The sequence below is a fragment of the Microplitis demolitor genome, chromosome 5 (genome assembly GCF_026212275.2).
Source record: "Microplitis demolitor isolate Queensland-Clemson2020A chromosome 5, iyMicDemo2.1a, whole genome shotgun sequence".
NCBI lineage: Eukaryota > Metazoa > Arthropoda > Insecta > Hymenoptera > Braconidae > Microplitis > Microplitis demolitor.
Genome location: NC_068549.1, coordinates 9,445,565 through 9,565,433, shown reverse-complemented (window position 1 = coordinate 9,565,433; position 119,869 = coordinate 9,445,565). Strand labels below are relative to the sequence as shown.

Sequence of the window (119,869 nt, the reverse complement as noted above, 5' to 3'; positions counted from 1 at the left end):
ATTAATAATAATAATAATAATAATAATAATAATAATAATAATAATAATATAATATAATAATAATAATAATAATAATAATAATAATAATAATAATAATAATAATAATAATAATAATAATAATAATAATAATAATAATAATAATAATAATAATAATAATAATAATAATAATAATAATAATAATAATAATAATAATAATAATAATAATAATAATAATAATAATAATAATAATAATAATAATAATAATAATAATAATAATAATAATAATAATAATAATAATAATAATAATAATAATAATAATAATAATAATAATAATAATAATAATAATAATAATAATAATAATAATAATAATAATAATAATAATAATAATAATAATAATAATAATAATAAATAATAATAATAATAATAATAATAATAATAATAATAATAATAATAATAATAATAATAATAATAATAATAATAATAATAATAATAATAATAATAATAATAATAATAATAATAATAATAATAATAATAATAATAATAATAATAATAATAATAATAATAATAATAATAATAATAATAATAATAATAATAATAATAATAATAATAATAATAATAATAATAATAATAATAATAATAATAATAATAATAATAATAATAATAATAATAATAATAATAATAATAATAATAATAATAATAATAATAATAATAATAATAATAATAATAATAATAATAATAATAATAATAATAATAATAATAATAATAATAATAATAATAATAATAATAATAATAATAATAATAATAATAATAATAATAATAATAATAATAATAATAATAATAATAATAATAATAATAATAATAATAATAATAATAATAATAATAATAATAATAATAATAATAATAATAATAATAATAATAATAATAATAATAATAATAATAATAATAATAATAATAATAATAATAATAATAATAATAATAATAATAATAATAATAATAATAATAATAATAATAATAATAATAATAATAATAATAATAATAATAATAATAATAATAATAATAATAATAATAATAATAATAATAATAATAATAATAATAATAATAATAATAATAATAATAATAATAATAATAATAATAATAATAATAATAATAATAATAATAATAATAATAATAATAATAATAATAATAATAATAATAATAATAATAATAATAATAATAATAATAATAATAATAATAATAATAATAATAATAATAATAATAATAATAATAATAATAATAATAATAATAATAATAATAATAATAATAATAATAATAATAATAATAATAATAATAATAATAATAATAATAATAATAATAATAATAATAATAATAATAATAATAATAATAATAATAATAATAATAATAATAATAATAATAATAATAATAATAATAATAATAATAATAATAATAATAATAATAATAATAATAATAATAATAATAATAATAATAATAATAATAATAATAATAATAATAATAATAATAATAATAATAATAATAATAATAATAATAATAATAATAATAATAATAATAATAATAATAATAATAATAATAATAATAATAATAATAATAATAATAATAATAATAATAATAATAATAATAATAATAATAATAATAATAATAATAATAATAATAATAATAATAATAATAATAATAATAATAATAATAATAATAATAATAATAATAACAATAATAATAATAATAATAATAATAATAATAATAATAATAATAATAACAATAATAACAATAATAATAATAACAATAATAATAATAATAATAATAATAATAATAATAATAATAATAATAATAATAGTAAAATTATGATTTTTTAAGTTTTTTAGAAATTTTTGTTTTCAACTTTTTCATTAATGTTTTTTAAGGAAAAATTGTTTTTTTTTTTTAATGAGTACATGATAGTTTTTTTGTAGGAAAAATTCTCAGCTTTCCAATGAAAATATCCATTTTTTATTTTAAGTTACAGAAGAGCCTTTATAATTCGTTTAAAGTAGGAAAAACGATTTTTATGACTGTGCGGCACTTGTTACATCTAATTTGATATTTTTTTCTAAAAGCTGAGACTTTTGCGCACAAAACACGTAATTTTCACAATGTGCATATGTTTTGTTTGAACAAAATTAAATAAAATATAAACTCTCAATGATTAAAAAACTTTCATTCTTAACTTTTTTGAGAATCTTGATACATATTTGACACAAATATATCTTAGGCTATCAACAATAGTTGAGAAAGGGTCCCAAGTAGGAATCACCCAGGCTGACTATAGGCCGAGCCTTGGTCCTATTGTCACTTCCCAAGCTTCGGCAGCTGACCATTGGCCCAAGCCTCGGCCAGGGCTTAGGCAAATGGTTTGATTACGTTAAGCCGTCTTGGAAGCTGACCATTGGCCCGAGCCTCGGCCAGGGTTAGGCCCTATGTTTCGATTTTTGTTAAATCAAGACTTGGCCGCTGACCAATGGCCCAAGAATCGGCCGAGGCTTGGCCCAATAGTCTCACAATGTTAATCTAAGCTTTGGGGAGGAACCATTGGCCCAAACCTCAACCAAGTCTGGGTCCGATAGTTTAATTTTTGTAAAGTCGAGCCTTGGCAGCTGGCCATTAGCCAATGCCTCAGCCTAGGTGAAACTTTTATTTAATATTAAAATTAGTAACTTTACATGTATATAAAGAAGACCAGGGCATGACGGTCCACCGAGCTTTTTGTCTTTTCATGTTTTATAAAAATTTCAACTTCCATTTTAATATTTATTTTTTAATAATTTCTTGTAAAAAAATTATTTCTTGTGTTTACAGCATGCATTTACTGTATGTTTACTCGACTTTTGTAACCCATCATTAGTTTGATTTTTTACCACCAGATTGCGTGACCCTGTTTGTCAGTTCCCAATACCATCATTAACTATTTATTAATATTTAATGATAGTATATATTAATATTAATAATTGATGTAACTTACTGAAAGAAATTTCAGGCTGACTGTTATTATTGTGATTGTTATTATTATTATTGTTATTGTTGTTGTTGTTCGTAGATTTATTATAATTTCCAATTATTTTTTCACTCACATCATTGCTACTTGTATGCTCCCACTCCGAGTTAGATGTTACATTTTCCAACTATCTTTGTTTTTTAATTTTATAATAAGGATTTGAGTCAGAGGAACGTTTACGAGACATGGTGATAAATTAAAATATTTTTGCAGGTTATATTTACCCTTTATCCAAGTAAACAGTACACGCTCTGACGGATTATTTCCCAAAGCTGACGTAAAGTAATCAAACCATAGGGCCTAGGCTCGGACCAGGTCTGGCCCCATGGTCACCCCCAAGGCTCGGAGGTAATAAAATCAAACCATAGGGCCTAGGCTTGGATCTAGTCTGGCCCCATGGTCACTTCCCAAAGCTTGGCAAATTACAACTGGCCCAAGGCTTGGCCAATTGATACCATTGGCGATTCCTTCCTGGGATGGTTTCTCGCATGATTCAATTATCAAATTTAATTATTGAAAATGAAAACATAATTAAAACTTTGAATATTTAAATGAAACGAATGAAATTTTTAAATCAGGGAAAAATGTGAAAAACTTTACTGGAAAACCGGAAAATATCAGGGAATTTTGAAATCATTTCTTTGTGGCCATTTCAGATTTAAAAGAGTACATAGATAAAAAGTTGAAATTTTTTAAGTTAATATCAGGGTTGTGATAAATAAATTCCTTATTGAAGCTTCGAAATTCCCTTAACTATCGCGCTATTGGTCTTATTAGCCTATTTCCAAAAATTTCAACAAAGTTTGTATACTTCATAAAATTTATGAATGCGGCAAATTAAAAAATTTCATCGACTTTATAAGGTTTATGAATCATTATAAATTCATTTTTTTCGAATAATGTTACGTTTTATGAACCTATCTAAATTATTTCACAAAATTTTATGATTCACACATATGCACAGCTTGATATTTACTCAGAAATTGTTATGAGACAGAATTTGCTAGGACTTAATTATCATAATTTATCAGATTATAAAAAAGTTAAAAAGTTTTATTTAAGTTTTTTGACTGAATGGATGAATATGTAAGATTATATACGAAATAATGTAATTTTATATATTTACATAGAATTGTACTATAAAGATTTACATTATTATATATAAATATCAGTGGGTGCACCGTGTAACTACCGTGTATACATCGTGATTTCACGTTGAACCCACCGTGTAACCATCGTGTATACATGGTGGTAAAATGGCACAAAACCACCGTGGATTTCACCGTGTTTCCACCATGATTCAAATCCGCCAGGGGGGGATTTATGTAGTTTTATACATCTTTAACGCCTGTTGAACTCAACTTGTCTGTTGTACAGTTTTCGATCCATTGTCTTTTACGAGCTTCGTTACTCGCCGTACAGTAAGTTAGGAGCCTGGCTGCCTAGTTACATATCAGAATTTTCGAATCTATTTGCTCACCGCTTAATTGTATTTTTTTCCCATACATCTAAGACACAAATTTAAAGATAAAAGCGGATCTCTGTAGTATTAGTACCTGTAAAATAGTACGCTTAGTTTCGTCGTAGCTATAGTGGAGTTTTGTGCATTTTAGACTGCTTTATTAATAATTTTCTATCTAATAAGAACTTGCTCGACTTTTGGCGTGATGTGGATACCTTTTTTCACCAAATCTGCAACAAAAAATTAAACTTTTTCCATTGTTTACAAGAATGTCGGCACATCTGTAAATTTATTTAATTTGTTTTGATTCCCACAAGAGAAAAGTCCAACTTCTTCTCCTCTAACGGCAGAAATTTAAACTTTAGGTGCAGATATGGTGAAAAAAAAAGTCGTTTTATTTGTACCGTAATTTATTTAAACTTTGGTAATTCTTAAGGCTGGGCTGTTCCTAACCAAGTTATGAATTTTACATTTCTTTAAATTATTAACCCATTGTGATTACAGCAATTTTCATAGCTTCCGAAAAAATGGGTAAGACAGAGACTTTTTCGGAAGATTTTCGTCATTTGAGTTATATAGTTATTCAAGATGTAATTAGGAAAGTAAAATTGTAAAATTCAGTTAATACTGCCCACCTTTAACATCTGTTTAATATCAATTGTGCTAAAAAATTATCTCATTTGTGTAACTTAATCAGAATTCTACATCCTCTGTGATCATACCTACGGCCCTGAATTTAAATTCCAATACAAATAAAATAGACATGCGCACTTGAATGCAACAAATACTTAACGCCACACGGCAAGGCACAGACTTTTTTATTTTTACGTATGTATATATATATGTATGTATGTATGTATATATGCTTGATCAGCTTGATCTTCATCCTTAATCACGTGATCTTCCATTTATTACATACATATTTATATATTGCATTTAAATATTTTATTAAAATGTTCAATATAAAAAAAGTAATCTACAATTAATAACAAATCAGTTGTACAAAAGTGATAGGTTATTTGATAATGTATAGAATTTTAAATAATTATTATAATAAATGTTATATATAAAATATTGTTATTAATACTTATTGTTAATCTGAAAAATATAAAACAATAATGGCAACCTCGGACAGTGATGACTTTGAAAGCGCAGATGAAGAAATAGAATTTCGTGATGCATTGCCTAAAAAATCATCACCACGTTGGGCACCTAATTCAACTATTGGTTCTGACTCTGATGATGATGTTTGTGCCACATCAGTTAAACAAAACTCATGGAGTTCTAAAATAAACAATAAAAAATATGACGATTCAACAGCTGCTAGTGACACGTCAACCATTTACAATTTTACATCCAATAATCTTGCTCAAGAATCAAAACAACAAACTGATTCAGATAAATTGCAATCAAAGTCTTTGACAGAAGACAAGCAGCCGGTGTGCAAACCAGAAATGAATACACAACAAAAAGAATCAATTTCGATTGATAAAAAAAGTTTTACTAAAAATGTTGAAACTAAAAAAGTAATCGAAGAATTAAATGAGACTGTCACAAATAAATGTGATAATAATACAAATTTATTATTAGAAAAAAAAAAAAAAATAGCTTTAGCCCAAGTTGAGACACTAGATGATTCAAATAAAAGAGAAGGAGTACAGACACAACAAAAATCAAAGGGATCATCAAAAGTTTCAAGTTCTGGTGTTAAAAAATTGGGATCTAAAATAGTATTACCTAAAATTAAACAAACAATTGAAGAAATAAAATCGTTTGAAGTAAAAAATAAAACTTGTGAAGGAGAAAAAAAAGTTTATTTGAATAAAGAATGTTTGGAATTAGATGATGATGGAGCAATTGAAATATTAGAACGTGAAAGTTATTGGCATAAATCAATTGGTAAATCTTCATCTATTGATGAATTTGACAAAGATCAAATACCAGAGGAATTAAAGTCTAATAAAAAATTTAAAGAAGTATTTGGCACTGGTGATTGGGAAGATTTAAGTAATCAAAATAAAATTATAACTGAATTTGATACTGATAATTCACAGGCAGTTGCAAACAAGCTAGCAACAAGTAAAGAGAAAATAAATTTAAGTGATGTAGGTTGGGGAAGTTGGAGTAGTTGGGGTGTTACTTCTTTATTAAATACAGCTAGTGTAGGAGTTTCAAATTTGACTAGTCAAGTATCATATGGATTATCGGTTCTTGAAGACAGTATTAGTACTCCCACTTCAGACCTTGAGCAAAAAAAAACATTTGATGAAAAATCTATTGGTAAAATATTCATAATATTCAAAATATTCATAATATTTCTTAATGTATAACCCATAGAATAGATTTGATAACTTTAATTTTAAAATTTTACAGAAAATACAGAAGAGTCAATGCAACTGATGTCATTCGGATTAAGTGATTTAATATCAGGGGTTTCTTCAATAACAAAATTAGTTGAAAATACAGGAACTAAGGTAATTAATGGTGGTCTTTGTACTTTAGAAACAATTGGGAAAAAAACAATGGAAGTACTTCAGGAAGGTGATCCTGGTTTAAAAAAAAAAAGAGCATTTTTTATGAATGAAAAGGATAAACCTATTTTATCTCACATGTTGAGGGAAGCTAAAGAAAAAGCTGAAGCTGAACAAAAAACATATCAAGAGAAAGAACAAGCTCGAAAAGTTCATTTTGAAACTTTATTTGATGATTTTCAAGGTCTCGTTCATCTTGAAGCACTGGAGATGTTATCTAAACAGAGTAATATGAAAATTCAACAACGATTGGTAACTCTAAATACAGATGAGGCTAAATCTATTCAAGAAACTTTGGATGAAGTCAAAGAACTTTGTGATCTTGGAGATGAAAATGACGATGACGGAAGTAGTAATGATCACTTGAAAGAAAGATTGAAATCCCTTTGTGCAGATCTTGGTGTTATTATTTCATTTGATAAATTGTATCAGGTATAATTTTTAGAAATGATAGAATGGTTTTTACAAATGATAACAAATTAGCTCTAGCTCTAGTCTTCCCGCAAACAGAGGCAAAAATTTTAACTTTCAGGTGCAGATCTAGTGAAAAATAGTATACACACCACGGAGGAAGGTAGGACTTCCCAATTCGATTGTTTGCCACCCTTGCTTTCAGCTCGAGTAGCCAAATACACACGCGGATTGGAATGTCATACTTTCCTCCCTTGGTGTGTAACATACTATTTCATCATACCAGCATCAAAACTTCAAGTTTCAGTGTATCTACAATCAGTCGTAAAAAGCTTATTTATTATTAGTCCAGTGCCGCGAACGAATATTAACAAACGCGTCAATTGTGAATGCCTTCAGTCAGCTAACAGAAACAAATGATTCTGCTCGCTGACTGAAGACACTCGTAATTTCAATTCTGATACTTGTCATTTGTTTAATAGTATGTACAATATGCTGACACTAAAACTTAAAATCCCAATGCAAGTCATGAAAAATATATTGTATGTCAAGGGATGAAACAAAACGATTTCAGATTGCGGGTGATGTCATCCCTCGTCTACGGCTCGGGCAGCAAACTTTGCCGTGGTTTGATATCGTTTTTTTTTTTTTTTTTTTTTTCATCTCTTGTCACACAACATACTATTTGATTTTTTACTTTTTAATTTCAATTTTAAATAAGAGTTTTAAGAATAAACTAATTGAGTGTGTAAATTTTTATAGCTTTGGGAAGAAAAAAAAACATATATTACCAACATATCACAGTCCGAATCATCAGTGTCTGATCGAGAAGTTTTTGAAAATGCAATTTCATCGTTGGCACAATTTACAGCATATTGCGTCGAAAGGTTTCATAAAACTGCTGAACTTATTCTTATCAACGATCGTCGAAGTACAGTCAATGAAGCAGATGCACTTGTACAATTAACTAAAATTTTATCACTTCAAATTGGAGTAATTGCAAATTTATTCTGCAAATGTCTTAATGAACGTATGCAAGGCTCCGATAAATCAAATGATTCTGTAGACATAACGACAATATTTCTAGAGGTTAGTTTATATGTAATTAATTAATAAATAAATAAATTTATTAATTAATATGTTGACATAAAATATTAATATTGTTTTTTGAATTTAGGCGACAAATGCAAGCTCATATGTTCAAGAAGCATTTCAACTTTTAATTCCCATTCTTCAAGTCGGCGCAATTTGATGAAAATGAATCTTTCATTATCGTTAAATATAGAAAATCTTTAAATAATTTCACTATAAATAAAACATTTTTTCTTATTGAATTTTACACTAACAAAGCCAATTGTTTTTACTTTCGTAATATAAATTACAAAAATATTCAAACCCAACTTATAAAAAATTATAAAAAGTCTTTTATTTTGAACTATTATTCAAGGAATTATAATGATTAAATCTCACAACATTGTCATACTTCCTTTACAAAAACACATTCACAAATGATGGTCATTAAGATTCTAATTTTCAGTTCAACCCATGATGTAAAAATGAAAAAAAAAAAAAAATAATAATAATAATAATAATAATAATAATAATAATAAACAATAAACATGAGAATAATGTTATATAAAAAATTTCAACGATATTTTTATCTAAATAGGTTTTTTAAATCCATCAAAAATATTTATTGATGCGCATAATTTGATTATGAATAATTAAAATTAATGAAATCGAATATGCGCAGTTATTTATATCAGTGTTTCCCACGCTTATTTCCAATCGGTGGTTTTTGTAGTTGGAAACATGAAGTTGATTCACTTGTAGACAATGGTGCGGTTAAATTTAAAGGTGGATTGAAATTTAAGCCTGCCGTAGGTGGTTTCATTGAAGTATTTAATGACATATTGCTCGCTGATGGCAATGTTGGATTTCCCCAAACTGAAAAAGAATAATTATTAGTATAACTATATGTTGCAACTAATACTATTATCGAAATTATATTTCATGAATAGTGCACGGATAAAATGAACTATAAAAATTGAAAAACAACAAGTGATATAATGATAAAATGATCCATAAATACTACCATTGTACATAGTAATTACAGTAGGACCTCGTTATAAGACTAGCTCAGGGCTGTAGAGGAAAAAATTCTTAGAATTGAGATATCCTCACTATTGTGCTTAACAGCGTTTGCGCCCAAACCTCGCTATAAGACTATCGCCGTTTTGCGTTTTATTTATATATTCGGTTCAACTCTACTCTATTATCCAGTGAATCTATTTTATATATAATCATAAACATGGTGGCCACAGATTTTTGAGATTAAAATTCCCTGACTTTTCCAGGTATTCCAGTCAAACAATTCGAAAATTCTCTGACTATGTGTAGTAATATTAAATCATCAGAAATATTTATTTAATTTAAAATAAAATGGTACAAGTCAAATTAATCAATAATTAATCATTGTCGTTAAATAAAGCTTTTTTTTTATTATTTGTTAATATTCATTGTTTTTTTTTTTTTTTTTAATTAAATTAAATGAATGATTTTTTATTTTTGATTTGAAATCTATGTTCTTATATAACTTAGTCTATAATAAAATATAAATAAATTTTTCATTCTCAATAGCATAAAGTTCATAAATAAGAATATATTTCATAGAATATTAATTAAGTATGAAGTACGCGAATAATAAATATAGTGAAACTTAATAATTCATTACTTATGTATACATTTGATGTTTTTAGTTTTTTAACTTGTCAATATGGATGTTAATAGCTTGAATATCCTAGCAATGAGTTTTTACTAAGACTTTTTTTTAACAGTCTTGATAATTCTAACTGCTTCATTTTTTCGCTATTGGAATCAACTTCTACTCATTTTTTTTCAAGATGGTTTTACAACCGGATTCGCGCCACGTCACTTTTTGAACAGTTTTGACAGAAAACTAAATTTGTCGGATTTTTTCAGCCAAAAGAAAGTGAAAATTTTTTCAGTTTTGTGACGAAATTTTCCGAGATTTCCCTGACTTTTCCAGTATATTTATAATTCCCTGACATTTCCAGGTTTTTCAAAAATGTGGCCACCATGATAAATTAACAGAACTTTGTCGTTCGTTTCTGTTAATTATGTGATACCACGAAATTTTAAGTATTCTTTAGGAAAATAAATTATTTAATCTACAATCTTTATGTACGTACATTTTATCTCGATTTTGGTCGTATTGGTCGTTAGTCTTATAGCAAAATTTCGGCTCAAAACTTTTATTGAGTTGGTGGGGAAAGCGTTCCGAACGAGTTTTAACAAATTGAGGAGAAGAGTGTAATAACGCGTGGTCTTGTAACAAGGTCCTACTGTATTAAAATTTATTGTTTATGCAAGAAAAATTAGTATTTGAACTTTAAAAATCATAACTGGAACTTAAAAAATTTATAACACTTACTATAAATTTTATTGTTTGTATTATGTGTAATATTTTGTATTAATAGGTTAAAAATTATTTGTTTGATTTTTCAGATTACCGCAATTACAAATTTAAAAATAAAATAAAAAATTTTCATTAAATATGATATGCATCTGCAGGAATAATCGCTTATGTTTTTAATTTTAAAAGTTAGCGCGTTTTATTTCTTGCGACGTTGCCGCACTTATCTGAATCACGTGAATAGATTATTTTTCATCATGGCGGGTGGATTTTTTTGTGAATTTTCTGTGCTTCTTATTAAAATATTTTAAAAATCATTCGTCAGAACACTCTTTAACTATTTTTAACGTATTCTACGATAGTTAATTAATAAAGAGAAAAGTTTTTTGTTTTTTTTATCTTTGTAAGGAGCAACTACATAACTCGAAACAAGGGCATTTCCTCTACGTTTCCTATACTCTGTGTGTTAAATTACGATATTTCGATAATTAATAACTTAAAAACTATTCGTCATACCTAAAAAAATTAAATGTCGCAGTAATGTCCGAACAACTTTAAGGGCTTTTTTGTAGAGAATTTAATTTGCTTCAAGACCACATACTTTGATTTTCGAAAAAAAATTTTTTAAATACTTTTATATACAAAAAAAAATTTTTTTTACACGATTTTAAATAAGAAAATTAATATTAGTTGAGCTCTTAGCAGGATTGAGCTTTCAAGTTACTCTTTTAGCACCCTAATATTTATATATATTCATAAATTAAAATTTTTTTTTTTGGATAAGGCAATGCTAATTATGTTTAATGGCATTCTCAGACAATAGCCCCCACTTTTTAAAAATATTTAATAACTTTCAACTGTGATAACCGTATGAAAATCTTGTTTATTAATTAAGAGAAAATTAAAGCATTGATTGAAAAAAAGACAACGTAGTTACAATTCTCGCCGAAATATAGATTTAAAAAAAAAATTACTTACAGTGTTGTTATTAATTTAGAGTTTAACGAAATGTTTTAAATTAATTTCAGCAAAATCTTCCATTTCAATATTATAATACAAAATGTCAAATCTTATAGTCTGAAATTTATTTAACAAATTTCGTTAAACTCTTGATTGATAACAATTGTTAGGAATTTTTTTAAAAATTGATATATCTCGGCGAAATTGTATCTACGTTGTCTATACACAATTAATGCTTAAATATTTTTTTCAATTAACTTACAAAACTTTAGTACGGTTAGGACAATTGAAAATCATTAAATATTTTAAAAAAGTGGGGAGCACTGTTTGAGAATACCCTTAACTCGAGTAATAATAGAATAAATTGACCAATAAATTAATGATCAAGCTATGTTTTGTAATTTTTTGTTTTTTAATAATTTAAAAAAACAATAAAGTTTTAAAAGTTCTATTTAAATAAAAATTCGTACGGAATTAAAAAAAAATTATAAAAGTATGAAAAAAAAAATGATACATACTAATAAATGTATTAAATATTTCAGTAGACACCTGATTCAAACATTACGATAAATTCTTATTCAAGTTTTTTTATCAGAACTAATTAGAAGTTCAGTATTTTTAAAAATATTCTAAGTAAAATTCATTAGTTTTCATCCAATAATTGGGAGCCATCTATTTTTCCTCGAGTTACCTTATTTAGTATTTGTTTTTACGTCTGTTCATTCATAAAACTAAATTTAAGCTCCAATTTTAAAAAGTGAATGTTTGATGATTAATTGTGTATATAGAAGCGTTGTAATTATTTAAACTTGGTAATTATGTAGAGGCGAGGCTGCTTACACTTAACGAGCGAAAATCCAATTTTATATCTTTCTTAAGCATCAATAATTTATAAACTTATACATAAAGTATAAAATTAATTTCAATATTATCTTTGAAATTTTCAAGTTCCGTGCAACCATACATTATTTTACATAATTTTCTTATTTTTCTACGTATTGACTCTTAAATTAATCACTAAAAGTTAAGTGATATGTATACGTGACATAATCAATAGCAGTTTCGTCCTGAGTACGTTAACGGACTCGTCAACAAGGCTACGCTAACATATTTTACCTACATCTTACGGCTTTTTATAAAAATTATTGTTATATATTTAAAAATTTATTTTGGCAAATTTGTAATATTTCATGATATTTTTATCAATTTTTTTTATCGTTTTGGTGCAAGGTTTGAAAAGGTATCATGTGTTATAGACAAAACTAAGACCAGAAAATTTAATCTGCCGTGTAACTAAACATGTGGAAAAAGTTTATCTATAGAAATCTGAAATGTAAGCCACGGAACTTTAAAAAATGTGTGGAGCCCCACTTCTAGATCATTACCATAATTAAAATATAGATATGGTCATTAAGTGACAACGGTTAACAAATAAAAGCAACATAGCCCTAATGAGAACCCGGGAAAAAATGATCAGACCTGACCATGCCTGTTCATGTATGATCAGGCCTGAAATTAGACATGATCAAGCCTGATCATACCTGTCCATGCCTGTTCATGTCTGAAGCGTTGAATACGCTCAGGTCTGATCATACCTGTCCATGTCTGATCAAGCCTGATATATGGGATTAAATTTAAAATCTTAGTTATAATGAAATATAACTAGAATTTCATCTAATAGAATTTCATATAATTATTAACCAATAATTAATAAATCAGATATAAAATTTTGTTGACTAAAAATCTATCATGTATAAGATATAACATTTTTTTGACCAAGAATCTATCACGTATGAGATTTTTATTACTTGAAGTTCATACGAAACTAACTTTTCAAGTCAATCTCTTAGGTCAATGGGTAGCGGGTTAAACTTTCGAGCGCGAGGTCCACGGTTCAAATTCTGCACACGCCCGAATTTTTTTTGGTTTTTGATAGAAATAATTATATATAATTGTATAGAGTTATCCATAATTATATATAATTATCTAGGGCCATTTTTTATTTATAATTTTTTTACCCAGATGCGCCTGAACAGACATGAACATACATGATCAGACCTGAACATGTCTGACCAGGCCTGGTCAGGCATGGTCATTTTTCAAACCTGATCAAGCCTGAAGACTCATGCCTGTTCATGTCTGATCATTTTTTCCTGGGAAGTGAAAAAAAAATAATAATAATAATGATGATTAGCCGCAACCAAAAACAGATTAATAAATTCAATCGTACACTGATAGAAGAATTTATTTAAACCAAATAAGATTTATTAATAGTTAATAAATGATTTATTTGAAAGTTTAACTAAATAAATATTTATTAATAGTTAACAAATAATTCATTAAATGAGATTTATTTGAACCAAATAAATATTTCTTATTAGTTAAGAAATGGCTTTTTTAAATAGGAAGTGACACATGAAGCTAATTAAGTAGGGTTATGACTAATAGTTAATAGTCCCATTCAAGTTTATTTTTTTGAAGAAAATAATACGCACAGTAATTAATTTAAAAAATATTCAGATGATTATAGTTAGAATTTGTTACACTAAACAGTATACTGAAAAGTATTGTAAACAGAAAGTAGCGCTGTAGTCAAAAATCACAGTGATGTTCACTCAAATATGAGATTTATTAACTATTAATAAATCTATATTTGAGGCAAATAAATGCTTATTTCAGCCAAATAAGGCTGAAAAACTGTTTCAAATAAATGCATTTATTAATATAAAATAAATACTTCTATCAGTATACACACCTCGGACAAGTTAATACTATAACAATTGATTTTAAATTTTAATTGTTGAGTTTCAAGTATTAATAATAGTTTTTAATTCTTTTATATAATTCAATTTAACTGTTAATTTATAGCAGTCGTGAATTTTCGCATTCGAACTGTGCAAAAGCAAGTGCAGATGATGTTTATTTTTTTTTTTTTTTTGGTAGGTAGAATTATTTTTTTTTTATAATAATTATAATAATTTGAGTTTTTGTAAAAATAAAATATATTAATGCATTTATGATAATAAACCCAAATATTTAAGGATTGATCTTATGAAATAATTTACAAATGGACATTTAATATTTTATAAAAAATAATCTCAAGCTTTTAGTTTGTTTTGCTACAATGATATAAATAAAATAGTGGCAAAAAATTCAGTATCTCAATAACTAAAATACAGCATTTTTTAATTTTCTGGAAAGGCAAAATCATAATAAAATAATATTTAAAATTTGAAAAATTGCATTATAAAAAAAAAAATCAGCTGGATATAATTTTTTAAAAATCGACTAATATTGAGTAAATAAAATAATGAATAGAAAATTTATATTTCTAGGATACTTCCAGTATCAAGTTGAAATATCTTGGAGCTTGTTGGCGGAATTAATATTTTAGTGTTCTTTACCTCACGTAAAACCTGAACGGAGGAAACTCATATTGACACTTAGAATAATATATCAAGAAAAAATATATTTTATATATCACTTTTGCTAATTATTTTTTATTTTTAATTATAAATTTATTATTAACTTACCCATAGAATTAGCAGATCCATAACTTGGTTGTCTATTCGTATTTAATGTTGTCGATGATAAAAAACTTTTATTTCCTATAATAAATATAAAATTAAATATAAAAAAAAAGTCTACACTGAAAAATCAGGAGTGAATATGTAGTGAATACGAATTTTATTTAAGTCAAAATTCATTCCGTTGCTGGAGTTCCGAAGTTTAAAAAAAAATATCTCCCCACATTCGAAATAAATAGGGATTTTTTTCGAGCAGAGTGATTTCAAAGTGACGCAGATTTTATTTCAATCCTCATTCACTCCCGCCTGGAGTTTTAACACTTGAATAAATTTATATGTAATCGAAATAACTTTTAATGAGCATTATAAATTATATTTACTTTAATAAATAATTGAATCAGATATTAGTAATTAAACATAATATATTATGTTTTTAATTTATAAAATATTTTAGTAACTCATTAAATTATAATTTGATACAATACATAGTAAAAACAAATTATTTAATAGTTATAGTGACATATTTTTTATTGGAACATTCGATATTTTAGCACAATCTAAAATGTTATTTCGTAGTATGATTGATTTAAGTCATATGAGAATTTGAAATTCAATGAAATTATATTATTTATGGAAAATAAAAAGTCTATTTCTTTAACTTTATAAGCGTGAAAGTTTTCATTATCAGCTGCTCACAATTTTTTTTATTTATTTGTCGTGAATAATCTAAAGTGAGCTTGTAATTATTTTCGTACTCAATATAAATTTCTAAATATCAAATACCTAATCTCACTACGTATAAGTAATTTACTCCACGAGTTTTTATTATGATTTCATTCTGCGGAATTTTTTTATAATTAATATCATCTAAAACTCTTCTTCGGAGTGAAATTCACTCCGAACGGGAGTGAATAAATTAAAAATCATCTACACCGCCTTCACTCCGGATTCACTCGGCAAATTTTTTACAGTGTATGTTATTTGTTTATTATTTATTACCTGGACCAAAAGGCGTAGGACCTATGGTAATTTTGCCTACGCTATGCCGATTACTTTTACCATTTGATTTAATTTCTTCGAATACGTTTGTACTATCTTTCAAAATATATTTTCTTAAATTAAGGTACTGTTCTTTTTGCTGTTGTACTTTACTATGAACACTTTGTAGTCTACCGGCAACAGCTATTAATGATTCATGAATTTTACTCATTGCCATTGTTAATTCTACAATTAAAATACATAAAAGTTAAAAACAATATTTAACAATAAAATAATAATTTAAAAAAATAAAATAATAATTTATAAACCTTGTGGTGTTAATGCCCTTGGAGTCATCATAGTTTGAATATGTTTTTCTGTAGTCTCGATTTGTGATCTAAATAACATCAAATCTTGTTCAAAATTTTCAGCTAATTCGATAAAAAACATTAGCGGAGCTGTATTTTCATATTGTAAGCCAGCAGGTGTATCATGAGTTCTTTGTGCGATTTCAGCATTTTGTAATGCTTTAGCAGTGTCTTGTTTAAGTTTATCAGCTAATGCACGATCTCGTTGAACAGATCCACCTAAAGTCGTTAACATTTCCATTAGCGATGCAGTATCTTCAGCGCACCGATTTAGTGGTCGTACTGAACCTCTTGCTATATCAGAGCTTAAGCTTTTTTGAGTTTTAACATATTCTCTAAAAATAAATATTAACAATTATTGATAATAAATAAATTTAAGTCGATGAAAAATAAAAAAATGTAAATATTACTTAAAGCTTTCAATAGTCTGCGTAAGTTCATTCGGAATAAGATTTTCTTTTGCTATTGTCGGACCATTGCCACCGTGTGAAAAACCTTTACTATTTAATGAAACATCTAAGCCACCTAGTCCTTTATTAATGCTTGTTGTTGAGGATGTTGGAACAATTGATGTTCCTGATGGTTTGGCGCCAAATAAACTTACACTAGGAGTACCACCGAGTAATGCTATAAAAAATATTTTTTATTTATACAAATAACATTAAATAATAAATGTTTTAAATAATTATTGTGTACTAACATGCGGAGGTAGTAGTTGTTCCAAAATTCAAACCAGTTGTAGGAGCACTTGTAGTAGCCCCAAAACCTACAGAACTCGATGGAGCAAGAGCTCCAAAGTTAAGACCTGTTAGAGAGGTTGCTGAAGTCGCTGGAGTACCAAATAAACTAGGAGGTGCTGTAGTTGTTCCGGTATTTGACAAGAGATTACTAGCGGGACTAGTCGTTGAAGATGTTAAACCAAAATTAAAATTCGACGTTGGTGCACTCGTTGCTGGAGTTGGAGCAGCAGTTCCAAATGTTAAACTACCAGTTACTGGTGTTGACCCAAATGCCGGAGTTGATAATCCAAATCCTGTTGTGGGCCTATAGAAATAATATTAATTATTACAATAATTCACTTACAAATAAGATTTATGTTTATTATTATAAAAAATAGGGTTATTTAAATATCATCATTACTTTGGGGTACCAAATGTTCCAAAACCAGTAGCAGCTGTTGTAGTAGTTGGTGTACTAAAGCTAAAATTAGCCATTTGTATAGTTATTTACGACAGTTTATAATTAATTATCTTTATTTTTTAATCGGCTACTTCATTGACATTTACAAGATAGGACATGAACGACATGAGTAATGACCAAGTAGGTTAGGAAACTATTTTTTTCAGCATAAGTGGCGACTTCATCAGAAAAAAAATTTAGACCAATCAGCACTCAGCAGACGGGAGCCAGAGACGTCCCCAAGTAAAATATATGCTATACGTAATTTCTATGAAACTACAAATTAAAAAGTAAAAACAATTTGAAATGAGAAAAAATTCAACAGGAGAATGCATCGGAGTTACTAATTTGAAAAGAATAGAAAGTACCGAAAAAAAAACATCGAAAAAAATGATCGAATAAGATATTGTATCAAGATAGAATAAATTTGAAGTAAAATTTAAAAAATAAAAAATTTCTGCAATACAAAATAAATTCGAAAAAAAAAATCCCGTAAAATACAATTTCATAGAATAAAAAAAAAATTCACAATTAAAAAACTTCGAAATGTTTAGTTTTTGAAATTATAAGCTCTTGAAAATATATAATGAAGGAATATATTTGAATCGAGAATGAATAGTATGAATATTATTTTGCATCAAAATGGAATTTGATCGAAATCAATATTTAATACTACAGCAATACTGTAGTTTCGATTTGGCAATCTTCCATGATGTCTATTATATTGTATGACGTCTAACTCGATTAAGAAATTGTGAAGTCATATTCTATCGGATCTAACGAATAGATTTCAATAATAATAAATATGTATTTTTTTTTTTTATTTAATACTGTAGTATTAAATATTGATTTCGATCAAATTCCATTTTGATGCAAAATAATATTCATACTATTCATTCTCGATTCAAATATATTTCTTCATTATATATTTTCAAGAGCTTATAATTTCAAAAACTAAACATTTCGAAGTTTTTTTAATGCGAATTTTTTTTTATTCTATGAAATTGCATTTCACGGGATTTTTTTTTTTCGAAATTATTTTGTATTGCAGAAATTTTTTATTTTTTAAATTTTACTTCAAATTTATTCTATCTTGATACAATATCTTATTCGAACATTTTTTTCGATGTTTTTTTTTTCGGTACTTTCTATTCTTTTTAAATTAGTAATTCCGATGCATTCTCCTGTTGAATTTTTTCTCATTTCAAATTGTTTTTACTTTTTAATTTGTAGTTTCATAGAAATTACGTATAGCATATATTTATTTTACTTGGGGACGGCTCTGGCTCCCCAGCAGACAAGTGACTTGGGCATGGAGTATGGAGGGTAGAGGTACCTCCATTGGTTTGGTTCGAGTTATGTCACCAGTGATGTCACGCTGCTGTTCTATCCGTCACTTCAAACGCCATCTGTAGCCACATCTGGTTCGTCGAAAATATATAAATGTCAATTTTGTATTGAAATATAATAAAATAAATAGCTCATTTTATCATTTCCCTACAAGACGAGAGATATTCGAACAAGCATGATAATTGAAGCAGGAGACAACTGAAAATTCTTTTATTCTTAAGTTAACAGATATAATTTTAGTAAAAACAAATTGTTAATTTGCATATAAAGGATTTGCTAGAAGATATTAAAACTAAAAATTTCAAGCTTCAAATTGCTTTTTTTAATTTTTTGATATATCCATTTTCAAGAATTTCAAGAAATACAGCCTTCTAAAATTTATACAATTTTTTTGTTCCTTTAATTTTTTGGAAAAGTGTATATAACTTTGCTTACAAGAAATGATGCTGAAAGTAGTCTACACTTGAGAATTTTAGCGTTTTTAATTATCAAGTTTAATGACATCGAAAATTTTTTTGAAAAATATATACACAATCAAATTTTTAGCATGCATTTTTTTTAATTTTTGCCTGTCAGTATTTACATAGTTTATTGAAAATAAATAAATTTTTTTAATAACTGATACTTTTAGCATCATTATAAGAAAAAAAAAAATTCCGATCTTTGCTGTATTCCGTATTATGAATTCCTTACAGTTTTTTTTTTTATTTTTTTTTATTTTCGAATTGCGGCTTTTCCCTGGCGTCAGCTTTCTCAGAAAGTTGGCGGTAACTTGTAGCCAAAAATTGGAAAAGCTAGAGTTGTCGACAACTTGTCGTCAAGTTGGTCGCAAACTAATGAATACCAACTTTTGGACGAGCAACTCTTGCTATCAGGGAATGTTTCTGGTTAGCGAAAAATTAAGCTATCGAACTTTTGGATTATTGGAAATTTGGGTAATTGGTAGCATTGGTAATTGAAATTACTGATGATCGGGATTTTAGGTGATTGAAAATTTGGGTCATCGGGATTATTAGTAATTGGTAATTCAGGTAATAGGGATGTGGGTTATTGGGATATGTCCTATCGGTTACTTTTCCAATTAAAATCAGTCCGATGGATGTCGTCCCAAGAAAACGATTGCATTCAATACTATTTTCGATCATCCTTATGATACTGATTTCATTTTATATAACCAATCCTTCTACTGCTATATACCCTGATAACCAGAGCTTCAGCGCAATTTTTGAGTGCCCTGAAAGCCAGTTGAGCTCAACCAACAATCAAATTGCGCATAAATTTGACGTCAGATTAAAGCCGCTATTTGACGTACTCGAGACATCAAAAATTGAGTAGCAAAATTTGACTGCAGAAGTAGCTCAAATTGAATTAAATTGCTTAGATTCGATTTTACCGTTTGATACATACCCTGATAACACGAGTTGATCGAGAAAAAGTTGGTCATTCATTAGTTTCCGACCAACTTGACGACAAGTTATCGACAACTTCAGCTTTTGCAACTTTTGGCTACAAGTTACCGCCAACTTTCTCAGAAAGTGATCGTCAACTTTTTGGATTTACAACTTTTGCCACCAACTTTCTCAGAAAATGTCCATCAACTACTGGAGGTACCAACTGTTGGCGATCAACTTGGTTCCAGTTGCGGCTGCAAGGGTGCCATCGAATTGTCCTAAAAGCTAGTTATCTACAGTGCTACTGAACGTCAGTTGCTGTTTGTTCCCTATAGAGCTACGAAGCGGTTGATATTTATGGCGCATGTATTTGATTCCAATGATTGTTTGAGATAGAGGTTTTTTTAGTCTTTCAAATTTAGACACTGCCATATTTCAATGCATTTGACTTTAGAACCACTATAATTTCAGCACCAACGTATTAAATCTCTTATAGATTTAAGACCTATGATTTTTATCATCTCTTATACTATACACCTACATTATGATGAGTCTTGTATTATTCATGACCGTGTAACTTAGAAAGCTTATATAAAATCATCTCTCACTTATAAATACATAGATATTATAACGCAACATATTTAAGTGAGTTATGTATTAAGTGTCAAGCTAATTATGTACTTGTCATAAGTAATATCAATGCAATTGGCAGCTAGTTCGATTTAACTCCACAGTAGCTTTAAGCCTTCAACTAAATGCTGCCAATATATTACGTCCCCGCAGTTTTTGTAGACCTTGTATGTTTGTGTCCGTAATGCTTAGCAGCTTTATAATTACGGTTACCATTAAATTATCAACAATGGTAGTTAAGTGCTGTGTCAATAAATGTCAGTAGTTACATATTCCCTATAACGTTAAATTTCTTTGATATTTATTTCAGATGTATTTAGAATTCAATGACTATTTGAGATAGAGGTTTTTTTAGTCTTTTAAATTTGGACACTGGCATATTTTACTGCATTTGACTTGAGAACCATTATAATTTCAGCACCAATGTATTAAATCTCTTATAGATTTAAGAACTATGATTTTTATCATCTCTTATACTATACACCTACATTATGATGAGTCTTGTATTATTCATGGCCGTGTAACTTAGAGAGCTTATAAAAAAATCATCTCTCACTTATAAATACATAGATATTTTAACGCAACATATTTATGTGATTTGCGTATTGAGTGTCAAGCTTATTGGGTACTTGTTATAAGTAATATCAATGTAACCGGCAGCTAATTTGATTTAACTACACAGTAACTTTAAGCCTTCAACTAAATGCTGCCAATATATTACGTCCCCGCAGTTTTTGTAGACCTTGTATGTTTGTGTCCGTAATGCTTAACAACTCTATATTTTCAGCCCAGGTATACTTTGTTGCTATTTTCAAAAATTTTACCGACCGCTACGATTGTCGGTTGTTGCCGATAAAGTAAATTTGGAATGGTAACTTGAAAATACATTTAACACTGTTTTTTAAAATTCATACGAGGATACGTCGGTCGGTGCTGCTCTCTTGTGAATATTTCACAGATCTTTTTGTTTCAAATATTTATTATAACCAAATGTTTCTCAAAATTCTGAGAGGTATATTTTCAATGGTTCAAATACAAAAAAATAATTTTTAGAACTTATTAATTAACAATAAGAATGCCAGGACGTTCCAATATAGGAGAAATCCGTCTGTTCAGTAAAAATAAAGTTTGAATTATATTCGTAGCTCAAGATTATTTTTAAAATTTTTGCGTAGAGGTGGGTGGTGCAGAGCGGCCCCCCTAAAATTTTGATCATAAAAAAATTTTTTTTTTTTTGTCTAATTACTATAAATCCGATATATTTCCGCATTTTTAGCTCTGCCTATTACACCTAGGGCAAAATGGACCAGCCGAAGATTCTGAAAAAATAATTCTTTCAAATTTTTATCGTCAAGTTAAAAAAAATTTAATATGTTAATCCATTTTTCGGATGATTCTCTATAACTGGGGCAAATTTGGCCTCTAAAAATATTCGAAAATAATAATTTATATTTTAATTGATAAAATTTTTTAAATAATACGAAATGATCTGTAATTTAAAAAATCAAAAAACACGTTTCTATAGGGTTCAAAATAATTACAAATAAGAAATATAGAATTGTTCTTTTTTTTTTTTTTTTATTAAATAATAATTAATAATTAAGCTAATCGAGGGGGAACGATTTATCAGAACTTAAATAATTTTTTTTGAGTTATATGAAACCAAACATAGTTGTTAAGAGAAAGAAATACATCCTTAATGATGAAAACAATTTAAAAAAAAAAAAAAAAAAAAAAAAAAAAAAAAAAAAAAAAACTTTTTATCATTTTTTGGAGGGGGCAGCTCTGTCCCACAAAAAAAAAAATTTTTTTCCAGAATTTCGGCAAAATGTCCATAAATTTGTTCGAAATAAGACAAAAGTGATCTGATAGTTAAAAACCACAAAAAGTAATAATTGGTTTAGGAGGGCCGCTCTGCCCCACCCTCCCCTATTCATATCTGGTGATCTCTTTTATAGTTTTGGATTTATTTTGGGAACGAAGTTCCTTATGGGGCGTTGCGGAGGGGTATCCTAACTGGCAAAAAACGTTCATAAGGCGAGAAAAAAAATCTGTCTATCGGTTGACCCTGCGGGCCAGCCCCAAAACTTCCCGGTGTTTTCGAGCTCCTTGAGCTCGAAATCATTATTGTAAACACATTTTTGAGCTCTTCGAGCTCGAAAATACTTTCGTATGCCATTGTTTTTGAAAAAAAAAACCGTTTTTTAGCATTTCTTTTTCCCGCGATATCTCGCGAACGAATTAACCGATTTTGATGGTTAAAGTGGCAATCGACGCATTTTATCGAATTCTAGAGCTGAGTAGATTTTGAAGTCGATCGTTACAGTCGTTTCTGAGAAATCACTAAAAAACTAAAATAAATTTTTTTTTTTTCGTAATTCGCCAATATTTTCGAGTCTACTTGATCAAATGATCTGAAATTTTTAGGAAAGTTGACGGCCAACAAACTCTTTCGATTGCCACCTTAACCATCTAATTCGGTTCATTACTTTAAAAGTTACAAAGAGTTTACACACACACGCACACACACACACACACACACACACACACACACACACACACACACACACACGCGCGCGCACACATACACGCACTCGGACATTATTCTGAAAATAGTCAGAATATCTTCCTAGGACCTCAGTACTTCGACATCTGATGAAAACTCGATTTTCGAAAATCGAGGTAAAAATAATTACTTCCCGAATTTTTCGAAAATCGTCGTAAGATTTGTATGTATAGTCTATGTATAATGGCTATACAGTGTCTAATGTATAGTCTACGGTATGACTGTTAGTATAGTCGAGAAGATGAAAACCTACGGTAAATAGTCACAGGTCTCCTAAAAATATGGTTGATGGCTTAAACGATCCGAAATGGCTTCTAGAGAAAACATTGTTTGGATTTTTTCTGGACAAGAAAATTACAATTGTTAATAACAAAAAACCGTTAAGCAAATTAACCGTCCATCTTTTTGGCCAGAAAAAATTCTGGTGTCATCTAGACACTTCAAAGAATATGATTTTTTGGTAATGAAAGTTGTATCACCATTTTTCAAAAAGTTATTCAATTGTTAATTAACATTTTTTTTACGGGTTTGTGTTATAATAAAAGGCGGTATAAAATTTTAAATAATTAATCTATAAATTTTTTGCTTCTTAAAGCCCTTTTTATAAACATACTCAACAAGATAACGTCATGAAAGTTTATAAATTACTTTTTTTTCATTCATTATTAATTTTTGAAGTAACGAAAAAATTAAAATTCTAAATAATGTATGTTAAATAATTTTTTTTGAAACTTTAAGCTATTACTGATTTCATATACTTGTTAGGCATTATATGATTACTTTTCAAATTTTTTCATGCCATTTGTTTATAAATTTTTTTATTAATTAAATATTTTAGAAAAATTTTTTTTCACCATATTGTTAGCGTAAGAAAATAATGATTTTTAAAAAATAATTTTTTCTTAAAAACAATATCTTATTGTTTATATTCGTTTCTTTCATATTTGGATTATTTTAATAAATAATTCAGAAATCGTTTTTTTTTTAAATCATAATTAGCATTTCTAAACACACTACTGGAAAAAAATTAAAGGATAAAAAAAAATCTGAAATTTTTGGGCGATTTTCAACAGCCCATGTAGGAACTTACAACCTCTGACAACGGGGCTAAGCACGGACCAGGACTGGGTAACCCAGCTCTGGCTCCCCAGTGTCGGCCCTAGCTAAGGCCCAGGACTGGGCAACCTAGCTCTGGCTTCCCAATGTCGGCCCTAGCTTAGGTCCAGTCGTGGGCAACCTAGCGCTGGCTTTCCATCCTTGGCCCGAGATTAAACCAGAACTAGTAAGCCCAGCTCTGGCTTCCCAATGTCGGCCCTAGCTTAGGTCCAGTCGTGGGCAACCTAGCGCTGGCTTTCTATCCTTGGCCCGAAATTAAACCAGAACTAGTAAGCCCAGCTCTGGCTTCCTAGTGTCGGCCCTAGCTAAGGCCCAGTCGTGGGCAACCTAGCGCTGGCTTTCCGCTGTTGGCCCCAAACGAGACCCAGTCATGGGTAACCCTGCTCTAGCTCTTCAATATTGGCCCAAGCTTGAACCAGAACTAGTTCACCAAGCTCTGGGTTTCCACGGTAGACCCTAGCTAGGACCCAGCTATGAATAACTTCTACCCATACAGGAAGCCCCCAAGTTGAACGACGGGGCCATGCCTGGGACATTATTGGGAAGCCCGTCTTGGCAAACCTATACTGTCCCATGCCTGGGCCATAACTGGTTAATTAGTATTGGCCATTCCAATGATTACCCAGGCTTGAGCCAAGACTGAATACCCTAGCTTTGGCCAACCCTAGAGTCACCCTAACATGGGCCAAGATTGAATAACCTAGCCTCGGCCGTTGGATGGTTACCCTAACATCGGCCAACACTAGATAACCTAGCCTTGGCCAAGCCGAGAGTCACCCTAACTTGGGAATTATGGTGGTAGAGTAAGATAATTAAGCTGGGTTCTTGATAAATAATCAATTAAATTTAATAAATTTTATTTTAAAAAATTATGTAATTATAATATAAATAATACGAAATTATTTTTTTCTTTCTTAATCGAAAATATAGATTAAATTGCTCTTTATATTTCATAAAACCGAGTAGTTGTAGTAAAATGAACAAGTAGAACATATAAAAGTTTCAGTTGAACGTTAGTAGGTTCGTCCAGTAGCCAGCGTTCAAACCCAGCAATCAGAAGGACGGCAGTTCGCGCCCAGAGCCCAGCAGAATTTTCACCGAGTTTTTTTCACGTTATTTACTTCACTTAAATAGTTTAAACGTTAATGATCACAAACTCTAGTACTTTAATAATAATAAATTTTTTTTTGAATTGAATTTATGTGTTTTTTCGATGCATGGGCCAAGTCTGGCAACCAAGCATGGGTCAGGTCTGACAACCAAGGTTGGGCCAGGTCTGGCATGCAAGCATGGGTCAGGGCTGGCAACCAGGCTTGGCACCCAGTTATCATTCCAGACTTCTACCAAGGCTGGAACAAGGCTGGCTTACAAGCTTGGCCCAGAGTTCAACATAGTTGAACCAAGCCTGAGCCAAGCCTGGGCCCGTCGTACTTTCCTGTCTGGGTCGGGACAACAGATTTTTAGCGTCTCCCAAAAAAATTGTTACAATGCAGTGATTTTTTTTAAGCGAAAAAGTTTGTCTTTTCTTTTCAAAATTTTCATTTTTAATTTGTAATTAAACAGTGTCTTGCATCATAAATTCAAACTATTTTTGAAAAATTGAGCATAATCAGTACGATATGTTCGAAGATATTGCAAAAATCAAAATTTTCAAATATGTTTTTTTTCGGATAACTTGTAAAGTACTTCATGGATTCATTCCAAAATATATCCAGCTCTAAAATTTACAAGGTACGTCGAGTGCCACCTCAACCATCAAAATCGGTTAATTTATTTCAAAATAAACCGTTATCGAAAGAATTGCGAAAAATTGTTTCTAATTAAATTCAAATTGTTTAACTAATCAATTAAAGTTGTTTTTGAACGTTAATGATTAAGAAACTGGATTGAATGCCACCTTGAACGTCAAAATCGGTTCATTATTATAACCGGGCAGCGTTGGTATACGACATGAGAGTGCGGCTCTCTCGCTGTCTCTGTCTGAATTTGGTCTTTCTCTGTCTCTCATATTACAGCCTGATTGCTAAGTTTGGCTGGGTTAAGCGCTAGACCACAGGGGATGATTTCGCGCAGCAGGTGACCGTAAGTCGGTCATGTGCGCATAATTAGGTAGGGGTCATCGGAGGTTGGGACCTGAGACGTCTCGATCAGGATCGACATTCAAGTCCAAGCTATCGACTCGACATTTAAGTGCAGGCAATCGATTCAAGTGCAGGCGATCGATTCAAACGACACTCAAGTCAAAGTGCTGATACATACAGCCTCGTTACTCGTTGCTCGATTGTGAAAACTGTAAAAATTCTAAATTATTTTGCTCTCTCTATAAACTGGTTTATAAAACCAAATTTTGTTAAGTTGATTATCTAAGTGATTTGTGTGAGAGTATCCAGCACCAAGTCCAACATCAACAGCCAGGATCCGGAAGAGAAGGTCCAACATGCAGCGGCGTCCAATACCATCAGTACGTCGAACACAATAAAATCCAGATAAGATTTATGATAAAATTATTATATTTTTATATCTCTCTCTTCAACGTCAATCTAGTGTGAATAATTATTATTTATTTCCCATGTCCATTAAATCGTTACATGTAAATAAATTTATTTTGTTGTCACTAGACACTTATTTATTCATAGAAGAAATTTAATTTATATAAAGGGGAAATTTGTAAATATTTGGGGATTTGGTTAAATAAAATTAATTATATATAATAATTAAATTAAGTCTCAAAGAAATTACTTTTCATCACCAGTGTCTTAGAGAATAAGTTTAATTTCAGCCGCGTGTCCGGTCAAAACGAGTCGACCTACTCTCTGAGATCTATTTCCTGCATTTCAGAACCAGCGATATAATAATTATAATTTATATTTATAATTAATAATTAATTATTGAATCGGGAAATTTTGTAACTGTGGTTCGTGGCTACTGGACACGAAGTAGCCAAGGTCACCGTTATATTATTTCTAAAGATATTGATGACGATAAGTTAAAAAAATAATATTTTATACCATTTCTTTCGGATAAATAATAATAAAATGTACTAAAATATGTTCAAAATCATTCCAACTGTTAGTCTTATTGGTCTCTCTTGATCACCTCATAATTAAATGCAACTTCATCTTTAATTTAAATATAATATAACCGGGCAGCATTGGTACGACGTGAGAGTATGGCTCTCTCGCTGTCCTTGTTGGTTTTTGGTCTTTCTCTTTCTCTCTCGTTACAGCCTGATTGCCGAGTTTGGCTGAGCTAGGCGTTAGACCACAGGGGATGATTCCACGCAGCAGGTGACCGTAAATTGGTCATGTGCGCATAATTAGGTAGGGGTCATCGGAGGTTGGGGCCTAAGACGACTAGATAAAAGAGGCGATTCAAGGGCAGGCAATCAATTGAAGTTCAAGAATTTTAGAGACACTCAAGTCGAAGTGCCGGCAACGACAGCCTCGTTTTAAATTCGCTTGATTTTGTAAAAAGAAAAAAATATATTCTAAGTTAATCTTATTCTTTATATATAACTGGTTCATAAAACCATATTTATTAAGTTATCGTCTAAGTGAATTGTGTGAGTGTCCAGCATCAAATCCTACATCAACAGCCCAGGATTCGGAAGAGAAGGTCCAATATGCAGCGACGGCCGATACCTGCAGTACGTTCGACAATAAAATCCAGATAAGACTTATAATAAAATTACTATATTTTATCTCTCTTCAACGCGATCCAGTATAAATAATTATTGATTTTATTTTCCCGTATTTATTAAATAACTGCGTGTTAAACAAATTCATTTATCGTAAATGCGCATTCATTTATTCAATTATTTATTGAAAAGAACTTATTTTGTATAAAGGGGAAATTTTGTACATATCTTGGGATTTGGTTAAATAAATTATTTGTATATAATAATTAAATTAAGTCTCAAGGAAATTACTTTTCATCACCAGTGTCTTTAGAATAAAATAATTTCAGCCGCGTGTCCGGTCAAAGCGAGTCGACCCATCTCTGAGATTTATTTCCCGCGTTCAGAACCAGCAACATCGTAATTAAAATTTATATTTATTATTAATAATTAATTATTTAGTCGGGAAATTATTTAACTGTGGTTCGTGGCTACTGGACACGAAGTAGCCAGGGCCCACCGTTATAATAAATAAAAGAGCTGATTCCATTTTGAAATTGATCTATATATCAAGAGGTTGAAAGTTATATTTGTATAACTATTTTTTATACAAAATTTTATTTTAAAACATTCTCAAAATCTACCTGACCAATCGAATTTAAATTCATAGGGCTTCTGTTAAATGTAGAATCCTTTTATATTCCTTTGTATCATTTCAATAGGACGGTTTGCTTAAAAGTTTTAAGATATTGAAACACATACATACACGCGCAGAAATCCATCTGGAAATCATCAGGATAGCTTCTTAGGACTTAAAAACGTCAAAATTTGATAAAAACTCAATTTTCGAAAATCGGACTGAAATCATTAACTTCCCGAATTTTCATTGCGGGAAGTTAAAAATTGTCTTAGGATTTAAATATTATCCAACCATTGACAAAATTGGTTGTTTCTATTTAATACCGGTCTCTTTGCGTAACGTCTTCAGAACATAGAAAAAAAAATTATGGTTCTTCTATCCATGATATTATAGTAAAACATGTGTAGTAGCGAGTACTCGATATGTGCTAAAGGGCACTACATAAATAGTACTGATTTTACTATACGTGTGGTTCAGGTTATTCCAAGGTTATTCCTTTACTCCAATTTGTAGTAACCTAAACTACAGCTGCTGTTGTAGCAGCTATAATTTCTTGTCCGTGAAAGTTTACTTTTTATAAAAAAATTTATTATGTGTGTATTTCAGATATATAAGATGCTATGAACGTCGAGCTCACGGTTGTCCTGCTCGGGGGAAAATAACAAATGATGAACTTGATTTATCGATCGTTCATAACCATGTAAGAAATCCTCAGTTGCAGAAATATTGCATCTTTCAAGATGCATTGTTTATTGCGGCAACGGCACGCCCTTATAGATCCCTGAAAGTTATATTTGACCATTTGAGTGTGCAGTAAGTTTTTTCAGTAGCTACGATTTTTTTTTCGACACATGCATGCACTTATATAAATATATATATATATATATATATGTATATATATATATATACATATATTGTGTCATTTTAAGGCTATATTTTTTTTTTACTGCTATACCTGAAAATCTGGAAGTATAAAGAAAATAAAAAATTATGCCGCTGGTCTAAAGGGTTTAAGTCTAATAGCGGCTTAGCTCATCAAAAAATTCGATTTATCATTTAAATAACACGAGAAATTTTTTGTTTTTAACTTTGAGTATTTTTAACTCGTGAACAAATCAATAGATTGAATTGACTAATACACATTTTTATAAGAAATTGAACACTCGACAAAAAAGGTCCTATCATTTTTCGATCGATCCATCTGTTCTAAAGGTTATTAGAGCTCGAAGTCAAGTTATAGTAAATTTCGAGATCTTTTTACTTTTCCGGCAAAACTATCAGACTTATCATAAAATGTTGTAAGGTCTTTTTTGTTGACGATTTTATTTTCTAAAAATTATTATCAGTACAGTTTTTTCAAATTCCGCATTGTTTTCTAGTTATTTTAATTTCAATATCAAGCTCTTGTAATCGATCAGAACACTACTTTTTTAAGAGCTTGATATTAAAATTAAAATAACTAGAAAACAATGTGGAATTTGAAAAAATTTAACTGATAATAATTTGTAGGAAATAAAATTTTGTACAAAAAAAATCCTAGAATATTTTGTGATAATTCTGATAGATTTGCCGAAAAAGTAAAAAGATCTCGTAAAAATACTCTAAGTTAAAAAAAAAATTTCCCGTATTATTTAAATGAGAAATCGAATTTTTTGATGAGCTAAGCCGCTATTGGACTTCAAACCTTTAGCCCAGCGGCACAATTTTTAATTTTCTTTATACTACCAGATTTTCTGATATACTAGTAAAAAAAAAATTTAGCCTTAAAATGACACACCCTAATATTTATATATATATATATATATATATATATATATATATATATATATATGTTTGTATGCATGTATGTATATCTACAATTATAATTCCCATGCTGTATCATCAAGTTTAACTATTTTGTTTTTTTTTCGAGTATGGTCTTCTATTATTAAAAATTTGATTTATTTTTTTATCTTTTCATTAAACTTATTCTTTATTCTGTCTACCAATTGCGAATTTTCTCATTATCTACTTGAATTCACGTTAATATCGGATGAATAAACATATATTCTTATATATAGAAATCATGAAGCAGCGTCACAATTCACATGGCGGAAAATGCAGCCGCTTATGGAAAGTTGGCGCCGCAGTGACCGACCACCTCGTCCACCGATTCCAAGCAATCTACAACAGTTTGCCGATTTTTTAAACATGCCACAGTGGGCCTATAATTAACTTTACTATGAATAATTTTTAGTTTTAAATAATTCACCAGAAATAATAAATATAATCATAAATTTTAACGATTTGAGAAAAATCTCTGCTCCAATTTTTTAAATGTACATCAATAATAAATTATGAAGCAGAAAAATTAATTATTTAATTAATAAAATTTTACTGAAGTAATCATTACAGAAAAAAAAATTAATCAGTTGATAATAAAATAATTGCACATTAAATTTTTGTCAATAAACAATTAAATTATTGCACTTCAGTTTAATGGTACGGTGTTACAAATTTTTTTTAATTAGTTGGATTTATTTTTTAATTAATGAACACGGGGTAATCGATATTCACAATCGATATAATTGCGGTCTTAGTTTTTACTTTTCATCATTTTTTTTCTATTTTTTTTATAGTAAAAAAAAAAAAGTAATAAATTTAAAAAAAAAAAAAAACAAGTATTTTTTCCTCCTTCAATTAACAATTAATTTATAAAAATAATTAATATTTATAATAATAATTATTCGACAATATTTTATTTATTTATAAATGTTTTACATACTTGCGAGACTTTTTAGTTTATTTTTATCAAATTCGAAATTTAATTAATTTATCAACTAATTAATTAATCAATTAATTATTTTAACGTTGCACACTAATAGATTTTACGAATTTAAATAAGCAATAAATAATGCATACTTTTGCAACTAATTGAAAAAAAAATAATTCAGTAAATTATTTACACAGACCACCCGTTTATTGAATAATTTTTGTATTTTCTCTCGTATTGAATTTATTACAGTTTTTATTATTATTTTAATCATATTATTTATTTACGAATTAATTTATCAAATTTACACAAATATGGACACTGTTAAAAATAAAAAAAAAGTACGGAACGTATCGGAAATGAAGTCGTAAAATCAAAGTGTATTTTTTTATATTTGTAAATATTTTTACCTATCAAAAAAAGTAATAATAATCAACGAAATAATTAAAATTTATCATCATTACAAACTAATAATAATTTTATTTAAAAATTATTTAATTTTTTTTTTTCACACATATAAAATTATAAATAAATAGAGTAAATAATTAATAAAATATAATTCATAAAAAATGCACGTATTAATTTTTTCATATTCGTCCTTTTTTTAAATTTGATTTTACCAATTATTGACTCTAATATTCTATTTATTAATAATTTTAAATTTATCTGATATCTGCTACATTCACACTTATCTTGTAATTTACAATAAAATAGATTTGATTTATTGCAATAATAGAAGTGACAAAAACTGGGTTAATAATTAAGAAAAATGGTCGGCACATGTTTTTCAATGTGTTCAGGAAAAGAATGACGTCTGTAAGTTTAAAAAAAAATAATCACAATAATACAATTTCCCTAATCAAAAACTGCGATTGAAAAATTCTAATTGGGTTTTAATTGGAACTTTCTGATTGGCTCAATCGGTTTGAATCGAGTTTAAGCGAAAAATAATAAATTTATTTTCCGATTTAATCTGATGGAAAAATTTCAATCGGATTTAATGAAAGTTGTGATAAAATTATTTAATAATATTTTCAGAAGAGAACGAGAAGGTTTATTACGCATTTCAGAGATCGATGGAAAACCTAAAAATCAAAGGCACAAAAAAGCTGATTTCACTAAAATAATGAAATGTTTTCAAAGATCCAGTGTAGGTAAGTCATTTGCGGATGATCCTAGTGAGTTGAGACCAGATCCAGTACTTATGCTCACTGTCAGATATTTATTTAACAAGTACATTTATTAACTAAAATAATTTATCTGTCAAAAAATAACCCATATTAATTAAATATGATATGTTTTTCCAGAGTTTCACTCCAAAAAGGCATACGCTGGAGCTTAATTTATGAATTAACATTCAACAGGATCCGGGCAATAAAATAAGACATGATCATATAGAGATTAGATTCAACCAAAAGCATTAAAATTTTAGAACCAGTTTTTAAATTTCATATTTATGCTGCTGAAAGGTAAAAAAAAAAATTCAATCATCATTTATTTATTGAACTTATCTATTACAACAAATATTCTGTTTTAAGAATACGGAAGAGACCTTTAAGGAATTTTGTTCACAAATTAAATGATCAGCATTTACTGGAATTAAACGATTAGTCGTCCTGTACGACGATATCAATTATGCCAGCGCTGACGTTCACGAGGAAAAGAAACCAACGAATTAATTGGAAAAAAAAAAAAAAAACAATTTACCAACAACCATTGAAACTGTATACCTCTTGCTTTATGAATTTGTAATAAATTTATACCATAATTTAAAATGTTACATAAGTATTTTTAGCAATAATATTACCATTCAAGTAATTGAATCAAAATAAAAAAGAAGAGAACCGAATTTAAAAAATATATATATATAATGAAAACAAAAAATGTAAAACAGGTCTAATAAAAGTTATTGTTGATGATAAATCTTTGAGTTAATTAATAAAATACTGTGTACTAAAATTAAAAACTTACATTTAACATGTATCTTATTATAACAATATAACAATATAAAATATCAATAATTGTAATTAATGAACTGGAACAAAATATCCAATTTAAGGACATTAATATGTAAATATATACATATGAGCCAATTTTTTAAAGAATAATAATAATGAGCTACGGATAATTATAATAAAATTTTGGAAATATTAGTTTTTAAACTTGAAAAAATAAGACTTTTACTTTTACTTGAAATTTAGGTTTGAAAATGTCAAAGAATTTAAATTAAAAAATTAAACTTAAATCATATTTAAAATCCTTCTTTGCAATTAAGTTTTTCAATAATTTATTTCAAAGAATTGAAATTATTTGTTTTAAACGTGAGAATCTGACTATAACTTGCTCGTATTCTAAATTTTAACCACTCCCTTTCTTTCTGCAGTAAACTGTTTTGAAATTACCATTAAATTACCTACTTTGCCAACCGAAATGATAAAATTACAACAGTCAATACTGTATTTATAAATAGCAACAAAGTATACCTGGGCTGAAAATATAGAGTTGCTAAGCATTACGGACACAAACATACAAGGTCTACAAAAACTGCGGGGACGTAATATATTGGCAGCATTTAGTTGAAGGCTTAAAGTTACTGTGTAGTTAAATCAAATTAGCTGCCGGTTACATTGATATTACTTATAACAAGTACCCAATAAGCTTGACACTCAATACGCAAATCACATAAATATGTTGCGTTAAAATATCTATGTATTTATAAGTGAGAGATGATTTTTTTATAAGCTCTCTAAATTACACGGCCATGAATAATACAAGACTCATCATAATGTAGGTGTATAGTATAAGAGATGATAAAAATCATAGGTCTTAAATCTATAAGAGATTTAATACGTTGGTGCTGAAATTATAGTGGTTCTAAAGTCAAATGCATTGAAATATGGCAGTGTCTAAATTTGAATGACTAAAAAAACCTCTATCTCAAACAATCATTGGAATCAAATACATGCGCCATAAATATCAACCGCTTCGTAGCTCTATAGGGAACAAACAGCAACTGACGTTCAGTAGCACTGTAGATAACTAGCTTTTAGGACAATTCGATGGCACCCGGCTGCGGCTCCTTGAAGTTGGCCCCTTTCAAATTTTTTTTTACACTTTTTTAGAATTTGATTATTATAAATCGTTTGTCCGTCGTTTGTCTTTGAATGTTCGTCATTAATAATTGTTTGTCCTAATTTTGTTTATTTATAAAAAATTAAATAAAAATTGATTGTTTAGTTAGCCCCCCCTATGCAAATTATAATTTTATTCTATCATATTTGGTCTATAATTATCTATAAACGTTTGTTCGATCATTAATTGCGTTTGTCCTATTATGAAAAACAATTTTTAACTATTATTTAGTCATTTTCATTTCTAAATTTTTCAATTAACAAAGGTATATACTGCGCATGCGCACGTTATATTTTCATCAAACCGAATTTTCTCATCTGCTGATCGTCGCTCTCATAGAAATTTGTTTGCTTGCTTACCAAATTTTCGGAGTACGTGATTGACAGAATAATCCATGGTTATTGTTGACAATAATTTCTACAATATTTTATGAAAAATTTAAATAATATTGTGCGAAACATTTTCAGTTATTTCTTGGAAGGTAAATAGAAATCTGATAAAATTATTATAATTACTGGCACTACAATAAAAAATGTAATATTTATTTTTGTTTCTAGGCAATGGAGTATATTTTATCAAACTCCATTTTAGTAAAAATATTTTGTGATTTAATTCAGTATGGATCATACGTGATAAGAATGGAGTGTATTTGTTGTTACTTTCTGACAATGTATTTCCCAAATTTTTTACTCAAGATTCCGTGGTCATCTTTAATTCACTGTAAGTTAAAAAAAATTTTACTATTTGTTTCCAATTAAATAACGAATTTTCATCTTCAACGCTTTTATCAAGCACGTCTGTATATAACCTGTCTAGTACTTTCATTACACATTATGGATGATACTAATGAGACATACGGAAAATTTGTATTTTTTGATAAATCAATTATTAGAATAAGTATTTGTATTGAATTGTAGTGGTTTCAAAAAAGACTCATAAATAAGACTGTTCAAAACCGTAACCCACTTATTTTTAATTGATTTTATTAAATAATGGGCCGACAGATAAAATCACCGAAATGAGATGTTGGCCATTATTAATGTGAGATTAAAAGACTTGTCGATTTATTAAGTTCAATTTTTATTACAATTAGAATTTTCGTTTTAATTAAAGTAGAGTAGAGCTATTATTATTATATAATAAATTAAAAATTGTCTTGGACAGATTGGAGTAATAATTTAATTGTATACTTAGAATAAAGACATTTTTAGCATAACTATACAGTGCTCCTTATGCATAACTAAAAACTAAAATAAATAATTAAAACATTATGATTGTGAAAATTTAAGAGACATCTATTTGTTTACTTATTTTTTTTTTTTTAGTGAATACTTTTAGTGCTAAAACCATGCAAAAAGCAGATGAAATAAGAGCTCTGTTAAAAAGCTAGTATACAGCTTGAAATATTTATCAAGCTGAATAGATGAGCAGGCGTATGACACCGGTATAGATACGATCGATTCGCGCCGCCACGTTTCGCATATATATATATGTGTTTGAACGTGTACTTGGCGCGAGACACGACCTTATATCCGGATCTTCCAAAGCTTTAATGAACTTATTTGAACATTAGTCAAGTAAATGTGCAGTTGTATCTTTTTTATTCATGAGTGCGTAAAATTTTTTTTTTTATTCAATGATGATCCATTACTTTTTAATCAGTATTGACTCACATAACAATAAATTCAATCAATTTTTTTTTATTTCATACATTCATTTTATATACTCATTAAATTTATATTTATAAATATTTTTTTGTATTACAGGTTATTAAATTTTCGACATAAGACATTTACATTTAATATAATGAATACTACGAGTGTATTTCTGTGCCGATTTAACTTAAGAATGAAAATATCCAATTTGATTATTTATAAAAATAATTATTTCGTTTTATATATTTGTATGGTAAGTTTTATTACTGTTAAAATTTTATTGATATAAAATAAAAGATTGTAAATTAATCATAAGTCGATAAATTCATTTTCTATCGGAATTCTGTGTTTTACCAATTATTTATTGATGTCAATTTAAAATGTTAAAGTATAAATAATTTATAAATGATGTAAATCGTATAAAATATTAAATTGAAAAGTTTTTTAGTTTTTTTATTTACGATTTTGCTAGTATTTTTTAATAGACATACGTGTATATTTATACATATATACGTTTTTGTGTTAGATTGTATCAGTATTTCCAAACAAATGACGAACGACAATCATTACATTGTTATACGCTATGGTATCAGTTATCTTTAGCTTTAACCAACGTGTTCAATAATGAAAAATTAATAATTTTATAATTTATATCTAAACAAATAATTCTTTTTCCAACTTAAATGCGTTATTTCTTCTAATAAATACATTATTTATTTATATTTTAAATAGTTGATTTAAAAACTATTGCTTGTTATAAATAAGCTGTATAATCATTAATAAGTAAGTCATCTCAACCACACAAAAACTATCAAAAATTACTTATTTAATTATTAATACTTTTTTTCTTTTTTTTTTTTTTTTTTTAGAATATACTCAGCAGCAAATTTTAATAATGCCAGCGGTATCAGCAGTACCTGTCACTTTAGCAGTTCGTGTATTGAAAAAATACATAACACACTTTACTACAGACAAATTACCACAGCATTCCTCACCTGTATGGAAAAGCATTGCCAATGACATCGAAATCCAAGGATTGTGGACTGTTGATGCTGTACGAATTAATGTACGACAAGATCGAAGAAAAATTTTAACTCTCGCTCGAGAAGAATGCGGAATTTTCATCCATAATAAAGAAGGAATTTCTCATAAGCTGAATGATTCAACTCATGATCATGATGACGTTGACACCACGTATGATTTAGATGATAATGAAAAGGATGAAGATGGTGATATCAAGGATTTTGATTCTAACGAGTGTGACGATGATGATGAGCGTGAAAATTTCGATGTATTAATCACAAGAGAGCAATGGAATGAAATGAAACGTGATGAACCACTTATTTGTAATGGACGGAGATATCCTGGATTTAAACCTGGTGTATGGACCAATATTGTTTCATTTGCTTTTTGGGAGCAGTATCGCCTCAAATGTGCGTTTGTTTTTAAACGGGGTAAAATCCATGAAAGTGGTAGTAATTATGCAGTCATGACTGGACGTTGTAGAGATCGCACTTGTCGAAATCCTCTTTTCGGAATAATTAAAAATCCTCCTGGAGATGAAGGTCCTGTCTTCATAACCATGAAGTGTCGAGATACAAGATTTTCAAAGCACGCTGATGTCAAACGTCCTCTTAATGGTAAGAAACGGAATGGTGTTCAAGAAAGATTACTGCGCACAGGTGTATTGGCTTGGCGAAAAGAAGAAGCCGAAAAAATTTTGAAACCAGGAGATACCGGATCACCGTTTTTATATGATTCGAGTACTCTACATCAAGCCAAAAAAGAAGCTTCGGACAAAGAACTTGGGATAAAACCTGATGATCGAAGAGATGTTATATTAACTATACGCAAGATGAACGAAGATCCATGCTTTGCGAATTCTATTTTAGCAATTGGTGATACCCCATTCTACTTATTTTATGCAACTCCAACTCAGTTCCACACTTATGCAGAATATCTGCGCATTTACCGGAAATATTCATCAATATGCATAGATGCGACTGGTGGTTTAGTGAAAAAATTGACTGACTCTCGAGATAAAAAAACTGGTTATATATTTTTGTATCAAGTCGTGATTAACTTTAAAGGCACTTCCATCTCAGTTTATCAGATGTTATCAGAAACCCATGATGCCAAGTTTATTTCTTTTTGGCTTTCAAGGTGGGTCCAGAAAGTTAATCCACCACGCGAAGCAGTCTCTGATGGATCTAAAGCACTTTTAAATGCAATGTCAGATTCATTCAATGGTAAATCTCTGAAGGAATATATTAATTTCTGTTTTGAAAATCTGATAGGTAATACAAATTTAGAACCGCGCACTTTCATACGCTTGGACACAGCACACTTTATTCATTCTGTCAGCAGATGGGAATGTTTTCAATCAGTGCTTCATAAAATTGTAAAATCTTTTTATCTCTATTGTACAGCACTTATGATTGATTGTAAACGATTATCTCAACTGGAAGGAATTTTTATCTTGACATTAATCGTATCTGGTACTGAGTTTGAAGATTCAATTATTTCTGTGTCTGATGACTGTATAATTACTCCAGTAGAAGCTAGAAATCAATTAGAAAAGTTCATTTCAATTTGCAATCCTGACTTGACAGTTATTGATTCTATTGAAATTGACACAGAAAAAACTATGATTTTCGATCAATCATCGTGTGGTGTCGATAAGAATGGATGGTCTTTAGCTCTTTTAGTATGGATTGATAATCTCTGTAAAAAAGCTAATACTATAATCTTCACTGGAAGCAAGCTTAACAGTTTTTATATGCCTAAACTATATGTTAGACTTGTTGAAATAATCAAAGAGTTTCCACTTTGGACAAATGTGTGCACACCTGATACGATGCCACGAGCAACGTCTAGTTATATAGAGGCTGATTTCAAAGATTTAAAAATGAATTTGAAAAAAAAAGTAAAATTACCTACAACAGAAATCAAATTTCTGAAATTACATATTGTTGATCTTTTAGGTGGTGTAAATATATTTCGTTCAAAATTGACAAAGTTCGTGGTCGATAATTGTTCTGAAGAAGAATTAAACAAACCAAAAGATGAAAATTTGTTTGAAAATTGGAAGGGGTTGGGAAAGGATGGAAATTCAAACGATTACGACTGGATAGATGATTACGTGAACTCATCAATGGATAAAGATGATCAAAATGATTCTTTAAGCCCGTTGAAAGACAAAGATGGCTTAAATTATTCTGTAAATCTATCAGAGAGTCATATTGATCACAATTATAGTGCAAACTATTTGGAGGAAAAAAATGATGCAAACAAAATTATTAATATTAGTTCCACTATAACAGAAAATGATAACAGTCTAACTGCAATATCATCAAGGAATCGTCACGATGAAGATATTATCGCTGCCGCTCATACTGGAGATGATAATAATACTTTAATTACATTATTATCAAAGGATCTTCATGATCAAGATAGTATTATTACCTCCGATGCTGCTAAAGACGTTAATAATAATTTGAATATGTTATTATCAAAGAATCATCATGAGCAAGACATTAGTATTGCTACCACTGATGCTGGGGATCCTAATGATGGTTTAAATATATTATTATCAAAAAGTTATCACCATCGAAATGATGTTATTAAATTGAGAAATCCTAATAATTTATCAAAAGTGATTGAGAATGACAATAAAAAAAATACTCCGGAATTATTAACTATGAAACAACATATCGGGCCTTTATCAGCAGCTGTTGAAGCTATGGTCCAACAAAAATCCATTAATAAAGAAGTTGGTCTATATTTTCAAAATTTCCCTGAAATTAAACTACGAAATAATTTAGTGGACGTGAAAAAAACTAAAATTTTCTTACTAGGTAATGGTAACAAGAGTGGTCCAGTTGTATTTAATGGAAAAAAATGGACAGCACTTAATACTTGTCCTTTTGACACAATAATTCAATTAATATTTGTTGGCGCATTAGATAGTACACGTTTTCATAAATATATCACAAATTTAGATATTCCTGTATTTAAATTTTTGAATGACTTTATGAAAAAAGGACCAACAAAAGAAATTTATCAACAACGCATGTCTATTTTACATCCTATTTATAATGTTTCTATTGTAGATAAAAAACAATTAGAAGAAAAAGACATGATGAAAATTAATGTTTCTCCCACTATTAATTGTTATGATAATATCAGCAAGTTGTGGCAAACTTTACTTAAAAATGCGCCAAGCGTCATCGAAACTTCATTTTGTTCAAATTCTTCGTGTCAAGTACACACTCAAGCTTTTCCAGTTCTTACTGTCAATCATAAAACGATTGATCGTTGTGGATTTATTGCTCTCGAAAAAGCTTTAAGTTTCTACAATAAAATCTTTAATGTTCAGTGTCGGTTTTGTAACAAAGCAAAAGCAACCCGTGTTACTGTTCCTAAAGAGTATTTATTTTTAGAATTAGATATACGTGGCAATATCAATGCATCAAGTGGCAAAAGATGTAAATTAAGTCAATTTCCTACTCATTTAAACTTAAAAATAACAGATAATGGGTCTGAAACTACTCTACGTTACCGGTATACTTATTGCTTTTAACAATATTTAATTTTATGTCTACAATTATGACTAACTTTTGAAATACTGATTGATTTTTAGATTATCTGGAGTAGCAGCGTATCGAACTGGCCATTATTTTGCTTACTGTCGACGATTGTCGGGCAGTTGGCAAATTTACAATGATTCTTCAGCTAAACCAGAATCTGCAGCTCTCAGTACTGAAGTTGAACCCCACGGAGCTTATTATATTTTAGAATAATACAGCAATAATGAAAATACTATTAAATTTACGTCTTGTGAAATTATTATGTTAATTTTATTTTAATGTTACATTTCTTATAAATAATTATATATGAAGAAATCAAAAATATAATATTGAATACAGAATAATAAATGTTATTTCATATCATTTTATATCAATAATAAATAAATAAATTATTTATAGTATAAGCAAACTTCGAATGAAAATTCATTTCACGGACATGTAGCTATAACATGTACATAAAGCTCGAAATAATGTAAATTTTTTATTTCAATTAAAATATTTATAAAGACTATTTACTGAGATATGTACAATGCTACGATAAATATTCTATTAATGTTTTACTCGTATTAATTAATAATTATTCATTTTTATACTATTGACGAACGCTCAAGAATTCTTTATTGCATTGACTACAAATATGATGCCAATTCAATATTTATTTACATGATCCTGAAGTTTAGAGACAATTAACAATTTTCGATTTTTTTTTTTTCAACAATTATATTTGAAGAAAAACCAAATTAAACATATGCACATGTAGAAAATTTTAAAAACTATAGAATTTAAAAAAATCCAAAAATTATTAGACGTCGGCTAATTTCAATGTCATTAATTTGTTGATAAAAAATTAAGAAAAAAAATGCCATCAATTATGAGATAATTTTAATAACTATATATATATATATATATATATATATATATATATATATATATATATATATATATATATATATATATATATATATATATATATATATATATATAAATAATACAAAAAAGTATATATACACTATTTATGTACATAAATAAAGATGATGCTAAAAGTAGCTAACATCATGATCAATGTCTATAGACATTGCTTACGGTTTCTAATCAATCTTATATGCATTTAATTCCTATGTTTTTTTAAATAAAAAAAAATAAAAAATTAGAAGAAAAGTATTAAAAAATACTTATGTTCATAAATAAAGTGCTTTTTATTAATATATTTAAATAAAACTGTATAGGTTAAGGTTAAGTTATAAAAATAAAATTGTCCACATGTGTAAAATATATACTGAAATAATTTTTTTTATTTTTACTATTGTTAATAATTAAAGATTAAAACAACCAATTTTGTATTTTAGATAATTTGCAGAATCCTGAATAGAATTATGTGTGAAAATTATTCATGTGAATTAAAAATAATAAATTTAATCATCTCAATAAATAATAACGCAATGTTCCAAAAATCAAATGTATGTAAAATAAATATTCGTATTCCCTATATTGAAGATATTTATATAGCAATACGTTTTTTCAATCAGACACAAAATAATAATTCAATAAAGTGCAAAATAATTTTTTTTTTGAAGATAAATATTTATTTATCAATGATAGTGCTAATAACAATATTTATAATTCCTGTTCCTATTTAATCATACACTCGATAATCAACGAAGTAGAGGTTTTTGAAGGTAGAATGGAATCTAGTGAACAAGAATTTATAGAAGTTTACAACAACATATAATTAATGAAAATTTTTAATTTTCATTCATAACCTGTAATTTTTACTATTATAATATTGTTCAAGATTTCACTCAAGAAAGATGCAACGTCATCAAAACAAGCACTTAGTTTAACATATTTATTATGATTAATTATTAATTAAATTTTATATAGCAACCTCTAAGTAACTCATTTCTTTTTTCACTTATTTTTACAGATTTGTATTTCGTGACACCGAAAATAGCTGACATCTGACGATTAAAAATTTTTATGTAGAAACAATCTGAATATTGTAAAAAATAATTACATCAAAAAATGCACACGAAATTAAAAAAAAAAAAATTTACTCACTTTTTCAAATTTTTATTTCATAAATTTAATTTTTAATTATTTTAATTTATATAAAAAAGTTTCCGAAGGCTTGCTCTCTTCTGTATTGTTTAAAAATAAAAAATTCAAAATTAAAATATATATCAACAATAGCTAAAAAATGCGAAATTATCAAGTCAACAGAAATAAATTCATTTTTAAATTTCACAAAAATTACTTTTATTTTTACAGTCATGAACATGATACCTCATTAATAGATGAATAGACATTAATACATCTTTTTATATATGGACCCTATATCTATTTTAAATAAAGTAGATTTGTATATATAGATATATATATATATATATTTTTTTTTTAAATTAAACGATTCTTGATTCTAGTGAAACTATTTCTTAACTAACCGCAGTAGCTATGAAATTATGACAATAGAGTTCTCTCGACTACGTATATTATTTTAACATATTAACCATATAATTAGACAAATGTCACTTGAATTTAAAAAAAAAATATTAATTTCAATTTTATTTTCATTGCTGATAACATTAATATGTGTGCTAACAAAACTTATTACAAGAATGAAAGAAATAATCTTAACTTGATTAATCGTAATAGATTTGATTGAGAACAACGAAATTTTTTATTTACTTGTAATTCACAGTGAAGAGAAAAAGTATAATAGACACAACATTTCTTCTTAAATAAATCTTTTTTTTTTATTTTAATACTTTTAGCACCACCCTTTAAACCTTGCTTTTGTTTTGCACTGTAATGGGTACATTACCAGATTTGATTATTTCATCAGAAATAAGTTTAGAAAATTGTTTTTCAACTAATGATTCAAATCCCATATCAGATCAAAAATTTTACTCCATCCCTAAAACATTTTCCGATCCATGAAGAATTGTTAATTTTTCATTTAAGCAAAACACTATAAACAGTTTTTCAATCATATTTTATTTCCAGTCGACTCCATTTTATAATAATAATAACAATTAATTGTCACTCGAAAATATTTCAAGTAAATATTACTTAAATGAGAAAAACATGCCACACAGTTTCAAGATGAGAAAATTTTCTTATGAAAATGCAATTATCTAAAAAAAAAAAAAAAAAAAAAAAAAAAAAAAAAATCAATTCATTAAAAAAAAAAAAAAAGCATAACTTTGTCGGCCAAATCTATAGCAATAAACTATTAGATTCTTTTTCGATATGTTGATCATCAATGACAACATGAACTTTTTGTTGGGAAAAAATCGAAACAAGAAAGTACCAATTATTCTTACAAATATTTTGAATTACTCATTAAAAAACTGATTACCATATTTCTATGTTAATAGTTATTGTTAACAAATGGCGAATGCTAATTTCATTTGAAAATAAATAAAACAATAAGTAGTAGGTTATTTTTGACTTTCTAATACATAAGTGGGGTTATATTTTTGTAAATTTTATATAAGTATATTTAAATTATATTTATAAATATGGAACGTTGTTATTATTGAAATGATGTTTCAAGATTATACGGCATCACTTGAAAAACTACTTTATACTGTAATTATAGACAATAATTGATAAAAAATATATGAATATGACTTAGTTATAATGAAAAAAAATCATAAAATTATAAACATTAAGGCGTACTTAGATGAAATTGTTTCATTTCCACAACGACAATTCATGCATCTGTGACTTTCATGAGATCTATAAATTATAATTACGGAGAAACTGCGAAATCCGAAAAAATACTTGGAGAAAAATTTTAATTGATGTATCATTTATAAAAAAAGTCTGTAACCCGATTGACACCGCAGGCTGTCCCTGGAATTTTTTGCTTTATCAGATTTGTAGAGTAATATTAATCTTATCGATTTTAATAAGTTCAATAAGCAATTGAAAGGATAATGAGACTAATATTTAGTTATAATTGCGGTATCGGTTCTAGCGATGTTTCCATAATATACTTAATCTTTATAACATAGTTCGGTGTAACACGAAATTAATATTATCACGCTTACCATATGAGACTGTATTAAATCGAGTTGGTGCTGGACCAGGATGTAATTAATTAAATAGGGTAATAATTACGCGTGAACAATACTTCAAAAGACCTTAAATCCTTCTGAGCCTTAGACGGATTAACTTTTTTTGTCATTGCTTATTTTTTTTAAAATTACCCGCCTTCATCATGAAATGCGCGCATGCGCAAGACAAGTGTTCCACACATATGAATATATAACTAATTAAAAACTACAAATTAACATAAAAACAAACAATTTAACAATAGGACAAACACAATTAATGATCGGACAAACGTTTATACATAATTATAGACCAAATATGATAGAATAAAATTATAATTTGCATAGGGGGGGCTAACTAAACAATCAGTTATTATTTAATTTTTTATAAATAAACAAAATTAGGACAAATAATTATTAATGACGAACATTCAAGGACAAACGACGAACAAACGATTTATTACAATCAAAATCCAAAAAAGTGTCAAAAAAAAATTAGAAGGGGGCTGACTTTGCTCAGCTCCCGGCTGCAAGTTTCTCGTCAGTTTCTCGCCAACTTGGCTATCAGGGATATTAAAGAAAAGTCAGCTCGTGACATCTAGCAACTATTTAACAAAGTAAATTCAGAAATCAAAAAGTAAAAAATATCTCTCTAGTTCCCTAACAGCACAGTTTCCCTGATAACACGAGTTGATCGTGAAAAAGTTGGTCATTCATTAGTTTCCGACCAACTTGACGACAAGTTATCGACAACTTCGGCTTTTACAACTTTTGGCTACAAGTTACCGCCAACTTTCTCAGAAAATGTCTATCAACTATTGGAGGTACCAACTGTTGGCGGCCAACTTGGTGTCCAGTTGCGGCTGCAAGTTTCTCGTCAGTTTCTCGCCAACTTGGCTATCAGGGTTGCTTGAGCAAAAATTTACTGTACAAAAGATTCGTTGAATTTTTCTTCAAATTTCCATCAACTTCAGAATTTTCAATTTTTCACGACAAGTTGTATGCAACTTGCTATTGAATTTGAGGTAAATTTAATGCCCGAATTACAATGCAAATTCACTTCAAAAGTTGACTAGAAAAAAGTTGTCTTTAATTTTCACGCAAATTTAATGTCAATTTATCGTTAATTTGACTTGAAAATTGTTAGGTATATTTTTACGCTCAAATTTTACACAATTTTATGTATAAATTTGCTTACTTCTTGAAATGGTAAGAATGAACATTACCGACCGTTTTTTTTCGTACAAGTTTGCCATCAAATAAATTTAATGAGAAATAAATCTCATGAGAAATAAATCCAGGGTAATATGGAGCATATGATTCATTAAATGCTAACATTGATAGATGATTAAGTGAATCTGGTCATGTTAGACATTGTGAAGGAATATGTCGAAACAAATCCTAAATAAATTAATAATTTATAAAATTATAATTTATTTCAAAACTTAAATATTAATTAAATGAATTATCTATAAAAAAGTTCGACATGTTAATGAAATAAAATCCGACAATTTTATTGATTCGAATTAATTCACATTAAAGATAACCTCTTCCACTGTTTATATTTTTTTGTTTACCTAAAACTGTCAAATTCTTCTACTACTAGCCATCGTAATTAACAACATCACAAATATGCCAAGTTCACGTTTTACTTTCGCTCCAGTGTAACCAACATTATTTTTCAAGTGCTTACCATACATTTCAATAGATTGACTACGAGTGAGAAATAATGTGACCAGGCATTAATGCTCCAAGCTGTACAATATTGGCCATAAATTCACGACGGGTGGCGTTCAAATCGGTAAAATAAACTAAAGATAAATAAACATTTAGAAAATTAAATTTAAATAGATAAAAAAGTAGATAATATAAAAAATTTATAAAAAAAACAAACAGTAAAAAAATACTTAGGTAATAATTTAAATGGATAAAAAAATATATCGGTAATAAAAATAACAGAAAAATGAAAACTACTTTAAAAAAAAAATTAGCCAATTAAAACTGAGGATAAAAAAATAGCGCGCATTTTTAAAATCGGCTAACAAAAAATTGGTATAATTATAAATATTGATATATGAAAAAAACAATATAAAAAATACATAATAAAAAAAAACATATGGTAAACAAAGAAACGGATAATTTAATTTAAGAAAAAAAAAAAATTTACAAATAAAAAAAAAGATAAATATACATTAATCTATTCGATTAAGCTAATAATTATAAAAAATTGCAAAAACAAAAATTTATAATTATATAAATTGATAAAAAAAATTCTGTATAATTAAAAATATAGATGAAAAAAAAAAATAATTAATTTCCTGAGTAAAAAAAATTGCGGATAAATATAAATAAGAATAAATATAATATAGATAAATAAATAAAAGAATAAATATATAATTGTAAAAAAAAAACACCAATTTTTAAACATTTGGATGAATATAATTATCTATATTCAAACATATAGATAAATAAACAATTGCACGAAAGATTTGATTTCAAAATAAATATTTATAAAATTAATCTGCTGGGCTTGGAATCTGTGTCCTTCCGATAACAAGTATAGCCCAGCAGATTAATTTTATAAATATTTATTTTGAAATCAAATCTTTCGTGCAATTGTTTATTTATCTATATGTTTAAATATAGATAATTATATTCATCCAAATGTTTAAAAATTGGTGTTTTTTTTTACAATTATATATTTATTCTTTTATTTATTTATCTATATTATATTTATTCTTATTTATATTTATCCGCAATTTTTTTTACTCAGGAAATTAATTATTTTTTTTTTTCATCTATATTTTTAATTATACAGAATTTTTTTTATCAATTTATATAATTATAAATTTTTGTTTTTGCAATTTTTTATAATTATTAGCTTAATCGAATAGATTAATGTATATTTATCTTTTTTTTTATTTGTAAATTATTTTTTTTTTCTTAAATTAAATTATCCGTTTCTTTGTTTACCATATGTTTTTTTTTATTATGTATTTTTTATATTGTTTTTTTCATATATCAATATTTATAATTATACCAATTTGAATGAAGTGTGTGCGTGTGTTTTTTTTTAATGCAATCAAAATCGTTTCACTGATTAATTCTAAAATTTTTTTAGTGTAAGAGGTTGGAAAACTGCCCCAGCTGCCTCTTTAAACACTATAATCAATTGATTTGTTCGAAAGATATTGGCAATAAAAAACATCTACCGTGATTCAAAACTACTGGAATTTCATTTTCTTTAAATCTACGCAATGATTTCAAACTATTATAATCGCATTAAAATTTTATTATGAGTAAAAAAAAAAAAAATTAAAACATTAATTGAGAAAAAAAAAACAATGTAGTTGTAATAGAAAAGAATAGCTTTTCGAATGTTAGAAAATTTACCATATTTTCAGCGGGAAATTGATATAAGTACAAGAAGAAAAGTACCCCTCTAAATTATAGCTCCTCAAACTTTAATTTAGTCATGAATTATAAATAAATCATTTGTTTTTATTTTTTTATAGCACAATTACAAAATATTATTAGAGATATGGAGATCCAGTGGGGACGGTTAGATGCCGGAATTGATATCAATCGTCAACGTCGATCAGTTCAGCGTCATCATGACATCCGCATTCAGCATCTTCAAGCATCTTTAAGATCTGGAAGGTTAAACAACTCAGCCAATTGATGAGCGATTAATGAAATAAAATTAATATTAACTAAAAATGATAATATACTCTATTCTACGTTACAAGAATTCCTACACGCTACAGTGAATCGGGATCTTCATGATTCAATATTTTTAATTTTAAATGATAATCAACGTGAGTCAGAAACTTCCGTGTAGACAGTTTGAAAATTATAGATATTTGAACCTTTCCAGATTTTTAATAGAAATTATTACTTTTTTTTTCTTTTTTTGCAGGTGAACAGCTACCAAATATTGGCAATATTGAACATTTAAACCTCATTTTGCAGGATCCTTAAGAATCTCTCTATTATGTGTTATTTTGTATTCCATTTGATATTTATTTTTATTTAATAATAAATTTTAACAACCATTAATTCCTTGCAGTTTTATTTTTATTTATTAAATTAGCTGTTAAAACAACTTACCTGTAAATTTCAAAATTAATGTATAGAAATTTTATGTTTTTTAAACAAATTTTTTCAATTAAAGACATAAATATACCTCAATTTATAATTATAAACTTATAATAATTATAGAACTATTAAAACATCCGTACATTTAGTATTTTTATTGTATAAAAGTTGTTAATAAATTATTTTTTATATAATATTTGAATTATATCTCATTATCTTAATTAAATACTGAGATAATTTTAGAATCTTCACTCAGCGCCATATGATAATGACCGACCTACATACTTCTTTCTTACCGACGCCTGCTCTCTTATTGGCTGAGCCATTGAGTACAGTTGTCATTGAGTAAAGTCGTCCTTGAATAAAGAGAGAATTGAGTACAGTTTTAAAACAAAACTGGTGGTTCAAGAACTGCTTTTGAGTACAGACGGCTCTCGAGTAAAGAAATCCTGAGTAAAGTTGTCATACTGCCGTCGTCCTAATGCCTAATGTATAACTAACTGTCATCGGCGAAAGACTTAGCTTCGGGTTTATTTGATGGTTATCATTTTTTTTCTCACTCTTACGTACTTACACTTGTGAGTACTGTAGTGAAACACTCTAAGAGCTGATGATCCTGCCATACCATATTTTTTTTTCTCCTTTTGGCTATCGTCCCAATTGGGCCACGTGCCAGTGCCATACCATATTAAAAATTGGAAAAAACAAGGTCTCTTATTAGTTTGTATGGTTTGTATATATATATATATATATATATAATAAGTTCAGTCGAGGTAAATTTTTTTTACTGTGATGCATATAACCAAAATTTATTTTTTAGTGTTATTTAAATGCATGGGCGCTGTTGCTCAAAAGTTTTTCTGATAAACTTGAATACAATTTTTTTGATTATAATAGTGTTATCACGTCATGAATAAACAATAAGTTAAATTTTTTAACTTCTCAAACTAAAGTCATTTGGCCTATAATCAGTGACCTCATTAATCATGAATCTGCAAACGCTTTTTCAAGACTTTAATCCGAGGTAAAATAAATTTTATAATAATAATAATAATAAGATTAAAATTGATACATTAAAAAATTAAATATAAAACAATTCGTTTTAACGAATCAAAATTAACTACTTATAATTATCATAATTATATATGATCCAGAAGTTAGCAGACAATTATCAATTTTTTGATTTTTTTTTTCATCAAATCAATTACAAAAAAAAAAAAAAAAAGAAAAAAAAAATAAAAAAAAAATAAAAAAAAAAAATGCACATGTAGAGATTAAAAAAAACTACAAGTGTAACTTTTTGAAATATTTTTTTTTTTTATAATTTATTATTTTTTTTAAATTTAAAAAATGACTTGACATTTGCTAACTTCAGTCATATCAATTATATAGGTACTTTTATCCATAAATAAATTTTTCAAATTTTTAATTATGAATTATGTATAATATTCATAAGTTAAAATTTAAAAAATGTATGTATGTTACATATATTTTATTGAAATATTATTCGTTTTAATTATCATTAAAATCAATAATAGTTCACTAAGATATAATATGTAACTCTTCTATTGATGAAACCATACATATATGCATAACTATATAGTACATACATTACAAGTATAATTAAAAAATTAATATTAAATAATAATGTAAGTAATTATAAATTAAAATATGATGTGGCTTGAAAAAAGATAATTATTATTTTTTTAAATTTTTGTTACAGTAAATTTTTAGTCCATTCATGTTTGATGATATTTACTGCATTATTTGCATTAAGACTAGATGAATTTATAGAATGGAGTTACTGGTCGATATTCAGTCCTATTTGGTTGTGGAAGGGTATGGTAATTTTAGGAGCTACAGTGGGTAGTTATGTTTGGTGGAGGCACCCTCATGCAAGACTTGAAGGCGATGCTTATGTTCATTACAAGGCTATGTTGATAACTCTTGCCTTACATTTAATTTTATTAATGTTTGAATTATTAGTTTGTGATAAATTAGAATCAGATAGACATTTATGGATATTAGTATTTATTCCTTTAATTTTTATTTCAATTGTCTCTATAGCTGTAAGTATTCCTACAGGTCTTATATGTCAAGTTTTTTATTCAAATTCTAAATTTAAATATTTAATGATAATTTAATTATCTTATTACAGGTTTGTATTTGGGCGGTAAAACACGATCGATCGTTCGAATTGGAGTTATTTTGCGCTGTCAATGTACTACAATTTATTTTCTTAGCTTTGAAACTTGATCGATTTATAGCGTGGAGTTGGGAAGTCGTTTTTGTTCCTCTGTGGGCACTTTTGTGTTTATCATTAGTTGCTGTATTATATACCATAGTATTTGCAGCTGTATTATTAAGAGCACCGCAAGTTAATGCTCGTGTTAGAAGAACGTCGTTAAATTCGGCTTTAGCATATACTTTTCTAGTCGTGCCAATATTAGTATTTCAAGTAAGTTAAATCACATTTTTTTTATTATTAAATTTTAAAATAATTAATCTTTTCATTGTTTTATTTGGATTTAATTTTTTGGTGAAATTATTTAATAAGTTTATTTCTATTACTTAAGAGAATCAGTTGCGGTTCAATGGTTTACAAACGAACTGATTATTTGTTAATCTAATTTTTTTTTTATTCAGAATTGATAAAAATAATATTATTTACATATCTGAAGATGCAAACTTAATTGCGTTACTTTAATTCGTAACATTAAATAGTTAAAAATACAAGTAAATTAGTAGTTTTTGAAATCATAAAATATACTTCATTTAAAGAAATCTATGCTCTCATCCGGCTGCTGGCTTAGCGCGCTAAGAGAATCGACGATTTTCGAAAAATTCGGTAAGTTATTGTTTTCACCCCGATTTTCGAAAATCGAGTTTTCATTAGACGTCGACGTTTTGAAGTCCTAGGAAGCTATTCTGACTATTTTCAGAATGATGTCCGAGTGTGTGTGTGTGTGTGTGTGTAAACTCTTTGTAACTTTTGAACTAATGAATCGATTTGGATGGTTAAGGTGGCAATCGAAAGAGCTTATTGGCCATCAACTTTCCTGAAAATTTCAGATTATTTGATCGAATAGACTCGAAAATATTTGCGAATTACGAAAAAAAAAAATTTTTTTTTTAGTTTTTTATTGATTTCTCAAAAACGACTAATACGATCGACTTCAATATCTAATCAGCTCTAGTACTTAATAAAACGCGTCGATTGCTACCTCAAACATCAAAATCGGATAATTCGTTCGAGAGTTATCGCGGGAGAAAGAAATGGTGAAAAACGGTTTTTTCTAAATATTTTCGAAACGACTGACGCGATCGATTTCAAATTTTAATCAGCTCTAGAATTCAATAAAACGCGCCGATTGCCACGTCAACTATCAAAATCGATTGATTAGTTCAAAAGATATCGGCGTTGAAAAGTTAAAAAAATAACATTTTATGTTATTTTTTCCGGATAAATCATAATATAACGTACTAAAATGTGCCTGATATCATACCAACTCATCTTCTTTATGGTTTCTTTTGATCATATAATGTCATCGAACTTGGTTTTTAGTTTAAATCATATTATCAACAAGAAAATCGATAAAACGTAGTTTTTAATATTTTTATCGGATATTTCATATTTGATTGTTTCTTACATGAGTCAAAACTTATTTAAATCTTGATTTTGATCCCTGACATTGATTTCTGCCTCAATACACTTATTTTACTGAACATAATCAGGAACTAAATTTTAAAAACCGCTTCATTGATGATTTTCGATTCTTAAATTTTCAAACTTCAGCATAACAGGTAACTTGTTAGAGCTTGAAAAGATCGTAAAAAAACAATTGCATGTGATAGCATTTTCGAGCTCGAAGAGCTCGAAAATATATCTACACTACTGTTTTCGAGCTCTTTGAGGTCGAAAACAGCGGCAAGTTTTGGGGCTGGCCCGCAGGGTCAACCGACGCCCAGATTTTTTTTTCAGCTTCAAGATATTTGCAAGCCGCGTCGAATGACACCTTGATGATAAAAATCGGTTCATCCGTTCAAAAGTTATAGATATTTATATACGTACGTACGTACGTATGTACATACATACATACATACATACATACATACATACATACATACATACATACATACATACACTCGGACATCATCGTTAAATTAGTCAGGATAGCTTCCTAGAACCTCAAAACGTCAAGATCTCTTAGAAATTCGATTTTCGAAAATCGGGATGAAACCAATAACTTCCCGAATTTTTGAAAATTTGCAATTTTCTTAGCGGGAAGTTAAAAAATATTTAAAAAATTGGATCTGTTCGACATTCTAATTAGCAAAGTGTCTAACTGATTATTTTTCGTAGGTGATTGTGTGCAATTTTTAGATACTAATAGTCAGAGAAAAAATCATTTGAGTAACCTTGACAAAAATACTATACATATACTAGATATAGAATTGATTTTTAGATGAAAAAAAATTTGTAACTTCCTTTTTTTCGCATAAATGGAGGATTTTCTGAAATGGAGTTAGACCATTTGCTAATTATAACGTCGTGTTGTTTTTTTACTTTTCTACATGCGCATATTTTTAGTTTTTATTTATTTTTTTTTTTCGTAATTGATTTGTTGATAAAAAAAATTAAAAAATTGTTAGCTGTCTGCTAACTTTAGAATCACGTTTACTATCATAAAATAGTTCAATGTTAAACAATAATTGTTGACACTTTTGATAACCTCAAAATAACTCATAGTATAGAAATAAAATGTACAAGTTAACATTTTTCTTGTGTCACCATTAACATTTAAAAAGTGTTGACTTCTCATATTACTCTAATTTTGTGTTGAAATTCATCACAAATAGGGTAAGTGTGGGTATTACTGCGGTTTTTTTGTAGGTCTTACTTCAAAAGCAATTTAATGAAGTTTATTCCAAGATATCAATATTTTTTTTTTTTTTTTTTATACCCAATTAGTGCTTTTTATTAACTTGAAAAAAATCAACAATGAGGTAAACTAATATTGTCTTTAAATATTAAGCATTTTAGAGACAAGTCTATATGCATGTATTACTGGGGGACCTAAAGTAGCTTGCCCCTATTACTGCGTACCTATTACTGCGGCTAAATCAATTACGAAAAACTTCGGGATCAGACAAAAAATGAAATAAAACAAGTTTGAAAGATAATTATTAGCTTAATAAAATTTATTAATACAATAAAAGATTTATATTAATTTATAAAAATAAATATGACAAGTAAACACTGCACAGTACAGTCTACTGATGACGGCTTCGGACTCATATGAAAACTCCCATTTTATCACCATTAAAAATTCTTGTAGAATCGATTTTTGTAGTCTTCATCAGTAAAAAACTCAGTGAAGTAGTTACTAATACTAGTGAACCATCCTCGTATCAGATACTGTGTTACCTTAGCCCGGGTAACAGATAAATTTTCAGAAATTCTTTCTGAAACATTTAGATGACGTTTTAACAAACTTTTAAGCCAAAACCTTCCTGGTTTATTATTAGGGAATGGGGTTTTCCTATTATCATTGTCACACAGTATTTTTAAGTTATCAACGAATTTATTTTTGTTACTGGGAAACCTTGTTTCTAATAGTAAAAAATCCATTGAACTAGTTCATTTTCTTCTTCATAACTAAGTACAGTTAATGGTCCAAGTGGTTTGTCACTGTATTTGTGAATTTTTCTTGCTCTTATCGTTGATTTCGGTATATTATATTTCCTAGAAACTTCAGCAACTTTCATTTCCTCTAGAACTTCAGCTTTAGCTGAAAAATTTTACGTAGCTTTATTATAATTATATCTTGTTTTTTTGATCACTTTAGATTTATTTTTTTATTGACCTCCTGTTTATTATGAACTGTATGCATTGTTAATTTTTAACAAAACACAACTTACAAACGACTTGATACATGCATTATTTTTATCCGTTCAAATAAAAAAATTCACTACCGCAGTAATGGGTACAAACGCATACAACTAGAGGCGTTTCTATTACTGCGAGTTATTCAGAAAACCGCAGTAATGCATACATGCCCAGTTTGTTGGTACCTATTACTGCTTCCGTGAATAAATAATTTGAATTAATCAAAATTCAATTTTTATTGAATTTTTGGTATTAAAAAAAGGTTATCTTATTTCTGTAAGCAATAATAATAGAAATTGAGTCGTTTATTTCAGAAAAAAAGACCTTTAAGTTCCACGTTTTTTCGCGCAAGAATTCACAAAAAAGGCATAATATTCAACCTCTATAACCTGTCAATTTTAATTAATTAATAATAAATTCAAAACTTATGGTACATGTAAAACTTGTGTACAGTTAATTTCTTTCAGGTTTCAATTATTGGCAATAATTTTTTTAAATCAACAAAACTCAGTTATCGTTTATTTATAATTAAAACAAAAAATCCGCAGTAATACCTACACTTACCCAAGCCTGTGTTGAAAAATAACACAAATAGTGTGTGGATCGTTTCTAACACACAGCTTGTCTTGATTTTAACACAATTTTTTTGCTGTGCATTTTCAACTTCCCGCTAAGAATTGCAAATTTTTAAAAATTCGGGAAGTTATTGGCTTCAGTCCGATTTTCGAAAATCGAATTTCTAAGAGATCTTGACGTTTTGAGGTTCTAGAAAGCTATTCTGACAAATTTCAAGATGATGTCCGAGTGTATTAGGGTGCCCGTTACTTCTCAAATCGATTTTTATTTATCGATCGCCCCCTGAATCTTTAGTTTATGAACTAAAAAAAAAAAATATCCAACACAATCAGGCTCTTGATTTTCACATTAAACCGTGCCGAAATCATTTTATATTTCCCATTTAAATAACATGGGATTTTTAGACTTTTGACTTTTAATTTTTTTTCTCAGAAACAAATGAGAGTAAAAATTTGATCGAAGCTTATTCTGATAAGAAATTGAACGCTCTACAAAAAAGATTTCTTATGAATTTTCGATAAAATAACTCCTTCAAAAGTTATTTAACGTTAAACTTGTGTTAGTTATCAATTCTCTAATATTTTAAATTCTATTTTCATTTTTACCTTTTTTGGCTATAAAATCGTTGAAATAAAAGATAACTATTATTATCACTAGAGTACCAATGATCATTTATATAGATTTCATGGCCTAAACAGAAAATCAAGAGAAAAAAAACATTGTTTTATGAGAAATAAAAAAATAACATACCTTTCCTCATACAGACGAACTTTAAAATGAATTAATGGAAAGTGATGAAATAAATATGTAAAAATTTCTTTATCTATAATATTATAAGCAGGTTTATTATCATTTTTGCTTTCTTTATAACTTTTTTGTTAAGCAAGCTTTGGTCGCATTAGGATATTTTGTTTTATACTCACAACTTGTATCAAATATTGTTTTTGGTCTTCTCGTGTTGTTAAAATGATATACTCTTAAATTAATTTAATTGCTCTTTCGGTGACATCATTAATTACTTGGAAATCGTTAACAATTCGTAAGCCTTCTAAAAAGTATTTAGAATGGCTTTAACGAATTGGCACCATATCCAATTCAATTTTAAATTGTATAATCTATAAAATTATAATTATTTGATACTATAAGATGGACGGAAGTGATATAGGATCGATCCAGATCATAAGGGTACCAGGTGGGGTACTCTCATACACCATTAGGTTAAATGAAGCTGAAGTTAGCGGCCGTAATAGGTAGCGGCCAGAAATTTTGTGCGTGGCCGCTACTTATTACGGCCGCTAGCTTCAGCTTCATTAGGTTAACGGTATTTTCGAGCTTGGGTAAAGGAATTATTTAATATACATTTGGTGCAATTTATAATTAAAAAAATGATTGACTCTGCAAGCCAGGCGTGAAAAACTTTCTGTTGTTTCCGAGGTCGAAAACACGATCACTTATATGCTTTTGAGCTGTCGAAGTTCCAAAAAAGTTTTGCTTATATCAATATAATTGAACAACAGTTGATCCTGATGAACAAATCATTAATTTTTCTGTGTTTAGGAATTTTAAATGTTAACGATTTCTTTTTTCAAAAAAATTTTTTTTTGTATTGAAAGGTGGTTAAATTAAATTTATATTCAAGATACTCATTTAGATAAATTATTTTTTATTTAAAATCATAGTACATGTATTGGTTGACTTTTTCTACTTAAACTTGAGAAAAATATTGCTCTTAATACTTTTTATTAATTAGAAGAAAATATTTTCGACATAAAAATTGCTTTTATCGAATATTTGAATGTTATAAATCTTTCTATTAAAAAAAAGTAAATTTAAGTTTTGTAGCTAAGATTATCTAAAATGTGTTAACTGTAACATGAAATAATCTAACATTTGAAGAGAATATAACAAAAGTAACAAGTATTATGTTGATGCAATTTTCACTAATGATGTTTTTTTGAACCTTTGCTATGTTCGAACTTCTTTTTTTTATGATCACCAGCTTTTTTACCATGCTCATTATGATGTTTATGATGTTCTTCGTGACCTTTTTCACCAGAATGTCCTTTATGATGTTTATCTATATGACCTTTCGAAGAATGACCTTTCTTCTCGTCATGTTTATCATGATAACCTGAATGATGATGACCACCTTTCTTATGTTCTCCATGGGCTTTCTTATGGTGTCCTTTGTGATTTCCGTGTTTGTGATGATGACCGCCTTTATGATGATCGTCATAAAACTTATGTTCCTTATGATACTCATCTTTTTGAAATTTATTATGATATCCTTTCATTTTATGACCTTTTTTATGTCCTTTTTTTTCACCAAATTTTCCAGCCTTGTGACCTTTTTCATGTTTATGACCTTCTTCATATTCTTCTTCCTCATCGTGATGTTTTTTTTTATGTCCACCATGTTCTTTATGAAAATCATCGTAATGTTCTTTTTTGTGGTGACCATCCTCACCTTCACCGTGATGATGATGCTTATGAAATTCTTGACTATCCTTTTCTCCATGTTCATCATGATGATCTGAATGATGTTCATGACCTTTTTTGCTCGAAGAACTATGCTCGTGATGAGACGCTGATGGTATTAGATCTTGATTTTCATTTTTATCAAGTATTTCTTCTTGATAATCAGTCCCTGGGAATGGTATTTCACGTGAAAAACAAAAAAACTGATAAAAACAAGACAATAACAAAACAGATAAAAATAATTTTTCAAACTTAGCCATATTTATTAACAAATTTTTTAACCCATATCATAATATAAATTAATTTCAATTGTGATCGTTACTTTCTGTACGACGCACTTAAATAATCTTTGAAATTTCCAGGTTCACAATATTCAGTATTACTCACAACATTTATACTTATTATCTCATTCACTTTCTTAATTGTGGTCAATAATCAAAAAAATAAAAAAAAAATTACATCAATAAAAAGACTAAAAGTGAAGTAATTATTTTTTGTTGAAGCGATTGATAAATATTTGTAATCGTTTTTTTTTTTTTTTTTTTTTTTTTTTTATGTGATTTTGTGATTTTCTCTATTATATAAATATCAATGTCTATTGCACGGTAATAAACTGACAAAAAATTTTCTTGTATAATTCAACTTTCTAATAATTTTTTTATTTCATTTGTATAAAAACTATTATAACAAATTATGAAATTTTTAATACTATTGAACAATATCTGGTGCATTTCACACCAAATCTATAATTTTTTCATCGATCAATTTCGATATGTTATTATAAGTGTTGAAAGATTCAGCACGGTTTCCATTTACTGTAAGAGTCGTTTAATTTAGAGTAGTAAAGAAAAAAATGACGAAATCCCTTTTAGTGCAATCGGTTTGACTTAAACAAAAAATTTACTAAATTATAGATTCTAATATTAATTTTGATTAAGTATCATAATAATGATTTTTAAAAATTCAAACCACCAATTTTCTAGTCGTATAAGCTTATACGACTAGAAAATTGTAATTATTTTTAGAATTTTATTACTAATATGAATATTTTATATTATACAATAATATTAAAGAAAGAGATGAATTAAGCGAGCTGGAAATGAGTCAATAGTGGAAACTGGCAACACTGTGCAGAAAGTCCGAACCAATTCAACGCCCGAGTTTACTCGCGTCAGCAGCGAATCGCCGCGTTTCTCAGGTTTTCTAACGAAAAAAAAAGATTTTTTCAATATTCAGAATATCGGAAAAATAAAATTCCGGGTATAGGAAAACTTGAGCTGAGTAAATATTGTATCACATGTGACAGGCGACGCCTACATACATGGTGGATTTGCAAATAATAATAAAAAAAAAAAAAAAAAATATTTAAAATACCGGAAAAATAATTATCATTCATTCATTCGATACTAAAAAGTATAGTAGAAGAACTCTTAAAATTTCAAAAAATTAGAAAATTTATTTTTTTAAAAAATAATCTTTTAATAAAAGTTGTGGCGCTGCGCTCATAGCGCGACGAACAAAGGGTTAAGGAGGTTCGATACCGATTATCTTTCTAGGGGATCTCGTGGATTTTCTGTTGTATTTTTGCAAGATTACAACTCCTTCACACCAAAATTTCATTAATAGAATATGTTATGAATTGAATTACTTTTTAGGAATTAATACAATATATTTTCATTATAATTGCATTGAATCATAAAAAAAATTTTTTTTTAATGAAATAAGTGATTGAAAAATAAACGCGGAAGTACGGCTACATACAGTGTGCTATAACCCATACAAAGTTTGGAAATCGGCCCTAGATCGGGCCATTACTGGGCCAAGAATGTCGATTAATGGCTCGGCAATGGCAATTTTTATCGGCTGATAAACGGCTTATAGCCGGAATGATAACCTCGGCCCATTAATGGCGCTCGACTATCGGCCGATAAATGGTAGCCAACAATCAGCCAAGCAAACAATTAAATTTAATTAAAAAAAAAATTTATTTTTATTATCCTAGTAGAATTCATGATCATTAACGTTTAAACTATTTGAGTGGGGTAAATTATGTGAAAAAAACTCGGTGAAAATTCTGCTGGGTCCTGGGCGCAAACTGCTGTCCTTCTGATTGCTGGGTCTGAACACTGGCTATTGGACGAACCTATTAATGTTGAGCTGATACTTTTATATGATCTACTTATTCAGTCTACTTCAACCATTCGGTTTTATGAAATATAACGAGTAATTTAATTAATATTTTTGATTAAGAAAAAAAAAAATAACTTAGTATTATTTTTATTATAATTACATAATTTTTCAAAACAAAACTTATTAAATTTAATTGATTATTTATCAAGAACCCAGTTGAATTATGCTGCCCTACCACAATTATTAAAAATGACATTTATCATAACAATTTATGACTTATTTTTTAATTAAATTAATTTTTGTAAGTAAAGTTATACAATTGCGGTTATTGATTGCAGTTAATAACGAACTAAAAAATATATAAATTGTTAGTTGTAAATAACTTTAATCGGGAAATGGGAATATTTATAAATTAAAACTTAGTTTACTTCAAAAATAAATAACTATTAATTACAGAAAACTATAATAACAAATTATTTGAATAATTAATAATTGAGTAGTAGACTTTTCATTTAACAAAAATCAATCATGGAACACTAATTCACCAACTGTAGTCCAACGTTGCGAACCGATAATCGGCCAGTCATAAGTAGCCATTCATGGGCCAGCCATCGGTAGCATTGTGCCACTGGCGTTTCCTCTATGGAAAGTCACATTCAGATATCAAACCAGTGATACCATAACATATATATTCAAAAATTTTATTAAAAACTCATTTTAATATGACTACGCTATCTTGATAAAAAATTGAACGGCTGCTGGTAATTAACCAGGTTTGGGCCATTACTAATTGCCAATGCTTGGCCGAGCAACGGCAGTCAGACATCGGCCAACCTACGGCATTTTTTCCATTAACGGCGACTTTGTATGGGTAGTGTTTAGTAATTTTTTGTGTACAGTCGACTCTGTCTATGTGGCCACTCTGAAAATGTCCGATCCCCTTATTTTAAAGTTTAGTCGGTCCCCTACCGATGGACAGTCATTAATTTCCAAACCCTCTGTATATGTCCGCAACAATCTCACTTGTATACGTATATATATTAGACTGTGTCAGAAAAAAAAAATTTATTTGTTATTTTAAATAAATACATCTCAAAAGTTACTTAAATAAAAAAAAAAAAAAATTCTCCTAAAATTTCAGCTCTATATCTCAAAAATTGAGCTGGCGCACAGAAGGGCCCCCTTTCCCATTTAAAATACATTGAAATAAATTTGTTTTTTTCTATTTTCTAAATAACTCTGTCGAAAAATTTTTTTTCCGATTTTTGAATTTAGCAGTCTTGTAGGAAATTAAATTCTCTTCAAAAACGTATCTTGTGTCTTACGCTTAAAGTTAATAGAAAAAGAGTTATGGAGCTTGAAACTTAGGGGGAAAAAGTCAAATTTTTAGGATGGGAAAAGGAAACTTTTTTTTTCACTTTTTCTTTCATTCTACAAAATTCTATTGTAATTGGAATTGATAACTAAGGTCTCTTGTATCTATGTTTTTTAGGTTTATAATCCTTCAAAACAATATTAGACTACAAAATTTTTTCTAAATGATTAAATTTGTCTCAACTTTAAAACAGCTCTGTAACTTTCTTTCTATTAGCTTTATTAAAACGGCTCTAAAGACCATTTTCATAGATAATTCAATTATCTATAAGAACTTTGATTGCAAAATAATAAAAAAAAATCCTGCTAGTTAACGAATAAAAAACAAAAATTCTTTCGTCCTAGAATTTCGACTTTTTCCCCCTAAGTTTCAAGCTCCATAACTCTTTTCTATTAACTTTAAGCGTATGACACAAGATACCTTTTTGTAGAGAATTTAATTACCTACAAGACTGCAAAATTCAAAAATCGGAAAAAAAAATTTTTGACAGAATTATTTAGAAAATAAAAAAAACAAATTGTTTTCAATGTATTTTAAATGGGAAAGGGGGCCCTTCCGTGCGCCAGCTCAATTTTTGATATATATATATATATATATATTATTATATATAATATATATATATATATATATTAAACCGGTTAAAAAAAAACGACTATTTTCTTTTTTTCAAAACCCGCAGTGAAATATCTTTCTAGTCATGAGAAAAGAAGCCTGTGAAAACGGGAACTCTTAATATCAATTTTGAAAGGTCGCTCATCGTAAATTTCTATTTTACGTTTAAATAACATGGAAAAAAACATTTTTTAACTTTGGAATTTTACCACTCATTTTGGAATTAACATGTCGGAGTGAGAGTTACATATTTTTGAAGGAAATTGAACACTCTAAATAAATTGTCTCTTATGTTTTTTCACTCAGTCTACTCCTTTAAAAGTTATACGAGTTTAAAGTTCAACATGTAATCAATTTAACCTTTTTTTCTTACTTTTTCTTAAATATTTCATATCTATTATTGAAAAAAAAAATTTGTCTTATAATATTAAATTATCAAGTTTAACGTCGTTGACAACGTAGATCTTTATTGTTCTACTATGAGGAATAAATGACTTTTCAATTTAAAAAATCTGAAATTAATTCTTTCTTTGAAGTTTAGAAAAAATTTGAATTGCGATGGACGGTGTGGTTCAATAAGTTATAGATCAAATTGAACGGAATATAGTATAGTACCAGATAGCTCAACTTGGTAGAGCAGTCGGCGCGATACCGACATGGTCTGGATTCGATTCACAGCCCGGGCTATCTATATTTTTCTCAATTTATTTATAAATTGTCTTATTGAGGAGGTTTGCATGTTTTAGGTTTCCACTATATTAAATTGGTGTATTACTGAACGATGGGTGGTGTGACTCAATAAGTTATAGATCAAATTGAACGGAATATAGTATAGTGCCGGATAGCTCAACTGGTAGAGCACTCGGCGCGATACCGACATGGTCTGGGTTTCTTTTAGTAATTTAACCAATTTAATATAGTGGAAACCTAAAACATGCAAACCTCCTCAATAAGACAATTTATAAATAAATTGAGAAAAATATAGATAGCCCGAACTGGAAATCGAACCCAGATGACTGAATATGTGTCATCTTTCCATCAAAATGTCATTGTTGGGTTATTGATATTTAATTGTTGTTAGTAGCATTTCATTGTTCATAGTTTTGATAGCTGATGAGAAAATCGTAAATTTTATAAACTGAAAATAATCGTGTTAAACTTAAAGCTATTATCTATACCATTTAGAAATTGTAAAATAAATTTTTTCGAAGATGAGTTTTATTATTATACCACAATTTAAGAAAAAAAGGTTAAATTGATTACATGTTAAACTTTAAACTCGAATAACTTTTAAAGGAGTAGACTGAGAGAAAAAACATAAGAGACAATTTATTTAGGGCGTTCAATTTCCTTCAAAAATATGTAACTCTCACTCCGACATGTTAATTCCAAAATGAGTGGTAAAATTCCAAAGTTAAAAAATGTTTTTTTTTCCATGTTATTTAAACGTAAAATAGAAATTTACGATGAGCGACCTTTCAAAATTGATATTAAGAGCTCCCGTTTTCACAGGTTTCTTTTCTCATGACTAGGAAGATATTTCACTGCGGGTTTTGAAAAAACAAAAAAAAAAAAATAGTCGATTTTTGTGAACTGGTCTAATATATATAGTTTCTATACAGAAATAGTTTCTCGCAACGGCCAGATTCAAGGCGGACACTTAGAGTCGAATCTGCAAATAAAATCTACGATCAAATCGAGCATAATGGTATGATAGTGTGGGGACTATATTTCTCAGAAACATATTCCCTTACAGCCTCGAAAGCGGGCATTTTCAGAGAGCTGACAGTACTATTTTTGGTCACAAGATTTATTACTAGCTGGAGCTTAGGGCCGACTCGAGTACTACGTGGTAGTATGTATTAGTGACTATAAACAGAAAAAAACGTCAGCCGATTTTCGTTTCAATAATTATGGAAAAAAGTAATATTAAAAAGAGAAAATATTGGAAAGGTAAATTAGTTTCAGAAGTTGTTTTTAATAAACGTTTAAAATATTTAGAACATGAAAAAAAAGTTTACACGCTAAACGAATTAGAGGTTAAACACAGTCAAAATGATACTGGTGCTATAAACTTATTAATTATTCAAATTTCCCGCGGTTGTCATTTTACGCTGTTGCCGTCGTTTTTTAGCTTCACGACACATGTGACGTCATTAACTATAATTCGCCTCTTATTTCATTAATAATTTAATAACAAAGCAATGATTAAACTTAAAAAAAAAATATTAAGGTTTTCAGAAATGTTTAATTATACGATACAGTCGACTTTCTGTGTCCGCCTTGAATCTGGCCGCTGTGAGAAACTATCCGTGTATAGAAACTATATATATAATTGGAAGTCAATTGCCAATGCAGTTTTGTGATTTAATAAATCCAGTGTTGTAATTTTATAACACATTTTTTATAATTTTTTTTTTTTTAAATTGCAAAACAAAAGTACTAATTTTACTAAACAGATAATAAAAAAAGGTTTGTCAATTTTGCACAACAAATGTTGTATTTTTCGAAAACAATTCAATTGGAAATTATTTGTAAAATCACAATGTGTAACTGTTTTAATACGAAACTTTCAAGAGATCATACGTGGTGTAAAATTGCAATACCTACTGTTAAAAATTTCTATTGTAATTTTACAAAACATTTTCCACTGTATTTGCCTTGGAATAATACAAAATAGTTTGAGTAATATCACAAAACGTTTTTCGAGAGTTAGTCTATTATTTTATATTGTAATTTTTGTAATTTTACAAAACATATGAAGCTCTGTTAGATTAATGATATTATAAAATAATCTAGTAATTTTACAAACAATTTTCGATCTGTCGGTTTCGGAAAGTTACAATATCTCACTTAAGTTTTACAACACATATAATGGCTTTTTTTGAAGTAATTTTACAATATAGTATTGTAATTTTACAAACATTGAAAAAAAAGATTTTTTTTAAATTTCTTGTTCAATAATTTTAGCGATGCTGGGAGTATTAGACATGCGATATTGAGTTTCTAATCGGATTAGAAATTTTTAATTCAGAGAAAAAACGCTAAACTTATCAATAAACGCACACGCATTAGTGGGATTCGAACTCGGAACCCTACACACGAAAGACCGACGCTTTAACGACTAAGCTACACAACCGAAAGTGACTGCTGAATGTAATTGTACACTATATAGTGTATACATTGTATTCTATTATGTATACATAAGATTTTTTTAACTTTTTAGGAGTGTTTTTTAATATTTTCTAAGATTTTTTATTTCAAAATGTAATATGTCAAAAAAAAAAACATTTAAATACGATTCTATGGAACTAATTGTAGATAAAAAAATTGTTACTACCAAATATATTATATATTTGAAAAAACTTGAGTATCATAAATTAGTTATAAAAATTAAAGGATATTCAAAAAATTCTAAATTTTTAAGTGATTTTCAACGTGCTGTAACTTTGAGGGAAATAGTCGTACAGTGAAAATAAAAAAAAAGCAAATTGTAGCTTCAAGTGTCTAAGTCTCAGATCTGGGCTTGAAAAATTTTTATCATGCACGATTCTGGAGTAATAAAAAAAAACCACCCCAAAAAAAAATTTCCAAATTTTTACTCGTTTTAAAAAAGGTTTATGAGCTTTAATAAATTATTTTTGATAATCTATCCTTGAACCTCTTTTGGTTCATTTAATTTGCCACCCTTAAAAAGTACCTACGACGATTTGGCGCGAATTCATCATTGATCAAAGCGAAAAAGTCCATTTTACTTGGACAGTCAATAACTCAGGACATCGAAGATATAAAATCTTTAGAGCCAAGAAAATCTAAATCAAGGCAAAGATTTCTTGAAGCAAGATAATTGGTTTTCTACAGAAATAAATTATTGGCTAAAGAAAATATTTCTTGAGTCAATATAAATTTTCTATCAGTGCATACACCAGTTGTAAGCTTTGAACGCATTTTCTGTAGTCAACATGCTGTTTTGTAAAATTACGACTCCTGTATAATAATTAAAAATTTCAGAGTAAAATTATAATACACTCTGTAATTCTACAATTAAATTTGTGAAAAAAAATTTAGGTTCGTAAAATTTCAGTGATTTCTGTGTAATTTTATTTAAAAAATTTTTCTATTATTTTACTAAGAATTATAGCAAATTGAATCATTAACATATTTTAAACTTTTGAATTATTAATTGAATTATTAAAATATTTTGTAAACTTCTATCATTTCTAATTTAAAATCAACGCACTGCTTTATGAAATTACAATTCATGTATAATACATGAAAATTAATGGTAAAATTACAATTACACAAAATACACTTTGCAATTCTACAATAATATTCGTGAAAGAAAAACATTAAAGTTTGTGAAATTTCAATGACTTCATTGTAATATTAGTTACAATACTTTTTCTAATTTTACTAAGGATTATTGCAAATTGAATCACAAACATTCTTTGTAAACTTTTATCGATTGTTATTCAAAATCAATCTACTGTTTTGTAAAATTACAACTCGTGTACGATTTATACGCAGAGATGGTAAAATCACAACTCATTAGTAGTTTTCCTAATACATCATGCAAGATCACTCAAATTGCGAAGTTTGATTATTTTCAGGCAGATTTCTTTTTTCTTGTGAGTTTTATAACTCTTCAAAAAAATATTATTCTGATACCCGTACCTCATGTCTTTATAGGAAATTCACTGCTCTACAAAAATGGTCTCTTATGATTAGTCGATTAAATTAACCGTTTAAAAGATATTCATCGTCGAACTTCCATGTACACTAATTTTAACAGTTTTTGATTAATAATTCGAACAATTTCAATTTAATTTATGAGTTTCGGAGGAATTCGTACAAACTTGAGTTTCTGTCGTGAAAGTAACTACTATAGAAGTTCTCAGTTTAAAAGATTATTTATAATTTATTATTCTCATAATATTTTCATAAATTTTATCTTCATTAATTAGAAGTCCCGATCATGTTGTTAATTATTTTTATGACGTTTGTTCAGAGTATATTTTAAAACTTTTTTCCACAAAATATACATAAAATTTTTTGTTCGAGGGGATTTTTATTTTGAATCCCATCGATTCTTTTGTTTGTCTTGTGAAACTAACGCTGCCTATGTTTCTTATTCTCATCTTCAGTATCTACCCGTTTCATACTGCATTTCAGTGTTTCTAAATGTCATCATCTTGCATACCTGATGAAATAATTTATTACAAATAAGTCTTATAATCACCATGTAAATAATAAATTATTCTATCAGGTATGCAAGATGATGACATTTAGAAACACTGAAAATGCAGTATGAAACGGATAGATATTAAAAATAAGTTGACGATAGGAAACATATGTAATAAAGAAAACATATTTATTTAATAGTAAATTTTGTTTTTAGGTATTATTAGCAAATAAATTGGATGGAGTTTTGACGTTAAATTATACAACTATTGCTGCACCACTATTACTTTCTCATATGACACTTATATCCATGTCTTTTGGTGCTAAAGGTGGAAATAAATGTAAGTAAATTTAATAATACCAAACAGTTTTTAACAATTACTTGAAATTAGTAACAAATTAAATTAAAGAAAAAAGAATCCGTTCAATTTATTTATTTTTTTTTAAACTACATATTGATTAATTATTTGTTATAATTGGATTAGTGAGAAAATGCAAATAAAGTATTTTAATTTGATATTAACACAGATATAAAGTGAAAAAAAAGTTTCCATAAAAATTAAAGTTTTTGTTGAGTTTAGAAATATTTATTTTATATCTATGCTCAATTTCTAGGGATTTGCAAAAAAATTTCATTTATTCATTTGAAATATTCGGAAAATCTGAATTATTTGTAAAAAAACAAGTTGAGAATTTAAATCCTCTGTATAAGTTAAAAATTTTTAATTCGAAATGCAAACCGAATATTCGAATTAAAATCGAATAGTTTAAAAATTTATATGGGGTGTTTGGCTGCTTGCTCTGGGCTGCTCGAAGCAAGTTCGAAAAATTTCGAAAGTGAACGAGACTTATTCGCAAACTATATATTTTTATAATTTAGACAGTTTCCGTTCGAATAATAATCCGATTGATATATTTTATTACAATCATAAATTATTTAGTTCACCACAGGATATGTTTAGTAAATTAATTAAAAAAAAAAAAATATATATATATATATATATATATATATATATATATATATATATATATATATATATATATATAGACGAGGACGACTATACTGAAAAAAAAAATTTCTTCTGACAACTAAATTTAACTTATGACAACAAAATAATTTGATTGCCCATTGCCAATCATATATTTGGTTGTTTTAGTTGAATATTTTATAATCCACCAACAAAACAAATTATTAGAAACTACAAAATATTTAGTAAAGATAATTACGCGTTGAGTAGTAAGCGTAAAATCAAATTGATTACCTGTAGAGCTTATAAAGTAGTTATTATGAAATATATTAGTGAGCCTTAGAGAATGAGTTATTAATAATAATTAAATATAATTTTAAAATGATAGAATATTTATTGAACAATTAAATAAATGCATATTTAGAAAAATGATTTATTTCCTTGACACGTACTTTTTTTATGTACTGTGACAAAAATTGCTCAGGAAAACATTAATATTAAACATTAATGTCACAGTGTAATACAAGATACCCATATATTACTATCAAAAAGGGTTATCATTACTCTGCTAATTAACAGTGGAGAATCCGTCCCATAAATGCTTCAAGTTCGGAATATAACAATTCTGAAATAAATTTCTTACTAGAAACACTACAAAAGGTGGGCGCGATCTAGTGACGAGCACCGAACTACACCCGATACTGCTGCCTAGCACCATAACTTTTTAAATCAATAATTATTAGGTTTTGCTATGTATTTATTAACATCAAACAAATATATATATTTATTCTAAATGAATATATTTTTTTGTGTCTAAGTAATATTTAGTAGAGTTAATATAACAATATTTTGCTTTAATATTTGAGTTTGTTGGCACTACAAAATAATTTAGTTGTCTATCAAATAAATATTTTCTTAACTTAACCAAATGATTCTATTATCGTAGCAAGAGAAATATTAACGTCAACCAAATAGTTTATTATAAATCATTTGTTAAAAATGACAAAATAAATTCTGTTGACGTAATAAAATTAAGTTGTCCCAATTAAATATTAGTTTAACGGAATTTAACAAAACCAATTTAATTGTCCGAAGAGAAATTTTTTCTCAGTGTAGATCATTGTGACAAATGATAATATTTTTTCGACCATTATAATGTATGTATTATAATGTATTCATGTGTATATGTATACATATGAATATTTGGAAAAACAACTTTATTCGTCAATTAATTTTCAGAGTAAAATAATATCCTAACAATAACAGATTCTCTGTATAAAATCGCGCCAAGTACACGTTTAAAATTTTTTATAAATAAAAAAAAATTATTTTTTACAAAAAAGGAAAGTCAAATCGAAAAAATACCAAGTACCTAATATAATATAATATACACGAAGCTTTTCAAAATACGTTGAAAGCGAGAAACCAGTGATAAAATTTGATAAAATAGAGAAAAAAATTTTTTTTTTTTAATTTTCAAAAATCGAAAAAAAATAATAGCCATTGAGAACCCACGACCAGACCAGCCTAAAAAGTTGTGGTTTGAGTAGTAGTTTACTGTAAAAAGTTTTCAAGAAAATCAAAATATGCACTCACTTTAAAAAATGCAATTTAAATTTTAAAAATAAAAAAACACGTATCAAAACACTTGAAATAATTTTTTTGTACTTTTTTTCCAAAAGTACATGGAAAAATGATAGTTTTTTATTCAGTGAGTATTTTGATTTAAACCATTCCTTAAAAAGTTATCAGTAAAAAACCATAAAAAGAGCGGTTTTCTTTAAAATTTGATATCTTTTGAACCGGTGATCAAAAATATTTCAACATTTCGGAAAAAAAGATTTTTAATGGGTACAAAACAATAAAAAAAAATTGAGGAAATCTAAAATTAAAATTTTTCAAACCGTCCGATTTGGTGTGGAATGCCCCATATGTAAAAAACACATATAGATATACAAAAAATTAATTATGTTCTTTTTATTAATTATAATTAAACGAGACCGAATTTGATGGTCATTTATGACACATTTCTTCTTCGGCCCTAAATTAATCTTTTAAAAAAAAAGTGATCCAAATAATGGCTTTTTTCTCGAGTTTTTGTGTTTACGGGTTACGGACACATTTTCTATTGCTTGACGGGAAAATTTTATTTTATATTTTGATGTTTATTCAGGTATTTAATGCATCAAATTAGTCTTCATAAGTAATAAAATTAATCCTTATTAAATTCTCTATCCGATGATGTGTAACTTAGTTGAGCTTCGTGGACTTGTAAGAGTAAAACAGGATAAACAGTCGCGAAAAAGAGGCAAACTGAATTTTTCGATCGTAAAGCACTCTCTAATGCTCCGCATTAAAAATCGTGCAAAAAAATATAAACAAATCCTGTGATGTTCGTCAGTATGAACGGATGTTGGTAAACACATTAACTAATAAAATACACAACCGATTGATATTTTTTTTTTTATTACACTTGAATTCTTAAACAGAAGAACCCTTATGAAAATCACTATTTAAAACTTTTTGGTTTCATTAAAATTAATATAAGTCAAAAACTAACAATTCACGAAAAAATATAGCGGCCATATTTGTTTTTTATTATCATTATGATTATCTAGCATATTGGAGCGCCATCTATCGACCGCCTTTTTAAATTTTTGTTATACTCCAATTTCAAATTTTTTATTATTATATATATACAGTCTGTCCTAAACTACCCTAATATCCACTTTAGCTTGACATCGATAGTAATTTGATGTTGAAATAACTTGAAATTCGCTGCCCGAATTTGCCGACAATTTGACAGCAAAAGTTGAAAAGAAAAATTAGCGGTTAATTTTTCCTCAATTTATAACTAAATCTTTACTAGAAAAAAAAAACCGGTAATGTTCATTTTTACCATTACAGAAAGTAAGCAAATTTATACATTAAATTTTCTACAATTTGACGGTAAAAAAATACTTAACAATTTTTTAGGTTAAATTAACAATAAATTGATATGGATTAATTTTTTCTAGTCAATTTTTAAAGTGAATTTGCATTCGAATTCGGGTAGTAAATTTACGTCAAATTGTATAGCAAGTTGTGTATAAATTATCATCAAAAACGGAAAAGTCCAAAGCTGACAGATATTTGACGAAAAATTCAAGGAAATTTTTATAAAGTAAACTTTTGCTATAGCAAACTGTGCTATTAGGGTAGTCATATTGGATTTTCATTGAAGATTATGCTTTAATTTTTTTTAATTATCAACGTATTGATTTTCAATGTAAAATTAATGAATTTTATTAAAATTCCCCGACAAATTTTTTTAAACTATTGATTTTTGAAATTTATTGGCTGCGTTCATAACTACCGTGGCACTAACTTCAAATAAAAGTATATAAATAATCATTTTTATTATTATAATTTCTTAGCAGCTCACAGAATATTGAGCTCACCTTTCTTTGATGGTGATTCATGGGAAAGTGTACGTATAATTGAAACAGGAATCGGTTTACTTTTTAATCGTAATAATAATGTATAAACTTCGTTTAAAGATGGTAGAAGCAACACCGTAAACGGAACCTCCATCACTAATAAATATTGCAATCATTTAATATTGGATCAAATTTTTAATGATTTATCAATCCGAAATCATTTTTTATAATTAACAAATTAAAAAATTTGAAAACAGGTTGATCCTGTGCGTCACTTCCAAAACATCCCGCTGTTTTTGAGCGCTTAGAGCTCAATAATACTTTTTCACACCAGTATTTTCAAACTGTTTGAGTTAAAAAAAGTTAAGTCATAGATTGGGCTACGAAAATTCAATAAAATTAAATATAATTTTAAAAATCGTTTTCTGTTTCATTTTGATTCAATTTAAAACTTCTTTTCAATTACTTACATTTACCCCAGACGAACCTTGCGTTTCATAAACAATAATCGTAAAAAAAAATTTAAGAACTAATACTTGTTCCGAGTTATTTTTGATTATTCGAATTTTTGTAGTGTAAAACAAGGCTACTTTTTTTCGGACTCTTCGAGCTAGAAAAACCCGATGCAGTAATGAATATTTTTGAACTCAAAGAGCTCAAAAGTGTATTCACAGTAACATTTTCGAGCTCAAAAAAAGCGAAAAAAGCGAGAAGTTTTGGGGCTAGCCTGCAGTATCAAAAGTTTTCCAGATTTTTATTTTTGAGTCATTTTTGTTTAGGAAAATGTTTTTTATTATTGAGTAAGCAAATGAGTTGTGCACGTTTGGATTTTCCAACTTTTTTTTTTTTACTTTTAAAAAATTTTTAACGTGTACTTGGCGCGATTTTATGTGGAAAATCTGTTTTTGGTAGGATTTGTTTTTTTTTTTTTGTAACGTTATTATATTTTTCAATTTTTTGTATTATTCGACGCATAATTTATTGCTAGTCAATAATAATGTATTTATTAGAAATAACTGTTCGTATTGTCGACGCACCCTGTTTAGAAAATCTCATAGAATCTAATAGATTCTCATTAATTCTCATAGAGATTTTAAGGAGGTTCGATACCAATTTTCGAAATAATACCAAAATTCTGAAATTTTTTTTATCGAAGGAGTTATAAAAGAAAGGATCACTGTTAAAATTTCAAATCCATTCACTAAACCGTTTTCGAAAAATAAGTTTTCAAAATTCGCTCTTATACACGAGTGTGAATAGGAGTCATTTTTCAAAGTGCTATAGTTTTTGCTACAATAATGCCATCGCTATAAATTATTCACTATCAAATAATTAAACATTTCTGGACATACGAATATTTTTTTTAAGCTTAATCATGGGTTTGTTATCAAATTATTAATGAAATAAGAGACGAATTTTAGTTAATGACGTCATATGTGTCGTGAAGCTAAGGAACGACGGCAACAGTGTAAAATGACACAACCGCGGGAAATTTGAATGACTAATAATCATCGGTGTCGGACCTGAGCTTCAGCTAGTAACAAACCTTATGACCAACAATAGTACACACAAAAATTACTAAACACTAGTGCGCTGTTGCCGTACTTACGTGTTTAATTTTTAATCACTTATTTCATTAAAAAAAAATTATGTTATTGAAAAAAAATTTTTTTATGATTCAATGCAATTATAATGAAAATATATTGTATTAATTCCTAAAAAGTAAGTCAGTCCATAACATATTTTATTCATAAAATTTTGGTGTGTAAGAGTTGTAATCTTGCAAAAATACAATTGAAAATCCACGAGATCTCGTAGAGAGATAATTGGTATCGAAACTCCTTAAAAGAATGAATGAGTTCCATGAGAAGTGCTATAGTTAAGTATAGGGCCGTATACACGCAGCTATTCGCTCTGAGTGAAGCCATGGTAGGGGAAATCAAATTGACTGAAGCGTTTGCAGTGGTTACTTTCGGAGTTACGGGAGGCTATGATTACAGAAATTGTAAGCAAGCACACGTGAAAGTATTTATTTTGTTATCATTTAAATATTTATTTTTCATTTTGATTTTTTCCTCAATATCATATTTTGACTTTGATATGAATTTCAAACAACTTAACCTAAATGCTTACTGCATTCATTTTTATTTTTTATCATTATACTTACTTATTGTTGATTCGTTTAGCTAAAAAACAAAACTGCAATTACTATAAAACTGTCACATATTTTTTACAACTTTTTTTTTTACTATTATTTATAATATTCATTTATTTTTATGTTTCTTGCTATTGACATACGTATAAAAACATACTCTGACAGCCTCCCGTAGTTCATATTTTGTCTGGCGCTGCAGTCACACTCATAGCGAATAAGAATCTGTTAGATTTTTAAGCAGGGCAACCCGCATGAAAAAGCTTTATATGTGAATACATATATGATAAAATATATGAATATTATAATGTGATATATTGTACAATATATAAAATAATATTAATATTTTTGCCGTATTAATATATGATATAATATATTGAATAAAAATATATTGCTAGAATATATTACCAATATATTTATCACTTTATGACTTTTTTATGTATGCTTTACATATATATTTTAATATATTTTTTTTATATTGATATATTATATCGAAAGTAGTATATTAATTTTTTTAATTTTAATTGTTTTCTAGTGTATAGCCGCAATTACGGCCTTTTACACTTTTTGCCTTTATATCGCAAATTGTTTTACTTCTCCTCCTCTGCTTTCCGTTGTGCGACTGTGGCCCGACTTGTGCTTATACTGTACTGCATCATTACGGTGATGCCCTGCAACCTCCCTTGTGCAATGGAGGTGCAGTGGCTAGGAAAACCACAGAGAAAACCTAGCCAGTACAGTTCGGTTTGGGTGAAGCTCCAGTGATCGATAAAATTCCCATTTTATCGATCACTGGATCTTCATCTCGCGCCTAGCGATCAGAGACCTTCGTTCGAACCCGACGTGTGGCTAAACGGTCACCCAGCCAAGTAGTGATCATGCTCGATGCTACTTAACTTCGGTGATCGCCCGAGTCACGCGCGTGCCGACCGGCTGCCTCAGCCGCTCAAGTAGTATATTAATTAATATATAGTATTTTTTGTATTTTTTATATATGTTTTCCAGTATATTGCAAAATATATGGTTTTCAGTATATTGTAAAATATATGGCACTTTTTTTACTTTTCTTAGGTTATTGCGTTAGTTATTCAGTAAATGCAAGATCAATGAAAAGAAAAAAAAATAATAAACTTGACTTTTTTTTTTTTGGAATTGTGTAGAAATTGAAAAAGTATATTGAAAAAATAATTTTCTCAATATATTGCGAAAAATATAAGTATTAATATGTTGGAAAAATATAATTCCAATAAACTGCAAACCATATATTTAAACATATAAATTCTTTCATATATAATCAATCATATAGAGACCATATACCACTAATTATATGGGTCAAAATATATGGAAGTATATATCAAGTTTATTATATTATACTTATAAATGATATATATACTCTCCATATATGGCAAGAATATATTGAGCATTATATGAAATAATATATATAGAAAAATACACAGCATTATATATGGGTAAATATTTTATTATAAAAATATAATCCAATATATGTAAAAAACATATATTGTTTTATATACTTTTAACAATATATAGCTTTTCCATGCGGGAATTACTAAATGAATATTCTACTTTAATTGATCTATATATACATTAGGGTGTTTGAAAAAAAAAATTTTTTTTTCTTATGGTCTCTAAAGTTAGTCTTAGGTATAAAAAAAATTCTTCTAAAAGAGCAGCTCGAAATCTCAGTTCTACTAAGAGCTCAACGAATATTCATTTTCCCATTCAAATTGCATGTAAAAATATGTTTTTTGTTTTTTATAAATAAGAGTATTGAAAAAATTTTTTTTTGAAAATCGAAGTACATAGTCTTGTAGGAAACTAAATTCTCTACAAAAAAGCTCCTGAGTATTTTCTCTGGAGAACTAACAGAAAAAAGTTATGAAGCTTTGAACTATTTTAAATAGTATAACTTCATGTTTTTAGGTAGATTTTTTAAAAAATCTAGGTATTGTATTTGTCCTCATGGTCGATTTTTCAAGGTATTTGTCATAACCTATCATAATTAGTTGAATAGAGTTCGAAAATACCATTCGTTGAAAAATTTATATATATATATATATCTATATATATATATATATATAATATAAGAAATATATATATATATATATATATATATATATATATATATATATATATATATATATATATATAAAATAAAACCAAGTTTTGAGAACACGATTACGGCTACAATTCTTATCAGATCTTGATGAAATTTTTCACACTTATTATATGAGCGATTATCACGGTTAAGTTCGAAGATAGGCTGAATCGGTCAATTAGTTTAGAAGTTATGGCTGTTTAAAATTTCCACGATTTTTCGAAAAAATTAGTTTTTATCCACTTTCATGTTCATATAATTTTAAAACTAATACTCATAGATAACTTCCGTAAAAAGTCTCTGAAAGCTTGTCTAATAAGCTTTAATTTATGACCTTAAACTTTATGTTCTGACCATTTCTTCCAATAATTTGATAGCCTTGAAAATTTTGATGAAATCAAAAATGTTGAAAATATGGTTTTTATTCCACATAACTTAAGCATTTCCCATTATTATCCAATTTCGTCAATTGTATTTTGTTGTGATCAAAATAACCTTTAAATTTCACAGAATAGTATTGAATATTATTTAGCGATTGAAAAGAATTCGAAGGTATTCAAAAAATTGAATCTCTCCGAATTTTCACTAATCCTCCAATAAACCAAAAATTAGACTATTATTTAGCAATTGAACAGGATTCGAAGGTATTAAAAAAATCCGATCTCTCCGAATTTTCTCGAATCCCCCAATGAGCAAGAAATTAGAATATTATTTAGCGATTGAAAAGAATTCGAAGGTATTTGAAAAATTTAATCTCTCCGAATTTCCACTAATCCCCCAATAAACCAAAAATTAGAATATTATTTAGCGATTGAACAGGATTCGAAGGTATTCAAACAATTGAATCATCTTGAATCATCCCAAATCTCTTTGTAAATCAGAAATTCAAGTATTATTTAGCGATTAAAAAAGATTCGAAGATATTAAAATATTCGAATTTTTTTAAATCGTTTGAAATCTCCTAATAAACCAAAAATTTTAATTATTATTTAGCGATTAAAAGCAATTTGACAGTATTCGTTTTTTTAAATCCTTTTTAATTGTTTTAAATCCGTTAGAGACAGGTGATTAAAAACGATTTGTACGAATTCGATTCTTTGAAACTTGGAGATTCAAATTATTTGAAAGTATTCAAATGTATTAAAAAAAATTTTTTTTGAATCTCTTTAAATCGATTTTTTTAATCAGGGGCTATATTCAGGAAGACGTCCGTGCGCACGCGCGCGCGCGTGTGTGTGTGTTTGTCTTTCGACTAGAAAAATTTTAAATTGATAATCGGATTCTTTCCGTTTTAATCGGTTTTGCTCCGAGCAACCCAGAACAAGTAGCACAACACGCCTGTAAATAACTGAATGATTGAATTCGATACTACTAGTAATATTTAATTTCATTCGAATTTAAGACTATTTGTTCATTCATACAAATTTAATGATAGTTTTATTTTTAAAAATAAACTTTTACTGCAAATGATAGATAAATATTCGAGCAATATTCTGAATATTCTATTACTAAACACTGGAATCTAATATGTACATACATGGAAAGAATAATATGATACTGGCTATCATCTCAGATTATACTCAGTTACATCTGAGGTAAAAAAAAAATTTCAGATAGTACCCAGTATAATCTACATTATACTGAGTTGCATCTAGATTACACTCAGTTTCATCCCAGATTATACTCAGTTACATCACAGATTATACAGCGCTATATTATACTGGTTTCCATCCTAGATGATAACCGCATACATCTGGATTATACTCAGTTTCATCTCAGATCATACTCATTACTATCTGAGATTTAACTCAATTACAACTCAGCTATTTTTTTTTCTAGCCTATGCGCGTTTTGTATACTAGATACCTATGCGCTAGAAAAAAAATGGCTGAGTTGTAACTGTTAAATCTCAGATATTACTGAGTATAATCTAGATGCAACTCAGTATAATTTCGATTATACTGGGTACTATCTGAAATTTTTTTTTGCCTCAGATGTAACTGAGTATAATCTGAGATGATAGCCAGTATCATCTTGTTCTTTCCGTGTAGGATTTAAAAAAATAATTGAAATAATGCTAGACCTGCAGTAGCTTTGTGGATTAAAGTACCTGGACCTGCAAAGAATAATATAGTGATTACTTTCGAAAATATATATTTAAATGTAAATTACTAGATATCAATATAAATTTATATTTCGATAGCCAAAAAATATAATAATTCATATAAAATCAACTCAAAAAAATGTTTCCTTTAGATAATCAAAATTGTTTTTTAGGGTGGTTTGGAATACGAAAAGACTTTTGTCATTTCCTTTTAGGCCTCTGCCCACTTCTTCAAGAGTATGGCAATATTTCTTATCAACCAAGAAATGATCAGGATCAACCACCGTCAGAGCCAATGGTCTCGGAAAAGAACGAAAAGCATATTAAAAAAATCGACCTAATGAAACCCGTTGTGCCTATAATTTCTATAGATATGCCTGATTGATGGCTAAAATACTTATGGATTATTACATAAATCTTTTAATTAATGGGCTAAATTTGAGGTGAATGCAGTAAAAATGCTCAACGGAATATTTTTATTATTATAAATAAATTTTTTGGTCAGCTGTAAAAATTCGAAAGAAAAATGACCAATACAATGAGAACAGTTGCTGAAAAAAATTTAACATTAAGGTTATAATTTCAGTTGCAACATTGAGTTAATTTTTAATTATGTTAAATTAATTTTTATCTTCAAGTTACAAAAATGTTCAAAACGTTTTTTCTATTAGCCAATTACCCGTCCATTTAGTTATAGTGATCCTTATGCTTATTGGATCTAGTTGATTATTAATTGATGTTTTTGTTATAACATTGAGCGTAGTAAGAACTTGATAATTTTAAATTTAATTACGCTGGTGCTATATTATAGGTTGTGAAATTCTTCCAATCTTGTCTTTTTTAATAATTGAATCATTTATTAAGATAATCGACTGTCATGACCACTATAAAGTCTTATCTACGAAAAATAATACATGACGTCAAATTCTCCATTTTTTTTATCATTAATCATTGGATTAATTAAAAATTAAATTTTAATTAATCAACTCAAGAGATAAATATTAAAACCATATCCCTTATACTTTAATTCGGCGAAATTTTTATTTTATTATATGATTCATTAAATGAACATTTAAATTATTGAAAAATAAATAATATTCGCATGATTGTGTCATACATGTGTGTATTTTGCTTAAACAAAATTATTAAATGTCAATCATACCATCTGCAGTTAATAATCAAAGTTTAAGAAATTTTTGAGTTTGAGTTATCAAAATTCAGCAATATATATATATATATATATATATATATATATATATATATATATATATATATATATATATATATATATAATTATATATAATCATACGCGTGTGTATATCTCTACGTAAATGTGTGTATGTAACATAGAACATAGGTTATGCAATTAAATAGAATTACACGTAGAAATTATTCTTGTTTAAAATATTATGGTATAATAGTAAAGTCAAAGCACGTTGGCCATCTAATAGAAATTTGAATAAACATATGGAAAAATTACTATGACCATTGGGGTGTCCGTTATTTACCAAATTAAATTTTTTTACTTGGCCATGATAAAAATCATTTATTTGTGATCCAAAAATAATAAAAAAAAAAAATAAAAAAGTTCATTCTAACTTCGTTTAACCCTGCCTAAGTAATGATACATTTTTTAGTACCATGAGAAAAATGTTATAACTTGCTTAAAAATAATTGCACAGTAATGACTAATATATATTCTTGTAGGAAATTTTCCGTTCTTCAAAAAAGGTCTCTTATGTTTTTTTTCGTTAATCCAACTGTTTAAGAGATATTGAAGTTCAAAGTTTGATTTGTTTGAAAAAATTGGTATTTTTATTTGAAATTTAATAACTCTCCCACACCCAGACATAAAATTGAGCGCTATCAATTTTTTTGTAGAAAATTCATCGCTCTTCAAAAAAGGTTTCTTACACTTTTTTTGTAAATCCAACCATTTAAGTGATATCGGAGCTCAAAGTTGATGGATTTGAAAAATAATGTTTTTCAATTAAAATTCTATAACTCTTTGGCAAACGGATATTTACTCAAGGTTTCAACAGTTTTTTGTCGGAAATTTACCGCTCTACAAAAAAGGTTTCTTTGATTTTTTCGATAAACTTAACCGTTTAAGAGATATTGAAGCATTAAGTTGACAGAAAAGTTTCACAAGCCAACTCAAAATTTTGCTCTGATGATATAAAAAATTTCTTTTATTTTGAGTTTAAATATTTCTTAAACGGTTGAGATTATCAAAAAAATCAAAGAAACCTTTTTTGTAGAGCGGTAAATTTCCGACATAGAACTGTTGAAACCTTGAGTAAATATCCGTTTGCCGAAGAGTTATAGAATTTTAATTGAAAAACATTTTTCAAATTCATCAACTTTGAGCTTAGATATCACTGAAATAGTTGGATTTACAAAAAAAGTGTAAAAAACCTTTTTTGAAGAGCGATGAATTTTCTACAAGAATGTATATTAGTCAATACTGTGCACGTATTTTTAAGCACGTTATAACATTTTTCTCATTGTACTAAAATGAGAATGTATCATTACTTAGGGGTTAAACGGCGTTAGAATAAAGTTTTTTATTTTTTTTTTTATTATTTTTGGATCACAAATAAGTGATTTTTATCATGGCCAAGTAAAAAAATCTAATTTGGTAAATAACGGACACCCTAATGACCAAGGTAAAGTTTACAATAGTTTCAGTAACTTATTATATAAGTTAGAAGTACCGTTTTTTTATTTAGTCATTTTACGCACTGAGAGAAAAAATAGGTTTTCGGAACTAGGAAAACGTAATAAAAAAACATGTCAGCTACTGTCTGTAGCACCCGTAACTACAGTGTGATAGTAAATAGTACTACTGAAAAGTAATCGATTACACTATAATGCAGTTAAATACACTGCGATGATACTAGTGAACATGACTGTTCTGAGTTAGGTAATTTAAATTAAAAATTTCTAGTCAGCGCAACTATACGATATGGTAATGATTTAATATTTATATCTAGTAAGATCAACCAATTGAACATAATTTTCTTAACTACAAATTTTAAGTTAGATGAAGTGTGTTACGCTGGGTCGTTTGAACTAAAAATTGTATAGTATATTTTACTACAAAAGCATAGTGATTCAGACTTTTCATATATACTGTCTTCCGAAATTTTGTTTCAATTAAAATTTTTTTTTTTGTCAGCTGGGAAGTATTTATTATTTCCTAATATCGAGAAATTATTCAAGGAATTATTAATGTGATTATGTAGTTAAGCATCTACTATATGACCACCAAAACAGGCACTTGTCACTCTGTCAAATAACAGAGCAGTATCCGTGCCAGAATTGTTTTCAAGAATGGACTATAAAAACTCTAAAATATATATCTAACCAGGAATAGCACAAGAGGTTGAGTGTCATCTAGTGGCGAGCACTGAACTACTTCCACTGCTGCCTAGCACCGGTGACTTTCTCCTCTTCTACATATATATTCTCCCAACAAATATTTCTCTTAAGTTTTTTACATTAAAATTCAAAGAAAATAAAAAAAATTGACAACATGTCGATACTACCAATCGTCAGCATTTTTTCCGAAACGAATTTTTATCGTATCGATTTATTTATAACATTAGTTAACAAAAAAAATAAAAAAGAAAATGGTCTTTGGACGATACGATAGAAATTCGTTTCGGAAAAAATGTTGACGATTGGTGGTATCGACATGTTGTAAATTTTTTTTTTTATTTTCTTTGATTTTTAATGTAAAAGACTTACGAGAAATATTTTTTGGGAGAATATATATGTGGAAGAGGAAAAAGTCACCGGTGCTAGGCAGCAGTGGAAGTAGTTCAGTGCTCGCCACTAGATGACACTCAACCTCCTGTGCTGTTCCTGGTTAGATATATATTTTAGAGTTTTTATAGTCCATTCTTGAAAACAATTCTGGCACGGATACTGCTCTGTTATTTGACAGAGTGAGAAGTGCCTGTTTTGGTGGTCATATAGTAGATGCTTAACTACATAATCACATTAATAATTCCTTGAATAATTTCTCGATATTAAAAAATAAAAGACATGTTATTAAATCAAAAAAGTGACTGATACTATTAACATGTAGTGAAACAAATAATAAATATATTATTGTCAGTACTGCTCTACCTTGTTACAAGAATTTTTTTTTTTTTTTTTTCATAGTTATATTAACTATTCGAAATCTACTACGTAGAAGTAGTTACTGGTACTATTTTAATTTGCTCAAATAAACTATGTATAAATTATTGTAATTGCTGCAAAGGATTACGTTATAAAAACTAATTTTTCATAGTTATATCAATCACACGGAAAGAAAATTCTACCAAAATTAACGATGTTAATATTGTAATCCTGGACTAGACTTTTATTAACGCTAATTTTTAAATGTCTAATTTCAAAATTTACTATGTGGGTTATATTTTTTACTATTGCACGACTCATGATGCGAAGCATCAGAGAGTGCTTTACGATCGAAAAATTTTTTTCGTCTCACTTCGGCAACTATTTGAATTATTATACCTTTGTTGATTTACGGAATTAAGATAAGTTGCACACCATTTTGAAGATAATTTAATGGAAATTAATTCCATACTTTTCAAAAATTTATTTAGTTCAATAAAAACCGAAAAAACATCAAAATAGTTTAAAAAAATTTCCTGTCCGTCAAGTATGAAACCCGTAGACACAATAACTTGCGAAAAAATCCAGTAATTGAAACAAATTTTTTTTTAAAAAATTCTTTGAAAGAATTGTAGATTCCCTATTGAAAATGGCTAGGTAATTCAGTGTCGTTTAATTACAATTAATAAAAGAATAAAAAGGCTGTATAACTATACACATATATATCTATGTAAAATTAACATGGATGGTGATATATCTATACATTATACGTAAATTTATTCCACCAGGGGCGCTTGCACATTACCGTCCTAGTACAGCTGTTTTTTTTTTGTGTTATTGCTAATTGGTAAGCCTGAATTTTTTCAATTCAATTCTTTTTTTTTATTTGTTTTTATTTATATATATATTTTTTTTGTTATTAATCGAGATATTTTAAGAAAATTCTTTTATAAATATAAAAAATTACTAATATAATTAAAAAAAAAAAATTTTTTTAATTTATTCGTGCTTCCCGCCATTTTTTTGTTATTTATTATTTCATAATAAATGAGCATTATGAGTCGTGCACTTTTGAATTTTCCAAATTTTTAACAAAGACTTTTAGGATTGAAAATTACTTCAAAAATTACAATTTAACATCGTAAAAAAAAATAAATGAAAATGACACTTTAAAAACTATATTTATTCGTATATTTAATATTTCTATTTACTTTTTAATAAAAGAAATATTATAGTGCTGCCTCTGTTATAATACGATGGAAGCTATAAAAAGTACGATGTTACGTCGTAATTTTTAAATAGTAACTGTGTCCTCCGCAAGAGGCGCTCTCGTGTCTTATGACTGTTTATTCAAATCGTTTATATGGATCTTAAAAATAACCCAACGCCTAAGCCCTTCGGTGGCCGAGTGGTCTAAGGCGTCGGTCACTTCGCACTCAAGAGAACTCGGGTTGGAATCCAATTGCCGGTCGATTATTATTTTATTTTTTTATTTAAGATTCCTCTTCAAATTTTATGATGTTCACATTGTACTTTATATTAAAGAGCTTAAGGCTTTTGTATTATTTGTCTGAAGTATTATTTTTTAAATGAAATTTCCAATGCTACATCGTAAAAATTACGATGTTAAGAGTCTAGTCCACCACTACAATAATCAATAGAACAAATTACGATGTTAGCATTGTAAATTTAACTAGAATTTTTTTTCAGTGTACTTACGATCAACTAGGTTAAAACGGTTACTAATACTATTCTAATTTATTACAATAAACTACTCAAACAATTTTTTATCCACTGCTAAAAAAGTTGGAAAAAAAAAATAATAATAATTCTTCTAATAAAAATAAAATCAAATATAATAAGAAAAGATAGAAAAAAAAATAATAATAATAATAAAACAAACAGTTTCATTCTCGCCGTTACATGTTGAAAAATAATTTGAAATTGGAGTATAAAAAAAGTTTTAAAGGGGGTCGATAGATGCTGCCCCAATATGCTAGATAATAATAATAATGATAATAAAAAACAAATATGGCCGCTATTTTTTTCGTGAATTGTTAGTTTTTGATTTATATTAATTTTAATGAGACCAAAAAGTTTTGAATAGTGATTTTCATAAGGGTTCTTCTGTTTAAGAATTCAAGTGTAATAAAAAAAAAAAAATATCAATCGGTTGTGTATTTTATTAGTTAATGAGTTTACCAACATCCGTACATACTGGCGGACATCACAGGATTTGTTTATATTTTTTTTTTTTTTTTTTCAATCATTATTTTTAAAAAAAGAGACTTGAAATTGTATTTGTTTTATACGTTAATAAATTATCTTTCAAATGGTATCAATTTAAATCTTGTTGAGTATATTTGAACGAGTGTAAAATGTTTTCTACGTGAGTGAATCAGCTCGGATCGAGAAAGCGTTAGTAGAACACATCTCATTGCTTCGCAAATGAGTTGTGCAATCTTAGTTTTGATAACTTAATTATTATAATTATATCGACTAATTCATTTCCGCTGAGCTGAAATAGTTACTGACACTACTTTAATTCATTGAAGCTAACTACAAAATTATTATTGTCAGTACTGCCCAAGCTTCAGTTGCAATAACTTTTTTTTGAAGTTACATCAACTACTCAACATTACCTAAGCCGAAGTAGATACTGATACTATTTTAATTTGTTAACGCAAACTATGAAACGTAGTTTTTATTACTATTGCAACTTAAATTGCAAAGACTATTTTTTTATAATTGCCATAGCTAGGTTAAAACTGTTCGTAAAGGATAGTTGGTGTTGCTATTTTGCATTAGTTTTGAGCACTACCGTGTAGTATCAGCGACTACGAAAATTAGTTCACAGAACGAATATTTAATATCTGTGACGTCGTAGTTCAGACTACTATGCATTTTTCTCTCAGTGCGGCCACTTTTTGACACTTGAAGAATTAAAATGAAATAATTTGTAAAAGACGCAATGAGGCAATTATGTTTTAAAAAGTGTATAAAGATACTTTTATTACACTATTACAATGGAAATTTTGTTTTATACTTTTTCGTTATTTAAAAAAAAAAAATTTTTTGAAATAGCGTATTGACCACAAATGAGATTTTCACCCTAATCATTGCCAATTTTACTACGGCCGTAGTAATTTTTTTTATGGGTTTATTTCGATTTCTGCCAGTGGCTAACACGAACCGGCTTCACTGTGGCACTATAGCATTTCAAATGAGAATAATTTCTATAACTTTAAAAAATTTAATTTACAAATTAACATCAATCTGGGTTAAAATAGTATTTCAACTAAAGCACAAGACTGACACATTTGATGTATAGATTAGTATTTGTCTTAGTAACAAATAGTTCAAATGAATAATAATACATCATATATGCGAAAAAAATTTAAAAACTTTATATCGTGAAATAGTAATTGTAAATTCTCGTTTGGAATATTATTGTGGGAAGTGGCTAAATGTTCATTAAATGAAGTAAAATACTATTTACTTGTACATAATACTTGACATAATATAGTGTTCTTCATATCCATGTACATATATAATTTGACAATTTATACATATCGATTAAGGATAATTGAGTGATATATTGATTTCATTTTATAATTATATCTTAAGTGGATACTATAATAACCTAATAAAGTTTATATTTTCTTGTAATAACTATACAGTCGACTCTCTGAAAGGGTCCGCTTTCGTGGCTGTAGGGGAATATGTTTCCAAGAAATATAGTCCCCTCACTATCATACCATTATGCTCGATTTGGACGTAGATTTTATTTGCAGATTCGACTCTCTCTAAATGTCTGCCTTGAATCTGGCCGCTGTGAGAAACTATTCGTGTATAAAAACTGTATATATATATATATTCGGGTGATTAAAAAAATAACAAATTTTTTTTTTCTCGCAAACAAGTTCAAAAGTCTTACTTAGCTAAAAAAAAAACGCCTGTGAAAATTAAAGCTCTTAATATTAACATTAAGAGATTCCGCATTGCACTTTTCTATTTTCTATATGAATAACATGGAAAAAATTTTTTTTGCGTCTTCGGATTTTTATAAATAGCTAACGATGCGTCATAGGAATAATTGGCACGCATATTTTTGTAGGTAATTGAATGCTCTACAAAAAAAATTTCTTATCATTTTTCGATAAGTCTATTTGTTCGAAGTTATTTGAGGTTGAAGTCAAATTCATATTAAATTTTGAATCTTTTTGGATTTTTTCACCCAAATTTTGGTGAACAAAAAAAAACCATTTTTTTTGTCTAATTACTGTATATTCGATATATTTGCACATTTTGAGCCCTACGCATGACACTTGGGGCAAAATGGACCAGCCGAAAAATCGAAAAAATGAATCTTTCGAATTTTTTTCGTCTAATTGATAACAATTCAATTAAAAAAAAATTATCATTTTTCGAAGGGGGCCTCTCTGCCCCACAAAAAAAAATTTTTCTGCCTTCGTGACCATCAATAATGTGAAATGTAATTTTTCTTTATGTATTTTACATAAAGACAAATTTAATTTAATGAAATTTGATCAATTTTCAGAATTTTTTTTTCCATCTTTTTCAAAGGATACCCAATTTTGTCCGCTAGAAATATAAATTTTATTTTTTAACGGCAGCTAAAAATTTTGTTTATTTACCTTGAATACCATTAAAAACAAAAAGATTTGGCGTATTTTAGTCATTAAAAACTTAGTGTTTCCATAGGTACCCCCTTTTGCCCCCCTCCCCTACATATATATATATATATATATATATATATATATATATATATATATATATATATATATATATATATATATATATATATATATATATATATATATATATATATATATATATATATATATATATATATATATATTAGGGTGGCCCAAAAAAACCTACTATTTTTTTTTCACCTTGAATGAAAATTTGTTGGCTTACGAAGTTTTAAGAAGTCTCTCCAAAAATTAGCCAGATAAAAAAATCTCATAGGTCGCTCATGAATTTTGAAAATATCAAAAATGATTGAAATTTGGATTTTGTATTTCTAAATTTTTTCTTTCTCGTGGCAGCAATAGTTTGTATTTGTAAAATCATGACTATGCTGAAAACTTCAGCCCAAAATTTTAATATTTAAACGGCGCTCAAGAATTTTGAATATTAACTGATAATATGTGTAACTAATACTTTGAATTAGTTTTGGTATTTTTTTATAACTCAATTATTGTCATTTCAGTAAAAGATAACTTTTGCAAAACCAAAAATATAGAGAACAGTCTTAATCAATAAAATTTGGTAAGTTTTGAATAAGCGAAAAAACCTACAAATTGAATTAAAAAATAAAAAAGTATGTAAAAGACTTATTATTTCTATATCTCGGGTTATATGTTCATTCATTGTGATCCAAATTGATGGTGAAGAAATTGAGAAGCTTTATTATTAATATTTACGGGTCGCTCGAAAACGTCCAAAAGACAGCACTTGGAAACATTCAAAATTCTTGAGCGAGGTTTAAATATTTGAATTTTGGGCTCAAATTTTCAGCGTAGTCATGATTTCACAACTATAAACTATTGCCGCTACGAAAAAGAAAAAAATTTGAAATAAAAAAATCGGATTTCGATCATTTTTGATATTTTCAAAATTCGTGAGCGACCTCATGGAAATTTTTTATCGAGCTGATTTTTGGAGAGCCTTCTTAAAACATCGTAAGCCAACAAATTTTCATGCGAAACCGAAAAAAAATGGTCGGTTTTGTTGGGCCACCCTAATGTATATACGGATGAAAGTACGATTATAGCGGACATATACAGAGGGTTTGAAAAATTAATGACTGTCCATTGGTGGGGGAGTGACTAAACTTTAAAATGAGGGGAAAGGACATTTTCAAAGTGGCCACATAGAGAGAGTCGACTGTCATATGAGTAGTTTATTTAATTTCATTTTTTATGATTGTTATATATATGCATATATTTTTACCTAAGGAGGAATGTACGATATTTTGACCTATGTGTGTTATTGCCTACCCGAGCCGAAGGCACGGGTGGTAAACAAGGATTGAGACGGTCTACCTCCCTTCGTGGTGTGTATACTATTTTTCTACAGATTTAATCTGCAATAAAAAATTTTAATTTTGGTATCTGTTTAAGAAAAGAATGGCGCATGCGCTAATTTTTATCATTTCTTTTCTCATATAAGAAAAGAACGACTTTCTTCCATCTAAACAATGCAGCTTGGCCAACTGTATCCAGATTTTTTTTGTTTGCGTTGCAAAACAGATCTTGTATTATAGTAAATTTTAAGGTTTATTGAATTTGTAAAATATTTTATATACTTATATATATTAAAATAAATTTATTAATTTTGAATAATTGTAAACAATGTAAAATATATACAAATGTTTTTTTTCGTACATTTAATTTTAATTATTACCAAGGTGGAATACTCTCTGGTGTCCATGATCGGCCTAGAAGACTTGAGACTCTTAATGTTGCTTCATTTACGTCAAAATTGGTATCTTCTATTAGAGATGTTTCCCATATGAAAAGTATTTGAAGGCGATTTTTGCAAATTTCAACGATTTCTATGAGACCAGAACATCTGAATTTAAATCAATAAATTTAAAATTAATATTACTAAATTAAAGTTAATAAATTTCAAATAATTTTATTGTAAATAAAGCAATGTGTATATCCGTGAAAAATGAATCATGCATGGCCATATATGAGAGTTCCATACATGGCCCTATGGGTAATTCCGTTCTAACTGTGATATTCAATGTCCTGTGTTGTTTGTTCTCACAGGCCATTAATTAATAATCAATTAATAAAATTTTTGAGTTAATTGGATAGTGATAAACATATTTCAACAATATATTTCTATCATATAACTTGCCACGCAGAGAAAACTTAGAATATATCACTTGAATGTCAGTACCGTGTCATGCCCATTTCTAGAATTTACCTATAAATTGTTAATTTCTTTTGTCGCAATAAATGATTTAAACTAATCACCTCATAAATTTTAATGTTAATGATCCAACTGAAAAAAATTGGCACACTTTCTGTTCATTGTATTAAGTTAACATTGAATTCCGGTTCAATAACTTTTGTCTTTAAATTTTAAAGAATTTTTGAATTTGAATTTGTGTGACTCGAACGCCATGTTCCTTAAGATTTATGAAACTTCTAATGAACTATCTTGAAAGTACAGCTTAGAGCATTAATGCCTGGTCACATTATTTCTCACTTGTAGTCATAGTCTAAGAGCCGGTGGGAGATCGACCTTCACCCATCGGATAACCAGATGAGACATATTTTTTATCAAATATAATTTATTAACAAACATGCCTATAATGGCTTGGCTATCAAAAAGTGTTCATGGCTATTTTTAATTAAATTAATTTTAATCAATTTTTTTTCATCACCTTCACACTTTTGATAACCGAATGAATTTCATTTCAACTGATAGTTTTTAATACACAGAATATGCCTTCGTAGGCTTGTCTATTTATTTCTGTGCATGGCTACCTGCCAAGCAGATGTAAACAGGTAAGTCAATATAGGAAACTGTAGTGTTCTGATAACCAATCGAAATTGGTATCATAAGTAAGATATTTTAATTACAAAACTAATTGTATAGGCTTGTCTGCAAAAAATCGTTCATGAAATATTATTGTCAGGCTATAAAATTTTAAAATTGGAGCTATTTGATAAGTGCGAGAGAGAAAGTAGAGCGGCCGAGGTCCGTGAAGTAGAACAAGACACAACATAGTAGCTGCACGCTACCTGACCGTTGAATGTGTCCGAGTGCGCATGCTCGTGTAGAGTCGAAAATAATTTATTAGTGACAAAACAACACGTGCTAAATAATATTTATTAAGATGTCAAAAACTAGTAAAAAGTGTCTTTTGTGTGAAACGAAAGAGGATAAATTGACTTTAAAGAAAATTCTTTTAAAATATGTCATTTAAAATTGGCTTTCTGTAACAAGCAACCTGCAGTCACTACGTGACTACCTAAATATCGCTACGAAATTTATAAAGTACACAGAAAAAAAAGATTCCTTGCCAGAAAATTAAAATATTAATTTAAATAAAGAAAATACGACCGTCTTTTTTTCCCGCGTAATTTTAATGTAATTCGAATGATATAGATAAATCGCTTTATCTCAATATTTGTCAATAAAAAAGAGTTTAAACTATGAAAAGACACAAATTCAAGTTAAGATCTTTTTAACGATATAAAATTTAATAACATTAACTAATTTTAGCATGTAAATATGGCGGGACCAAAATCTTCCTTATTCTCTTAATAATATAGATTATTCTCTATAATATATTTTCAATAATGAATATAAATTTTTTTATAATTTAAAAATTTTATAATTTAGCTGCAAAATGAAAAAAAATTTAGTTGAATTAATTTTTTTTTATTATTAATATATTTAATAATTTATTTTTCATTATTTTACAGCCGTAAGTATTTCTAATATAATTAAATTAGAGTTATAATAAATTAGAGTTTAAAATTACTGTCGACTGTGATAAATAAATCTCTGTCACTCACATGTATGCGAGCATGCGCACTCGGATACATTCAACGGTCAGGTAGCGTGCAGCTACTATGTTGTGTCTTGTTCTACTTCACGGACCTCGGCCGCTCTACTTTCTCTCTTAATTAATTAACATTAAAGATAACCTCTTCCACTGTTTATATTTATTTGTTTACCTAAAACTGTCAAATTCTTCCACTACTAGCCATCCTAATTAACAACATCACAAATATGCCAAGTTCACGTTTTACTTGCGCTCCAGTGTAACCAACATTATTTTTCAAACGCTTACCATACATTTCAATAGATTGACTACGAGTGAGAAATAATGTGACCAGGTATTAATGTTCCAAGCTGTACGTCACCTGAGTAATATTTACAAACACTGAGTTGATGAAAAAGGGCCAAGAGTTCGTGTCGTGTTAGAACTGAATTTTTAAAAAGGTATTTCATAAATTGTCTTGTCGATACCGTGATATTGATAAACTTCATTAACTATTAATTTTTTTTTTTTTAACAAAATATTAAATTCTTGTACTCAATACCAGTCTAAACTTTACAGTCAATGGATATTGTCAAATACATAACCAAATAATTACAGTTGTCATTTAAAATGAAACTGTCAGTACCGTGTCTGTCAGTACCATGTAAAATAATAATAAAAATAGTGTATAGTTATAATAATTAGTTGTAAAATTATTTTAATCATTAATTAAAATTTTTTCGAATACAGATGGCACCAACACTTTATGCTAGAAAGCTACCTGATACAAGTGACAATTAATTTATTCAATGTTTATTAATCTAATTAATTAATTTATTTTTTAGTAAATTCTATAAATTAAATTATAGTTGCTATAAATTATAAAGTTAATCGTTATTTATCACCATTAATGTGTTAAATGCTATAACAGAATTTATAAATGAATTCAATAATTTTCTCAAATAATTTCTACCGAATTTATTTTATATCAGTACCATGGAACGCAAAATTTGAAATTTGTTTCTCGTTCTTAAAACTTTCAAGTTGTCGTAAAATCCTCTCAGATTTTTATTTTTACAGTAAAATAGATGAATAATGTGCATAAAAAAATTGAAAAAGTTTAAGTTCAAAATCTTAAAAGTTTTAATAAAAAAAATCACAGTTAAAACGGAATCACCCATATATGATCATACATGACAATTCGGTGCAAATATTTTTTTTTAAGTGCATATAGAAAAAATCATAGTTCAACACACAAAAAAATTTTTCGCGCAAGAAAAAAAATTCTATGTTGATTACAGACCTAGCTCATTGAAAAATTCGATTTCCCATTTAAATAACACGGGAAAATGTTTTTTTTAAGCTTTGAATATTTTTAACTTGTTAACGAATCAATAGATCAAATAAACTAGTACAAATTGTTTTTGGAACTTGAACATTCTACAAAAAAGGTCTCTTATCATTTTTTGATAAATTCATCTGTTCAAAAGTTATTAGAATTCGAAATCAAGTTATCGCAAATTTCGAGATCTTTTTACTTTTCCGGTGAAACTATCAGACTTATCATAAAATTTTATAGGATCTTTATTGTTTGTAACAGGGTAATTTTAATGAATATAAAATAATAAATAAATTTGAATTTGAATTCCGTTCCCGCCAATGACCGGCCGATGACTTCGTAAGTTACGAGTAGTGTCGCGACTAGTCACCGGGTGTCGCATGGATCACTAAGGCCCGTCCGTTCGTCATTTCCTTAGTCTAAGAAAGTGGGAATAGGTTTCCGGAATAGTGAACGGGAGTGAAATGATATAATGGACTGCGGAACGAAAAATAGTCAGAGAGAGAGAGTTGTTGAGACGACGAGAATACCAGGCGGAAAACCATCGTCCAGGTTATAAATTGGAAAAATTTAATTTGGTAGACGAGAGAGAAGGCGGAAGAATAATTCGAGAGGCAACCCAGCCATCACGAGAAGAAATAAGACAGTAGCAACAAAACCTTCCTCAGCGTGTCGGAATTTCTCAAGGTAAAATTTATAATTGATTAAGGCCTCTAATTTAATTATTAGAAGGCCGAATTAATTATAAATAAATTACATAACATCTTTCTGCTGGTTACATAAATTAGATTGGTAACTCAAGGCCCGTCGGCTAGTGTAACCACGTGTCTCGAAATTTCCGTAAAATCTTTGTCGTGTGCTCGTCGTTATGTCGTAACTCTAAATTTATTTCATTCGAGGCCTCTCGGCTGGAATAAAATAAATTTTTCCGTATAAATTATTCGATAAATAAATTCAATTAAATTCAATAACTTAATAAAAATATTCAGGCCTGTCGGCCGCTCTAGACAATAATTGTCCGCATGTAAGATCGTAAATTAAGGCCTTGCGACGCCAATTCACCGGCCTAATGTTCTAGTCAATTTAAGACGTAATTCTAGTCGTAAAATTAGTCATAAAATATTTATAAAATAATGTTAAAATAATTCTAATTAAAATTATAAAATCAAAAGTAAGACGCTAGAAAATTGCGATAAAATTGTCTCGAGTAAAGCTTAAGAATGGATTATTTTGTCAGTAAATAAAGTTGAGTGTTGAAATACGTAGTGAGAAAATTATCAGAAAATCTCGAGTAAATTAATTATACAGATTTTGAAAGCAAAATTAAGGAAAATTGTCAGTGAAAATTAATTAATTAATAATTAAATCCAAACCAAAATTAATTAATTAATAAATATAAATGAATTAAATAAATCGTAGAAAAGAAATAAGAATTAAATAATTGTGAAAATTTTATACTAGAAATTTTATTAGTGAAATTTTTGTATTGAAAAGTCAAGTTTAATAATTGAGTAAAAGAAAGTGATGTCACAAAGTTAAATAAAGTAAAGTAGAGTCGGTAAATTTTAAGTAAAGAAAAACTGTGTCTGTGATTTAAGTCCGGTGGACATGTTAAGTTTATTTTAAATAATTATACATCCAGGGGATGGTTTTTAAACTAATGTTAAGGCTTACCGTCCAGGGGACGAGGTATATTTTAACGTGGCTGTGTGGGTGTGGAAATCCGTCCAGGGGACGAGGAAAATTTAGTTTGCCATAAGTAACCGTCCAGGGGACGAGGAAATTTAGTTTGTCATAAGGAAATTAGTTTGTCATAAGAAAATTAGTTTGTCATAAGTATATTAGTTTGCCATAAGAAATAAATATTGTCACAGGTTAAGGAAATAAAGCAAGGTGCTTAAATTTATTAAAATTTGGATTAACATTATTTCAGCCTACTCTACGATTCCTCTTCTCTCTCACAAAATATTACGAACGACCCTGAGTAACAAATTAATTTAAATTAATTAAAATAAAATCCTCCAACATCCGGTTCTGGAAGGCCGAGTCCATCTTCCAGTGGCGCCCTAATATTCGACTATAATACCAGGTGCGACCAGACTTGGCAAGATTAGTCTCTCTGTCATATGTTAACAATTTTATTCTCTACAAATTATTATAAGTAAATTTTTTTCATATTCTGCATTGTTTACTTGGTATTTTCATTTTTCATTGAAATGAAAATAACTAGAAAACAATGCCAAATTTGAAAAAACTTGACATAATAATTTATAAAGAATAAAATTTTCAACAAAAAAGACCCAACAACATTTGTTGCCGTCTTTAGTGTATGTTCCCTTTTTCCGACTTCTCATGTTCATGCGCAGACTGTTACCGGCTATTATTGTGTATGAAAGGTTATGTGGAGGTAAGTATTTACTTCTATAAATAAACATTTTTAAGAACTCTGCGATTAAGAAAATAATTTTTTTTTTTTTTGGTTTTCTTATAGCTACACATTTTAAGAATATAGTCTCCAAATTTGAAGTCTGTCAGAGCAAAACTCTCGTTGTTAACTAGTTGGTCTTCTTTAAAACTGTAGCTTCGATAGTTACGGGCGGTCGGAAAGGGAGTGCAGGTATACAGTTTATTCACTTGGTGACTGTTCTAACCTATAGTTCTGTTTTAAAAAAAATTTCGTGTAAGTTGAAAAAAATTTTTTTTTTAAATCATTTTTAGCATTTAAAACTTTAAACGCAATTTCCTCGAAACTACTTTTTCAAAATCCGTGAGCACTGTTTTTCAAAAACTACATTACCGATTTATTTCAAACTTGGTACACACTTTCTACGTATAAAATATTTCCCTTCTTTTTCGTAAAAAAAATTTTCGTAAAAAATAGCAGTTTTTGTTTTAAATGACCACAAAAAATTAAAAAAAAAATAATTAGAGAACGTTAGAGGGAGGATCTAATGCTTTGACTAAATTTCAGTGGTATTTTATTTTAAATAATTTTCAGCTGAGATACAGTGCTCACTGCAAATCGTCTATTTTAAAAAAACGTTCTGAGAAAAGCTCTGTCACCGGCTTGTTTGCAGATACTTTTGCATAAAAAAATTACTTAATGTTGTTGAATCTATACTTAATAATGTTTAAAAGGTTGCAATAAATCAGCTCAGTCCATACGCCTAAAAAAAATTCGTAAAAAAAGCATTTTCTTTCACGATTTAGCCTTTACCTCCCCCCTTAAAATATTTCTATCTACTGCCAAAGGCATTAACCTATGTTTACGTGATATTATTATTTATAAAAAAAAATAGTTGAGTTTTTTTTTAAGTTAAATAAAATTAAGTACTAGCAAAATTTAATTAAAAAATGAGTATGTTAAATTTGTTTAAATAACCTACTGTTTTAATCAGAGTTTGAAATTAATAAAAATAAAGTTGAAAGGTTTTTTTCATGTTTGAATTTTTTAAAATATTCCTGCCGGAAATAATACACCAATAGAAAACAGCCAGAGCGATCAGGCAACGTCGCACTCTCAAAAGCATTGCGGCGATTCCCTCATCACATGACCAAAGTCGTTAGCTTACGTTTGTTGATCAGTCTAGGGTTAAATGAGATATCGAATTTTCCAATGAGCTAGGTCTGTAATCGACATAGAAGCTTTTTTCTTGCGCGAAAAATTTTTTTTTGTGTTGAACTATGATTTTTTCCACATGCACTTAAAAAAAAAACTGTTGCTCCGAAATGACGCACCTTAATGGCCACATATGACCATACGTGGCCAAGTATAGCCATGTATGACCATACATAGCTTGATATGGTCATATATGACTTAACATGGCTAGGTATAGAAATTTTAAGGAATTTTAAGACGTACAGTCAGTATACTGCGTTTCATCTCACAATACATATATATAGATATACCATACTCTGTGACTTGAGAAGGATTAATTTAGCTCGAGACTGTACTTTCAAAAAACGTGACAAGCTTTTACGAGTGATTTAATGACATTTAGCTTACCGAAATAATCTTTTATGCATTAAATAACTAACTTAGTATAAATTAATTAATAATTAATTTCAATTTGAATAAAATAATAAGTTATTTAATTTAAAATATTTTTCAAAAAGTTTGGCAACGCAGCAAATTTTATCGCGGTTGCGCATGCGTCGACTGCTCTATTCGTGTTGGTGATGTGTACGTCTGAGTTATGTTTACAAATAATGCTATTCAAACAGAGTGTTACTTCATCGCTAAATTTTTGAATAATAAAAAGAAAATGAGCAATGGAAAAAAACGTTATTTTTAACTACGTAAATATTTGTGTTATGTTTTATAATAAATAATAAAAATTTTATAATACTTTTCTTTACCTATTTGACTTTTCCGCTAACCTATTTCATTGAATCTTTAACGTTCTCGCGTGACCCTCCATTTACAACGTTGCCGTCAACATAACCCACGTTTGCTATGGCTGACTATTTTTTAAAAATTTAGATTTTTTAAACTAAATTAATTTTTTAACTAAGTACCCTCAACTTGATTTTATTTTTTCAATAATTTTTGCAATTTTCTTTTATTACACAATGAGTTCTTCCGAGCTTTCTCATTATTTTTTCATCATGAAATTTATTGAAACAAGAGTAGGTGTGAGATCTGGTATATCATTACAATGTAACATTACCTATATTAAATCTCGTTTTAAAAATAAACTGTGAACCCTAGGTCTCTAAAATTTTAACACAACACGTATTAAATAGATTTTTATCGATCCTAAAAATCTTGAATTGATCTCATTATTTCGACTTAAGGAAATCCAAGTACCCTGCTAGTGTAAAGAATGTCTAAAAAAAATGATACGTAGAAATACTTTTGTTATGCATCTTAACTTAAATAATTATTAACATTTAATAATTATTTAATTGACTAAAAAAAATAGAGAACTCTGAATTACCGATATACACTTGACAACACCGCAAGAGTTCTCTAACCTTGACATTTATTTATTTGTAAACATGTCTCAGATAAACCGGCATAATTTGCGAGCGCAGTTTGGAAAATTCTCTACACGTTTTATTAAAACTACTAAAAAAAGAACATACGAGGCACTATATAATAAATCTAAAGTTCACGAACAAATTTTGACGGATTGGGGTCGAAGAATAGTTGAAATAAATACACTTGCCAAAGAATTGTGGTGTTTCAAATGTGACATTCCCTTATCTCTTAAAAATATTCAGAGTGAAAAACAGTTTGGTTTATCGAATATTTTTTGCATTAAATGTTTGAGTTGCTGTAAAATTCATGAAGTTCACACTAATAAACATCATACAGATCATACTCAACTGTATGATGTAAATTTTAAGCTAGTTATTGGTAAGTACAGTCGAGTCTCGTTATGAGTCCGCTCGTTATGAGTCCGTGAACCAGGATTTCCACGGAAGACCTTCCCCCTCCACAACGTGAAAAAAAAAATTAATTTCAGAGTCTCGATATGAGTCCGTATATTCATGAAAAGAAATTAAGAGTTTATTTATCATATTAGTCCTATTTACATATAAGAAACATAACACTCAAGTTAAACGGACTCATAACGAGATACTGGAAACAATCACGTACACACTCACACGCTTAAAAAGTAGGGGAAGTTCAACTCACGACTGTCGCCTGCGCTGACAGAGTGGGGGTACACAAATTCTTAGAATTATATTCCCCTACACCCCTTTATGCGGGTTCATAACGAGACTCGACTGTATGTCAATTGAACTTTGTACACAAAAATTTGTTTATTTTATTTATTATGATGTATAAAATACTCCTAATTGTTTTATTTTAATTTTAGCTTTGATTGATGCAGGCATTGGAGAAGCTCACATAAATACAATACTTTCAGCTTTAAATATTCCGCATGTGACTGGATCTTTGATTCAAAAGTATGTAAGATTAGTCACTCCAGCATTTAAAGTAGTCGCTAATGAAAGTTGTCTAAAATCAGTTCAATTAGAAAAAAAAATAACGATTGATATTGAATGTCTAAAAAATGAGTAAGTATACATTTATTACTCAATGCTATTGGCTGAATGATCGGATTTTTTTTAAAAATATTTACTCGTACAATTATTATTTTTAAATTTCATTTTGTTGCTTCAAAATATAGTAAATAGCAAACATTCAATCATAAAATTAGTTTTGTCAATGAACTATTTTTATTGTGAAAAACATAATCTAATATTATAAAATTTGTATTATTAATTAATAATTAATATTTAAATTGCGTACAAATGTATATTTTTTTACAAAGAAATATATTATTTTATTTACATAATCTTGTTAATTAAATTATATTCCTCACTCATCGATTAAATGATTTCCAACTTTGAATTGTAAGTATCTTTGTATTTTTAACTTACTTTAAAAAAAAATTATGTTTACTGTCTAACTAAAATGACTAAGATCTTCTAGCATTTAAAAAACCGCGGTGACTTATGCGCTGGGTCACTGCGCAAGCGGTGTTGCCAAGTCAAATACGAGAATTTAAAGAACGAAAGTTCCTTGTGATTTTTCATAAAAAATATAAAATATCTCCGTAAAACGTCCGGAAACCTACTTTTTTTATTGTTTTAATCGAAAGCTTATTAAATTTTCTATCAAATTCAATAAAAAAAAAATTTTTTTAAAATCGCTAATTGCATTAAATTCTTAACCAAATACACGGCTGGTGGAACCTCCATTTAACTACATGTAAAAATTACAATTTTCAAACTTCATTATTTCATAAAATATCCGGGAAACCTACTGTTTTTTAATTTTTTTATTGATTATTAGGCTATGTAGATTAAATTTACAAATTTTCAGGAAGTTTTAAAAACTTGACTACTTTGCGTGGATCTCCTTAACTCCCATACCTTCTTAACTACATTAACCCTATAATGTTCGGCCTTGAAACACCACCACAATTTTGATTTAAAAGCTGGAAGAGTAGGGAGTGCTTGGGCGATGAACGCCAGTACCGTAATTGGTATAACCAGCAAAGGGGGACAGAAAAGTTGTCATGTACATTATAAACAAGCTAGCTACGGCACTGGCGCGACACTTGCGCCGAACTAAATAACAGAAAGAGGGAACCTCACGGTTAGACTAACACAATCATAACTCACTTACACAAGTAAATACTGCGTTCTAATTGGCGCTATCTCCGTTTCGCTCACACTGAGATTAATCGCGCTTCCAGAACATTAAAGGATTAAAAAAAAGTATATATTTTTTTAAATTATTTTAGTGACGCAAAGATTATCAAATATGCGAGTAATTGCATTCCTAATCGATCTAGAAATTTTTAATTTAGAGAAAAAACACTAGACTTATTAATGACCGCACCCGCTTTAGTGGGATTTGAACCCGGGACCTTACGCACGGAAGACCGACGCTTTAACGACTAGGCTACACAACCGACAGTGAAAACTAAGTTTAGTTGAGCTATGTAAGATTGAAAGAATATGTGTGTAAGAAGCGTAAATTCGACCGAGGAACCTCCTCGAGGTACGCTTTGGGTAACGCTAATGCCGGCGGTAAAAAAAAATTGAGGAATTTTTTTTGATAATTATAAATCTTTGCGGATACATCAAAAAAAAAATTTATAAAAAAAAAAAATTTTCGAAAAAAAAAATTTTTTAGTTAAAAAAAAAAATTTAAAAAAAATTTTTTTTTTTCAATTTTTTTCGATAATCAATTTTTTCGATCAAAGAAATCAAGATTGTTGGTGAAAAAAACATATTGAAATCGGAAAAATTACCAAAAACCGAGAAACTACCAATTATGGATATTTTTGGCAAAATCGATAAATTTAAAGCTTTGGGGCACTAAGAAAGAAAAATCGCAGCACTTTGAAATTTTTAGGGCTTTTTAAGGACACTTTGAGGTTGAAAACAAAACGACGATATCCTTTGTTCATCCGTTATATTCAAAGTTATAGCAAGATTTCCGAATATCCTTAAATATGCGAATTTTGTCCTGTTTTTTAATAAACATTATCGATTCAAAAAAAATTTTTTTATCAAAAGCGACTAATCTTGTCTTATAGAGAATGTTTTCCAGTTTTTAAAACCTTACTTTCATTCTCTGTACGACCAATACGTCCGGAGTTATTGATTATCAAAGCCAAAATGGACTCTTTTGCTTTGATCAATGATAACTCGGCGCCAATTCGTCGTAGAAACTTTTTGAGGCCGCCAAATTGAAGGGCATAAAATTTACTAAAAGAGTCATATGGTCAGATTATCAAAAAAAATTTATTGAAGCCCATAGACTTGTTAAAAGACGAGTAAAAATTTTGAAATTTTTTTTTCGTCGGTTTGCTTAAGATTACTCCAGAACCATGGATGATAAAAAAATTTGAGGGCCAGATCTGAAAACTAGAAACTTGAGGCTACAATTTACTTTTTTTTTTTTTCTACGACCATTTTTCACCGAGTTACAGCATGTTGAAAATCACCCAAAAATTTCGAATTTTTTTTTGATCCCTTAATTTTTGGGACTAGTGTATAATAATATATGGTCATACATAAAGGTGACCATGAAAATTTTATACATCTCAAATTCTATATATGACCATATGTAACTATATATAGGTATATATAATAATATATGATCATACGTAAAAGTGACCATGAAAATTTCAAACATCCCGGGAAAAACGAATTATATATGGTCATATGTAGATCATATATGGGACATATATGACGATACATGGGAATATATAGTTTTCGATTGTTTCTATATATGAATTAGACTGTGCCAAATGAAATCGATATTTTTTTTTTCGGTCCCATACGAAAATTAGGTTGTGTCATTCAAATAAAAAATCGTGTGAAAATTTCAGCTCAATTTGTCCATTTTTCGGTTAGCGCTCGCGTAAATAAGAATTTTCCGAAAAAAAATTTGTTTGTCCCAACATAATGTTCTATAACTTATTAAATATAAATGATTAAAAAATGTCTAAGGTGCCATTTTGTAGGGAATGCAATTCTCTACAAAAGTAACTTTTGATCGAATAAAAAAAATCAACCACTTTTTTACTGCAGTCGTTTGAACCTAATTTTTTCTAAGAATTTTCATTTATATTTATTATAAAATGCTTATAAAACAATGTAACTATGTATGAAACCCATTGAATTAAATTTTTCTAGGAACGTTTATGATCTAAAAAAATAGTTTTCATACTTGAAGTAATAAAACTAACATTAAACTATTGTTATTAACGATTTTTCTAACAATATTTTTCTCTCGTTATGACATATTTCGCATTTAATCTTTCTATTAATTTCTATCTGCATTAGAATATCGCTCATAATTGTGATTTTGAGATTCTCATACCGTTTATCAAAAATTATTACTTTATTGATAAAAATATACATTGTTTATGATAATACAATACCCATTAAATTTCAATTAAAGGAAAAAGTGATCTTCGAGTGTGCAAAAAATTTTCTTTCAATTCTGTTACTAGTTTTCAAGAGCTAATGATTTGTTAGAAAAACCTATTGCAAAGATCAACTGTACCTGCTACAAGCTAATTAATTAATTAATTAATAAACAAATAAATTAATTAAATAATTCCTGCTATAAGTTGTTGCTGCTCATTGTAAGCAAATTCCAGATTGTTTGCAATAGGTTCTCCCGACAAATCATAAGCTCTTATCACGACTCGAATTTTTTCCTCATTTGCCTGAAGCACCATAAGCACCTTGTCAGGTTAATATAAGATTTGTCTTATTAGGGCAAACTTGACAAGTTCCTTGTCGGGACCTCATCAGGACATCTTTATTCAGAAAAAAGTTATCCAATCCCTTTTAATATTTTATTTACAGGCTAAAAATTAAACAAAGTACCAATGAATATTATATAAAAATCACGTCAATCATTGTAGCACGGATTTTTTACTTCTTCATGGGTTATTTTTCGACATCATAGTCAATATAATATCGATCCTTACAAGATCACATATGTATGTCAGCGCAGTGGATGGCATTAAGGACTTCGAATCGGAAGGACGCAGGTTCGAACCCAGCAGTCATCGGGATTTTTTCGTCAATAAAAAAAATGTTTACTTCCTCTGACTAATGCCCTCAATACAATAGATAATATTCCCGATCAAATTAACATTCTCTTATTATTTTTCGCAATTTAATATTTTTTTTAAATTAATTACTAATAAGGCAACCCTGATAAGGATTTGATGAGGATATCCTGGTAAGGAACCGATAAGGCAATCCTGTTAAGGATCTCATGGGTCTTAAGCGTTACATCGACATCAGTTCTTCATCAGGATATCCTGATCGGGACCTTCTTTGAAATAAGGTTAACCTGATAAGGATCGCGTCAGGACAAAAATGCGTAAAAATAAAAATATTATTTTCCGATTGGAACCAATTCATTCCGATTAAAAATTTTCAGCGATTGCTTTAAAAATTAAAAGAATATCGATTTCTATAAAATTGAAATAATTTAAAAAATTAATTCAAGGCTTCGAATACAAACCATTTTTTATTTACTAACTTGTTTTAATTGTATTAGGGCACTCCATCAAGTATCGCATTATTGATTATGCTAATGGATTAAAATGAAATATCAGCATTTTATATATAATGGTGTGATAATACCATGACAATTTTTATTAAAATTTTAAATGGACTTAAATATACTTGTGAAACTTTTGATTCTTATTATATCATTATTAGGGTACCCCATGGAAATGAAATATATACAAAATATATTTCATCATGTATGTGGCATGTAAATAAAATATAAAAAAAATATAATTAGAATGTATGTGAAATATACGCACATATATTTCACATATATTTTATGTTTAAAATAAATATATTTCAAATACAGAACTTTTGGCCGTTTTCCGTTGTAACCGTGATCCGGTAAATGTTTTTAACGTCATGTTCGGGAGATAACCAGAACCTGGTAGCTGCCTACGGTAACTGGACGACGAGAGATAAATCAATATCTACTTATACCCACTGGAAATTGCCACGAGGCAAAGTTACAGGACGCATGCACTAGCCCTGATAACACGAGTTGATCGTAAAAAAGTTGGTCATTCATTAGTTTCCGACCAACTTGACGACAAGTTATCGACAACTTCAGCTTTTGCACCTTTTGGTTAAAAATTACCGCCAACTTTCTCAGAAAGTTGGCGCTAGTATGGAGCCACAACCGGAATGCAAGTTTCTGAGGAAATTGAAAGGAAACTTACCGTCAACTTATGATTGCCAACTTTTGCAAGCAACTTTTGCCACCAACTTTCTCAGAAAATGTCTATCAACTATTGGAGGTACCAACTGTTGGCGGTCAACTTGGTGTCCAGTTGCGGCTGCAAGTTTCTCGTCAGTTTCTCGCCAACTTGGCTATCAGGGAGGGTGTCATCTTTTTGTCCTAACAACCAGTTCTTTCGAGTCGAAAAGTATTTCGATTGAATATTATTTCCGGTATAGTTAAGAGTCAAATGATGTTAATAATGACTGTATTTATTTCTAGTGGATGTTTGAGACAGATTTGTATTTAGTCAGTTGCATTTAATGTTGTTTCCTTTAAATACAGATGGCTGATAGTAACAGTACGAGATGGTGACTTAGTAATGTAGAAAGATGTCAAATTATGAACAGTTGTACATCTAACTGATGTTATGTATTTGCATACAGTGATTAAGTCGGACATAAAATGTTACATGTGTATTTGTTGCTATCATGAAAAATAGTCACTAATCTATTAAAAAAACGATAATTTAATGCATTAGTATTTTATACTTTTTTTAAAATGAGTCAAATAAATTGCGAGCAGTTTGCTGATAATGCCAGTTGAATTTTTGTCTAGCCTTATTTAAGTTTACAATAATTTCGAGTCAGCGATTGTATGTTGCCAACATACTTGGTAGCATCGAAAGTTGTAGCAAGTGGAGGTTTATGCTCGTGCGATTTAGTGGTAGCAGTATATTATACCAAATTAACTTTATACTAGAGTATACAGCGGTACCAACTTTTTTAATTTTTATATCTCTGAAGGTAAGGTAGATCTCGAAAGGTAACTCTAACATTATACGCGGGTAGGGATCGGAATAAGAAAATTTAAATTCATATAAAATTTCTATTAAAACATTTATTAACAAAAATAAAGACATTAAAATTTACGACTATCATTAAAGATTGTTATTTTGATAACTGTATTTTATATTTTCTTAAAAATAGATAATTTAATTAACATATTTTTTAATAATTTAAAATATTTTATTGTCATAATATAATTTTTACTTTATTTGAAAAATTTAATTATTTACACATAAGTTACATAACAAAAATCTGGGCGTCGGTTGACCCTGCGGGCCGGCCCCAAAACTTCCCGCTGTTTTCGACCTCAAAGAGCTCGAAAACATTAGTGTAGATATATTTTCGAGCTCTTCGAGCTCGAAAATGCTATCACATGCAATTGTTTTTTTATGATCTTTTCAAGCTCTAACAAGTTACCTGTTATGCTGAAGTTTGAAAATTTAAGAATCGAAAATCATCAATGAAGCGGTTTTTAAAATTTAGTTCCTGATTATGTTCAGTAAAATAAGTGTATTGAGGCAGAAATCAATGTCAGGGATCAAAATCAAGATTTAAATAAGTTTTGACTCATGTAAGAAACAATAAAATATGAAATATCCGATAAAAATATTAAAAACTACGTTTTATCGATTTTTTTGTTGATAATATGATTTAAACTAAAAACCAAGTTCGATGACATTATATGATCAAAAGAAACTATAAAAAAGATGAGTTGGTATGATATCAGGTACATTTTAGTATGTTATATTGTGATTTATCCGGAACAAATAACATAAAATATTATTTTTTTAACATTTCAACGCCGATATCTTTCGAAGTAATCAATTGATTTTGATAGTTGACAAGGCAATCGACGCGTTTTATTGAGTTCTAGAGCTGATTAGATTTTGAAGTCGATCGGATAAGTTGTTTTTGAGAAATCAATAAAAAACTAAAAAAAAAATTTTTTTTTTTTCGTAATTCTCAAATATTTTCAAGTCTATTCAATCAAATAATCTGAAATTTTCAGGAAAGTTGATGGCCAACAAGTTCTTTCAATTGCCACCGCAACCGTCCAAATCGATTTATTAGTTCAAAAGTTACAAAGAGTTTACATACACACACACACACACACACACACACACACACACACACACACACACACACACACACACACACACACACACACACACACACACACACACACACACACACACACACACACACACACGCGCGCGCGCGGACATCATTCTAAAAATAGTCAGAATAGCTTCATAGGACGTCAAAACGTCGACATCTGATGAAAACTCGATTTTCGAAAATCGGGGTGAAAACAATAACTTCCCGAAATTTTTGAAAATCGTCGATTTTCTTAGCGGGAAGTTAAAAAATAATAGTTCATTGAAAAAAAGAAAATTATAAATTAAAAAATAATTAATTTACTAATTATATCAATATTATTCAAATAAAATATTAGTCTTCACTCTCTATCCATAAATAATAAATAAATTATTTAAAGAAAAAAAAAAAGTTCGGCAACAAAATGCCCAACATTATCAAAAAAATTTACTTAAATCATTCCTTTAACGATACAAAAACATAAAATAAATTTCACAAAGTGTAACATTTTAATTTCTTAAATTATTCGATTTGGCGTGAAATACGCTAGAATTGAACACTCTCCAAAAAAAGTCTCTTATCGCTTTTTGATACATCCATTCTTTTAAAAGTTATTTAAGCTTGATGTCTAATTTATATTAAATTTTCAGATGTTTTAACTTTTCCGGCGAAACTATCAGACTTATTACAAAGTATAATGAAACCTTCTTTGTAGACAATTTTATTCTCTAAGAACTATTTCTAATAAAGTTTTTCGGATTCCGCATTGTTTTCTACTTCTTTATATTTTAATGTCAAGCACGTAAAAAAATAGTCTTCTGTTCGATTTTAAAAGCTTGGCATAAAAACGAAAATAACTAGGAAACAATGCGGAATTCGAAAAAACTTTATTGGAATTAATTTGTAAGGCATAGAATTGTCTAAAAAAATGTGCAGTGATATTTTGTGATAAATCTGATACTTTCGCCAAAAAAATGACAAAATTCTGAAAATTTAATTTAAATTCGACTTCACGCTCAAATGCTTCACCGGTTAACTCAAATTTCCATGGCTTATTAGCTAAGAGTTATTTTAGAAAATCTATTGGAAATACATCAACCGGTGAAGCATTTGGCTGCTTAGCCAAGCTAATGAAGTTAATCTGTTAAATTAGCTAAGCTGACGAGCGAGCCAGCTAATTAGCCTACTTAACTTTTTTAATCGGTTATGCTGATTTAGATGTGCAGTCCTACTAGCTAACAATTCGCCGTAGGAAAAATCTGCAGACATAATTTTGTTGAGAATTGAATGCTCTACAAGAAACGTAATCTATCATTTTTTTTTTATAAATCCAATTATTCGAAAGTTATTTGAGCGTGAAGTCGAATTTAAATTAAATTTTCAGAATTTTGTCATTTTTTTGGCGAAAGTATCAGATTTATCACAAAATATCACGGGACATTTTTTTTAGACAATTCTATGCCTTACAAATTATTTCCAATAAAGTTTTTTCGAATTCCGCATTGTTTCCTAGTTATTTTCGTTTTTATGCCAAGCTTTTAAAATCGAACAGAAGACTTTTTTTACGTGCTTGACATTAAAATAAAAAGAAGTAGAAAACAATGCGGAATCCGAAGAACTTCATTAGAAATAGTTCTTAGAGAATAAAATTGTCTACAAAGAAGGTTTCATTATATTTTGTAATAAGTCTGATAGTTTCGCCGGAAAAGTTAAAACATCTAAAAATTTAATATAAATTAGACATCAAGCTTAAATAACTTTTAAAAGAATGGATGTATCAAAAAGCGATAAGAGACTTTTTTTGGAGAGTGTTCAATTCTAGCGTATTTCACGCCAAATTGAATAATTTAAGAAATTAAAATGTTACACTTTGTGAAATTTATTTTATGTTTTTGTATCGTTAAAGGAATGATTTAAGTAAATTTTTTTGATAATGTTGGGCATTTTGTTGCCGAACTTTTTTTTTTCTTTAAATAATTTATTTATTATTTATGGATAGAAAGTGAAGACTAATATTTTATTTGAATAATATTGATATAATTAGTAAATTAATTATTTTATAATTTATAATTTTCTTTTTTTCAATTAACTATTATTTTTTTGTTATGTAACTTATGTGTAAATAATTAAATTTTTCAAATAAAGTAAAAATTATATTATGACAATAAAATATTTTAAATTATTAAAAAATATGTTAATTAAATTATCTATTTTTAAGAAAATATAAAATACAGTTATCAAAATAACAATCTTTAATGATAGTCGTAAATTTTAATGTCTTTATTTTTGTTAATAAATGTTTTAATAGAAATTTTATATGAATTTAAATTTTCTTATTCCGATCCCTACCCGCGTATAATGTTAGAGTTACCTTTCGAGATCTACCTTACCTTCAGAGATATAAAAATTAAAAAAGTTGGTACCGCTGTATACTCTAGTATAAAGTTAATTTGGTATAATATACTGCTACCACTAAATCGCACGAGCATAAACCTCCACTTGCTACAACTTTCGATGCTACCAAGTATGTTGGCAACATACAATCGCTGACTCGAAATTATTGTAAACTTAAATAAGGCTAGACAAAAATTCAACTGGCATTATCAGCAAACTGCTCGCAATTTATTTGACTCATTTTAAAAAAAGTATAAAATACTAATGCATTAAATTATCGTTTTTTTAATAGATTAGTGACTATTTTTCATGATAGCAACAAATACACATGTAACATTTTATGTCCGACTTAATCACTGTATGCAAATACATAACATCAGTTAGATGTACAACTGTTCATAATTTGACATCTTTCTACATTACTAAGTCACCATCTCGTACTGTTACTATCAGCCATCTGTATTTAAAGGAAACAACATTAAATGCAACTGACTAAATACAAATCTGTCTCAAACATCCACTAGAAATAAATACAGTCATTATTAACATCATTTGACTCTTAACTATACCGGAAATAATATTCAATCGAAATACTTTTCGACTCGAAAGAACTGGTTGTTAGGACAAAAAGATGACACCCATCAGGGAGCCTGGAGTCGGAGGTAGTATGGTAGTAACCGCATCGTACGGGGGCAAGACGGACAATTCTAAGTTAGCAGCTGTACAATTCACTTCGCTTGAATTTATTTCTCAGAGTATTTTCTGCTACAAAATCAACTGTAAAGTTTTCATTAAGTACTTGCTGATAAATTGTATATTGGGAGCTGTCACCTATTCATCCATCTATATCTACTTGGTGGAGTCTCAATTGCTGGAGGAGGTCAGTGGCTAAATTTGGTGGAGTCCTGGTACTGGAATATGATTGCAAAACGGTTTTCCATCGTGAAGGATGTGGACCTGGTTGGACCTGGATGCCAAGCGAGCCAATATGGCTGAATCTCGAGACGTAGGTGTCGTCAGTATATAAATAATTTATAATTCACGTTCCGGTAACCAAATTAATTATTATAATCCAAGCAATTAATTAAACTAAATATACATTTAAAACAGTCTTAGTTTGAGATTAATTGAATAAATTTGATATTGAGAAATAAAATCAAATAAAACAGATTATAAATTAAAGTGAAGTCCACGAGTAGATTTTGTGTTCTGGAACCGCCATTTTAGGCGTTGTCTCCATTCAACAAGTTACATCAATTTCAAATAAATTAAACTTTCATTCTCACCAGCTCGTGCTGTTTTCATTGTCGCGAGTTTTATTTTATCAATTATTGTAAAGTGGGATTCTGTTGTCTGGGTAAAATTGGTCAAATAAAATTGTTAACTATTTTTATATCACCTATACAAGTCTTTTATTTAATAAGCTTCTGATACTCTCAAGATTTCTAATTATATCCTTGTGACCAGGATCGGGTATTCCCCGCTCTGTAGAAGAGCTAGTCACACAAACAGTTGATTTATCAACTGAATCTAATCCTGGCTTCCTGGACAAGGAGTCACACCCTGGACTTGGAGTCGTGGTTATATCGTATTTAAAAAATATATTTCTTATATAGTCCAAATGTATGTCACATTTTTTTTGTACAGCAAATATATATGATGAAATGTAATCAACATATATGAGAGATATATTTTAAATATATTTTCGTTATTTAGGCAGATTTTTGGTGTGTGTGTGGGGGGGGGGGGAAGCAAAAAAAATAATGATTAAAAAAATCAACTGGTTCAGGTCGGAGTACCAAGGGGTCTAGCTGACAGATAACTCGTTGATAGAAGAGCTTCGATTTTTGTGGGCGGGGGGGGGGGGGGGCAGAGCAAAAAAATATCTGAGCACTTCCGTCGTGAAATCTGACAGTTAGATCCCTTGGTACTCCGACCTGAACCAGTTGGGTTTTTCAGTCATTATTTATCTGCCCCCCCCCCCCACACACACCAAAGATCTGCCTAAATAATGAAAATATATTTAAAATATATCTCACATATCTGTTAATTACATTTCATCATATATATTTACCGTACAAAAAAAAGATATATGACATACATCTGGATTATATAAGAAATATATTTTTTATATACGAAAAACGGCCAAAAGTTCTGTATATGAAATATATTTATTTTATACGTAAAGTATATGTGAAATATATGTGCGTATATTTCACATACATTCTAATTATACTTTTTTTTAATATTTTATTTATATGCCACATACATCATGAAATATATTTTTTATATAGTTAATTTCCATGGGGACGTGGCCCAAAAAAACCAACTATTTTTTTTTTTTTTTTTCATTTTATACTCTAAAAAATAGGTTGGTAGACACCTTCAAAGAATTCTCTCCAAATATGAGTTCTTAATTTTAATAGGAAACTCCGCCTCTCAGTTTTTAATTTTTTCCTTATTATGAGAAAGAAAAATTCATATCTCGGTATTCTTATTTGGAAAAAATATTTCGTCCTATATATTTATAGGAAATTAAATTCTCTACAAAAAAGGTCTCTTACAATTTTTTTATAAACCTCACTGTTCAAAAGTTATTAAAAGTTAAAGTTTGATTATTTTCAGGCAGATTCCTTTTTTCTTGTAAATTTTATAACTCTTCAAAAAAAACTTATTATGATATCCGCACCTCATGTTTTTATAGGAAATTCACTGCTATACAGAAATGGTCTCTTATGATTAGTCGATTAAATTAACCGTTTAAAAGATATTCATCGTCAAACTTCAATGCACACTAATTTTAACAGTTTTTGATTAATAATTCGACAATTTCAATTTAATTTATGAGTTTCGAGGGAATTCGTACAAACTTGAGTTTCTGTCGTGAAAGTAACTACTATAGAAGTTCTCTGTTCAAAAATTTATTTGTAATTGATTATTCTCATAATATTTTTATAAATTTTTTCTTTATTAATTTCACTGAAAAACATAATCGGTATGATTGGTAATCGGTAGAGGTTACCGATTTTTTTTCGGTAGCAGCTACCGATTTCCAATCAGTAATCTCTACACTGTGAAAAATTCCCATTAAATTTTACTATGGGCGCATTGTAACCCCGGACCATAAGTAAACTGGTACAAAATTTACAAGCGTCCCATAGTAAACGTACGCGCATAGGTCCTAATCGTGTCGTCTGCGCATACCATTTACTATGGGACACTTGTAAATTTTGTGCCAGTTTTCTTATGGTCTGGTGTTACAATGCACCCATAGTAAAATTTGTTGGAAATTTTTCACAGTATACTGATTTTAGTCGGTAACCGTTACCGAAAAATCGGTAATCTATACTGATATTACATTTACCGAAAAAACAGTTTTTGGAGCCTACTACTAAAGTATAAATGACATGTCAACAAGTTTTAATTTCATTCAAAGATAATTGAAATTTTTATTACAATCAAGAGAATAGTAAACTAAGTGCCGAATGGCTACAAAATATAAATTATTTTTTTTACTTAACATACATGGTACCAAATTCGACATGGAACTTATATTCTTAACTAAATCCATTTTATCATTGACGGTGACACAAAATCCGTGATAATGATCATCAAAATACATTGTTTTCATTGAATACATGAGCAAATGTTATAGATCAAATTGAACCGAATATAGTAGGGGAAGAGAGGGGGGGGGGGCAAATAGGGCCCCTAAAATTTTGGATGCTTCGAAATATATGGGAGCAAAATGGGCCCCCAAAATTTTTAACATGAAAAGTGTTCGGAGGGGGGGGGGTGTAAAATAGGCTGCCTAGACTTAGAAAACCTACAAATATTTTTTAGCCAAACGGATTCCTAAAGTTTTTTGAATTAATCGAATAGTAATTAAACAGAAAACTTTGAATCAAGTTATTCTAAGGTCCAAATCTTCACTATCAACTCTTTTTTTGTACTAAATATATAGCAAAAAGTTTCAAAACATAAAACAAGCGAGAAACATACACTGAGTTTTGTTGGGGGTCCGTTTTACACAACTTTTCAGGATTTTTTAATTTTGATAGACACACCAAATTAACACCAAAATCTCAGCAGAAGAAAACAAAAGTGAAACGAACTGAAATACTCACATTTTAACAATTTCTTGAGGGGGGCCCATTTTGTCCCACAATTTTTAATTTTTAATGGACAGAACAAGTTAAGGACAAATACTTGGCAAGGTAGTAGAAAAAAGTAAAACAAGTAAAAGAAATTGAGGATTTGACAATTTCTCTGTTAAGGAGCCCATTTTGACCCTCCCCCCTTCTCCCCTTTCCCTATAGTACCGGATAGCTGAACTTGTAGAGCACTCGGCGCGATACCGATATGGTCTGGATTCGATTCCCAGTTCGGGCTATCCATATTTTTTTCAATTTATCTATAAATTGTCTTATTGAGAAGGTTAATTGTAAGTTTAGGTTTCACTATATTTTAAAATTGGAAGCTTTTTGCTTCCCCAAAACATAATCAGTTGTCTCAACCGACAAAAACAATGTTTACAAAAATATACGGGGCAATGTAGGTTATGTGTAATTAGCTCCAAGTATTTGATATAACAGAGTTTTTTTTGTTTATTCTGTAAAATTACATGCTTGTTAAGTAATTACGACTTAATTTTTATTTTTTCTAGGTCAAGAATCTATTTTTTTTGGTAAATGTCAATCGGTAGAGATTACCGATGAAAATCAGTAGAGATTACTGATTCGAAATCGGTAGCTGCTACCGAAAAAATCGGTAAACTCTACCGAAAAAAAGTCGGTAGTCGTTACCGATTATTTTTTTCAGTGTAGGATAATGGTCTCAAAAATATATGTCAGTTGCATTTACGAAAAATTTAATAGTTGAATAGATACAAATTTTTATTGAATTAATCAAGCATACGGAAAATAGTATGTAGTATCATTTACTACAAGGTTGCAGTAAATGTGTTTGTAGTTAAAAATACCACATAAATGATAAAAGTTACTAAATATGCGACAAATTTTACTAAGTTAATAAGTTGAATTTACTCCTATCTTGCGGTTAATTCTACTGCACACTGCAGTAACAAAAACTCCAGGCGGGAGTTGAGAGTACTACAGAATGAGCACTCCCCGCTATTTCGCCATTTCGAGGTTAATCTGTTGTGTATATTCAATTATTAAAACGTCTCATAAATAATCATCTGACTTTTTTAAAACCCAAAAATTAACAATTTTTTTTTATTCTGCTTGTTCTTACGGCGCATTTATGATTAAAAATGTCGTGAGAAAAAAAATAAAAAGATTTCGATAGCTTTTTTGCCTTTAAAAGTTGGAAAAAAATTGGCTTTCATGTTTTTGGATAAAATTTCTATTTTATCTTTTTTGATAATATTATTGTATTTCTTTTTTTAAAGTACATAAAACAATGAACAATTAAAAACAAAAATTGATCAATTTGATCAAAAAAAATTTAATATGGCCCAGCATGGGTGGACCCTATTTGTAAATAATTACCATGTTTACTATATACAAATAATTCAATAAGTGATTTTTAAAAATAATTTATACAAATTTTAGGTTATATACCGTTTATTTTTATGTGACCGCATATCGAGTAAATTGAACTACAATTGGAGTTACAAATACCGCATGCTGTGGCATATCTTATTTTTTTCGATAGTTGACGCTTGACTACAACATTGTAGTAAATCTAACCACAATTTGGAGTTGTCTCATGTCATACTACAGCCTGTGGTAAATGTAAATCCAGTTGTTGTTGCCATTACAACAATTTATTTTCCGTGCAGAATAACAATTTGTGTTGACAAATTACTGCTTTATTTCAATTAGATTTAATTAGAAATTTCCAATAAATTTCAATAGATTTCAGTCAAAAATTTCCGATTCATTTCAATAGGAACTAATCGGAAATTTCCGATTCATTTAAATCGGATTTAATCGGAAAATTCCGATTCATTTCAATCGGATTTTATCGGAAATTTTCGATTGAATCCGATTGAAATGAATCGGATTTTTCAACCAGGGAAATCTTTTGTAGGGCATGAAATTTGCTACAAAAAAATTTATAAGAGCCAAGTGGGTGCGACCAATAATACTTGAGTTACAGAGCTTGACAGGTTAGCCTTAATTATATATAATTGGCATAAAATCGCCTAAAATTCAGGATTAGTTCGATTTACGCAACAAATTTAAACAAAATTTTTGTATATAGTTCATACATGCCCATGTATGAACTATACGGCCATATATGATTCATTAATTATGGCATACATGATCATATATAGTCATACGTAACTATGTATGGCCACATATGGCCATGCATAACTATTAAAAAGTTAGTGTGCCCATCCATGTCCATATATAATCAATATATGCCCATGTATGAACGATATACGGCCATGCATGACCATATATGTTTCATTTTTCACAGGTAATTGAAAAGTTAATCAAACTTTACATTTCTGCGATCATGTATAAAAAGTTCCCCGTTTTTACACTGAGAAACTTTCTCTTCGGATAATTAAAGTAGTTTTGTAAAATTCTGTCAAACTAATATTTAATTGGGACAACTAAATTTTATTACGTCAAAATAATCTATTTTGTCATTTCAAACAAATGATTCAATAGACTCTATTTGGTTGATGTTGATATTTCTCTTGCTATGATAATAAATTAATTTGGTAAAGTTAAGAAAATATTTATTTGATAGACAACTAAATTATTTTGTAGTACCAACAAACCCAAATATTAAAGCAAAATATCATTATAATAACTCTAATAAATCTAACTTAGACACAAAAAAAATATATTCATTTAGAATGAACATATATATTTGTTCGAGGTTAATGAATATATATTTAAACCTAATGATTATTGATTAAAAAAGTAATGGAGCAAGGCATCAGTAGCGGGAGTAGTTCAGTGCTCGCCACTAGATCGCGCCTACTACTTGTAATATCCCTGGTAAGAAACTTATTTCAGAATTATTATAATCCCAACTTGTCGCATTTATGGGACAGGTTACCCGCTGTGAATTAGCAGAGTGACGATAACCCTTTTTCGATAATAATTCAGGGGTATCCTGTATTACACTATGACATTAATGTTTCCCTGAACTATTTTTGTCATAGTACAAAAAAAAGTGCATGATAAGGAAATCAATTATTTTTCTAAATATGCATTTATTTAAGGGGGTATTCTAGTATAGAATTTTGAAAAAATTGAATTTTTTTTTCTTTATATTCCCAAAGTTTAGACGTTCAAGAATATGTCATTAAAAGGATTTTTCGAAATTCTTATTTTTCCATGAGTTATAGCCGTTTTAATGACGTGACATTGGTTCCGGTCGACGGCTACAAATTAACAAAAGACGGTTCTCTCTAAAAATGAATTAGTGAAATTCTCGCGAACCAGTGAATAGTCACTATTTCTACAGCTATAAGTATACCACTAATTCAACCAGTGGTGTACTTATAGCTGGTTCCCAGTGAATATTCACTAATTTGAAGTGAATTTCACTGATTCATTTTTAGAGAGTAGGCGTTCTCGAGTCCCTACTTATGAATGTCCGTTTGTATTAAAAGTAATAAAACCAATTTATGAAAATTTATCAGCTGATTCTTTATTAGAACGATGTTTGGGTTCTGAAACCCAAAATAATAACGTATCCTTGAATTCATTAATTTGGACTTTAGCTCCGGAGCACATTCACGCTGGACCGAAGACAGTTGAAATTGCTACTTTTTTCGCAGTTAGGATTTTTAATTAAGGTTTTATACCCATCTTAAAAATCTTAGATGTTATGGGAATCACGATTGGCCCAAAAGCTAATGCTCTTGCAGTGAGACGGGACGAAACGCGTATCGAGCGCTCGGAACTCCGGACTTCAGAGGCGTCAAAGGAAAAAAATTTTTTTAAAAATTAATGGAACGGGACGGTTAAGTCCACCTCCGTTTGACGGGAGGCCGTTACCACACCCTTCTGGGCACACTCGCGCTGCGTGACCCTATTTGTATATACTGACTCCGCCATATATTATAAAAGCGAAATATGAGCCTAAGCTAGAGATGCGGAATGACCGCCATTCTTACTTTTGGTCAGGACACGATCATAATCATATCTTTCTTACAAGGGACACACTACAAATGGTAGGCGCGATCTAGTGGCGAGCACCGAACTACTCCCGCTGCTGCTGCCTAGCACCGGTAACTTTCCCCTTCTCCATATCGATTTTTTCTCCAAAGAAATTTTTTCTCTTGGCTTAAGCAACTTTAGTTATCTTGGTCGGAGAATACAAAATTACTTGCGTGAAAAGAATAGTACGTGTTCCAAGAAATTTTATTATCTTTAACCAAAAAATGCAATACTGCTACAAAAAAATAATGTATATTGCTCCAAAAAAAATATCTCTTACTTTAAGAAATATAAACTCTTGAAACAAGTGAAAATTTTTTGATTTAAGCGTAAAAAATATGTTGACGTAAGAAAAAAAATTTTGATTCAAGATAAAAATTTGAAGATAATTGTTTACTTGAGGCAAGTAAATGTTTATTTTCCGAATCGATCAAAAAAATTTTCTTGAATCAAGAATATTTTCCTTGATTCAAGTTAACTGTTTTTTCTGTGTAGAAATAGTTTTTTGATGTCCACTGAAATTCGTCAACAGAATCGAAATAATCGGTAGCCGCTACCAATTACTTCGGTAACTGGTACCGAAATAATCGGCAGCGGCTACCAATTATTTTTTTCCGTATAGTATCATCGGATTTTTATAATAAATATTTATCGATTTAAATTATAGAGTGTCCTTACTTGAATTGAAATTTAATAAATATTTATTGAAATTGCAAGAGAGAACTTTCGAGATAATTTATTTACAATTAAACTTACGTGAGCTCACAGTCGCCAAGGCTTATAGATGTTAATTTTGTACATCCTTTAGCAGTGGAAATTAATGGTTGGTCGATTGTACCAAAATTATATGAACTGACAATAAGTTCTACAAGTCGCGGACAATTTTTACCAATCCGGCAAATAGTTATTTCAGAAGGAGATCCACTAAAAAATAAATGTGTTACAGGCATTGATGGAGTTAGTAAAATATCATAATCATCTTCGTCTGATAAATATGACGTCCTGCAATCATACAATTATTTTAATGTATTTCAAAGATATTAAATTGTTAATTCTATTATTGGTTTTTATTTAAAACGTCTCAGCACTTTGAGCAATTTTAATGTCTTCAATACTTACATTTTCATAAAATTTTAGTTTATTGGAATAGTTAACATTGTAAAAATTATAAAGTATCTCAATGTAAAAAATTATAGAGTGTCTAAATATGGAAATTTATATCTAGATAACTTTTCAATGATACATATAAAAAAGGATTTCTTGGCGTAAAAAGTTTTTAATCGATACAAAAAAATTTTTACTTGTCTCAAGATATTTTTTGAATTATGAGTTGAAAACAAAAATTTTTTGGGACGAGGAAAAATTTCTTGCGCCAAATAAATTTTTTTTTGTGTATTATTGAAACTTACAGAACAAGATTAAGATTAGGTGATCGATTTTGTAGTGTAAACCAAGTATTGTCACTGATACGTGGTAATGGTTTTGTATCAGGATAAGCTTCAATTTTTATGGTTTTAAGATTTATTCGGTCATCACAAGATATTCTTGTAAGAAGATCATCACTTAATACAGAATATGATAGAGAAAGTTCTTGAAGCAACTGATATTGGCTCATAGTTTTTATAATATCTGAAAATATAAACGAAAATTAATAATATAAATATATTAAATATAAATTTTTAATCACCTTTTAATGACAACTCTGTTGAATCATCAATATGTAATTGTCCGAGCTTTGGTTCATTCTCATACGTTTTGATTGATTGTGAATTACAATCAGTTGATATGTCGTTTGTCTTCAATGATTCAGAAAATAATTCATTTGTCGATTCAATTTTCGTAAAAACCGTTGAATCCAAATAACAAAAGTTTTCAGACGTTAATATTGAATTTGTTAAAGAGAGCATCTATAAAAAAAAAAAAGTTATCTATTTATTTTCTTAAATGTCGATAATAACTATTTTATAATAAACAATATTTTTACAACTCTGACCGTAATATAAAATTCAGTCAATATATTTTTTTGTCTAATTATTTTGTTTCACAAATGAAGATAATTGCGATCAAGTTCTGTTCATTATATGATAGAGTGAACGAATGTATACTGAGACTTAATAGAAAAACTTAGCAACTAAGGACTTCAATCGCTTAAGTTGTTGATGAAATAAATTCATAGAGTATTTGGGGTAGGGAGATAGAATTGGAAAGTATTCAATTTAAAAACTCAGTATATGATAGTTCCCCAGGTGAATCCAAAGCACGTGAGTCTTTTCTTTATTGCATTGCAGTACATTCTCTCTTTCTATGTACTGACAAGTCTTAGATTTCGATATTTTACCAATGTACAACTTATTAAGGTTAACCGGTAAAAGGCTATTGGACACTAATAGGCCGTTCACGTGAATGTCCCTGACACCTTTAGAGAACATACATATTGAATCACGTGTGCATAAAATAAAAATATTAATAGAAAGGTATAATAACGAATAATTTTAAATTGTCACAATAAATAAGATTTATCTTATTGATAATTTTATAATGGGAAAAATTGTTATTTTTATTTAAAATAACTTTTAATAATAATATAAACAACTTTTTTAATTTTTACAATTTCGAAATATTGGACTGGTAGTTGATATGAACTATTTAAAACGTCACATAAACGTGCGACTTTTTCGTATTGCGTCAAAGTCTGCACGTGTTTGTTGATCACGCGATCGATGATAATGCACGTGATTTTAATTCTCGGTTAAATAAAAAAATATATTACACCTATATACATATATATTGAAATATTACATATGTGCGTAAATATACATGATGGTAGAAATTTTCATTAGTTTTAACCTCGATGATAAAAAAAAAAATCGGTCTATCGATTGACCCTGCGAGCCAGCCCCAAAATTTCCCGCTATTTTCAAGCTCAAGGAGCTCGAAGATATTGTTGTGAATACATTTTCAAGCTCGAAAATAATTTTGTATGCCATTGTTTTGGAAAAAAAAAAAAAAAAAACGTTTTTCACCATTTTTTTCTCCAACGATATTTCTTGAACGAATTTACTAATTGAGACGGTTAAGGTGGCAATCAACGCGTTTTATTGAGTTCTAAAGCTGATCAGATTTTGGAATTGATTTATCCAGTCGTTTTTGAGAAATTTCAAAAAAAACAAAAAAAAATTTTTTCTAATTCTTCCGTTCACGGTTTCTCTTGAACGAATGAACCGATTTTGATGGTTGAGATGACATTCGACGCAGCTTATAAAGTTTTAGAGCTGAATAGATTTTGAAATTAATCCATCGAAGACATTAAAAGTTATCGAAAAAAACGTTTTTGAAAAAATTTTATTCTTGGAATATCTTCGCACGCACTCTACCAATCAAGCCAAGTTTCCACAGTCCATGCAGGAGCTGCCAGAGTTGAACGGCGGGCCCCTACTTGGCCCAGCACTGGAGAACCTAGTTATGGCACGCCTATATTGACCCATGCTTGGCTCAAGATTAGGTACTCAGTCCTGGCCGTTACAATGATTACCCGGGCTTGGGTCACGACTGGGTTCCCTTGTCTTGGCCATCCAATGGCAAGCCAGTCTTGGGCCAAGGTAGGATTACCCAAGTTTGGTTATATCTATAGTTTGATAAGTAGATCATATTAAT

The 119,869-nt window shown here is 28.4% G+C and overlaps 4 protein-coding genes and 2 long non-coding RNA genes across 8 annotated transcripts; 4 read left to right on the top strand and 2 right to left on the bottom strand.

The window, feature by feature from the left end:
* Window positions 1–4,419: 4,419 nt before the first annotated feature.
* Window positions 4,420–8,773, top strand: LOC103578904 (protein FAM114A2). The gene is made up of 4 exons (XM_008560147.3): window positions 4,420–6,761; window positions 6,855–7,444; window positions 8,186–8,512; window positions 8,601–8,773. Exons 1-4 carry the CDS (start codon window positions 5,600–5,602, stop codon window positions 8,673–8,675), a joined length of 2,154 nt encoding a protein of 717 aa, XP_008558369.1. The 5' UTR covers window positions 4,420–5,599; the 3' UTR covers window positions 8,676–8,773.
* Window positions 8,774–8,824: 51 nt separating this feature from the next.
* Window positions 8,825–18,035, bottom strand: LOC103578905 (nuclear pore complex protein Nup58). Its single transcript, XM_008560148.3, has 7 exons — window positions 17,833–18,035; window positions 17,393–17,736; window positions 17,103–17,319; window positions 16,654–17,027; window positions 16,346–16,570; window positions 15,353–15,427; window positions 8,825–9,370 (listed from the first exon to the last, which is right to left on the bottom strand). Exons 1-7 carry the CDS (start codon window positions 17,904–17,906, stop codon window positions 9,186–9,188), a joined length of 1,494 nt encoding a protein of 497 aa, XP_008558370.1. The 5' UTR covers window positions 17,907–18,035; the 3' UTR covers window positions 8,825–9,185.
* A 14,459-nt stretch (window positions 18,036–32,494) lies between these two features.
* LOC128667791 (uncharacterized) lies at window positions 32,495–33,323 on the top strand. The gene is made up of 3 exons (XR_008403747.1): window positions 32,495–32,748; window positions 32,971–33,086; window positions 33,240–33,323. It is a non-coding gene; the product is annotated as an uncharacterized LOC128667791 (long non-coding RNA).
* A 12,943-nt stretch (window positions 33,324–46,266) lies between these two features.
* On the top strand, window positions 46,267–49,417 carry LOC128667796 (uncharacterized). The gene is made up of 3 exons (XR_008403752.1): window positions 46,267–46,391; window positions 48,882–49,184; window positions 49,286–49,417. It is a non-coding gene; the product is annotated as an uncharacterized LOC128667796 (long non-coding RNA).
* Window positions 49,418–49,784: 367 nt separating this feature from the next.
* Window positions 49,785–98,563, top strand: LOC103570947 (transmembrane protein 185A-like). Of its 3 annotated transcripts, none has more exons than XM_053739671.1 (6): window positions 49,785–50,193; window positions 50,285–50,488; window positions 51,188–51,533; window positions 51,623–51,922; window positions 67,924–68,047; window positions 98,303–98,563. In XM_053739671.1, the coding sequence occupies exons 2-6, from the start codon at window positions 50,451–50,453 to the stop codon at window positions 98,506–98,508; spliced, it is 1,014 nt and encodes a 337-aa protein (XP_053595646.1). In that variant the 5' UTR covers window positions 49,785–50,193; window positions 50,285–50,450; the 3' UTR covers window positions 98,509–98,563. The 3 variants fall into 3 exon arrangements, with proteins under 3 accessions (XP_053595646.1, XP_053595645.1, XP_053595644.1); XM_053739670.1 differs by lacking the exon at window positions 98,303–98,563 and adding an exon at window positions 78,639–79,597 and having other exon boundaries at window positions 49,797–50,173; XM_053739669.1 differs by lacking the exon at window positions 98,303–98,563 and adding an exon at window positions 78,639–79,597 and having other exon boundaries at window positions 49,797–50,193.
* LOC103572920 (F-box/LRR-repeat protein 21-like) lies at window positions 87,507–118,505 on the bottom strand. The gene is made up of 5 exons (XM_053739672.1): window positions 118,209–118,505; window positions 117,903–118,122; window positions 117,625–117,844; window positions 116,972–117,217; window positions 87,507–89,199 (listed from the first exon to the last, which is right to left on the bottom strand). The coding sequence occupies exons 2-5, from the start codon at window positions 118,120–118,122 to the stop codon at window positions 89,028–89,030; spliced, it is 858 nt and encodes a 285-aa protein (XP_053595647.1). The 5' UTR covers window positions 118,209–118,505; the 3' UTR covers window positions 87,507–89,027.
* Window positions 118,506–119,869: the final 1,364 nt, after the last annotated feature.

Excerpts from the sequence above, each read along its gene's own strand:
- LOC103578904 (XM_008560147.3), top strand. The coding sequence starts at position 5,600 with ATGGCAACCTCGGACAGTGATGACTTTGAAAGCGCAGATGAAGAAATA. Across the intron at positions 6,762-6,854 it reads ATTTGATGAAAAATCTATTG|AAAATACAGAAGAGTCAATG; the intron begins GTAAAATATTCA and ends AAAATTTTACAG. Across the intron at positions 7,445-8,185 it reads CATTTGATAAATTGTATCAG|CTTTGGGAAGAAAAAAAAAC; the intron begins GTATAATTTTTA and ends AAATTTTTATAG.
- LOC103578905 (XM_008560148.3), bottom strand. The coding sequence starts at position 17,906 with ATGGCTAATTTTAGCTTTAGTACACCAACTACTACAACAGCTGCTACT. Across the intron at positions 17,737-17,832 it reads GGAACATTTGGTACCCCAAA|GCCCACAACAGGATTTGGAT; the intron begins GTAATGATGATA and ends TTATTTCTATAG. Across the intron at positions 17,028-17,102 it reads CAGACTATTGAAAGCTTTAA|AGAATATGTTAAAACTCAAA; the intron begins GTAATATTTACA and ends ATTTATTTTTAG.
- LOC103570947 (XM_053739670.1), top strand. The coding sequence starts at position 50,451 with ATGAATCTGCAAACGCTTTTTCAAGACTTTAATCCGAG. Across the intron at positions 50,489-51,187 it reads TTTCAAGACTTTAATCCGAG|TAAATTTTTAGTCCATTCAT; the intron begins GTAAAATAAATT and ends TTTTTGTTACAG. Across the intron at positions 51,534-51,622 it reads TTTCAATTGTCTCTATAGCT|GTTTGTATTTGGGCGGTAAA; the intron begins GTAAGTATTCCT and ends ATCTTATTACAG.
- LOC103572920 (XM_053739672.1), bottom strand. The coding sequence starts at position 118,122 with ATGCTCTCTTTAACAAATTCAATATTAACGTCTGAAAACTTTTGTTAT. Across the intron at positions 117,845-117,902 it reads AACAGAGTTGTCATTAAAAG|ATATTATAAAAACTATGAGC; the intron begins GTGATTAAAAAT and ends TTATATTTTCAG. Across the intron at positions 117,218-117,624 it reads CCTAATCTTAATCTTGTTCT|GACGTCATATTTATCAGACG; the intron begins GTAAGTTTCAAT and ends GTATGATTGCAG.